Raw genomic sequence first — 108105 nt, 5'->3', positions numbered from 1 at the left:
TAGCAGGTAGGTAACGTTAGCCTACATGAAATTATTTGTCTGTTACAGAATGTGATAGTAGCTGGCTTTTTAGCATTAAGCTAATGTTACATGATTCGGCAGTTGCTAATCAATAAATAGCTAGTTCTGTTTTAACGTCGGGTTAATATTGTGGAGGGGGCTAAATTGTTATGGAAAATAATAATGTAACGTTAGGTAATTACAGTACTCCCACCTTACATTCCTCAGGGACATTTGTATTAGATCTTTTAAGCAGGTGTTTTGTGTTTACATTATTGCCTTCTGGTTAGCTAATGTTTGCCCTGCAGGTAATAGTCACTTTTCCACCCCTTTATATATTAGGTATAGTTGTAAGCCTAGTTGTTAAAGTGCACATCATTAATGTAAATTAAGCAATATGTATGTAAAAAATATTGTATTTCATATATTCATATTTTATTTTTTGCATTCATTTATTTATTCATATTTTTTTTTATCTTGTTAACTATTCTGATTGTTAATTTGCTTTCTTTAAGTAAAAAAAAATGTCAAAGACAAAGCTATTCGGTTTCTTGTGAGTATATACACTTCACTGCCGATGTGGGGGGGTGCCACCTAAAATCTTGCCTAGGGCACCAGATTTGTTAGGGCCGGGCCTGCTTGATGTCATCAAAATGTCGTGCAAAAGGAATGAATGAAGCATTTGCACGATGAGACATGTTTTGCAGACAGAGGCATATTTGGCGTGATGGAAACAGTGAAGTGTGAAAAATAGACATAAAAAAAACAAACAGTTAAACCACCAATAAAATCATAAACTAGCATTTTTTGTTTTGTTTTTAAGAAATATATAACTTTAAGTAACCAAATTTCTTTTTCTGCAGATTTTGTTTTTGACAGGTTTAACGTTCATCATTGGCCTCAGGAGGACCGCTCACTTCTTTTTCCAAAGACAGAAGTTTAAAGGCTCTTTCTTCTTCCTGGGAGGCGTGTCGCTGGTGCTCCTCCGCTGGCCAATCATCGGCATGCTGGTCGAGACTTACGGCTTCATCCTTTTATTCAGGTAGAGGAGATACTGATGATGACATGTTTGCACCTCGTTACAATTATTTACTACTGCTGATCACCATCATGCCTGAATTAGTCATTTATTCTGAAATTGTGTCTGTTTATGTTATCTATTAGTACTTCTGACAGAGATGTCAAAGTTGTTTTCACCGAGGGCCACATCGCAGTTATGTTTGGCCCCGGAGGGCCGCTTCTAACAGTGAATACTATTATTACACCATTTTTTTAATGCATTTTATTAGTAGATTTTTTTTAAACTAAAATGTAAAAAAAAAAAATTTGGTAAGTTGCAATAATTTTGCCTCAAAATGTAGTGTATATTACTGTAAATGGAAAAACAATACTCCTGTTTTTATTGTAAAAAAAAAAAAAAAAAAAGGTAGAATTTTACTGTAAAATTTAAATTTTAAACTACTTTTTTACTATAATAAACTGTGGTGTCGTTTAGGCATTTACTGTAATACACCAAAAAATCTACAGTTGTTGATTGGCGGTAAAAAACAAAACAAAACAAAAACAAACAAACTAGCAGCTCAAATGCCAGAATTTTACTGTAAAATTTACATTATTTTTTTTTACTGTATATTAAAAAAATGCATTTTTACAGTAAAATGTTGGCACCTATTGTCTAATTATGCAAAAATATATTATCAAACATTGAAACCATTTTTTTAATAGAAATAAATACTAATAATGATTATTGCAAAGCAAGTTATCCATTAAATGGTGCAATGTAAAAGTAGCAATAGATTTCATGGTAAAATTGGGAAATTTACTGCGGTTTTTACAGCATTTTTCTCTAAATGAAAAAAACTACTTTTTTACTATAATAAACTGTGGTGCCATTTTGGCATTTACATTAATACACCGAGAAATCTACAGTTGTTGATTGGCGGTAAAAAACAAACAAAAAAAACCTAACAATGCCAGAATTTTACTGTCAAATTTACATGTTTTTTTTTACTGTATATTTAAAAAATGCAATTTTACAGAAAAATGTTGGCACCTGAGCTGCCAGTTTGTTAGTTTTTTTTATTTATATTTTTGTTACCGCAAATCAACAAGTGTATATTTTTCGGTGTATTACTGTGAATGCCAAAACGGCACCACAGTTTATTACAGTAAAAAAAAAAGTACTGTTTTGTTTTCCATTTAGAGAAAAATGCTGTAAAAACCACAGTAAATTTCCCAATTTTACCATGAAATGTATTGCTACTTTTACATTGCACAATTTGATGGATAACTTGCATTGAAATCATCATTATTAGTATTTATTTCTATTAAAAAAAATGGATTGAATGTTTGATAATATATTTTTGCATAATTAGACAATAGGTGCCAACATTTTACTGTAAAATTGCATTTTTTTAATTAACTAATTTCACCTATTTGGGTTAAAAAATATTTTTTGCAAACCAGTAATTATAGTCTGAAAATGATGTGTTGTTGTTGAGTGTCGGTGCTGTCTAGAGCTCGGCAGAGTAACCGTGTAATACTCTTCCATATCAGTAGGTGGCAGCAGGTAGCTTTGTAGATGTCGGAAACAGTGGTAGGCAGCGTGCAGGTAAAAAGGTATCTAATGCTTAAACCAAAAATAAACAAAAGGTGAGTGCCCCTTAGAAAAGGCATTGAAGCTTAGGGAAGGCTATGCAGAACGAAACTAAGACTGAACTGGCTACAAAGTAAACAAAAACAGAATGCTGGACGACAGCAAAGACTTACTGCGGAGCAAAGACAATGTACATCCGAACATGACATGACAATCAACAATGTCCCCACAAAGAAGGATGATCCATCCATCTTCTTCCGCTTATCCGAGGTCGGGTCGCGGGGGCAGCAGCCAAAGCAGGGAAGCCCAGACTTCCCTCTCCCCAGCCACTTCGTCCAGCTCTTCCTGTGGGACCCCGAGGCGTTCCCAGGCCAGCCGGGAGACATAGTCTTCCCAACGTGTCCTGGGTCTTCCTCGCGGCCTCCTACCGGTCGGACGTGCCCTAAACACCTCCCTAGGGAGGCGTTCGGGTGGCATCCTGACCAGATGCCCGAACCACCTCATCTGGCTCCTCTCGATGTGGAGGAGCAGCGGCTTTACTTTGAGCTCCTCCCGGATGGCAGAGCTTCTCACCCTATCTCTAAGGGAGAGCCCCGCCACCCGGCGGAGGAAACTCATTTCGGCCGCTTGTACCCGTGATCTTGTCCTTTCGGTCATGACCCAAAGCTCATGACCATAGGTGAGGATGGGAATGTAGATCGACCGGTAAATCGAGAGCTTTGCCTTCCGGCTCAGCTCCTTCTTCACCACAACGGATCGATACAGCATCCGCATTACTGAAGACGCCGCACCGATCCGCCTGTCGATCTCACGATCCACTCTTCCCTCACTCGTGAACAAGACTCCGAGGTACTTGAACTCCTCCACTTGGGGCAAGATCTCCTCCCCAACCCGGAGATGGCACTCCACCCTTTTCCGGGCGAGAACCATGGACTCGGACTTGGAGGTGCTGATTCTCATCCCAGTCGCTTCACACTCAGCTGCGAACCGATCCAGTGAGAGCTGAAGATCCTGGCCAGATGAAGCCATCAGGACCACATCATCTGCAAAAAGCAGAGACCTAATCCTGCAGCCACCAAACCAGATCCCCTCAACGCCTTGACTGCGCCTAGAAATTCTGTCCATAAAGGTTATGAACAGAATCGGTGACAAAGGGCAGCCTTGGCGGAGTCCAAACCTCACTGGAAACGTGTCCGACTTACTGCCGGCAATGCGGACCAAGCTCTGGCACTGATCATACAGGGAGCGGACTGCCACAATCAGACAGTCCGATACCCCATACTCTCTGAGCACTCCCCACAGGACTTCCCGAGGGACACGGTCGAATGCCTTCTCCAAGTCCACAAAACACATGTAGACTGGTTGGGCAAACTCCCATGCACCCTCAAGAACCCTGCCGAGAGTATAGAGCTGGTCCACAGTTCCACGACCAGGACGAAAACCACACTGTTCCTCCTGAATCCGAGGTTCGACTATCCGGCGTAGCCTCCTCTCCAGTACACCTGAATAGACCTTACCGGGAAGGCTGAGGAGTGTGATCCCACGATAGTTGGAACACACCCTCCGGTTCCCCTTCTTAAAGAGAGGAACCACCACCCCGGTCTGCCAATCCAGAGGTACCGCCCCCGATGTCCACGCGATGCTGCAGAGTCTTGTCAACCAAGACAGCCCCACAACATCCAGAGCCTTAAGGAACTCCGGGCGGATCTCATCCACCCCCGGGGCCTTGCCACCGAGGAGCTTTTTAACTACCTCAGCAACCTCAGCCCCAGAAATAGGAGAGCCCACCACAGACTCCCCAGGCACTGCTTCCTCATAGGAAGACGTGTCGGTGGGATTGAGGAGGTCTTCGAAGTATTCCCTCTACCGATCCACAACATCCGCAGTCGAGGTCAGCAGAACACCATCAGCACCATACACGGTGTTGATAGTGCACTGCTTCCCCTAAAAAAGAAGGATGGAAACAACTGAAATATTCGTGATTGCTAAAACAAAGTAGATGCGGGAAATACCGCTCAAAGGAAGACGTGAAACTGCTACAGGAAAATACCAAAAAAAGAGAAAAAGCCACCAAAATAGGAGCGCAAGACAAGAACTAAAAGACTACACACAGGAAAACATCAATGTGACATTTGCCTTGGCTCAAAAAAGGTTGAAAAACACTGTGCTATCAAGTTAGCACATGTTTTAGTACACCTAAACCTTGAGTCGATCAGGCCCACGGTGTGTTATTCTCTACTCAAACGTGCACCAGAGAAGCAATTCGACATCATTCACTGCTAAGTTAACATTTTTCAGCACTTTGCCAGCCGGTGTGAAACAAGAACTGCTGAGGTGACCATTGTTTTGAAGTGACTGAAGTGCGATCGTCCCCACGCAGGTCTTTCTTTCCAATGGCCGCGGGGTTTGTCTTGTCGGCTGTGAACATCCCGTTCCTCAACCAGGTAAAACCGTTTCATTGGCTCGATCGGCACATTTCGTGTACTTTTCACCCCTGCACGGCCGCACTGATTGCAATTGTTTTGTTCTTCTTTTACAGTTCATGCAGAGTAACACCAACATGGTGTAAGAGGCCATTCGGTCACTGGGGAGGGGGGGGGGAATTTAACAAGCCTCTGTAACAGTTTTTCAGAGACAGTTCTAGAGAGGACTCAAATTGACTATAGGTTGTAAAATGAGTGCATTTTTTTAATATATATATATATATATATATATATATATATTTTTTTTTTTTGGAGATGCTGGGTCAAATGGGATAGAACTAAATAAATTAATATTTATTTGAAAAATTACTTAAATGTGTCAATAGTTAATTTAAATTTGAGTCATTGGTTAAGCTATTTATCTAATTCGTTTAATTAATTATTCTAATAGTTGATGAATTTTTTGATTATTTTACAGTTACTTATTTCGTCATTCAGTGTTTGAATAAATTCTGTCACTATTTAATAAATTAAATCCCCTTTAGCTTCAGACCAAAGCAATCAGTGGAGGAGATTCCTGTTAGCACCACCTGTTGACTTTGATGGGTGAATTTGATATAATTAATTAAACGCAATAATTCATTAAAATGTGGAATTATGAATAAAATCATGAAATAATGTATTAATATAAATAAAGAATGTAATAAAGTATTTACCGTATTTTACGGACCATAGGACGCACCGGGTAGCGGGGGGGTGTATATTGTAGCGTCCCGGAAGAGTTAGTGCTGCAAGGGGTTCTGGGTATTTGTTCTGTTGTGTTTATGTTGTTACGGTGCGGGTGTTCTCCCGAAATGTGTTTGTCATTCTTGTTTGGTTGTGGGTTCACAGAGTGGCGCATATTTGCAACAGTGTTAAAGTTGTTTATACGGCCACCCTCAGTGTGACCTGTATGGCTTTTGACCAAGTATGCGGGTCAAGTCAGGTCTATTTTCATACAAAAGGCGCAACGGATAATAAGACGCAATAAAGGGGTCATATTATTATTTTTTTTTTCTAAATGTAAAAGACTTCCTTGTGGTCTACATAACATGTAATGGTGGTTCTTTGGTCAAAATGTTGCATAGATGATGTTTTACAGATCATCTTCAAGTCGCTTTCTGACCGTCTCTTCAGGATGCGCCGTTTTGTGGGCGGTCTTATTTACGTGGCTCACCTTCGACAGCGTCTTCTCCCCGTCATCTTTGTTATAGCGGTGTAGCGTGCAAGGACGGGAGTGGAAGAAGTGTCAACAGATGGAGCTAACTGTTTTAATGACATTCAGACTTTACTTCAATCAATAACGGAGCAGCATCTCCTCATCCGTGGCTCACTAGTGCAACAACAACGTCCGACCGGAACTCTCTAATAACTAAAGTTCCTTGGGTGAATAATGTAAACTCACTACACCGGTATGTTTTAGCGCTTTCATGGCGAGTTTACTGACAGATATAAGTAAGAACTTTACACTACTTTATATTAGAAATGGCAACAAGAAGATAGAGGAAAAGAAGAAGCTTATGAATACGGTGCCGTCACGGACTACAATGGCGGATGCGCGCACATTTTCAGGACTTATGCAGATCCCAAATACACATCAGCAGGTACCAGAAGGTACCAGAAGGTAAGAAAACTTGCTTTTGCATAATATTGCGAAACAAAAGGCCAGATATGTCTGCTAATAGGTGCCATTTTGCAGTCCTTATACACACACCATAATAATACTCGTATGTTTAATACACCGACAATCCATCAAGTGGTGCGGCTTCAAAGTCGTACTAAAACATTTTGACAGATTTTTGAATGCCTTGTGTAATGTTCTTTATTTTGAATGAAAAAATTAAGCTTGAAAAAAAATTTTACCTTGAAAAGTTTTTTTTACCTTGAAAATCATTTTTTACCTTGAAAAAAAATTTTTACCTTGAAAAAAAAATTTTACCTTGAAAATTTTACCTTGAAAATTTTTTTTTACCTTGAAAATCATTTGTTTACCTTGAAAATCATTTTTAACCTTGAAAAAAAAAATTTACCTTGAAAATGTTTTTTTACCTTGAAAATCATTTTTTACCTTGAAAATCATGTTTTAACTTAAAACATTTTTTTTTATATTTTAAAATTTTTTTAAGTTTTTTAAATTTGTTTTTAATTTTTGTAAACATTTTTAAATTTTTTTAATTTTTTAAATTTTTAAATTTTTTTTAAATGTTTTAAATTTTTTTTAATTTTTATTTTTTATTTTTTATTTTTTTTTAATTTATTAAAATATTTTTTTTAAATTTTAAAGTTTTTTAAAGTTTTTTAATTTTTTTAAAAAATTTTCTAATTTTTTTTAATTTTTTTTAATTTTTTTTTAATTTTTAAAAAAAAATTTACATTTAAAAAAAAAAAAAAAAATTTAGTTTTTTTAAATTTTTTTAAAATGTTTTAATTATTTTTTAAATTTTAAATTTTTTTTTTTTAGTTTTAAAGTTTTGGTGTTGTTTACTGTCGTCATCTTGCAGTTTACACATATATCCTATGTATGACTGCCATCTACTGGTCACACTTAGCATGACACCATGTACCAAATAAAACAGCTTCGAGGTCGGTAAGCACAGCCAAAATTATTCCATACATTAGGCGCACCAGGTTATAAGGCGCACTGTCGATTTTTGAGAAAAAGAAATCATTTTAAGTGCGCCTAATAGTAAAAAAAATAACTTTACCTTTTTTAGTGTTTTTATTTATTGTATTATTTTAGCTTTTGTTATTTTGAATGCTTCTAATTTGTTTACTTTTTTACCGTTTTATAATGGGCAGCACTTTGGAAACAGCTAGTTTGTGAATACTGCTATGTAAATAAAGCAGGCGATTTTTTATTCCAATTGCAATTAATAAATGACACATTTCACTCATTTCATTCTGTCCCATTTTCCCTCCTCTGACCTTGAACAGCATACCAGTAAACACAACGGATGAGTGTTTTACTTTACAAACATGTGAAAATAGAGATTGCCACAATAAATATTAACAAATGCTTTTATTTATTCATGTTTTTGTATTCATTTTTATCATGTGGAGCAGTGTCGGGGGTGGGGCGGGGGGCGTGGTTGGGGGCAAGGTTAAGAGGGGAGGAGTATATTTACAGCTAGAATTCACCAAGTCAAGTATTTCATATACATATATATATATATATATATATATCCATCCATCCATCCATCCATCATCTTCCGCTTAACCGAGGTCGGGTCGCGGGGGCAGCAGCCTAAGCAGGGAAGCCCAGACTTCCCTCTCCCCAGCCACTTCGTCCAGCTCTTCCTGTGGGACCCCGAGGCGTTCCCAGGCCAGCCGGGAGACATAGTCTTCCCAACGTGTCCTGGGTCTTCCCCGCGGCTTCCTACCGGTCGGACGTGCCCTAAACACCTCCCTAGGGAGGCGTTCGGGTGGCATCCTAACCAGATGCCCGAACCACCTCATCTGGCTCCTCTCGATGTGGAGGAGCAGCGGCTTTACTTTGAGCTCCCCCCGGATGGCAGAGCTTCCCACCCTATCTCTAAGGGAGAGCCCCGCCACACGGCGGAGGAAACTCATTTCGGCCGCTTGTACCCGTGATCTTGTCCTTTCGGTCATAACCCAAAGCTCATGACCATAGGTGAGGATGGGAACGTAGATCGACCGGTAAATTGAGAGCTTTGCCTTCCGGCTCAGCTCCTTCTTCACCACAACGGATCGATACAGCGTCCGCATTACTGAAGACGCCGCACCGATCCGCCTGTCGATCTCACGATCCACTCTTCCCTCACTCGTGAACAAGACTCCGAGGTACTTGAACTCCTCCACTTGGGGCAAGATCTCCTCCCCAACCCGGAGATGGCACTCCACCCTTTTCCGGGCGAGAACCATGGACTGGGACTTGGAGGTGCTGATTCTCATCCCAGTCGCTTCACACTCGGCTGCGAACCGATCCAGTGAGAGCTGAAGATCCTGGCCAGATGAAGCCATCACGACCACATCATCTGCAAAAAGCAGAGACCTAATCCTGCAGCCACCAAACCAGATCCCCTCAACGCCCTGACTGCGCCTAGAAATTCTGTCCATAAAAGTTATGAACAGAATCGGTGACAAAGGGCAGCCTTGGCGGAGTCCAACCCTCACTGGAAACGTGTCCGACTTACTACCGGCAATGCGGACCAAGCTCTGACACTGATCATACAGGGAGCGGACTGCCACAATCAGACAGTCCGATACCCCGTACTCTCTGAGCACTCCCCACAGGACTTCCCGAGGGACACGGTCGAATGCCTTCTCCAAGTCCACAAAGCACATGTAGACTGGTTGGGCAAACTCCCATGCACCCTCAAGGACCCTGCCGAGAGTATAGAGCTGGTCCACAGTTCCACGACCAGGACGAAAACCACACTGTTCCTCCTGAATCCGAGGTTCGACTATCCGGCGTAGCCTCCTCTCCAGTACACCTGAATAGACCTTACCGGGAAGGCTGAGGAGTGTGATCCCACGACAGTTAGAACACACCCTCCGGTTCCCCTTCTTAAAGAGAGGAACCACCACCCCGGTCTGCCAATCCAGAGGTACCGCCCCCGATGTCCACGCGATGCTGCAGAGTCTTGTCAACCAAGACAGCCCCACAGCATCCAGAGCCTTAAGGAACTCCGGGCGGATCTCATCATCAGCCTGTTGTTCACTATTCTTTATTTATTTTAAATTGCCTTTCAAATGTCTATTCTTGGTGTTGGCTTTTATCAAATAAATTTCCCCAAAAAATGCTACTTATATATGTTTTTTTCCTTCTTTATTATGCATTTTCAGCCGGAGCGACTTATACTCCGAAAAATACGGTAGATACTGAAAAACAACATATTTTATTATTTGCTCATGCTTTGTTCTCAATGTATGGAGAAACAACCTTTTTCAAGGATTTAGAACTTTATTCATTTCTTTAAACACACCGCCATATAAAAAGTTCAATTTGAAGCAACAGTTTGCATAATTTCATGAGAACAACTTTCTTACAAACAATAACAAGACTTGTGGTGTAATTCTTTTCAAACTTTACAAGCGTGACACATTTTTTTCCATTATTCAACGGCTGCCGAGCTGCGACATTTTTAAATATTTTCATATGTACATATATTTTGTATATTTACAGTACAGTCGTATACTGTGCATATACAGTACATTCATATACTGTATATAGGTGGTTGAGAAACAAACCCGGATCCAGACTGACAAACTGGTGCAAGTAGCGATGAACAAACATCAGAAGACCGCGGTGGTGGTCGGTACCAGGAACAACATCTGACATAAGAGCGCAGTATTGGGAACAGCTAAGATCCTGAAGCTCCCAACCCTCTGGCAAAGGACCTGACTTTGACTTTGTAGTTTGTTTTTTCACTTCATCTTAAAATATCTAACATTTAACACAACATTTCAAAGTGAAAAATAAGACATTCTCCTCAGGTCAGGCAGTGCTGTGAGGCTCAGTTCTTTCTGCTCAGCTTCGACCACAGTTCCAACCGTCTTCAGAGTTTAACTCCACACCGCAGAGTCTAAAGAAAACCACATCAATGAAACAAAAATGATTGGTTAATAAACACTGATCCATTCATTAAAGAAACACACGTATTGGACGCACACTTGGATAGTAAATCCTACAGATCAGGGGTCTACAACGATTTTCCAGGTCAAGGACCCCCATACTGACACAGAGATGTCTTATATACAGGTAAAAGCCAGTAAATTAGAATATTTTGAAAAACTTGATTTATTTCAGTAATTGCATTCAAAAGGTGTAACTTGTACATTATATTTATTCATTGCACACAGACTGATGCATTCAAATGTTTATTTCATTTAATTTTGATGATTTGAAGTGGCAACAAATGAAAATCCAAAATTCCGTGTGTCACAAAATTAGAATATTACTTAAGGCTAATACAAAAAAGGGATTTTTAGAAATGTTGGCCAACTGAAAAGTATGAAAATGAAAAATATGAGCATGTACAATACTCAATACTTGGTTGGAGCTCCTTTTGCCTCAATTACTGCGTTAATGCGGCGTGGCATGGAGTCGATGAGTTTCTGGCACTGCTCAGGTGTTATGAGAGCCCAGGTTGCTCTGATAGTGGCCTTCAACTCTTCTGCGTTTTTGGGTCTGGCATTCTGCATCTTCCTTTTCACAATAACCCACAGATTTTCTATGGGGCTAAGGTCAGGGGAGTTGGCGGGCCAATTTAGAACAGAAATACCATGGTCCGTAAACCAGGCACGGGTAGATTTTGCGCTGTGTGCAGGCGCCAAGTCCTGTTGGAACTTGAAATCTCCATCTCCATAGAGCAGGTCAGCAGCAGGAAGCATGAAGTGCTCTAAAACTTGCTGGTAGACGGCTGCGTTGACCCTGGATCTCAGGAAACAGAGTGGACCGACACCAGCAGATGACATGGCACCCCAAACCATCACTGATGGTGGAAACTTTACACTAGACTTCAGGCAACGTGGATCCTGTGCCTCTCCTGTCTTCCTCCAGACTCTGGGACCTCGATTTCCAAAGGAAATGCAAAATTTGCATGGTTGGGTGATGGTTTGGGGTGCCATGTCATCTGCTGGTGTCGGTTTTAGAGCACTTCATGCTTCCTGCTGCTGACCTGCTCTATGGAGATGGAGATTTCAAGTTCCAACAGGACTTGGCGCCTGCACACAGCGCAAAATCTACCCGTGCCTGGTTTACGGACCATGGTATTTCTGTTCTAAATTGGCCCGCCAACTCCCCTGACCTTAGCCCCATAGAAAATCTGTGGGTTATTGTGAAAAGGAAGATGCAGAATGCCAGACCCAAAAACGCAGAAGAGTTGAAGGCCACTATCAGAGCAACCTGGGCTCTCATAACACCTGAGCAGTGCCAGAAACTCATCGACTCCATGCCACGCCGCATTAACGCAGTAATTGAGGCAAAAGGAGCTCCAACCAAGTATTGAGTATTGTACATGCTCATATTTTTCATTTTCATACTTTTCAGTTGGCCAACATTTCTAAAAATCCCTTTTTTGTATTAGCCTTAAGTAATATTCTAAATTTGTGACACACGGAATTTTGGATTTTCATTTGTTGCCACTTCAAATCATCAAAATTAAATGAAATAAACATTTGAATGCATCAGTCTGTGTGCAATGAATAAATATAATGTACAAGTTACACCTTTTGAATGCAATTACTGAAATCAATCAAGTTTTTCAAAATATTCTAATTTACTGGCTTTTACCTGTATATATAGCATAAAATTGTAGAAGAGTATTTTGTTCCGTTACAGAATCAATTCAAGTCATAGGCCTAGGTATAACATTACAATGGTTTAAAGTGCTAAGTAGGAAATAATACAAACCTCGTTTCCATATGAGTTGGGAAATTGTGTTAGATGTAAATATAAACGGAATACAATGATTTGCAAATCATTTTCAACCCATATTCAGTTGAATATGCTACAAAGACAACATATTTGATGTTCAAACTCATAAACATTTTTTTTTTTTTGCAAATAATCATTAACTTTAGAATTTGATGCCAGCAACACGTGACAAAGAAGTTGGGAAAGGTGGCAATAAATACTGATAAAGTTGAGGAATGCTCATCAAACACTTATTTGGAACATCCCACAGGTGTGCAGGCAAATTGGGAACAGGTGGGTGCCATGATTGGGTATAAAAGTAGATTCCATGAAATGCTCAGTCATTCACAAACAAGGATGGGGCGAGGGTCAACACTTTGTAAACAAATGCGTGAGCAAATTGTCCAACAGTTTAAGAAAAACCTTTCTCATTCAGCTATTGCAAGGAATTTAGGGATTTCACCATCTACGGTCCGTAATATCATCAAAGGGTTCAGAGAATCTGGAGAAATCACTGCACGTACGCAGCCAAGCCCGTGACCTTCGATCCCTCAGGTTGTACTGCATCAACAAGCGACATCAGTGTGTAAAGGATATCACCACATGGGCTCAGGAACACTTCAGAAACCCACTGTCAGTAACTACAGTTGGTCGCTACATCTGTAAGTGCAAGTTAAAACTCTCCTATGCAAGGCGAAAACCGTTTATCAACAACACCCAGGAACGCCGTCGGCTTCGCTGGGCCTGAGCTCATCTAAGATGGACTGATACAAAGTGGAAAAGTGTTCTGTGGTCTGACGAGTCCACATTTCAAAATGATGCTGACTTTTCAACTTTGCGCCTATAACAATCCGGATGGTTCTTTTCCTCTTTGGTCCGGAGGACACAACGTCCACAGTTTCCAAAAACAATTTGAAATGTGAACTCGTCAGAACACTTTTCCACTTTGTATGAGTCCATCTTAGATGAGCTCAGGCCCAGCGAAGCCGGCGGCGTTTCTGGGTGTTGTTGATAAACGGTTTTTTGCCTTGTATAGGAGAGTTTTAACTTGCACTTACAGATGTAGCGACCAACTGTAGTTACTGACAGTGGGTTTCTGAAGTGTTCCTGAGCCCATGTGGTGATATCCTTTACACACTGATGTCGCTTGTTGATGCAGTACAGCCTGAGGGATCGAAGGTCACGGGCTTAGCTGCTTACGTGCAGTGATTTCTCCAGATTCTCTGAACCCTTTGATGATATTACGGACCGTAGATGGTGAAATCTCTAAATTCTGTGCTGGTTGAGAAAGGTTTTTCTTAAACTGTTCAACAATTTGCCCACGCATTTGTCGACAAAGCGGTGACCCTCGCCCCATCCTTGTTTGTGAATGACTGAGCGTTTCATGGAATCTACTTTTATACCCAATCATGGCACCCACCTGTTCCCAATTTGCCTGTTCACCTGTGGGATGTTCCAAATAAGTGTTTGATGAGCATTCCTCAACTTTATCAGTATTTATTGCCACCTTTCCTCAACTTCTTTGTCACGTGTTGCTGGCATCAAATTCTAAAGTTAATGATTATTTGCAAAAAAAAAAAAATGTTTATCAGTTTGAACATCAAATATGTTGTCTTTGTAGCATATTCAACTGAATATGGGTTGAAAATGATTTGCAAATCATTGCATTTTGTTTATATTTACATCTAACACAATTTCCCAACTCATATGGAAACAGGGTTTGTACAATGACAATAAAGATCTATTCTATTCTAATTATCGATTGTATTTCCTTGCACTGTTAGGGTGAAACAAATGTTTAGCTGCAGTAAAAGTCTTGACTGGTCTGTTAATGTTGAAGTGAACATTCAAGGAGGGTCATTCAAAGGACCTTAACAATGTCACACTGTGTTCATACTTGAAGTTTAGTACTCTAGTAATTGTGCATTGAGTCTGAGAGGAGTTTACAAAGGCTATCTTATTTTCTGACCTGGTAATGCACAAAACGAGCAACGTGTCTGGCCTCCGTCTGACTCACCTGCAATTAAAGTACAAAGGAAAGCAAAGGAATGACAGCTGATATCACGTAGATCAGATTACAGTGGATCCCTGCTATTTGCGGAGGGTTATGTTCAAAGACAACCCCGCGATTGGCGAGTAATCGAGACGCCCATAACGACGTCTATTTCCCTCCAAACCCTTGTACTTCCTTGACATTGATATTCTTCTGACTCTAGATTTTTTTTTAAATGCAATTAAAGTGATTGTTGTAATTATTAGGTTAGATTCAGCTCCAGAAGGAAGCAAACAAGCTGCATGCTTTGAAGCACAATCCAGGGTTTGGACCTTAAAATGACGCACGCACTTATTTGACACAAATGAATCGTAAAATCCATCAAGTGGTGCGGCTTTAAAGTCGTACTAAAACATTTTGACATATTTTTGAGCGCCGTGTGGAATGTTCTTTATTTTCAATGGAACATTTAAAGGGGAACATTATCACCATTTCAGAATGGTTAAAACCATTATGTAAAAAGAAAAAAAAAAAAATTAAATTGTTAAATGTATCCAGTGATTATACTATAAAGTTATTTTCTCTTTAACTTCGCCAGTTTTAGATTATTTTTATTCAAAATCGCTGAATTTTCACATTTGCCGTTCAAATACTGAGAAGAGACGGTGCTGTGAACAGCAGCCAGTTGAGGCACGTCACTCAGTGCCTCAACATGGACGGACTCGGCTAACTGCTGGCCTGCTGTGCAGTGAGACCTATTACTATATCAGAATCAGAATCAGAATCAGAATCAGAATCAGCTTTATTGTCATTACGCAAGGTAACGAGATTGAGGCCATTCCATACAGTGCGATGTGTGCATGCTAGAAAAACAATGTGCAAATATATAGAAATATAAAAAATGTAGAAGTGCAATGAATATGGTGTGAAATGAATAAATACATGAAAAGAACAAAACAAAAACAGGGTGGTTGGTGGAATGGGTTATTGCACCGAAGAGAAGGCAGTTATGAGGGACAATGGGGCAGTCCGTTCAGGATGGTTATGGCCCTGGGGAAGAAGCTGTTCTTTAGCCTGTTTGTTTTGGTTTTAATGCACCTGTAGCGCTTCCTAGAGGGCAGCAGGTGGAACAGGTCAGAGCCAGGGTGGGTGCTGTCCTTGATGATGGCACTGGCTCTGTAGATGTCCGTCAGAGAGGGGACAGGGCGGCCGATGATCTTCTGAGCCGTCTTGACCACTCTTTGCAGCCTCTCCCTGTCTGCTGCAGTGCAGCTGCCGTACCATACCGTAATACAGTAGGTCAGCAGGCTCTCGATGGACGAGCGGTAGAAGGTCAGCAGCAGGTCAGGCTTCAGGTTGTACTTCCCGAGGACTCTAAGGAAGTGTAGCCGCTGCTGAGCCTTCTTGATGATTGATGTGGTGTTGACTGTCCAGGAGAAGTCATTAGAGATGTGGACTCCAAGGTACCTGAAGGTGTGGACCCTCTCTACACGCTCGCCGTTGATGTAGAGGGGGGCAGGGTCGGTGCTGCTCCTCCTGAAGTCGACGATGATCTCTCTGGTCTTGCTGGTGTTGAGAGCGAGGTTGTTCTCCGAAGACCAGGCCGTCAGCTTCAGGACCTCCTCTCTGTAGGCAGCCTCGTCACCCCTGGAGATGAGCCCGACCACTGTGGTATCGTCGGCGAACTTGACGGTAAGGTTGTCACTGTGGGCCGGACTGCAGTCATGGGTGTAAAGGCAGTAGAGGAGGGGGCTCAGCACACAGCCCTGTGGGGAGCCGATGCTCAGCGTGCGGGAGGATGAGAGGTGCGGGCCAAGTCTCACATTCTGGGGTCGGTCCGTTAGGAAGTCCCTTATCCAGGCGTTTGTGAGAGGGGGGAGGCCAAGAGTGTCCAGTTTATTGCAGAGTCTGTCCGGGATTATTGTATTGAAGGCAGAGCTATAGTCCACAGAGAGCATCCGGACGTAGCTCTCTATGAACTATATTATACATTTCCATAGTTTAGTTAGCTGAGGTATATAATGTACAGTGTATTTTGTCAACAACTGTATGTGTGTAAAGTATTTCTTGTGCTGAGCCATCATAAAACGGCTGCAAAAGACGCACTGGCTGAGGCTCGCCTCCTGCACCTCCGCCGTAGAATTTGCACCCTCTGACGGGAGTATTATATCAACTTAAGCCCACACTTAAACTTTCCACGTGCAAGATTGAATCTATTTAAAAAAGTTATTTCATAAGAAGCCAAAAAGTGCAAAAACAATAATGTTCGTGTTGGAGGAGTTGTGAATGACTGCAGGGCCACAACATTAGGTACACCTGCAGACTGCAGGTGTACCTAATTCACAACTCCTCCAACACGAACATTATTGTTTTTGCACTTTTTGGCTTCTTATTAAATAACTTTTGTAACCTATTTTTATGGGCTTTCCTCTTTGTGATGTTAAGTTCCTGTTTTGCGCTGTTATACAGTATATGCCTTGAGCTCTTATTTTGAAGGCGCTAAGAGCGGAAGTGATATGACATGGGGTGGAGCGGAAGTTTTTGAAAGAAGGTAAATAAAGTGGTCCTCGTGTAAACTGGAGCCTCCGTGTTTGTTATTTTGTAGTTTCATACAGTATAGGCGACATTTATAAACCCTCGGTTACACTTTTTTAAATAGATTCAATCTTGCACGTGGAAAGTTTAAGTGAGGGCTTTAGTTGATATAACACTCTCGTCAGGGGGTGCATTAATCCAGCACAACAGCGGCTCATGGACTTATTTTATAAGTAAAGGTAAGACCATAATAACGTTTTTTTATTAAATGTGCTTTTTTGTGTGCTACAGTTTGTATGTGTAAAGTTAAAGTTAAGTTAAAGTACCAATGATTGTCACACACACACTAGGTGTGGTGAAATTTGTCCTCTGCATTTGACCCATCCCCTTGTTCACCCCCTGGGAGGTGAGGGGAGCAGTGGGCAGCAGCGGCGCCGCGCCCGGGAATAATTTTTGGTGATTTAACCCCCAATTCCAAGCCTTGATGCTGAGTGCCAAGCAGGGAAGAATGCTGGTATGAGCTTTTAAACATAACCCGTTAACTGCTGCCAATCAAATGGTGAATAACATACATATATATATATCTACATCCTGAAAATATGAAAACAAAACTGTGTTTGGATAATTGATACTTCAAACTTGCATAAATAAATCTTAAGGAATATAACATAACTTGGCTTCTGAGAGTTTCAAAATGTAATGAATAAAATGCTAAAGTTGTTGATAAACAAGCAATTATTTTAATGATTAATTATGGTCATTTTAAATGAATTATTATGATAATTTAAAATCAATTATGTCAAATATGTTTATTTTAATGTATAATTCTATGGCTGGATGTAATAAGGAGTCAGGAAAAAATACAAAGAAAAATACAAATAATTTTGATGTTTTTAGCAAAATATAGTAAAAATGTATTTTTATTTTTTTTGTTTTAATTATCAATCAATCAATCAATGTTTATTTATATAGCCCTAAATCACAAGTGTCTCAAAGGGCTGCACAAGCCACAAGGACATCCTCGGTACAGAGCCCACATAAGGGCAAGGAAAAACTCACCCCAGTGGGACGTCGATGTGAATGACTATGAGAAACCTTGGAGAGGACCGCATAATTAATAAATATATTTATTTTTAGGTAAGATAAACATAATAATACAATGTATCTCTAGTCTGGATGATTTAGTTCTTGTCACCCTGTTGTCCTCCCGTCGTGAAAAAAGGCTGTCCTCACTCAGGTCCGCATGGAGCTGGAGGGGGCGTGGCCTCCAGCTCCGGCTGAAAACCGGAAGATTTTCGGGAGAATATTTGTCCCGGGAGGTTTTCGGGAGAGGCGCTGAATTTCGGGAGTCTCCCGGAAAATTCGGGAGGGTTGGCAAATATGGTATCGGTTGATATCGGAATCGGTAATTAAGAATTGGACAATATCGGAATATCGGATATCGGCAAAAAAGCCATTATCGGACATCTCTACAAATTATCACAGGTCCCCTTTTAATATGACATGTTACATACTTGCCAACCTTGAGACCTCCGATTTCGGGAGGTGGGGGGAGGGGGTGGGCGTGGTCGGGGGCGTGGCTAAAAGGGGAGGAGTATATTTACAGCTAGAATTCACCAAGTCAAGTATTTCATATATATATATATATATATATATATACATAAGAAATACTTGATGTTCAGTGAATTGTAGCTATATATGCATATATATATATATATATATATATATATATATATATATATATATATATATATATATATATGTATATATATATGTATATATATATGTATATATATATATATATATATATATATATATATATATATATATATATATATATATATATATATATATATATATATGGGGCGGCATGGCGTAGTGGGTAGAGCAACCGTGCCAGAAACCTGAGGGTTGCAGGTTCGCTCCCCGCCTCTTACCATCCAAAAAAAAATCGCTGCCGTTGTGTCCTTGGGCGGGACACTTCACCCTTTGCCCCCGGTGCCACTCACACCGGTGAATTGAATGATGAATGATAAGGTGGTGGTCGGAGGGGCCGTTGGCGCAAATTGCAGCCACGCTTCTGTCAGTCTACCCCAGGGCAGCTGTGGCTATGAAAGTAGCTTACCACCACCAGGTGTGAATGAATGATGGGTTCTACATGTAAAGCGACTTTGGGTACTTAGAAGAGCGCTAACACGTAACACTCATCTACTCATTGTTAAATTAAGGGTTGAATTGTCCATCCTTGTTCTATTCTCTGTCACTATTTTTCGAACCATGCTGAACACCCTCTCTGATGATGCATTGCTGTGTGGCACGCACAAAAGTGATTTCATCAAATGCACTAGATGGCAGTATTGTCCTGTTTAAGAGTGTCACAACATTGCTGTTTACGGCAGACGAACTGCTTTACGGTATACAAAAAAGTGACTGCTGTTGTTGTGTGTTGTTGCCACGCTGGGAGGACGTTAATGAAACTGCCTGACAATAAACCCACATAAGAAACCAAGAACTCGCCCTCCATCATTCTATCGTTATAACGTGATTGGGCAGGTACGCTTTTTTTATATTGTGGAGGACCTGAGTCCGCCTGAATTTCGGGAGATTTTCGGGAGAAAATTTGTCCCGGGAGGTTTTCGGGAGAGGCGCTGAATTTCGGGAGTCTCCCTGGAAAATCCGGGAGGGTTGGCAAGTATGCATGTTATGAATTTGGTACCGATTTAGGGAGGGTATGATATGTGTTTTCTGAGGAAAAACAATCCATTTATTTTCTACCGCTTGTCCCTCTTGGACTTATTTGTATATCCTATATTGAGTTTACCAACGTACATCTGGAGCAGCTCCACCGTTACACAGGGATCCACTGTATGTTGTCTTAACAGTGATTTTTTTTTTTTAAACGTTTTTAACATTTACCTGTTGTGGTGGTAACCGATTCTGGTGAAGGGGTTGAATTATCCAAGGCAGAATATTCTTCTTGACAACGCCAGTCCACAGGACGAGGGCTCACTGTCATCAGCGTCATATACATCTGGAGAACTCCTCGGGCTTTTTTTAATGCCTCTTTTGGAGAGCTCTCTTCCATCTGTATCAGTCTGGATGGACTGTCCTAAAAAACGATATGTAAACAAACATACACTTGACTCAGTATATACAACATATATACTTTATACCAGTGTTTTTCAACCACTGTGCCGCCGTACAGTCTGGTGTGCCGTGGGAGATTATGTGATTTCACCTAACTGGGTTAAAAATATTTTTGCAAACCATCCATCCATCCATCCATCCATCCATCCATCTTCTTCCGCTTATCCGAGGTCGGGTCGCGGGGGCAGCAGCCTAAGCAGGGAAGCCCAGACTTCCCTCTCCCCAGCCACTTCGTCCAGCTCTTCCTGTGGGACCCCGAGGCGTTCCCAGGCCAGCCGGGAGACATAGTCTTCCCAACGTGTCCTGGGTCTTCCCCGCGGGATCTTACCGGTCGGACGTGCCCTTAACACCTCCCTAGGGAGGCGTTCGGGTGGCATCCTGACCAGATGCCCGAACCACCTCATCTGGCTCCTCTCGATGTGGAGGAGCAGCGGCTTTACTTTGAGCTCCCCCCGAATGACAGAGCTTCTCACCCTATCTCTAAGGGAGAGCCCCGCCACTCGGCGGAGGAAACTCATTTCGGCCGCTTGTACCCGTGATCTTGTCCTTTCGGTCATGACCCAAAGCTCATGACCATAGGTGAGGATGGGAACGTAGATCGACCGGTAAATCGAGAGCTTTGCCTTCCGGCTCAGCTCCTTCTTCACCACAACGGATCGATACAGCGTCCGCATTACTGAAGACGCCGCACCGATCCGCCTGTCGATCTCACGATCCACTCTTCCCCCACTCGTGAACAAGACTCCGAGGTACTTGAACTCCTCCACTTGGGGCAAGATCTCCTCCCCAACCCCGAATGACAGAGCTTCTCACCCTATCTCTAAGGGAGAGCCCCGCCACCCGGCGGAGGAAACTCATTCCGGCCACTTGTACCCGTGATCTTGTCCTTTCGGTCATAACCCAAAGCTCATGACCATAGGTGAGGATGGGAACGTAGATCGACCGGTAAATTGAGAGCTTTGCCTTCCGGCTCAGCTCCTTCTTCACCACAACGGATCGATACAGCGTCCGCATTACTGAAGACGCCTCACCGATCCGCCTGTCGATCTCACGATCCACTCTTCCCTCACTCGTGAACAAGACTCCGAGGTACTTGAACTCCTCCACTTGGGGCAAGATCTCCTCCCCAACCCGGAGATGGCACTCCACCCTTTTCCGGGCGAGAACCATGGACTCGGACTTGGAGGTGCTGATTCCCATCCCAGTCGCTTCACACTCGGCTGCGAACCGATCCAGCGAGAGCTGAAGATCTTGGCCAGAGGAAGCCATCTGGACCACATCATCTGCAAATAGCAGAGACCTAATCCTGCAGCCACCAAACCAGATCCCCTCAACGCCCTGACTGCGCCTAGAAATTCTGTCCATAAAGGTTATGAACAGAATCGGTGACAAAGGGCAGCCTTGGCGGAGTCTAACCCTCACTGGAAACGTGTCCGACTTACTGCCGGCAATGCGGACCAAGCTCTGGCACTGATTATACAGGGAGCGAACTGCCACAATATGACAGTCCGTTACCCCATACTCTGAGCACTCCCCACAGGACTTCCCGGGGTACACCGTTGAATGCCTTCTCCAAGTCCACAAAGCACATGTAGACTGGTTGGGCAAACTCCCATGCACCCTCAAGGACCCTGCCGAGAGTATAGAGCTGGTCCACAGTTCCACGACCAGGACGAAAACCACACTGTTCCTCCTGAATCCGAGGTTCGACTATCCGGCGTAGCCTCCTCTCCAGTACACCTGAATAGACCTTACCGGGAAGGCTGAGGAGTGTGATCCCACGATAGTTGGAACACACCCTCCGGTTCCCCTTCTTAAAGAGAGGAACCACCACCCCGGTCTGCCAATCCAGAGGTACCGCCCCCGATGTCCACGCGATGTTGCAGAGTCTTGTCAACCAAGACAGCCCCACAACATCCAGAGCCTTAAGGAACTCCGGGCGGATCTCATCCACCCCCGGGGCCTTGCCACCGAGGAGCTTTTTAACTACCTCGGCAACCTCAGCCCCAGAAATAGGAGAGCCCACCACAGATTCCCCAGGCCCTGCTTCCTCATAGGAAGACGTGCTGGTAGGATTGAGGAGGTCTTCGAAGTATTCCCTCCACCGATCCACAACATCCGCAGTCGAGGTCAGCAGAGCACCATCCCCACCATACACGGTGTTGACACTGCACTGCTTCCCCTTCCTGAGGCGGCGGATGGTGGTCCAGAATTGCTTCGAAGCCGTCCGGAAGTCTTTTTCCATGGCCTCCCCGAACTCCTCCCGTGTCCGAGTTTTTGCCTCCGCAAAGGTGTCCAAACGTTTTCCACTGAGGGCTGCACACGGAAAAATTAAAGCATTTTGATATTTTTCATTTTCAAACCATAACAAAATATATGGATTTATTTATTTTTTTCAAACTTTAGGGCTCCCAGGGTCCATAAAGGGTCTCAGTCATTAAAATGTTAAAAATAAGTCAAATTATTATTTTTTTTTAATTTAACGCTTCCAGTAAATCTCTATATCAACTTCAGGTTGATATAAAGTAAAGACCACTTGTTTTGTTGTTTTTTCATAGTAAAACTGAAATATGCAGTATTTAGTAATTAGAGCCCAAAAATATTAATAATACAGGACACTATTGATTTTAATTCATTATTATTTTTGAGTAATCACAGAGAAAAGATAAATAAAATCCCACTAAATCTTGTTGGGATCCAAAAGGTCCTCCAGCCATAAAGTGATACATTTTTATTAGTTTTTTTTTTTTACTTTCAACACTTAAGTTACAGCATACTTGCCAACCTTGAGACCTCCGATTTCGGGAGGTGGGGTGTGGGGGGCGGGGCGGGGGCGTGGTTGGGGGCGTGGTTAAGAGGGGAGGAGTATATTTACAGCTAGGATTCACCAAGTCAAGTATTTCATATATATATATATAAGAAATACTTGAATTTCAGTGTTCATTTATTTACACATATACACACACATAACACTCATCTACTCATTGTTGAGTTAAGGGTTGAATTGTCCATACTTGTTCTATTCTCTGTCACTATTTTTCTAACCATGCTGAACACCCTCTCTGATGATGCATTGTTGTGTGGCACGCACAAAAGTGCTTTCATCAAATGCACTAGATGGCAGTATTGTACTGTTTAAGAGTGTCACAACATTGCTGTTTACGGCAGACAAACTGCTTTACGGTATACAAAACGTGACTGCTGTTGTTGTGTGTTGTTGCCGCGCTGGGAGGACGTTAATGAAACTGCCCAACAATAAACCCACATAAGAAACCAAGAACTTGCCCTCCATCCTTCTACAGTTATAACATGATTGGGCAGGTACGTTGTTTATATTGTGTGCCTGAATTTCGGGAGATTTTCGGGAGAAAATTTGTCCCGGGAGGTTTTCGGGAGAGGCGCTGATTTTCGGGAGTCTCCCGGAAAATCCGGGAGGGTTGGCAAGTATGAGTTACAGGATCAACTTCAGATGTATCCGTCTATTTTACGTTTGAACTATTATTTTGTTTGTTTTATGCTCTTTTGTCAAAGAAAACATTGATGTATTTATATGGCAACCACAAAATCTACGCAATATTTTCCACATAAAACATTTTAAAGTGAAATATTTGAAGTAATTGGAGCCTTGAATAGGTCAAGAATTCAAAATAACATTCATTTGTTTAGTTTTTTTTAGCAATGTCAAAAAAAACCACAAAAAAAAACAGCCTGCATGGCAGCTTTGTGTCAACATTGCAACTTTTTCTAGTTAGATTTCACCTCATTCCACTTTTTTAAATGTTTTTATTTTATTTTTGCAATAGCATTTCCAGAATGTTAGCTGCATTTCCAGAATTAGCCCCCGGGCCGCACTTTGGACACTCCTGGTCTAGAGCAGGGGTCGGCAACCCGCGGCTCTAGAGCCGCATGCGGCTCTTTAGCGCCGCCCTAGTGGCTCTCTGGAGCTTTTTCAAAAATATATGAAAAATGGAAAAAGATGAAGGGGAAAAAAAATCTATTTTTTGTTTTAATATGGTTTCTGTCGGAGGACAAACATGACACAAACCTCCCTAATTGTTACAAAGCACACTGTTTATATTAAACATGCTTCACTGATTCGAGTATTTGGCAAGCGCCGTTTTGTCCTACTAATTTTGGCGGTCCTTGAACTCACCGTAGTTTGTTTACATGTATAACTTTCTCCGACTTTCTAGGACGTGTTTTATGCCACTTCTTTTCCTGTGTCATTTTGTCCACCAAACTTAAGGTTGTGCATGAAAGGTGAGTTTTGTTGATGTTATTGACTTGTGTGGAGTGCTAATCAGACATATTTGGTCACTGCATGACTGCAAGCTACTCGATGCTAACATGCTATTTAGGCTAGCTATATGCACATATTGCATCATTATGCCTCATTTGTAGCTATATTTGAGGTCATTTAGTTTCCTATAAGTCCTCTTAATTCAATTTATATCTCTTGACACACTATCTGTATGTAATATGGCTTTTAATTTTTTGCGGCTCTAGACAGATTTGTTTTTGTATTTTTGGTCCAATATGGCTCTTTCAACATTTTGGGTTGCCGACCCTTGGTCTAGAGTAACCGCGTAATACTCTTCCATACCAGTAGGTAGCAGCAGGTAGCTAATTGCTTTGTAGATGTCGGTAACGACGACATGGTTTTGTCGTGATCACAATATGCAGACGACAGCGGGAGGCAGCGTGCAGGTAAAAAGGTATCTAATGCTTAAACAAAAAATAAACAAAAGGCGAGTGCCGCTAAGAAAAGGCTTAGGGATGGCTGTGCAAAATGAAATTAAAACTGAACTGGCTGCTAAGTAAACAAAAACAGAATGCTGGACGACAGCAAAGACTTACGGCGTGTGGAGCAGGGATGGCGTCCACAAAGTACAGCCAAACATGACATCACAATCAACAATGTCCCCACAAAGAAAGATAGCATCCATCCATCCATTCATCCATCTTCTTCCGCTTATCCAAGGTCGGGTCGTGGGGGCAGCAGCCTAAGCAGGGAAGCCCAGACTTCCCTCTCCCCAGCCACTTCGTCCAGCTCCTCCCGGAGGATCCCGAGGCGTTCCCAGGCCAGCCGGGAGACATAGTCTTCCCAACGTGTCCTGGGTCTTCCTCGTGGCCTCCTACCGGTCGGACGTGCCCTAAACAACTCTCTAGGGAGGCGCTCGGGTGGCATCCTGACTAGATGCCCGAACCACCTCATCTGGCTCCTCTCGATGTGGAGGAGCAGCGGCTTTACTTTGAGCTCCCCCCGGATGACAGAGCTTCTCACCCTATCTCTAAGGGAGAGCCCTGCCACCCGGCGGAGGAAACTCATTTCGGCCGCTTGTACCCGTGATCTTGTCCTTTCGGTCATAACCCAAAGCTCATGACCATAGGTGAGGATGGGAACGTAGATCGACCGGTAAATTGAGAGCTTTGCCTTCCGGCTCAGCTCCTTCTTCACCACAACGGATCGATACAGCGTCCGCATTACTGAAGACGCCGCACCGATCCGCCTGTCGATCTCACGATCCACTCTTCCCCCACTCGTGAACAAGACTCCGAGGTACTTGAACTCCTCCACTTGGGGAAAGATCTCCTCCCCAACCCGGAGATGGCACTCCACCCTTTTCCGGGCGAGAACCATGGACTCGGACTTGGAGGTGCTGATTCTCATCCCAGTCGCTTCACACTCAGCTGCGAACCGATCCAGTGAGAGCTGAAGATCCTGGCTAGATGAAGCCATCAGGACCACATCATCTGCAGAAAGCAGACACCTAATCCTGCAGCCACCAAACCGAATCCCCTCAACGCCTTGACTGCGCCTAGAAATTATGTCCATAAAAGTTATGAACAGAATCGGTGACAAAGGGCAGCCTTGGCGGAGTCCAACCCTCACCGGAAACGTGTCCGACTTACTGCCGGCAATGCGAACCAAGCTCTGACACTGATCATACAGGGAGCGGACCGCCACAATCAGACAGTCCGAAACCCCATATTCTCTGAGCACTCCCCACAGGACTTCCCGAGGGACACGGTCGAATGCCTTCTCCAAGTCCACAAAGCACATGTAGACTGGTTGGGCAAACTCCCATGCACCCTCAAGGACCCTGCCGAGAGTATAGAACTGGTCCACAGTTCCACGACCAGGACGAAAACCACACTGTTCCTCCTGAATCCGAGGTTCGACTATCCGGCGTAGCCTCCTCTCCAGTACACCTGAATAGACCTTACCGGGAAGGCTGAGGTGTGTGATTCCACGATAGTTAGAACACACCCTCCGGTTCCCCTTCTTAAAGAGAGGAACCACCACCCCGGTCTGCCAATCCAAAGGTACTGCCCCCGATGTCCACGCGATGCTGCAGAGTCTTGTCAACCAAGACAGCCCCACAGCATCCAGAGCCTAGCATCCGCAAAACTTAATCAAAGTCTTGTTTGCTAAAACAAAGCAGATGCGGGGAATAGCGCTCAAAGGAAGACATGCTACAGGAAAATACCAACACAACAGGAAAAGTGACTAAAATAGGAGTGCAAGACAAGAACTAAAACACTAGACACAGGAAAACACCAAAAAACTTAAATTAAGTCACGGCTTGGTGTGACGGGTGGTGACAGTACACCTACTTTGAGTCAAGAGCTATAGTGATGCATGCTTGGTTATGGTTTGAATTCATATCCAACAATTTCGAAAACAACTTTTTATTTTCAATATCGGCTTCATTTTTTTAATGGTTTCTGCTGGTGGTGGGCCTCCGGATTTTTTTAATGAAAAAAATGTGCCTTGGCGCAAAAAGGGTTGAAAAACACTACTTTATACAGTGGGGAAGAGAAGTGTATGGTGGGTTAGTTTATTGCAACAGAGACAGACAGGATGCAGGATTGTACGGTATACCGGTACTGGTATGGTATTGCAGTGCTAATGAATCAAAAACGGTACTATACTCTGTTTGAAAAGTACCGGTTGCCGGGCATGACGGCGAGTCATCACGTCATGATATCAGAATCAGAATCAGAAATACTTTAATAATCCTTTCAGCACAATTACATTCAAAATCAGACAAACATTACAAGGGATTGCTGGTTTTGCGAGCAGAGGAGCATGTTCGGCAGCGCACACACACAGAGTACTTACAAGCAGACACAGTGTGTAGACAGAAAAGGGAGAACGGACACATTTTGGCCTAAAAACTTAAGATAAAGGTGAAGTTATAACACTGAAACGTCCTCAGGAAGAGGTGCTTTAAGACATGGCTAACTAGTTAGCTCCTTCTAAATCACTAATCCTCACCTCCATGGCGACAAATAAAGTGAGTTTCTTACAACTATCATCCCGGCAGGACGAGGAATAGCTAAACATGCTTCACTACCAGGGCCGGCCCGTGGCATAGGCCGTATAGGCAAATGCTAAGGGCGCCGTCCATCAGGGGGCGCCACGCCAGTGCCACAAATGTTGGAGAAAAAAAAAAAAAAAAAAAAAAAAAAAAAGTTGGTACTATTATTTCTAAATACAAAAAATAATCCCACGTTAATTAAAATGCAAAGTAAAGCCTATTTAATAGAAATATTATTTGTTACAACATTACGCCCCCCCCTCCCCCCCCCCTCCCCCCCCCCTCCCCCCCTCCCCCCGCACGGTGCGCCCCCTCCCTTCCCGTATCATGACTCTTTTTGGACGTCACCACATCAAAAAATCAACACAAGATGTCAAAACGGCCAAAACTGTCAGGTACCCAGGGAAGAAAAAAGAGAAAAGAAGAGGAGTAGAAACGAGAAAAGACAGAGTTAGCAGGTAGGTAACGTTAGCCTACATGAAATTATTTGTCTGTTACAGAATGTGATAGTAACCTGGCTTTTTAGCATTAAGCTAATGTTACATGATTCGGCAATTGCTAATCAATAAATAGCTAGTTTTGTTTTAACGTCGGGTTAATATTGTTGGAGGGGGCTAAATTGTTATGGAAAATAATAATGTAACGTTAGGTAATTACAGTACTCCCACCTTACATTCCTCAGGGACAATTGTATTAGATCTTTTAAGCAGGTGTTTTTTGTTTACATTGTTTTTGCCTTCTGGTTAGCTAATGTTTGCCCTGCAGGTAATAGTCACTTTTCCACCCCTTTATATATTAGGTATAGTTGTAAGTAAAAAAAAAAAAGGTCAAAGACAAAGCTATTCAGTTTCTTGTGAGTATATACACTTCACTGCCGATGTGGGGGGGCGCCACCTAAAATCTTGCCTAGGGCGCCAGATTAGGAGGATACGATAGCTAACCGCTAACAGCAAGCTAGCACTCCTGAATGTAAACAAATGCCATGGGTGGATCTACACCTGACATCCACTATAACAATGGTAGAAAATTATTTATTAAAGGGGAACATTGTCACAATTTCAGAAGGGTTAAAACCATTAAAAATCAGTTCCCAGTGGCTTATTATATTTTTCGAAGTTTTTTTCAAAATTTTATCCATCACGCAATATCCCTAAAAAAAAGCTTCAAAGTGCCTGATTTTAACCATCGTTATATACACCCGTCCATTTTCCTGTGACGTCACATAGTGATGCCAACACAAACAAACATGGCGGAAAGAACAGCAAGCTATAGCGACATTAGCTCGGATTCAGACTCGGATTTCAGCGGCTTAAGCGATTCAACAGATTACGCATGTATTGAAACGGATGGTTGTAGTGTGGAGGCAGGTAGCGAAAACAAAATTGAAGAAGAAACTGAAGCTATTGAGCCATATCGGTTTGAACCGTATGCAAGCGAAACCGACGAAAACGACACGGGAGAAAGCGAGGACGAATTCGGCGATCGCCTTCTAACCAACGATTGGTATGTGTTTGTTTGGCATTAAAGGAAACTAACAACTATGAACTAGGTTTACAGCATATGAAATACATTTGGCAACAACATGCACTTTGAGAGTGCAGACATCCCAGTTTTCATCAATTAATATATTCTGTAGACATACCCTCATCCGCGCTCTTTTCCTGAAAGCTGATCCGTCCAGTTTTGGATTTGATGTCAGCAGGCCAGGGAAGCTAGGGTCGATACCTCGCTCGTCTGCGGGAACAAACTGCCGCCATTGCTTGCCGTGCTACCGAGGCCCTTTGTCCCTGAATTGCTCACACACTCCGGCAGATTCAATGGGGGTCTGGCGGCAGATTTCTTTGACTTTATCGTTGGAAATGCATCTGCTTTGAGTGTCGCAGGATATCCACACATTCTTGCCATCTCTGTCGTAGCATAGCTTTCGTCGGTAAAGTGTGCGGAACAAACGTCCAATTTCTTGCCACTTTCGCATCTTTGGGCCACTGGTGCAACTTGAATCCGTCCCTGTTCGTGTTGTTACACCCTCCGACAACACACCGATGAGGCATGATGTCTCCAAGGTACGGAAAACAGTCGAAAAAACGGAAAATAACAGAGCTGTTTTGACTCGGTGTTTGAGAAAATGGCGGATTGTTTCCTCCGAGAGCGAATATTAGAAAGGCGTTTAATTCGCCAAAATTCACCCATTTAGAGTTCGGAAATCGGTTAAAAAAACATATGGTCTTTTTTCTGCAACATCAAGGTATATATTGACGCTTACATAGGTCTGGTGATAATGTTCCCCTTTAATCTACTTGTTCATTTACTGTTAATATCTGCTTACTTTCTCTTTTAGCATGTTCTATCTACACTTCTGCTAAAATGTAATAATCACTTATTATTCTGTTGTTTGGATACTTTACATTAGTTTTGCATGATAACCACACATTTAGGTATCGATCCGATACTGTCATGATCCGTGGCCCGGATCATGTTTTTGTTATTTTCTGTTAGTTTTTTGGACTCCCTTAGTTCCTGTTGTTGTGCATCCTTGTGTTATGATCTGGTGTTGGATCATAGTTTATTTTTGGGTTTTGAGTCACTTGTGATATAAGTTATGTTTCAGCACTCCTGTTTTGTGTTGTCTTGGTTGTCATGGTTACTGATTGTTTTCGCCTGCATCTGATTAGTGTTCGGGACTCACACCTGTTCCCGGTCACTAATCAGATGCAGGCGAAAACAATCAGTAACCATGACAACCAAGACAACACAAAACAGGAGTGCTGAAACATAACTTATATCACAAGTGACTCAAAACCCAAAATAAACTATGATCCAACACCAGATCATAACACCTTGAGTTTGTTTAGTTACCTTGGCTACTTATTATTTTCACCTGCCTCTGATTGGTGTTCAAGACGCTCACCTGTTCCCCGAGCACTAATCAGAGGCATTATTTAAGCCTGCCTTTGCCGGTCAGTCGGCCTAACTTCTTTGTTTGCTTATGCTCCAGTTATGTGAGTATTCCTTGTTCCTTATTCCTTTTTGCCTATGCTAAGTGTTAGCGTTTGCTCCGAGTGCGATCGGCAAAGTTTTCCTCTGGCTTGTTTTCAGTTTTTGGTACTTGTTTGAGTTCTACAAATAAATCATGTTCCTACTGTCGGAGGCAGATATTTACATATATCCGAATTTAAGTTGTACTTCTTCCATTTCTTTGTCATATTTGAAAACAGCTCGTGTTTTCCATTTCTTCTCTTGATGCTCTGTCAGCAAGTATACTGTGTGTGTTAACCTTGAGTTCTTTGGAATGTGTTTTGACTAGCATTTGTTTTGTCTACAGAGATGGGACGAGAAAGAGGGTGGTGGGATCGGGAAGACAGACCATTTTGGGAGGCGCAATAAAATGGTTAGACTGGTCTCAATCAATGTATATTGGCAAAGCTTTGAGAATATACAACAAAATACCTATTCTGTCTCTGGTGGTTTTTCAACTCAGCTTTAAGTGTCGGAAAGAACTTGGGAGCGAATTGTGACTTGAATTCCCTGGGAGGAACAACTGGTCCAAAACGCAACACTACCTGCACGTCCTGTCCGGAGTGGTCCCTTTTGCATCACGGGGGAACGGACCTCGCAGTAAGCTGCGATCCCGCCCACACGTAACAGATACCAAGTAGTTACAGGTTCATACATTGGTCATATTCAAAGTCCTCATGTGTCCAGGGACGTATTTCCTGAGTTTATAAACATAATATACATTTAAAAAAACAAAAGAATAAGTTGTGATGCCAAAAAATAGACGTAATCATAGTAGTATCGACTAGATACGCTACTGTACTTGGTATCATTACAGTGGATGCCAGGTGTAGATCCACCCATGGCGTTTGTTTACATTGTGACGCCGGTGAGCTACGGTGTGTAGTGAAGCATGTTTAGCTATTCCTCGTCCTGCAGGGATGATACTTGTAAGAAACTTACTTTATTTGTCGCCATGGAGGCGAGGATTAGTGATTTAGAAGGAGCTAACTAGTTAGCCATGTCTTAAAGGGGAACATTATCGCCAGACCTATGTAAGCGTCAATATATACCTTGATGTTGCGGAATTTTTTTTTTTTTTAACCGATTTCCGAACTCTAAATGGGTGAATTTTGGCGAATTAAACGCCTTTCTATTATTTGCTCTCGGGAAGCAATCCGCCATTTTCTCAAACACCGAGTCAAATCAGCTCTGTTATTTTCCGTTTTTTTCGACTGTTTTCCGTACCTTGGAGACATCATGCCTCGTCGGTGTGTTGTCCGAGGGTGTAACAACACGAACAGGGACGGATTCAAGTTGCACCAGTGGCCCAAAGATGCCAAAGTGGCAAGAAATTGGACGTTTGTTCCGCACACTTTACCGACGAAAGCTATGCTACGACAGAGATGGCAAGAATGTGTGGATATCCTGCGACACTCAAAGCAGATGCATTTCCAACCATAAAGTCAAAGAAATCTGCCGCCAGACCCCCATTGAATCTGCCGGAGTGTGTGAGCAATTCAGGGACAAAGGTCCTTGGTAGCACGGCAAGCAATGGCGGCAGTTTGTTCCCGCAGACGAGCGAGCTAAACCCCCTGGATGTCTTGGCTCACACCGTCCCTTATGCCACCGAAGATGATCAAGAGAAGAATATCGACCCTAGCTTCCCTGGCCTGCTGACATCAACTCCAAAACTGGACAGATCAGCGGATGAGGGTATGTCTACAGAATATATTAGTTGATGTAAACTGGGCTGTCTGCACTCTCAAAGTGCATGTTGTTGCCAAATGTATTTCATATGCTGTAAACCTAGTTCATAGTGGTTAGTTTCCTTTAATGCCAAACAAACACATACCAATCGTCGGTTAGAAGGCGATCGCCGAATTCGTCCTCGCTTTCTCCCGTGTCGCTGGCTGTCGTGTCGTTTTCGTCGGTTTCGCTTGCATACGGTTCAAACCGATATGGCTCAATAGCTTCAGTTTCTTCTTCAATTTCGTTTTCGCTACCTGCCTCCACACTACAACCATCCGTTTCAATACATGCGTAATCCGTTGAATCGCTTAAGCCGCAGAAATCCGAGTCTGAATCCGAGCTAATGTCGCTATAGCTTGCTGTTCTATGCGCCATGTTTGTTTGTGTTGGCATCACTATGTGACGTCACAGGAAAATGGACGGGTGTATATAACGATGGTTAAAATCAGGCACTTTGAAGCTTTTTTTAGGGATATTGCGTGATGGGTAAAATTTTGAAAAAAACTTTGAAAAATAAAATAAGCCACTGGGAACTGATTTTTAATGGTTTTAACCCTTCTGAAATTGTGATAATGTTCCCCTTTAAAGCACCTCTTCCTGAGGGCGTTTCAGTTTTTTTTAACTTCACCTTTATCGTTAGTTTTTAAGCCAAAATGCGTCCGTTCTCCCTTTTCTGTGTACACACTGTGTCTGCTTGTAAGTACTCAGTGATTGTGCGCTTCCGAACATGCTCGTCGGCTCTTAAAACCCAGCAATGACACGACGTGACGACGACGGGGGAACAGTACTTTTCAGAGGCGGTATTGTACCGACTATGATTCATTAGTATCGCGGTACAACCCTACTGCTTTCATAACCCAGACCAGTGTTTTTCAACCACTAGTGTGCCGTGAGACACAGTCTGGTGTGCCGTGGGAGATTTTCAAATTTCACCTATTTGGGTTAAAAATATTTTTGCAAACCAGTAATTATAGTCTGCAAATGATGTGTTGTTGTTGAGTGTCGGTGCTGTCTAGAGCTCGGCGGAGTAACCGTGTAATACTCTTCCATATCAGTAGGTGGCAGCCGGTAGCTAATTGCTTTGTAGATGTCGGAAACAGCGGGAGGCAGGGTGCAGGTAAAAAGGTGTCTAATGCTTAAACCAAAAATAAACAAAAGGTGAGTGCCCCTAAAAAAAGGCATAGAAGCTTAGGGAAAGCTATGCAGAACGAAACTAAAACTGAACTGGCTACAAAGTAAACAAAAACAGAATGCTGGACGACAGCAAAGACTTACAGCGTGTGGAGCAGACGGCGTCCACAAAGTACATCCGTACACGACAAGACAAGAACTAAAACACCACACACAGGAAAACACCTAAAAACTCAAAATAATTCACGGCGGGATGTGACAGGTGGTGACAGTACACCTACTTTGAGACAAGTGCGATAGTGACGCATGCTTGGTTATGGTTATGGTTTGAATTCAAATCCGACAATCGCGGCAACTTTTTACTGTCAACTGAGTTTCGTTTTTTTAACAATTTCTGCTGGTGGTGTGCCTCCGGAATTTTTCAACGCAAAAAAATATGCCTTGGCTCGAAAAAGGTTGAAAAAACACTGACCCAGACAATGAATGGAGCACAACGAACGGATGAAAGTTATCAATTTGATTCTCCGGCATGCAGCGCTCACCTCGATCTCTTCATTTATTTCTGATACACATCCCTGCGAGTAAAGATGGTGGATGTTTTTTTCCAGCGTGTTGACATATCTTCTGTTGTCCGAGTTCCTCATGTAACGGAAATGTGTTCTCAGGAGCTCCAGCACATGTGGGAGGGCTGCTTTGATATAACAGATATTACTCTGCAACACATAACAACAATGCACATTATGATTGTTTTCAAAGTAACAGATCCTATCGATCAAAAATCCATCCATCCATCCATCCATCTTCTTCCGCTTATCCGAGGTCGGGTCGCGGGGGCAGCAGCTTAAGCAGGGAAGCCCAGACTTCCCTCTCCCCAGCCACTTCGTCCAGCTCCTCCCGGGGGATCCCGAGGCGTTCCCAGGCCAGCCGGGAGAGATAGTCTTCCCAGCGTGTCCTGGGTCTTCCCCGTGGCCTCCTACCGGTCGGACGTGCCCGAAACACCTTCCTAGGGAGGCGTTCGGGTGGCATCCTGACCAGATGCCCGAACCACCTCATCTGGCTCCTCTCGATGTGGAGGAGCAGTGGCTTTACTTTGAGCTCCTCCCGAATGACAGAGCTTCTCACCCTATCTCTAAGGGAGAGCCCCGCCACCCGGCGGAGGAAACTCATTTTGGCCGCTTGTACCCGTGATCTTGTCCTTTCGGTCATGACCCAAAGCTCATGACCATAGGTGAGGATGGGAACGTAGATCGACCGGTAAATCGAGAGCTTTGCCTTCCGGCTCAGCTCCTTCTTCACCACAACGGATCGATACAGCGTCCGCATTACTGAAGACGCCGCACCGATCCGCCTGTCGATCTCACGATCCACTCTTCCCCCACTCGTGAACAAGACTCCGAGGTACTTGAACTCCTCCACTTGGGGCAAGATCTCCTCCCCAACCCGGAGATGGCACTCCACCCTTTTCCGGGAGAGAACCATGGACTCGGACTTGGAGGTGCTGATTCCCATCCCAGTCGCTTCACACTCGGCTGCGAACCGATCCAGTGAGAGCTGAAGATCTTGGCCGGAGGAAGCCATCAGGACCACATCATCTGCAAATAGCAGAGACCTAATCCTGCAGGCACAAAACCAGATCCCCTCAACGCCCTGACTGCGCCTAGAAATTCTGTCCATAAAGGTTATGAACAGAATCGGTGACAAAGGGCAGCCTTGGCGGAGTCCAACCCTCACTGGAAACGTGTCCGACTTACTGCCGGCAATGCGGACCAAGCTCTGACACTGATCATACAGGGAGCGAACTGCCACAATAAGACAGTCCGTTACCCCATACTCTCTGAGCACTCCCCACAGGACTTCCCGGGGTACACGGTCGAATGCCTTCTCCAAGTCCACAAAGCACATGTAGGCTGGTTGGGCAAACTCCCATGCACCCTCAAGGACCCTGCCGAGAGTATAGAGCTGGTCCACAGTTCCACGACCTGGACGAAAACCACACTGTTCCTCCTGAATCCGAGGTTCGACTATCCGGCGTAGCCTCCTCTCCAGTACACCTGAATAGACCTTACCGGGAAGGCTGAGGAGTGTGATCCCACGATAGTTGGAACACACCCTCCGGTTCCCCTTCTTAAAGAGAGGAACCACCACCCCGGTCTGCCAATCCAGAGGTACCGCCCCCGATGTCCACGCAATGTTGCAGAGTCTTGTCAACCAAGACAGCCCCACAACATCCAGAGCCTTAAGGAACTCCGGGCGGATCTCATCCACCCCCCGGGGCCTTGCCACCGAGGAGCTTTTTAACTACCTCGGCAACCTCAGCCCCAGAAATAGGAGAGCCCACCACAGATTCCCCAGGCCCTGCTTCCTCATAGGAAACAATCAAAAATATTCAATATCAAGTACACCCACTCACAAAACAACATCTTAATCTTGAAGAAATGGTGAATCGAAACACTTACCAAATTTAAATGTTCAACGAATGGATATATAATAAAACAGCCGTGGTGCAGCTGATTGTCAATCTATGGAGGAATAAAAGAAGGTTATGATTTCCTTTTTTATATACACTCTGCTGTTCATTCCATAGAAAGAATAATTACCTTTTTAGTGCAGCTTTTAAATTCAAATATGCATAGTGATCATCTGAATTTGTGCCAGCAAACGTGATTAATGTAAATGCGATGCATAGTAATGGAATTTGAATATAATTTTCATGACATTTGCAATAAGTATTTTTGCAATAACAATAATAATCATTATAATTAGAGATGTCCAAAAATGGCTTTTTTTGCCGATATCCAATATTCCGATATTGTCCAACTCTTAATTACCGATACCGATATATACAGTCGTGGAATTAACACATTATGATGCCTAATTTTGTTGTGATGCCCTGCTGGATGCATTAAACAATGTAACAAGGTTTTTCAAAATAAATCAACTCAAGTTATGGAAAAAAATGCCAACATGGCACTGCCATATTTATTATTGAAGTCACAAAGTGCATTCTTTTTTTTTTAACATGCCTCAAAAACAGAAGCTTGGAATTTGGGACATGCTCTCCCTGAGAGAGCATGAGTAGGTTGAGGTGGGCGGGGTTGAGTTGGGGAGGCAAGAGTTAGTGCTGCAAGGGATTCTGGGTATTTGTTCTGTTGTGTTTATGTTGTGTCACGGTGCGGGCGGGTTTGTCATTCTTGTTTGGTGTGGGTTCACAGTGTGGCGCATATTTGTAACAGTGTTAAAGTTGTTTATACGGCCACCCCTCAGTGTGACCTGTATGGCTGTTGACCGTGTATGAATTGCATTCCCTTGCATGAAAAGGCGTAGATATTATGTGGGACAACCACATAATATTGTTGTCTGGGTGGAAATCGGGAGAAATTCGGCAGGATGGTTGCCCTGGGAGATTTTCGGGAGGGGCACTGAAATTCGGGAGTCTCCCGGGAAAATCGGAAGGGTTGGCAAGTATGACTGGGAGTAGTTTTCCCTACGTCCGTGTGCCACTCCGTACAGCGGCGTTTTAGAAAGTCATACATTTTACTTTTTGAAACCGATGAGTTGGGGGGGCAAGAGTTAGTGCTGCAAGGGATTCTGGGTATTTGTTCTGTTGTGTCTATGTTGTGTTACGGTGCGGATGTTCTCCCGAAATGTGTTTGTCATTCTTGTTTGGTGTGGGTTCACAGTGTGGCGCATATTTGTAACAGTGTTAAAGTTGTTTATACGGCCACCCCTCAGTGTGACCTGTATGGCTGTTGACCGAGTATGAATTGCATTCACTTGCATGAAAAGGCGTAGATATTATGTGGGACAACCACATAATATTGTTGTCTGGGTGGAAATCGGGAGAAATTCGGGAGGATGGTTGCCCTGGGAGATTTTCGGGAGGGGCACTGAAATTCGGGAGTCTCCCGGGAAAATCGGAAGGGTTGGCAAGTATGACTGGGAGTACTTTTCCCTACGTCCGTGTGCCACTTTTAAAAAGTCATACATTTTACTTTTTGAAACCGATGAGTTGGGAGGGGGCAAGAGTTAGTGCTGCAAGGGGTTCTGGGTATTTGTTCTGTTGTGTTTATGTTGTGTTACGGTGCGGATGTTCTCCCGAAATGTGTTTGTCATTCTTGTTTGGTGTGGGTTCACAGTGTGGCGCATATTTGGAACAGTGTTAAAGTTGTTTATACGGCCACCCCACAGTGTGACCTGTATGGCTGTTGACCAAGTATGAATTGCATTCACTTGTGTGTGTGTGTGTGAAAAGCCGTAGTGCCTTTAAGGTTTATTTGCTTTCTGTACTTCTCGCGGCGTTTTAAAAAGTCATACATTTTACATTTTGAAACCGATACCGATAATTTCCGATATTACATTTTAAAGCATTTATCGGCCGATATTATCGGCAGTCCGATATTATCGTCATCTTTAATTATGATTATTATAGTAAAAATAATGATTATTATTATAGAATAAAGTCAATAAAATAATAATCATTATTAACATTGTTGTTATTATAGACAAAACATCATAATAATTACTTGAAAATTCCCACGGAAATTTTAAATGGGCCTGCTATCTGTCCCCTGGACCTCTGGCCGGGGGTCGCCGGAAGCCGAATTTGGGACATGCTCTCCCTGAGAGAGCATGAGTAGGTTGAGGTGGGCGGGGTTGAGTTGGGGAGGCAAGAGTTAGTGCTGCAAGGGATTCTGGGTACTTGTTCTGTTGTGTTTATGTTGTGTCACGGTGCGGGCGGGTTTGTCATTCTTGTTTGGTGTGGGTTCACAGTGTGGCGCATATTTGTAACAGTGTTAAAGTTGTTTATACGGCCACCCCTCAGTGTGACCTGTATGGCTGTTGACCGAGTATGAATTGCATTCACTTGCATGAAAAGGCGTAGATATTATGTGGGACAACCACATAATATTGTTGTCTGGGTGGAAATCGGGAGAAATTCGGGAGAATGGTTGCCCTGGGAGATTTTTTGGGAGGGGCACTGAAATTCGGGAGTCTCCCGGGAAAATCGGAAGGGTTGGCAAGTATGACTGGGAGTACTTTTCCCTACGTCCGTGTGCCACTTTTAAAAAGTCATACATTTTACTTTTTGAAACCGATGAGTTGGGGGGGGGCAAGAGTTAGTGCTGCAAGGGGTTCTGGGTATTTGTTCTGTTGTGTTTATGTTGTGTTACGGTGCGGATGTTCTCCCGAAATGTGTTTGTCATTCTTGTTTGGTGTGGGTTCACAGTGTGGCGCATATTTGTAACAGTGTTAAAGTTGTTTATACAGCCACACTCAGTGTGACCTGTATGGCTATTGACCAATTATGCCTTGCATTCACTTGTGTGTGTGAAAAGCCGTAGATATTATGTGATTGGGCCGGCACGCAAAGGCAGTGCCTTTAAGATTTATTTGCGCTCTGTACTTCTCGCGGCGTTTTAAAAAGTCATACATTTTACATTTTGAAACCGATGCCGATAATTTACGATATTACATTTTAAAGCATTTATTGGCCGATAATATCGGCAGTCCGATATTATCGTCATCTTTAATTATGATTATTATAGTAAAAATAATGATTATTATTATAGAATAAAGTCAATAAAATAATAATCATTATTAATATTGTTGTTATTATAGACAAAACATCATAATAATTACTTGAAAATTCCCACGGAAATTTTAAATGGGCCTGCTATCTGTCCCCTGGACCTCTGGCCTCTGGACATGCTCTCCCTGAGAGAGCATGAGTAGGTTGAGGTGGGCGGGGTTGAGTTGGGGAGGCAAGAGTTAGTGCTGCAAGGGATTCTCGGTATTTGTTCTGTTGTGTTACGGTGCGGGCGGGTTTGTCATTCTTGTTTGGTGTGGGTTCACAGTGTGGCGCATATTTGTAACAGTGTTAAAGTTGTTTATACGGCCACCCCTCAGTGTGACCTGTATGGCTGTTGACCGAGTATAAATTGCATTCACTTGCATGAAAAGGCGTAGATATTATGTGATTGGGCCGGCACAGGCCCAATCACATAATATTGTTGTCTGGGTGGAAATCGGGAGAAATTCGGGAGGATGGTTGCCCTGGGAGATTTTCGGGAGGGGCACTGAAATTCGGGAGTCTCCCGGGAAAATCGGAAGGGTTGGCAAGTATGACTGGGAGTACTTTTCCCTACGTCCGTGTGCCACTTTTAAAAAGTCATACATTTTACTTTTTGAAACCGATGAGTTGGGAGGGGGCAAGAGTTAGTGCTGCAAGGGGTTCTGGGTATTTGTTCTGTTGTGTTTATGTTGTGTTACGGTGCGGATGTTCTCCCGAAATGTGTTTGTCATTCTTGTTTGGTGTGGGGGTTCACAGTGTGGCGCATATTTGGAACAGTGTTAAAGTTGTTTATACGGCCACCCCTCAGTGTGACCTGTATGGCTGTTGACCAAGTATGAATTGCATTCACTTGTGTGTGTGTGTGTGAAAAGCCGTAGTGCCTTTAAGGTTTATTTGCTTTCAGTACTTCTCGCGGCGTTTTAAAAAGTGATACATTTTACATTTTGAAACCGATACCGATAATTTCCGATATTACATTTTAAAGCATTTATCGGCCGATAATATCAGCAGTCCGATATTATCGGACATCTCTAATTATGATTATTATAATAAAAATAATGATTATTACTATAGAATAAAGTCAATAAAATAATAATCATTATTGACATTGTTGTTATTATAGACAAAACATCATAATAATAACTTGAAAATTCCCACGGAAATTTTAAATGGGCCTGCTATCTGTCCCCTGGACCTCTGGCCGGGGGTCGCCGGAAGCCGAATTTGGGACATGCTCTCCCTGAGAGAGCATGAGTAGGTTGAGGTGGGCGGGGTTGAGTTGGGGGGCAAGAGTTAGTGCTGCAAGGGGTTCTGGGTATTTGTTCTGTTGTGTTTATGTTGTGTTACGGTGCGGGTGGGTTTGTCATTCTTGTTTGGTGTGGGTTCACAGTGTGGCGCATATTTGTAACAGTGTTAAAGTTGTTTATACGGCCACCCTCAGTGTGACCTGTATGGCTGTGTGCCGTCGTACTTTAAAGACGGTGCCGAGCGTCTGAATCTGTGAGTTTCAGGTGTAACCGTACAAAAAGAGCTATAGAACTAGCCTGAAAAAAGTTAGCATGCTTACATTAAAATGCTAACATTTAACATGTGTGCTGACGACGGCATGCTAACGGTTAGCATGTCTCACGTTTCAAGTAACCCGGCTGCGAGGTATACGGCTGCGGAAATAGCGAAAAAAAAGTGTAGAATTAGATGAAAAAGTTAGCACGCTTAAGTTAGCTTGATAGAGTGCTAACGTTAGCACACTAACAGTTAACAGCTGTCACGTAAGAAGTTATAGGACTCTTGGTAAAACGGTTGCAAAATTAACGGTTAGCACGTGTCACATACCAAGTTATATGACTGTAAGGTGTATGGTTGTGTAATTAGAGAAAAACAACTTTAAGTTAGCAAAACAATTAGCACTTTAATATTAGCGTGCTAGCATGCTAAAGTTAGCCTGACAAGCATCACATACCAAGTTATATGACTCTAAAGTGTATAGCTGTGTAATTAGAGAAAAAAACGTAAAGTTAGCAAAAAACATTGCACTTTAATGTTAGCGTGCTAGCATGCTAAAGTAAGCCTGACAAGCGTCACATACCAAGTTATATGACTCTAAGGTGTATGGCTGTGTAATTAGAGAAAAAAACGTAAAGTTAGCAAAAAAAAATTGCACTTTAATGTTAGCGTGCTAGCATGCTAAAGTTAGCCTGACAAGTGTCACATACCAAGTTATATGACTGTAAGGTGTATGGCTGTGTAATTAGAGAAAACAACTTAAAGTTAGCTAAACAATTAGCACTTTAATGTTAGTGTGCTAGCATGCTAAAGTTAGCCCGACAAATGTCACATACCAAGTTATATAACTGTAAGGTGTATGGCTGTGTAATTAGAGAAAAAAATGTAAAGTTAGCTAAAAAATTATCACTTTTAATGTTAGCGTGCTAGCATGCTAAAGTTAGCCTGCTAACAGTTAACAAGTGTCACATACCAAGTTATATGACTGTAAGGTGTATGGCTGTGTAATTAGCTAAAAAAAAATAAAGTTAGCTAAACAATTAGCACTTTAATGTTAGCGTGTTAGCAGGCTAAAGTTAGCCTGACAAGCGTCACATACCAAGTTATATGACTGTAAGGTGTATGGCTGTGTAATTAGTGAAAAAATTAAAGTTAACTAAACAATTATCACTTTAATGTTAACGTGTTAGCATGCTAAAATTAGCCTGACAAGTGTCACATACCAAGTTGTATGACTGTAAGGTGTATGGCTGTGTAATTAGAGAAAAAATTAAAGTTAACTAAACAATTATCACTTTAATGTTAGTGTGTTAGCATGCTAAAATTAGCCTGATAAGTGTCACATACCAAGTTATATGACTGTAAAGTGTATGGCTGTGTAATTAGCTAAAAAAAATTAAAGTTAGCTAAACAATTAGCACTTTAATGTTAGCGTGTTAGCAGGCTAAAGTTAGCCTGACAAGGGTCACATACCAAGTTATATGACTGTAAGGTGTATGGCTGTGTAATTAGAGAAAACAACTTAAAGTTAGCTCAACAATTAGCACTTTAATGTTAGTGGGCTAGCATGCTAAAGTTAGCCCGACAAATGTAACATACCAAGTTATATGACTGTAAGGTATTTGGCTGTGTAATTAGAGAAACAAATTTAAAGTTAGCTAAAAAATGATCACTTTTAATGTTAGCGTGCTAGCATGCTAAAATTAGCCTGACAAGTGTCACATACCAAGTTATATGACTGTAAGGTGTTTGGCTGTGTAATTAGAGAAAAACATTTAAAGTTAGCTAAAAAATTATCACTTTTAATGCTAGCGTGCTAGCATGCTAAAGTTCAAATCAAATCAAAACAACTTTATTTATAAAGTTAGCCTGACAAGTGTCACATACCAAGTTATATGACTGTAAGGTGTATGGCTGTGTAATTAGCTAAAAAAAAATAAAGTTAGCTAAACAATTAGCACTTTAATGTTAACGTGTTAGCATGCTAAAATTAGCCTTACAAGTGTCACATACCAAGTTGTATGACTGTAAGGTGTATGGCTGTGTAATTAGAGAAAAAAATAAAGTTAACTAAACAATTAGCACTTTAATGTTAGCATGTTAACAGGCTAAAGTTAGCCTGACAAGCGTCGTATACCAAGTTATATGACTGTAAGGTGTATGGCTGTGTAATTAGTGAAAAAATTAAAGTTAACTAAATAATTATCACTTTAATGTTAGCGTGTTAGCATGCTAAAATTAGCCTGACAACTGTCACATACCAAGTTATATGACTGTAAGGTGTATGGCTGTGTAATTAGCTAAAAAAAATAAAGTTAGCTAAACAATTATCACTTTAATGTTAGCGTGTTAGCATGCTAAAATTAGCCTGACAAGTGTCACATACCAAGTTATACGACTGTAAGGTGTATGGCTGTGTAATTAGAGAAACAAATTAAAGTTAACAAAAAAATTATCACTTTAATGTTAGCGTGTTAGCATGCTAAAATTAGCCTGACAAGTGTCACATACCAAGTTATATGACTGTAAGGTGTATGGCTGTGTAATTAGAGAAAACATTTTAAAGTTAGCTAAAAAAAATTCACTTTTAATGTTAGCGTGCTAGCATGCTAAAGTTAGCCTGCTAACAGTTAACAAGTGGCACATACCAAGTTATATGACTTTATGGTAGCAAAATTAGCTCAAAAAGCTAGCACTTTAAAGTTAGCATGAATGGGCGCTGGCATTGCAGCAGGCCCATAACAAAAGTTGAAGTATGAGCAATAATAATAATTATGGGCTGCTTGCATTGCAAGTTTTGATTAATTGATTGACATTTTTATTAGTAGATTGCACAGTACAGTACATATTCCGTACAATTGATGACTTAATGGTAACACCCCAATAAGTTTTTCAACTTGTTTAAGTCGGGGTCCACGTTAATCAATTCATGGTAAAGCGCCCATAATTATTGTCAATATTACTGTTTAAATTGTTTTTTATTCTAAAAAGTATTTTTTAAAAAGCAGTTACGTACCATGGAACGTAAATATTGTGTTAAAAATGGCGTGTGCCGTTGAGAGATGTTTCATGAGATCGGAGTGCGTTATGTGATATCCGTGACTTTGAGTCTACGAGAGGAATTAGCCGCGCCACGTTTCACTGTCTTTATTGATAACAACGTTTATAACGTTTGGAATTGTAATTTTTCACAGATTACCTTGGAAAACAATAGCAAGGGCATTATTGCTAACACAGGATTTTCGCACCAGATTGGTATGTGACGAACAAACTTGAAAAATATCCAACTGGAAAAGCAAAAGAGTGTAAACTCCCTTGCATTTCTCATTTTTCCCCGTTGTTGTTTGTGTTTAAAACACGGGTAAACAAGTTATTGAACACAAAGTAAATCAAGTAGATTCCTACAAATCGACGTGCCTTTACTCATCCTTAGAATATTGGCGATTACATGGTTTATTTAGCACCTTTTTCAGCACTTAACTGGACAAAAACAAAAAAAAAGGATCAATAAAAGCAGGAAAATGGTGTTTACGTACAAACCCCGTTTCCATATGAGTTGGGAAATTGTGTTAGATGTAAATATAAACGGAATGCAAATCATTTTCAACCCATATTCAATTGAATGCACTACAAAGACAACATATTTGATGTTCAAACTGATAAACTTTATTTTTTTTGCAAATAATCATTAACTTTAGAATTTGATGCCAGCAACACGTGACAAAGAAGTTGGGAAAGGTGGCAATAAATACTGATAAAGTTGAGGAATGCTCATCAAACACTTATTTGGAACATCCCACAGGTGAGCAGGCTAATCGGGAACAGGTGGGTGCCATGATTGGGTATAAAAGTAGATTCCATGAAATGCTCAGTCATTCACAAACAAGGATGGGGCGAGGGTCACCACTTTGTCGACAAATGCGTGAACATATTGTTGAACAGTTTAAGAAAAACCTTTCTCAACCAGCTATTGCAAGGAATTTAGGGATTTCACCATCTACGGGCCGTAATATCATCAAAGGGTTCAGAGAATCTGGAGAAATCACTGCACGTAAGCAGCTATGCCCGTGACTTTCGATCCCTTAGGCTGCATCAACAAGTGACATCAGTGTGTAAAGGATATCACCACATGGGCTCAGGAACACTTCAGAAAGCCACTCTCAGTAACTACAGTTGGTCGCTACATCTGTAAGTGCAAGTAAAAACTCTCCTATGCAAGGCGAAAACCGTTTATCAACAACACCCAGAAACGCTGTCGGCTTCGCTGGGCCTGAGCTCATCTAAGATGGACTGATACAAAGTAAAAAAGTGTTCTGTGGTCTGACGAGTCCACATTTCAAATTGTTTTTGGAAACTGTGGACGTTGTGTCCTCCGGATCAAAGAGGAAAAGAACCATCCGGATTGTTATAGGCGCAAAGTGTAAAAGCCAGCATGTGTGATGGTATGGGGGTGTATTAGTGCCCAAGACATGGGTAACTTAAACATCTGTGAAGGCACCATTAATACTGAAAGGTACATACAGGTTTTGGAGCAACATATGTTGCCATCCAAACACTGTTACCATGGACGCCCCTGCTTATTTCAGCAAGACAATGCCAAGCCACGTGTTACATCAACGTGGCTTCATAGTAAAAGAGTCCAGATCTGTCTCCCATTGAAAATGTGTGGCGCATTATGAAGCCTAAAATAGCACAACGGAGACCCCCGGACTGTTGAACAACTTAAGCTGTACATCAAGCAAGAATGGGAAAGAATTCCACCTGAGAAGCTTCAAAAATGTGTCTCCTCAGTTCCCAAACGTTTACTGAGTGTTGTTAAAAGGAAAGGCCATGTAACACAGTGGTGAAATGCCCTTTCCCAACTACTTTGGCACGTGTTGCAGCCATGAAATTCTAAGTTAATTATCATTTGCAAAGAAAAATAAAGTTTATGAGTTTGAACATCAAATATCTTGTCTTTGTAGTGCATTCAATTGAATATGGGATGAAAAGGATTTGCAAATAATTGTATTACGTTTATATTTACATCTAACACAATTTCCCAACTCATATGGAAACGGGGTTTGTACAAAAGTACATTGGAGAGTATTTTAATGCAGCATTGAGGAACGGGCAATACTGGGGATTTCGGATTCGATCCGAGAGGGCTCGCAATGCCGATACTGACAGTTTTAACTTGAAATGTCACTAGGAAATGTATCCGATACCAAGTAAGCACAGGATTAGTATCGCATATACCAGGCCTGGGCAATTATTTGACTCGGCGGGGCCAGATTTAGATAAAAAAGTGAGTCTACAATCCCTTGATTATAAAATATGTCGATGGAGAGGGGGTGTGACGTTCATATGTTGTCAATATTCAGTGTTTTATCCCTCATAGTTAATATTGTAAATCCCACATTCTTTATTTTTATGTACATTCTGGGTGTCTCATTCAGTAAAAAAAAATACAATTCCATTACGTTTTTTAAGGCGGTTTATCATAACGTTATCATTCAATCAGACAAAAATATGTCTGCGGGCCGGTATATCTATTTTTAGGAACACTAATACAAAACCTCATGACAGACCGCCTTAAAAAACTTAAGTGGAATTTGCCTTTTTTTTTTTTTTACTGAAAGAGACACCCAGAATGTACATGAAAATAAAGAATGTGTGATTTACATTATTAACTATGAAGGATAAAACACTGAATATTGACAACACTGCAAAAAGTCAGTGTTCATCCCATCCATCCATTTTCTACCGCTTATTCCCTTTTTGGGGTCGCGGGGGGCGCTGGAGCCTATCTCAGCTACAATCGGGCGGAAGGCGGGGTACACCCTGGACAAGTCGCCACCTCATCGCAGGGCCAGTCAGTGTTCAAAAACAAGAAAAAAAACACAAAAATTATGGGTATTTTATTTGAACTAAGCAAAAATATCTGCTAATAGAACAAGACATTTGTCAAGACTTTCCAAAACAAGTAACATTAGCTAACCTCAATGAACCCAAAAATAACTTAAAATAAGTATATTCTCACTAATAACAAGTGCACTTTTCTTAACGGACAAAAAAATTAGATCTTTTTTCTCAATATGTTGAAAGATATTCTTAAAATAAGCTCCTGTAGAACTTTGTAATGTCTGGCCTGGTTCTGTAGGCTGTCAGTACTTTCAGTCCCGACACTGCAAAAAGTCAGTGTTCAAAAACAAGAAAAAAAAATACAAAAATGAGGGGTATTTTATTTGAACTAAGCTAAATTATCTGCCAATAGAACAAGACATTTCGGCTTGTCAAGACTTTCCAAAACAAGTAAAATTAGCTAACCTCAATGAACCCAAAAATACCTTAAAATAAGTATATTCTCACTAATAACAAGTGCACTTTTCTTGGTAGAAAAAAAAAAAAAATACCTTTTTGCTCAATATGTTGAAAAATATTCTTAAATAAGTAAATGCTAGTGCCATTATCTTGACATAATGATATGCGCTTGGCATTACATTTCTTGAAACTAATTTATTTTTCTTAATGGAAAGGCAACAAGGCAACCGCTTGTTACTCTCAGGGTCTACTAGCCACTCAGGCAAATCATATGGTCTAAAAATGCATTTTTCCATCGACAACATGACATCATCACGCCAAGTGCGTGCTCTTTCAGTCAATTAGGGCACGAGGAATATATATATATATATATATATATATATATATATATATATATATATATATATATATATATATATATATATATATATATATATATATATATATATATTCCTCGTGCCCTAATTGACTGAAAGAGACCTATATATCCATATAACGCATACTTGCCAACCTTGAGACCTCCGATTTCGGGAGGTGGGGGGTAGGGGGCGTGGTTGGGGTGGGGCGGGGGCGTGATTGGGGGCGGGTCTAAGAGGGGAGGAGTATATTTACAGCTAGAATTCACCAAGTCAAGTATTTCATATATATATATATATATATATATATATATATATATATATATATATATATATATATATATATATATATATATATGTATGTGTGGGAAAAAAAAATCACAAGACTATTTCATCTCTACAGGCCTGTTTCATGAGGGGGGGTACCCTCAATCATCAGGAGATTTTAATGGGAGCATTCGCATACCATGGTTTATATAGGGCACAGAGTGGGTGGGTACAGGCTGGCGTAGGGGCGTGGTGATTGGCTCATGTGTTACCTAGGAGGTGTTTCCGTCTATGGCGGCATGTTGTTACAATTTCGCTGCGCTTGTTGAGGGATGACAGGTCTGGACGGTAAATAATAAACAGTTTCTCTTTCAAGCATAGGTTGCATCTTTTATTACCACTATTGTAAGGTGTGCTGGATGCAAGAATTTGCCATGTTATTGAATATTCAACATTATTGTCTTTGAGGTCCCAAATGTGTTTGCTGAGTTCTGTGGTATTTCGCAGGTTTTTGTTCCTGAAAGAAGCCTTGTGATTGTTCCATCTGGTTTTTAATTCTCCCTCGGTTAATCCTACATATGTGTCGGATGTGTTAATGTCCTTGCGTATTACCTTAGATTGGTAGACAACTGATGTTTGTAAGCACCCCCCGTTGAGAGGGCAATCAGGTTTCTTTCGACAGTTACATCCTTTGTTGGTTTTGGAGTCGCTCTGTCTGGGGGCCGACGGCTCATTTGCAATTGTTTTGTTGTGGTTTGAGATGATTTGTCGTATATTGTTCATGCAGCTGTAGCTCAATTTAATGTTGTTCTTGTTGAATAATTTTCTTAGGATGTTGTCTTTGGGAAAGTGTTTGTCAATCAGATTGAGGAATTTGTGTCCAATGTTCGTTGAGACGTTTTTGCTGTATGGGGGGTTGTACCAGATGATGTCGTTTCGTTTTCTGTTCTTTTTTGGCTGGTTTCCTGGTGTGGGTTCATAGGTGAGAGTGAAATTGTATCCGCTTTCATCAAGGGCTTTTTGGTACGGGGGGGTTGCTTGGTCAAATTCAGCTTTGCTAGATGACAGCATCGATAGCCTTTTATTGATTCCGGTAGGTATTCTTTTCGTGGTGGTGGGTGGGTGGTTGCTGTCATGGTGCACGTATTGGAGTGTTGTGTTGGGTTTCGTGAATGGTTGGTAGCTGTTATTTCTCAGGTTGAAAGTGACGTCAAGGAAGTTGACGGTTTGCTTGTTGGCTTCAATCGTGATCCGTAGGCCGTTCTCTTTGAAAATTTGGCATATGCGCTTCTTGGTATTCTCGCTGCTCCTTGGCGAGGCGCGACACACTGCCAGTCCGTCATCACGGTAAATACCAAGGTTCAGATTGAGGCTAGCGAGCTGGGAGAGGAGGAAACTCCCAACGAGTTATATATATATATATATATATATATATATATATATATATATATATATATATATATATATATATATATATATATATATATATATATAAATATATATATATATATATATATATATATATATATATATATATATATATATATATATATATATATATATATATATATATATCAGCCAAATTTTTCTTTATTGTAATTTTGAAGAATTCATCTGAATGTGCATATTTCTGTTCAAAATAGTTTGAAATCTCAAATGTGAAATGTTTAAATAGTAACTGTCAGTTTACTGTACTACTATATGAGTACGTATTTTCTGTTGTTTCATTAAAAATAAAACAGCAAAGTCCATTTGGTTGTCATCTGTTTTAATTATGAGACACTATTGTGTCAAAGTCATATTTTTTTTTTCATGCTTGAAATAAGAAATTATTACTTTAAAAAAGTAGTTTCATACTTGTGAGTGTTGATGACACAGCTTTGCAACACTTGATATTCTAGTTTCAAGCATGTTTTACTCAATATAGGTCATCAAATCTCAACAACAAGCTGTAATATCTTACTGAGATCATTTAGGACCAAAACCCTTAAAACAAGTAAAACACTCTAACATAAAATCTGCTTAGTGAGAAGAATCATCTTATCAGACAGAAAATAAGCAAATATCACCCTTATTTGAGATTTTTTATCTTACTTAGATTTCAGTTTTTGCAGTGCACATATTTTACAATCAACCGAAACACAACCAAAATGCAACAAACAGTGAAATATGAACACGACGCAAATCTCGAAACCGGTCCTGGCACACCCCGCTTCGCTGCAGGTCCGCAGGCCACACCCCCCCCCACAAAAGTGTTAATTCCACGACTGTATATATCGGTATTGGTTGATATCAGAATCGGTAATTAAGAGTTGGACAATATCGGAATATCGGATGTAGGCAAAAAAAAGCCATTATTGGACATCTCTAAAAATTACATTTTCAAAATAAGAATTTGACAATTTCCCATCTATTTTTATGTTGTTTGGCATCATTATCAGTTTCAAATGCTGAATAAATGTTTTAAAGAGAGTAATACTAAGTGAATATCTATTTTTGGCCTTAAAAATAAACCTTTTACCGAGTATTATGATTAAATAATGACAGACCAAACAACCTTGGAGGTTGTTTACGAACATGTAAAGTCTACTGCAGGCCTGGGCAACTATTTGACTCGGGGGACCAGATTTAAAAAAACTGTGTCTGGGGGCCAGTATATCTATTTTTAGGAACACTAATACAAAACCTCACAATAATGATTGAAAGCTAAAAACGATACGACAGACCGCCTTAAAAAAACAGTGTGGAATTTGACTTTTTTTTTTTACTGAATGAGACACCCAGAATGTACATGAAAATAAAGAATGTGGGATTAACTATGAAGGATAAAACACTGAATATTGACAACATATTTTACAATCAACCGAAACACGACCACAATGCAACAAACTTAGTGAAATATGAACGCGAAGGGTAAAAAAAAAGGAACACCTACAATCTGAGATATCTCATAGTGACCAAAGTAACTAATTAGATGACCATAGTAACTAATTAGATGACCATAGTAACTAGTATATCATGCAGATTCCAAGCATTGAAAGACTTAGTATTGTTGAAGACTTACGGTCATTAGAAAAACATCACTGCACATCATAATGGCGGCTACACTTTCTATCTTAAACATCTAAAACAATTATTTAGGAATGTCCGGCGGGCCAGATTGAAAAGCTCAACGGGCCGCACCTTAATTTGCCCAGGTCTGGCATATACTGATACCGACATTCATACTAATAATTTTGACTTGAAATGCCATGACTATTGAATACCTTCATGAATTTACCTTTAGTTAGTTGATTATGATTATGAGAACACAGGAAGAAATACCGTTCCAACGCTTTGAACGCTGCGGCTCATAAAACGGTGCAGCTAATTTATCGATTTTTCTTCGTTAACGGCCTTAATGTTTTGTATTCGCCAAAATAGTTTTCATGGAGCATAGACACAGAAAAGGTGAGGTATTGTTTGGGCTATGGTGCCATCTTTTGGAAATGTTCGCTTACTGCAGGTGCTGCGGGTTGGAACTGTACTTCGTGTTTTGTGCTTTTAACCTGTAGTACAACTGTTTGTGGTGTTTCTGCGCAAAACGATTCTTCATCACTCCAAGCAACGTTTGTCAGTTTTACAATATAACTAAAACTATTGACACTTACTAAAACTTCCCATGTGTGTTTACAAGTGTCCGTGTTAGTATTATTGACTTACAATGGCATTGTTTTTGTACCGTTTCAGTTTTTTTTTTTTATAAATCCACCAAATCGTCTTTGTGTAGTCATTGAGTCGGTTTCGCTGATTGGAGAGCTAACTTCCTGCATTGTACATAAACACTCATTTTTAAGAGTGTAATGTGTTTATATTTGCCCTGCATTTAATAATGTATTTTGAAATTGTGACTACCGTATTTTCCGGGCTATTGAGGCTACACCCACAAATTTAAGTAAGAAAAAAAATATATTTTTACATATAATAGCCGCACCATACCATAAGCCGCAGATATATACCAGTACAATTATTTTTTAAATATTTAGTTGCATGTCCTAATTGTTTCCAAACGGTGTCTGCAATACAGCAGTAAAACGGCTGATCAAACAAAACAGAAGTCATCATCATGGACCCTTATGCTGATGATTAACTTGTGTGATGGCTGTATTATGCTGATAGTATTTATTTGTACCATGAATTGATTAACGCGGACCCCGACTTAAACAAGTTGAAAAACGTATTTGGGTGTTACCATTTAGTGGTCAATTGTACGGAATATGTACTGTTCTGTGCAATCCACTAATAAAAGTTTCAATCGATCAATCAATCAAACCCACTAGCTGCGGAAATTAGCTCTCCAATCAACTAAACAGACTCAATAACTCCACGGTGAAGCTATGGTGAGTTTATTGAGGAATTTGTGAAACTGAATAAATACAAAAAGATTTAAAAAACACACACTCATAAGCCTGTTAGCATATTAGCTCATTCCAACGAGGCTAACTTGATTACATCACGATAGGATATACAATTATGCACGAAAACACCCCTACAGACATCATACATGGGACGGTTTAGTAAGTATGAGCAGTTTTAGTTATATTGTAAAACTTACAAACTTTGCTTGGAGTGATGAATGAAGAATCCATACGAGTAGAATCGCTATGGATGACGGGATGGCACTTGTACTTCCGGTTCAAAGCATTAAAAAGAAGAAAATACTGTAGGCGTTCAAACCCATAGCAGAAACAAAACATGCCTTTTCATTGCTTGTATTTTATGAAAACTATCGCACTATTTGAAAAAAATCCACATATTAGCTGCACCGTTTTGTAAGCCGCAGGGTCCAAAGCGTAGGGAAAAAAAGTAGCGATTTATAGTCCAGAATGTACGGTAATAGTACAATAGTACTCACCAGGCGATCGAGGCTGTGAAGGTGGTCCTGTGTTACCGAGTGTCGGCATGGACCAGGAACACCTGCCTGTGCCACATGAAAGCATAGGATGAGGAACAAGCACAGACACTGAGCCTGTGGGAAGAAGGTGAAACGGCAGAGAATAAGTACAAAACTATACACAAACCAGTATAGAGTATACAAGATCAACAACATATCCAAATGTATGCTGCTTATTCACATAGTACATAGACTACCATTTCTATTAAAAAAACAAAAACAAATAGTGATTGATGACTTCTATTTTGTTTGATCAGCCGTTTTACTGCCAGGCACCGTTTGGAAACAATGTTTGTAAATAAACATTCACAAAATCGGATTATGGTCCGGTGCGGCTAATATATTTTAAAATATGTATTCCTTCTAAAATTTGGTAGATACAGCCTAAATATAATGCACTCTATAGCCCGGGAAAATACGGAAGTCATAATTTCAAAATAAGAAAAAATACAGATAAATAAATGCAGGGCAAATATAAACACATAATTAATTATTTTAATCAGATTAACCGCACCTTAAATTTGGATTAATCCTGATTAATCACAGTAAATGACGTACTTGCATAAATTAAATTAACTAAAAAAAAAAAAAAGCTAATATTTTAATATCATTCTAATATTAGCCAATGTTTGGAAACAAATGCAATTTTATTGTCAGGATAATTGTACATGTTTGACGAGAATGCACAACATTTATTTACTTGAAACATGGACACAGTTTATCTTAAAAGGGAACTGCACTTTTTCTGGAATTTTGCCAATCATTCACAATCATTATACAAGAAAACACATATTTTAATTTTTTTGTAAGATTCTAAAAGGTAAGATAAACCTTACAAATGCTAAAGATGAATGAAAGATGGATTACCTTTGTTGCCTTTAAAGCTCTCTCAAACAACTTCAAAACCCTGCATCAGCATTAACTGTGATCATCCTCATTTGTATTGATTATTAATTGATAAAAAAAAAAATCGATTAAATGTTTTTAATTTTTAATTTGTATTTTACTTGTCATGTCCGGCCACTCAGGTAAATCATATTGTTGATGTAGATGCTCATATCTGTTGAACACATTTACTTTATTTGTATGTGACTTTATTGTACGTTTTGGTCGAATTTTATGAAACAAAACAAGTTTTCGTTTAAGTAATATAGAAAGTTATCGGAACGGTTATCTATTTTATGGAGGAACATAGTTAAGCATAGAAGTGGCACCCAATGTTATTAAGAGGTATAGATTTTGAATCGAGAATCGATTCTAAATCGAATTGTCACCCCCAAGAATTGAATCAAATCGAATTGTGTGGTGTCCAAAGATTCACAGCATATATATATATATATATATATATATATATATATATATATATATATATATATATATATATATACACACACACATATATATATATATATATATATATATATATATATATATATATATATATATATATATACATATATATACAGTATGTATATACACATATATATATATACACATACATATATGTATATACACATATATATATATATATATATATATATATATATATATATATATATATACACATACATATATGTATATACACATATATATTTTTTAAACAAATATATACACATATATATATATATATATATATATATATATATATATATATATATATATATATATATATATATATATATATGAACAGACAAGAGGCTGTCTTTGTTGCACCAAGCCAAAGGCTTGGAAAATTCCATTGTGTACGATGGGAGGAGATGGGAGAGGGGTTATCTATTGTGATCCAAGACTTGCCCAGGCTCGATCCAGGACCAGCCCAAGCCCGAGGCATCTTTTTCTTTTGTGTTAATGCGACCGAAAACAATGGCTGTTTACATACTCCCCTTTTCTTTAGAAACAGCTGTTATTATGTAAACAGGGAAAATCAAATAAAAAAAAAATGCGGTGCAATCTTTCGCCAGAGCGTGGGTGACACTGTAAGAGGTTTCAGGTCGACACGTTTTTCCTCAATTGAGCCAAATTGAATTATGCCTCTGTTTGATTCTTTGTTTCCATCCATCCATCCATCCATCTTCTTCCGCTTATCCGAGGTCGGGTCGCGAGGGCAGCAGCCTAAGCAGGGAAGGCCAGACTTCCCTCTCCCCAGCCACTTCGTCCAGCTCTTCCCGTGGGACCCCGAGGCGTTCCCAGGCCAGCCGGGAGACATAGTCTTCCCAACGTGTCCTGGGTCTTCCCCGCGGCCTCCTACCGGTCGGACGTAACCTAAACACCTCCCTAGGGAGGCGTTCGGGTGGCATCCTGACCAGATGCCCGAACCACCTCATCTGGCTCCTCTCGATGTGGAGGAGCAGCGGCTTTACTTTGAGCCTCCCCGGGATGGCAGAGCTTCTCACCCTATCTCTAAGGGAGAGCCCCGCCACCCGGCGGAGGAAACTCATTTCGGCCGCTTGTACCCGTGATCTTGTCCTTTCGGTCATAACCCAAAGCTCATGACCATAGGTGAGGATGGGAACGTAGATCGACCGGTAAATTGAGAGCTTTGCCTTCCGGCTCAGCTCCTTCTTCACCACAGCGGATCGATACAGCGTCCGCATTACTGAAGACGCCGCACCGATCCGCCTGTCGATCTCACGATCCACTCTTCCCTCACTCGTGAACAAGACTCCGAGGTACTTGAACTCCTCCACTTGGGGCAAGATCTCCTTCCCAACCCGGAGATGGCACTCCACCCTTTTCCGGGCGAGAACCATGGACTCGGACTTGGAGGTGCTGATTCTCATCCCAGTCGCTTCACACTCGGCTGCGAACCGATCCAGCGAGAGCTGAAGATCCTGGCCAGATGAAGCCATCAGGACCACATCATCTGCAAAAAGCAGAGACCTAATCCTGCAGCCACCAAACCAGATCCCCTCAACGCCTTGACTGCGCCTAGAAATTCTGTCCATAAAAGTTATGAACAGAATCGGTGACAAAGGGCAGTTTTGGCGGCGTCCAACCCTCACTGGAAACGTGTCCGACTTACTGCCGGCAATGCGGACCAAGCTCTGGCACTGAGCATACAGGGAGCGGACTGCCACAATCAGACAGTCCGATACCGCATACTCCCTGAGCACTCCCCACAGGACTTCCCGAGGGACACGGTCGAATGCCTTCTCCAAGTCCACAAAACACATGTAGACTGGTTGGGCAAACTCCCATGCACCCTCAAGGACCCTGCCGAGAGTATAGAGCTGGTCCACAGTTCCACGACCAGGACGAAAACCACATTGTTCCTCCTGAATCCGAGGTTCGACTATCCGGCGTAGCCTCCTCTCCAGTACACCCGAATAGACCTTACCGGGAAGGCTGAGGAGTGTGATCCCACGATAGTTAGAACACACCCTCCGGTTCCCCTTCTTAAAGAGAGGAACCACCACCCCGGTCTGCCAATCCAGAGGTATCGCCCCCGATGTCCACGCGATGCTGCAGAGTCTTGTCAACCAAGACAGTGTTTGAACCTGACAAAAATAAAACAAATATCACCCTTATTTGAGATATTTAATCTTACTTAGATTTCAGTTTTTGCAGTGTAGCTATTTATTTATGATTTTGAAGGCATAAAAAAGCCAAGCATGTGTGTTCTTGTCTTATTGTGAATGATAAACAGCACATCTAATTACCAATGTTGGCATAACTCCAGTGTGACTGATCTGATGACTCGGTCAGAGTGCAGAAGCGTTCCCATTGTGACGTCAATCTAAGGACATTGTGGTATTTTGTGACGTTCACACTTTGCGGATTGTAAATACAATTAGATGTGGTTTTATGGACACAATGAAACACAATTAAGCGTATGAAGTCAACTTGTTTTTCCATTCTATTGGGACTATAACCACTGCAATGGAGCCAGGATTAGCAATCTTATCCCTGTGTGCATGTTTATTATCACTGACCGTGTAGAAACTTTTAGGTAAGCATTCGTGTACAGTCATAATTAAATCTGGGTTTAATCATACGTGATTACTGCAATACAATTATGTAATTAATCATAGGCTTTACCATGTGAACTTTGACAACCTTATTTTTTATTTATTTAAACAATATTTTACTTTCCAACTTGATGTTAGAATAATTCTGTATATATTATCACACAACTTTTATGCTTAAGAGCCGTTGCTATAAGTATCGTCAATTGTGCTGAAGTGGTATTTTTCTTTGTCTGTGCAAAGCTGACAATCCAAAAGATTGCAAGCCAGTCTGGTATCAGTGTCTGTGTCCAGGAACGGCCTCCTGCTTGTCAAGGCCGAACACCGCCGTGACGCAGACAGAGCAGAGACAAGGCGATATCACCAGCGTCAACACATTTGCATTTTTTTTTATAATTGTCAGGTTCCGGGCAGACCGGGGTGGTGGTTCCTCTCTTTAAGAAGGGGAACCGGAGGGTGTGCTCTAACTATCGTGGGATCACACTCCTCAGCCTTCCCGGTAAGGTCTATTCAGGTGTACTGGAGAGGAGGCTACGCCGGATAGTCGAACCTCGGATTCAGGAGGAACAATGTGGTTTTCGTCCTGGTCGTGGAACTGTGGACCAGCTCTATACTCTCGGCAGGGTCCTTGAGGGTGCATGGGAGTTTGCCCAACCAGTCTACATGTGTTTTGTGGACTTGGAGAAGGCATTCGACCGTGTCCCTCGGGAAGTCCTGTGGGGAGTGCTCAGAGAGTATGGGGTATCGGACTGTCTGATTGTGGCAGTCCGCTCCCTGTATGCTCAGTGCCAGAGCTTGGTCCGCATTGCCGGCAGTAAGTCGGATACGTTTCCAGTGAGGGTTGGACTCCGCCAAGGCTGACCTTTGTCACCGATTCTGTTCATAACTTTTATGGACAGAATTTCTAGGCGCAGTCAAGGCGTTGAGGGGATCTGGTTTGGTGGCTGCAGGATTAGGTCTCTGCTTTTTGCAGATGATGTGGTCCTGATGGCTTCATCTGGCCAGGATCTTCAGCTCTCACTGGATCGGTTCGCAGCCGAGTGTGAAGCGACTGGGATGGGAATCAGCACCTCCAAGTCCGAGTCCATGGTTCTTGCCCGGAAAAGGGTGGAATGCCATCTCCGGGTTGGGGAGGAGATCTTGCCCCAAGTGGAGGAGTTCAAGTACCTCGGAGTCTTGTTCACGAGTGGGGGAAGAGTGGATCGTGAGATCGACAGGCGGATCGGTGCGGCGTCTTCAGTAATGCGGACGCTGTATCGATCCGTTGTGGTGAAGAAGGAGCTGAGCCGGAAGGCAAAGCTCTCGATTTACCGGTCAATCTACGTTCCCATCCTCACCTATGGTCATGAGCTTTGGGTCATGACCGAAAGGACAAGATCACGGGTACAAGCGGCCGAAATGAGTTTCCTCCGCCGAGTGGCGGGGCTCTCCCTTAGAGATAGGGTGAGAAGCTCTGTCATTCGGGGGGAGCTCAAAGTAAAACCGCTGCTCCTCCACAACGAGAGGAGCCAGATGAGGTGGTTCGGGCATCTGGTCAGGATGCCACCCGAACGCCTCCCTAGGAAGGTGTTTCGGGCACGTCCGACCGGTAGGAGGCCACGGGGAAGACCCAGGACACGCTGGGAGGACTATCTCTCCCGGCTGGCCTGGGAACGCCTCGGGATCCCCCGGGAGGAGCTGGACGAAGTGGCTGGGGAGAGGGAAGTCTGGGCTTCCCTGCTTAAGCTGCTGCCCCCGCGACCCGACCTCGGATAAGCGGAAGAAGATGGATGGACTCAATATAGTGAGGAGAGTCGCCCGGACATTGTATCCTTCTACAATCTCCAGCACGTTCTGCCAAAAGATTGTATGCCTCCTTCTTTTATTTTGGACCCTCCCCGACCACATGGCCACGGATGTTTCCAAAGGACAAAGGTCGCAAAAAAAGTTCTCAGAAAAGGTCGTAAACAATTCACAGCAAAGGTCAGTTCAAAAAGAGTTCGTAAAATAGTTCAAAAAGAGGTCCATAAAATAGTTCAAAAAGAGTTCGCCTGGAAATTGGGCAGATGCTGTCATCTCTCTGCTTTGAAGTCCTTGGGCCAGAACAACATCCTTCTGATTACCATACATGAGAGAAAACAGAAAACCCTTCATGTGGCTCTCCCCCTTACACAGTGGAGTTTTACGAGCATTCTTCTTGGTAGGTTTCAAAGACAGCTTTTGTCTTCTTACTTGACAGAACTCAATGCAACACAAAGTTTTTTGTGATAATTTAGAAACAATTATTCTAACAATAATCATATATTGTGTCCAACTGGAGTTGTCGAGATTACCCCCCTTCCCTCAGCGACAGCTTCAGTGATGTAAACAGGGACCTCCCAAATAAACAGAGGAAGCACGCGGGTTAGACCTTTAGAACGTAGTTTAGATCTGTAACTAGAATACAGCCCAAAACAACGTGTCTCCTCATTGAGCCAAATTGAACTCTTGTCTCTGCATGATTCCTTGCTTCTCGTCTGTTTAATAGATGTCATCAGTGTATGAACCTGACACCTGAACCATTCAATTTAACAAAAAAAAAATGGGGGGGGCTAAGAAAACTTTTGGGCTTTACTGTTAGTTGTGCCATTTTTAGCATGCTAACATCAAAGTGCTAACTTTTTTTGTGTGCAAATTTTACACTTTGTCTAATTCCGCAGTCATACACCTTACAGTCATATAACTTGGTACTGGAAACATGCTAACTGTATGCATGTTGCCATTAGCATGCTAACGTTAAAGTGCTAGCTTTTTGAGCTAATTTTTCAACGGTTTTCCCGCGAGTCATATAACTTGGTATGTGACCCTTGTTAACGGCTAGCATGCTAATGTTAGCATGCTAGCAATAATGTGCTAACTTTTTTTTGCTAATTATACTCTTTTTTTCTCTAATTCCCCAGCCATACATCTTAGAGTCATATAACTTAGTATGTGTCACAAGCTAACTATTATCATGCTCACGTTAGCTTTCTAGCTAACTATTATCATGCTCACGTTAGCTTTCTAGTTAGGTAACTCAGCTAGCTAACTTTATGAACTTGTTTTGCAACCGTTTAACCCATAGTCATAGAACTTGGTATGTGACACTTGTTAACTGTTAGCATGCTAACTTAAGCTTGCTAACTTTTTCACCTAATTTTACACTTTTTTTTTTCTAATTCCCCTGCCATACACTCTATAGTCATACATCTTGGTATGTGACACAAGCTAACTGTTATTATGCTCACGTTAGCTTGCTAGCATGCTAACATTAGCACCCTAACTTTTGGAGCTCGTTTTGCAACCGTTTAACCCATAGTCTTATAACTTGGTTTGTGACACTTGTTAACTGTTAGCATGCAAACGATAGCATGCTCTCAAGCTAACTTATACTTGCTAACTTTTTCACCAAATTTTACACTTTTGCCATACACCTTAGAGTCATATATCTTTGTATGCGACACAAGCTAACTGTTATTATGCTCACGTTAGCTTGCTATTATGCTAACATTAGCATCCTAACTTTTGGAGCTAGTTTTGCAACCGTTTAACCCATAGCCATATAACTTGGTATGTGACACTTGTTAACTGTTAGCATGCAAATGATAGCATGCTATCAAGCTAACTTAACTAACTAACTTTTTCCCCTAGTTTTACACTTTTTTTCCTTTAATTCCCCTGCCATACACCTTAAAGTCATATAACTTTGTATGTGACACAAGCTAACCAATATCGTGCTCACGCTAGCTTTCTAGTTAGCTAACTTAGCTAGCTAACTTCATGAGCTAGTTTTGCAACCGTTTAACCCATCGTCATATAACTTGGTATGTGACACGTGCTAACCGTTAATTTTGCAACCGTTTTACCTACAGTCACATAACTTGGTATGCGACACTTGTTAACTGTTAGCCTGCAAACGATAGCGTGCTATCAAGCTAACTTAAGCTCGCTGACTTTTTCACCTAATTGTACACTTTTTTTTCTCTATTTCCGCAGCCATACACCTTTGAGTCATGCAACTTGGTATATGAAACATGCTGACCTGTTATCGTGCTATTGTTAGCACACATGCTAAGTGTTAGCTTTTTTTTATGTAAACATGCTACTCTTTTAGGCTAGCTCTGTGGCTCATTTTGTACGGTTACACCTTAAACTCACAGATTCAGACACTCGGCGCCATTTACTAAGTACAAATGTTCTAGTTTTATTAGGGCCCGCATGGCCCATTGCATAAGGACTCCCTTTGGGACATAAGGACCTATTGAATTTGTAAGGTTTTATTATTTCTTTCTTTTTTCTTCCGCCGCCTCTTTGAGCACTAATTTGACCCACTTAACATGCTTCAAAACTCACCATATTTGACCCACACATCAGGACTTGCGAAAATTGCCTTTTAATAAAAAAACCGAACCCAAAAACTCAAAATTGCGCTCTAGCGCCCCCTAAAAAGAAAAAAAAACTAAGCTGCCTGTAACTCCCACTAGGAAGGTCGGAGAGACATGAAACAAAAACCTTTATGTAGGTGTGACTTAGACCTAGATTTCATAATAGTATATTCTTGGGCAAAAATCAACAGGAAGTTGGCAATTCCCCCTTCAAGACAAAAAAGTACTAAAAACAGTCACTTTTGCCTCTTTGAGCTGTAATTTGACCCCCTTAACATGCTTCAAAACTCACTGAACTGAACACACACATCAGGACTGGCACAAATTGTGATCTAATAAAAAAACCTAACCCCAAATCTCAAAATTGTGCTCTAGCGCAATTTTTTAATGAAACGCACAAAAAACTGCTCCTCGGATGAAAAAACTGACAAAACTGCCTGTACAAAACAAAAACCTCTATGTAGGTCTCACTTAGACCTACATTTCATAAATTGACAACCCCCAGCAAAAATCAACAGGAAGTTTGCTATTCCCCCTTCAAAACAAATTTTTGGTAAAAACCGGTCACCTTCCTTCAAAAACTATCTCCTCTGAGCGCGTTTGTCGTTTCGGCTTCAAACTAACACAGGAGAGAGATTGAACCCTTGTGTATAAAAGTATAGAACAACGTTTGTATAACTGCTCCGGTTTTGATTTTATGACCCTTCAAAGAACCGCTCCGCTGATGCTGCTGTTATTTCAAGATGGCTGCTTAAAAGCAGGAAGCACCAGCGTGCCCACACAATGCAGACAAGGTAGGTACACTAGACAAAAGTATTGGGACACTTCAGACTAAAAGTAGACAAAAGTATTGGGACACTTATGACTACAGCATGACAAAAGTATTGGGAAACTTGTAGCTAAAACTTGACAAAAGTATTGGGACACTTCGGACTAAAAGTAGACAACAGTATTGGGAAACTTATGACTACCACTGGACAAAAGTATTGGGACACTTACACTGGACAAAAGTATTGGGACACTTGGGACTAAAACTTGACAAAAGTATTGGGACACTTAGGAGTACCACTGGACAAAAGTATTGGGACCCTTCGGACTAAAAGTAGACAAACGTATTGGGACACTTAGGACTACCACTGGACAAAAGTTTTGGGACACTTACACTGGACAAAAGTATTGGGACACTTAGGACTACAACTTGACAAAAGTATTGGGACACGTAGGACTACCACTGGACAAAAGTATTGGGACACTTACACTGGATAAAAGTTTTGGGACACTTACGCCTAAACTTGACAAAAGTATTGGGACACTTAGGACTACCTCTGGACAAAAGTATTGGGACATCTACACTGGACAAAAGTATTGGGACACTTGGGACTAAAACTTGACAAAAGTATTGGGACACTTGACTACAACTTGACATAAGTATTGGGACACTTCGCACTAAAAGTAGACTAAAGTATTGGGACACTTAGGACTACCACTGGACACAAGTATTGGGACACTTAGGACTACCACTGGACACAAGTATTGGGACACTTACACTGGACAAAAGTATTGGGACACTTGGGACTAAAACTTGACAAAAGTATTGGGACACTTATGACTACAGCATGACAAAAGTATTGGGACACTTGTAGCTAAAACTTGACAAAAGTATTGGGACACTTAGGACTAAAAGTAGACAACAGTATTGGGAAACTTAGGACTACCACTGGACAAAAGTATTGGGACACTTACACTGGACAAAAGTATTGGGACACTTGGGACTAAAACTTGACAAAAGTATTGGGACACTTAGGAGTACCACTGGACAAAAGTATTGGGACACTTCGGACTAAAAGTAGACAAAAGTATTGGGACACTTAGGACTACCACTGGACAAAAGTATTGGGACACTTAGGACTACAACTTGACAAAAGTATTGGGACACTTAGGACTACCACTGGACAAAAGTATTGGGACACTTACACTGGATAAAAGTTTTGGGACACTTACGCCTAAACTTGACAAAAGTATTGGGACACTTAGGACTACCTCTGAACAAAAGTATTGGGACATCTACACTGGACAAAAGTATTGGGACACTTGGGACTAAAACTTGACAAAAGTATCGGGACACTTGACTACAACTTGACATAAGTATTGGGACACTTCGCACTAAAAGTAGACTAAAGTATTGGGACACTTAGGACTACCACTGGACACAAGTATTGGGACACTTAGGACTACCACTGGACACAAGTATTGGGACACTTAGGACTACCACTGGACACAAGTATTGGGACACTCACACTGGACAAAAGTATTGGGACACTTGAGACTAAAACTTGACAAAAGTATTGGGACACTAAGGACTAGCACCTGCCAAATACGCGGGCCCGACCAATGCTGCTTGCAGCTTTAATTTATTATTGCTTTTTTGTATTTTTTTTTTGCTACACGTTATTGTTATCAGATGTGTTTCCTGTTGCATATTGCTGTAACTAGACTACAATGAATGTACTGAATGTCAGAAGCTCTATAACGTTTGCTGCTTTTTGTACTGTACATGCTGGCATGTCTAATCTGTCGTCGTCAGCACGAACAATCTCGGTTATTGTATTTCCGTCCCCGGCTGATTACCCACGGGCACAGCAGTCATTATACAGATCCAGGGTGCAACGTAAAGATATATGTTCTGTACTTTTGAAATCTGAAAAAAAAGTCTTTGAGATAGCATCGTGCACACTCTCAATTAAACGTATTTATCTGTGTCTTTCCGCCACATGATGCAGACTTTGACACAAAGGGTTCCATTCATAACATTCTTTATTTGTCCTGCCAAAAGTGCCAGTGGGTTCAAAAATAGTTGTAAAAAGGGGAAATGTGATTTATACTTAGTAATAACACTGTGCATGAATACTGTGGGGGTATTGTCCTCGGTGAACACCTCGCACACATTCTTTCGTTTATCTCTCGTTTCATCGATTTCTGCTACCAACTACCCAGCTAACGTTGTTGTGTGATAGCCAGTCGCCAACGGGGCTGGCATACAGTACAGAGGCGGACGACATCCACACCCCCTCACAGGTTATACAGTATCTAGCCTAATAAAACTGCATAAAAAAAATAAAATGAAAGGCTCAAAAAAGTTGGCAAAAGCAAGACGCCTGACAAAGAGTCGATAAAACGATGCAAAATGATAGAGATAAACACAAAAAAGAGACACAAAGTAGGGCTGCAGTGCTTAAAAATCGATTACTGTAAATTCCGGACTGTAGCAGAGAAGCCCAGACTTCCCTCGCCCCAGCCACTTCGTCCGGCGTTCCCAGGCCAGCCGGGAGACATAGTCTTCCTAACGTGTCCTGGGTCTTCCCCGTGGCCTCCTACCGGTCGGACGTGCCCGAAATACCTCCCTAGGGAGGCGTTTGGGTGGCATCCTGGCCGGATGCCCGAACCACCTCATCTGGCTCCTCTCCATGTGGAGGAGCAACGGCTTTACTTTGAGCCCCTCCCGGATGACAGAGCTTCTCACCCTATCTCTAAGGGAGAGCCCCGCCACCCGGCGGAGGAAACTCATTCCGGCCGCTTGTACCCTTGATCTTGTCCTTTCGGTCATAACCCAAAGCTCATGACCATAGGTGAGCATACCTGCCAACTACTCCGGTTTTCCCGTAATTAGTACGGTTTTCATCAACCTATTCCGGGTTACGGTTGCAGTGATAAAAAATACGGTTTTTCATTAATTAAAAAAAATATTTAAAAAAAAGTTTTATTCACGAAATCGCGTAACAACAATGACAATCGACACTGCTTCCCGTAACTTCCTATCGAGCCATTCCGAATGCCATGCGCGAGGCTATTTATAGCACCGCTGCCAAGCACGAGGCACCAGTTGCCCATTGTTTCCAAACGAGCGAACGATCATGGAATCAGCTGGAGAAAAATCGCAAACGAGTCTTAAACCGAAAAGAAAACTGCAGTCATTCCGTGAAGAATATTCAAAAGCCTATCCGGTAATAATTATCCGTTCCAAAAAGGGTGAAAACTACGCGAATTGCACCTTGTGCAGACAAGATTTTTCGATCAGACACGGAGGAATTAGCGATGTAAAAGACCACGTTGGGACAAAAAAACACACGTCTAATGCCGTTGCTAGCAATACAAGTGGAAAACTTTCAACGTTTTTCGGATTTTAGCCACAAAAAGGTAATGACACCAATGTTATCTATTGGAATTGTTTAGTACTGTTATACTACTATAGTGTTTATACTATTTATGCTTTCAAGTCCAAGTTGAAGAAATCTTGTTAAATGTTGACAGCATAACTACCAAAATACAGAAGTATGTCCTTAATATTTTTGCAGTGCTATTTCTGTTGAAAAGTTAAAATGATTCCTTTAGAGATGTGATGTGCCACTTTTCAAGTGTCTGATGGCTTAAATTAATTTTCATTAATTTTTCATATTTTGAATTCTTTCGAAAGGCTTACAAAAAAACTACATTTGAATTGTAATTCCATGCTATTGACAGGACTATTAATTTTAATGAAGTTAGCTTACCATGTTTACAGTATGATAATTGTGATAGAAATGTGAATTTTAGGCACAGAATATTTTTTACAATTGAACAAGGCAGTAGATTATACAAGCTTGGACAGAAAGTTAATAATGACACCAATTTTTTTTAAATGGAATTGTTTAGTACTGTTTTACCATTTGTTTACTGTAAAAAGTGTTTATACTGTTTATACTTTCAATTAACAAATTGAAGTCTTGTGAAAGGTTGACAGGATAACTGGCATTAACTGTCAAAATAATTTCAAACTATTGAAGTTAGCTTACAGAATAAACATGTCAATCAACCCATATGATTTTTGCTGTAATATTTTTGTTTTGAAAAGTCACTGTGACTGATAGAAAAGTGATGGTTTTAGCAACATTTTAACCTGTCTGAATGCTAATAATCATTTTGCGTCGGGGGGCGAAGCTGAACCCCCCACCAGGACTTTGTCCTGGACCTACCGGGGCCTGCGGCCCCTGGACCCTGGCTACTAGGTTTTTCTGATTTCAAAAGTTGGCAGGTATGGGTGAGGATGAGAACATAGATCCACCGGTAAATTGAGAGCTTTGCCTTCCGGCTCAGCTCCTTCTTCACCACAACGGACCGATACAGCGTCCGCATTACTGAAGACCCCGCACCGATCCGCCTGTCGATCTCACGATCCACTCTTCCCTCACTCGTGAACAAGACTCCGAGGTACTTGAACTCCTCCACTTGGGGCAAGATCTCCTCCCAAACCCGGAGATGGCACTCCACCCTTTTCTGAGCGCGAACCATGGACTCGGACTTGGAGGTGCTGATTCCCATCCCAGTCGCTTCACACTCGGCTGCGAACCGATCCAGTGAGAACTGAAGATCTTGGCCAGAGGAAGCCATCAGGACCACATCATCTGCAAAACGCAGAGACCTAATTCTGCAGCCACGAAACCGGATCCCCTCAACTTCCTGACTGCGCTTAGAATTCATGTTCATAAAAGTTGTGAACAGAATCGGTGACAAAGGGCAGCCTTGGCGGAGTCCAACCCTCACTGGAAATGGGTCCGACTTACTGCCGGCAATGCGGACCAAGCTCTGACACTGATTTGAACCTTGTCACTAATTTATGGAGTTTTCTTTGCTCACGGCCTTAATGAAAAAATAGTTTTTATTAAACACGAGCAAAGACACGAAAAACGTGTGTTATTGTTTGCGCTGTGGCGCCATATTTTAGACGGGTTCGTTCACAGGGGTAAACGTCTGAAGTGTTTCCTTCTGTTTAGTGCTTTGAACCGGAAGTACAAGTGCGGTTATGTCTTCTAGTCGTCCATAGCGTTTCTACTCATATGAACTCCTTCATTCCTCACTCCAAGCAGCGTTTGTAAGTTTTACAGTGTAACTAAAACTATGTGTTAAGCTAGCCTCGTTAGCATTAGCTAATATGCTAACATATACTAGTGCTTGTGTTAGTTTTATTAACTTACAGCATCATTGTTTTTTGTATTGTTTCAGTTTCAACAATTCCTCACTGAACTTACTAATCAGAATCAGAAGCAGAAATACTTTAATAATAAAATTTTGATTTTCAGCACAATCCCATTCAAGATCAAACCAACATTACAGGGAAACAGAACAGGATCGCTGACGGGTCAGCCAACTTCCGGCTCCCCTTACAAAAAAGGTGAGAACCAGGGGTGGGAGGGGGGGGGGGGTCTAGTCCTGACTGAGGCCAAGGGAAAAAAACTCACAGACATAGCACACATTCACATTGTTGTACATTCTTAGGTAGCAGGTTATACTTTGCTTTGTACATAATTTTTGCTGTTTGCAAATGCACCATATCTTTGAATTTGGAATATTTTTCCCATTATATATTATTTCCCCATTAATTTGAGCGAGGATGAAAGGTTCGTGGATGAGGAAAGTGAGAGTGAAGGACTAGAGGGCAGTGGGAGCGATTCAGATAGGGAAGATGCTGTGAGAGACCTGATATTCAGCTGGGAATGACTAAAACAGTAAATAAACACAAGACATATATATACTCTATTAGCCACAACACAACCAGGCTTATATTTAATATGCCACAAATTAATCCCGCATAACAAACACCTCCCCCCTCCCGTCCATATAACCCGCCAATACAACTCAAACACCTGCACAACACACTCAATCCCACAGCCCAAAGCACCGTTCACTTTCCCAAAGTCCCCAAAGTTTTGTACGTGACATGCACATAGCGCCACGCACGTACGGGCAAGCGATCAAATGTTTGGAAGCCGCAGCTGCATGCGTACTCACGGTACCACGTCTGCGTATGCAACTCAAAGTCCTCCTGGTAAGAGTCTCTGTTGTCCCAGTTCTCCACAGGCCAATGGTAAAGCTTGACTGCCATCTTCCGGGAATGTAAACAATGAAACACCGGCTGTGTTATCCGGCACAACAGTCAGGGGGTGCATTCTACGGCGGGGGTGCGTTATCCGGCACAACACCTGCGGCAATACACCGCTTCCCACCTACATCTTTCTTCTTTGCTGTCTCCATTGTTCATTGAACAAATTGCAAAAGATTCACCAACACAGATGTCCAGAATACTGTGGAATTTTGCGATGAAAACAGACGACTTAATAGCTGGCCACCATGCTGTCCCAAAATGTCCGCTACAATCCGTGACGTCACGCGCCGACGTCATCATACCGAGACGTTTTCAGCAGGATATTCCGCGCGAAATTTAAAATTGCACATTAGTAAGCTAACCCGGCCAAATTGGCATGTGTTGCTATGTTAAGATTTCATCATTGATATATAAACTATCAGACTGCGTGGTCGGTAGTAGTGGCTTTCAGTAGGCCTTTAAGGATTCTTTTAGAGATGTTAAGGATTCATTTGGAGATTTTAGGGATAACAAACCTAAGCAAATCAATGTAATTATATTACTCTTCAAGGTTCAAGGGTTTTATTCGTCACATGCAGAGTACACCACAGTGAAATGCTTTTTTCCATGCTCTTCAGACATCGCGTACAGTGGGATCCAAACACTAGTTGCTGAATCTAATACACTAAACACAAAAAATACAACAATTTGAATAGCTCTGATGAAATTAATTACAAACCCTGTTTCTATATGAGTTGGGAAATTGTGTTAGATGTAAATATAAACGGAATACAATGATTTGCAAATCATTTTCAACCCATATTCAATTGAATGCACTACAAAGACAAGATATTTGATGTTCAAACTCATAAACTTTATTTATTTTTTTGCAAGTAATAATTAACTTAGAATTTCATGGCTGCAACACGTGCCAAAGTAGTTGGGAAAGGGCATGTTCACCACTGTGTTACATGGCCTTTCCTTTTAACAACACTCAGTAAACGTTTGGGAACTGAGGAGACACATTTTTGAAGCTTCTCAGGTGGAATTCTTTCCCATTCTTGCTTGATGTACAGCTTAAGTTGTTCAACAGTCCGGGAGTCTCCGTTGTGGTATTTTAGGCTTCATAATGCGCCACACATTTTCAATGGGAGACAGATCTGGACTCTTTTACTATGAAGCCACGTTGATGTAACACGTGGCTTGGCATTGTCTTGCTGAAATAAGCAGGGGCGTCCATGTTAACAGTGTTTGGATGGCAACATATGTTGCTCCAAAACCTGTATGTACCTTTCAGCATTAATGGTGCCTTCACAGATGTGTAAGTTACCCATGTTTTGGGCACTTATACACCCCCATACCATCACAGATGCTAGCTTTTCCACTTTGCGCCTATAACAATCCGGATGGTTCTTTTCCTCTTTGGTCCGGAGGACACACACTTCCACAGTTTCCAAAAACAATGTGAATTGTGGACTCGTCAGACCACAGAACACTTTTCCACTTTGTATCAGTCCATCTTAGATGAGCTCAGGCCCAGCGAAGCCGACGGCGTTTCTGGGTGTTGTTGATAAACGGTTTTCGCCTTGCATAGGAGAGTTTTAACTTGCACTTACAGATGTAGCGACCAACTGTAGTTACTGACAGTGGGTTTCTGAAGTGTTCCTGAGCCCATGTGGTGATATCCTTTACACACTGATGTCACTTGTTGATGCAGTACAGCCTAAGGGATCGAAGGTCACGGGCTTAGCTGCTTACGTGCAGTGATTTCTCCAGATTCTCTGAACCCTTTGATGATATTACGGACCGTAGATGGTGAAATCCCTAAATTCCTTGCAATAGCTGGTTGAGAAAGGTTTTTCTTAAACTGTTCAACAATTTGCTCAGGCATTTATTGACAAAGTGGTGACCCTCGCCCCATCCTTGTTTGTGAATGACTGAGCATTTCATGGAATCTACTTTTATACCCAATCATGGCACCCACCTGTTCCCAATTTGCCTGTTCACCTGTGGGATGTTCCAAATAAGTGTTTGATGAGCATTCCTCAACTTTATCAGTATTTATTGCCACCTTTCCCAACTTCTTTGTCACGTGTTGCTGGCATCAAATCCTAAAGTTAATGATTATTGGCCAAAAAAAAAATGTTTTATCAGTTTGAACATCAAATATGTTGTCTTTGTAGCATATTCAACTGAATATGGGTTGAAAATGATTTGCAAATCATTGTATTCCGTTTATATTTACATCTAAAGTTGTTCAACAGTCCGGGGGTCTCCGTTGTGGTATCTTAGGCTTCATAATGCGCCACACATTTTCAATGGGAGACAGATCTGGACTCTTTTACTATGAAGCCACGTTGATGTAACATGTGGCTTGGCATTGTCTTGCTGAAATAAGCAGGGGCGTCCATGTTAACAGTGTTTGGATGGCAACATATGTTGCTCCAAAACCTGTATGTACCTTTCAGCATTAATGGTGCCTTCACAGATGTGTAAGTTACCATCACAGATGCTGGCTTTTCCACTTTGCGCCTATAACAATCCGGATGGTTCTTTTCCTCTTTGGTCCAGAGGACACGACTTCCACAGTTTCCAAAAACAATGTGAATTGTGGACTCGTCAGACCACAGAACACTTTTCCACTTTGTGTCAGTCCATCTATGAGCTCAGGCCCAGCGAAGCCGACGGCGTTTCTGGGTGTTGTTGATAAACGGTTTTCGCCTTGCATAGGAGAGTTTTAACTTGCACTTACAGATGTAGCGACCAACTGTAGTTACTGACAGTGGGTTTCTGAGGTGTTCCTGAGCCCATGTGGTGATATCCTTTACACACTGATGTCGCTTTTTGATGCAGTACAGCCTGAGGGATCGAAGGTCACGGGCTTAGCTGCTTACGTGCAGTGATTTCTCCTGATTCTCTGAACCCTTTGATGATATTACGGACCGTAGATGGTGAAATCCCTAAATTCCTTGCAATAGCTGCTTGAGAAAGGTTTTTCTTAAACTGTTCAACAATTTGCTCAGGCATTTGTTGACAAAGTGGTGACCCTCGCCCCATCCTTGTTTGTGAATGACTGAGCATTTCATGGAATCTACTTGTATACCCAATCATGGCACCCACCTGTTCCCAATTTGCCTGTTCACCTGTGGGATGTTCCAAATAAGTGTTTGATGAGCATTCCTCAACTTTATCAGTATTTATTGCCACCTTTCCCAACTTCTTTGTCACGTGTTGCTGGCATCAAATCCTAAAGTTAATGATTATTGGCCCCAAAAAAAAATGTTTTATCAGTTTGAACATCAAATATGTTGTCTTTGTAGCATATTCAACTGAATATGGGTTGAAAATGATTTGCAAATCATTGTATTCCGTTTATATTTACATCTAAAGTTGTTCAACAGTCCGGGGGTCTCCGTTGTGGTATCTTAGGCTTCATAATGCGCCACACATTTTCAATGGGAGACAGATCTGGACTCTTTTACTATGAAGCCACGTTGATGTAACACGTGGCTTGGCATTGTCTTGCTGAAATAAGCAGGGGCGTCCATGTTAACAGTGTTTGGATGGCAACATATGTTGCTCCAAAACCTGTATGTACCTTTCAGCATTAATGGTGCCTTCACAGATGTGTAAGTTACCCATGTTTTGGGCACTTATACACCCCCATACCATCACAGATGCTGGCTTTTACACTTTGCGCCTATAACAATCCGGATGGTTTTTTTCCTCTTTGGTCCAGAGGACACACACTTCCACAGTTTCCAAAAACAATGTGAATTGTGGACTCGTCAGACCACAGAACACTTTTCCACTTTGTATCAGTCCATCTATGAGCTCAGGCCCAGCGAAGCCGACGGCGTTTCTGGGTGTTGTTGATAAACGGTTTTCGCCTTGCATAGGAGAGTTTTAACTTGCACTTACAGATGTAGCGACCATATGTAGTTACTGACAGTGGGTTTCTGAAGTGTTCCTGAGCCCATGTGGTGATATCCTTTACACACTGATGTCGCTTTTTGATGCAGTACAGCCTGAGGGATCGAAGGTCACGGGCTTAGCTGCTTACGTGCAGTGATTTCTCCAGATTCTCTGAACCCTTTGATGATATTACGGACTGTAGATGGTGAAATCCTTAAATTCCTTGCAATAGCTGGTTGAGAAAGTTTTTTCTTAAACTGTTCAACAATTTGCTCAGGCATTTATTGACAAAGTGGTGACCCTCGCCCCATCCTTGTTTGTGAACGACTGAGCATTTCATGGAATCTACTTGTATACCCAATCATGGCACCCACCTGTTCCCAATTTGCCTGTTCACCTGTGGGATGTTCCAAATAAGTGTTTGATGAGCATTCCTCAACTTTATCAGTATTTATTGCCACCTTTCCCAACTTCTTTGTCACGTGTTGCTGGCATCAAATCCTAAAGTTAATGATTATTGGCCCAAAAAAAAACTGTTTTATCAGTTTGAACATCAAATATGTTGTCTTTGTAGCATATTCAACTGAATATGGGTTGAAAATGATTTGCAAATCATTGTATTCCGTTTATATTTACATCTAACACAATTTCCCAACTCATATGGAAATGGGGTTTGTACAAGACAATAAGTTGCACAATAAGTCCCAATGTCGTGCAAGACATTGCATTGCTGATTTAATATGGAAGATTGTTTGCTAATTTTGCATAACTATTCATGTCCAGATATGCAATCATACACGATCTAGCATTTATATGAACCATGGAAGGTCAATTAGACGTGGCTGCTATGCAGTGCCGCCGTCCTGATTTGATCAGCGTGATGCAGAACTTCCAAGTGCAAATGTATTGATCTTTAGTTACCGGATCCCTGCAAACTGTTGCCTGCAAATGGATTTTCTTCTCTGACCTACATCAAACTGGACAACAATGCAGCTGGAGACCTACAAAAGTAAAAACAAGTGCTGGGAATTGCCTATAAAAAGGCACAGTTACTCAACTACATTTTTCTAGGGCAGTGTTTTTCAACCTTTTTTGAGCCAAAGCACATTTTTTGCGTTGAAAAAAATCCGGAGGCACACCACCAGCAGAAATCATAAACTCAGTTGACAGTAAAAAGTCGTTGTCGCAATTGTTGGATATGACTTTAAAGCATAACCAAGCATGCATCACTATAGCTCTTGTCTCAAAGTAGGTGTACTGTCACACACCTGTCACATCACCCCCTGACTTATTTGGAGTTTTTTGCTGTTTTCCTGTGTGTAGTGTTTTAGTTCTTGTATTGCGCTCCTATTTTGGTGGCTTTTTCTCTTTATTTGGTATTTTCCTGTAGCAGTTTCATGTCTTATATTTCTTGCATCTACTTTTGTTTTAGCAATCAAGAATATTTCAGTTGTTTTTATCCTTCTTTGTGGGAACATTGTTGATTGTCATGTCATGTTCGAATGAACTTTGTCTTTGCGCCACAGTAAGTCTTTGCTGTCGTCCATACTTGCCAACCTTGAGACCTCCAATTTCGGGAGGTGGGGGGTGGATGCGGGGCGTGGTTGGGGGCGTGGTTAAGAGGGGAGGAGTATATTTACAGCTAGAATTCACCAAGTCAAGTATTTCATATATATATATATATATATATATATATATATATATATATATATATATATATATATATATATATATATCCCTGCGACCCCGAAGGGAATAAGCGGTAGAAAATGGATGGATGGATGGATGGATGGATGGATGGATATATATATATATATATTAGAGATGCGCGGATAGGCAATTATTTCATCCGCAACCGCATCAGAAAGTCGTCAACCATCCGCCATCCACCCGATTTAACATTTGATCAGAACCGCACCCGCCCGTTGTTATATATCTAATATAGACGATGCAAGGCATTAGTGAGGTTATAAAGCTTTTGCCTGTTAAAGAAAGGAGACTGATCCAATGCAGCACAGACATTCGCGTGCCACGCTGTCACGACCCAGACGCACACCAGTGCGCAATCATATGGGAGCCGCGCTGAGCGCATCTCCAAGCGCGTCTCGCTGCCGGCGATGGCCGGGTATGGGCCCGACGCTCCAGCGCCATCCATTTTCAGGGCTAGTTGATTTGGCAGATGGGTTGTTACACACTCCTTAGCGGGTTCCAACTTCCATGGCCACCGTCCTGCTGTCTATATCAACCAGGGTGAGCCCCACCCCTTTCGTAAGCGCACTGCGCGCGGAGTGACCCCTGTTACGCGCCCCCGGCAACAGGGGTGGCGGGCAGGTAAGCTGCGCGGGCGGAGCGCGCAGAGTGACCCCTGTTACGAGCCCCCGGCCACGGGGGTGGCGGGCAGGTAAGCTGCTTACCTGCTGCGCGTGACGCCGGCCGCGGCGAAGGCGGACGAGGCGGGGTGTCGGTGCGGTGGCCGCGGTGGTGACCCTGGACGTGCGTCGGGCCCTTCTCGCGGATCGCCTCAGCTACGGTTCCCGGTGGGGCCCTCTCGGGGGAAGGGGCCTCGGTCCCGGACCCCGGCGAGGCGTCCCTTCTCCGCTCCGTAAAAGTGTCCATCTCTTTTTTTTTTTTTCTTCTGTTGTGGCATATGCAGCAGGTGCCTGCTCGTTTTTCGTATGTGGGTAACAACATTTAACTATGCATATATATTTCCGAATTGGTTTAACTGTCACCCGCCTGAATCTATTTAAAATCAAATTTTTTTTTATTTCAACCGTCCGACCCGACCCGCGGATAAAATCTAATTTTTTTTTATTTCATCCGCCCGATCCGCGGATAATCCGCGGACACCGCGGTTGTGCCCGCAAACCGCGCATCTCATATAAATATATATATATATATATATATATATATATATATATGTATATATATATATATATATATATATATATATATATATATATATATATATATATATAAGAAATAATTGACTTTCAGTGAATTCTAGCTATATATATATATATATATATATATATATATATATATATATATATATATATATATATATATATATAAGAAATACTTGAATTTCAGTGTTCATTTATTTACACATATACACACACATAACACTCATCTACTCATTGTTGAGTTAAGGGTTGAATTGTCCTTCCTTGTTCTATTCTCTGTCACTATCTTTCTAACCATGCTGAACACCCTCTCTGATGATGCATTGCTATGTGGCACGCACAAAAGTGCTTTCATCAAATGCACTAGATGGCAGTATTGTCCTGTTTAAGAGTGTCACAACATTGCTGTTTACGGCAGACGAACTGCTTTACTGTAGACATTCTTTATATTGTGGGAAAGCGGACTCAGGTCCGCATGGAGCTAGAGGGGGCGTGGCCTCCAGGTCCGCCTGAATTTCGAGAGATTTTCGGGAGAAAATTTGTCCCGGGAGGTTTTCGGGAGAGGCGCTGAATTTCGGGAGTCTCCCGGAAAATCCGGGAGGGTTGGCAAGTATGCTGTCGTCCAGCGTTCTGTTTTTGTTTACTTTATAGCCAGTTCAGTTTTACTTTGGTTCTGCATAGCCTTCCCTAAGCTTCAATGCCTTTTCTTAGCGGCACTCACCTTTCGTTTATATTTGGTTTAAGCATAAGACACCTTTTTACTTGCCTTTACAAAGCAATTAGCTACCGGCTGCCACCTACTGATATGGAAGAGTATTATGCGGTTACTCTGCCGAGCTCTAGACAGCACCGACACTCAACAACAACACATCATTTGCAGACTATAATTACTGGTTTGCAAAAAATGTTTTTAACCCAAATATGTGAAATTAGATCATCTCCCACGGCACACCAGACTGAATCTCACGGCACATGTGCGCCGCGGCACAGTGGTTGAAAAACACTGTTCTAGGGGACACATTTCCAGAAAGCTAAAGACCGGAGGGGTTGGACTTCTCCCTTCACTATTATTCTTATTTTCAGAACCAGCTTTTGGTCTATTTTTTTGTCAGACTTACATTATTCTGAAAATAATAGTTATTTTATGGAACAGTAGCGCTTTGGTGTTTTTAGAAGAACGTCTCTCCTGTGTTTTGAACTGAACTCTGTTGCAGGTTTGGCCCGGAGTGCCAGTTGAATAGCCCCGTTTTAAAACATACCGCATTTTCCGCGTGTTTGAGTTTGTAATGCAGTTTGTATCCGGAAGTAGCAACACGCGGGAAGCAGTTGTTCATCCACAGTATATTCAGCTTCAAAAAGATAAGGTTGTGAATCCTCATTTGTCCAAAAATAGTCGTCTTCAGTGTTTGTTACCAAATCCGCCATGATTAGAACACACACAGGTGTTTTGTATCTGGAAGTAGGAACACACGGGAAGCAGTTGTTCATCCTCAGTATGTTCAGCTTCAAAAAGATAAGGTTGTGAATCCTAATTTGTCTAAAAATAGTCGTCTTCAGTGTTTGTTACCAAATCTGCCATGATTAGAACACACACAGGCGTTTTGTATCCGGAAGTAGCAACACGCCGGAAGCAGTTGTTCATCCTCAGTATGTTCAGCTTCAAAAAGATAAGGTTGTGAATCCTCATTTAATAATAATAATAACTGGGATTTATATAGCGCTTTTCTAAGTACCCAAAGTCGCTTTACATGTAGAACCCATCAAACATTCACACCTGGTGGTGGTAAGCTACTTTCATAGCCACAGCTGCCCTGGGGTAGACTGACGGAAGCGTGGCTGCAATTTGCGCCAACGGCCCCTCCGACCACCACCTATCATTCATCATTCAATTCACCGGTGTGAGTGGCACCGGGGGCAAAGGGTGAAGTGTCCCGCCCAAGGACACAACGGCAGCGATTTTTGGATGGTAAGAGGCGGGAAGCGAACCTGCAACCCTAAGGTTTCTGGCACGGTTGCTCTACCCACTACGCCATGCCGCCCTAAAATTTGTCCAAAAATAGTCGTCTTCAGTGTTTGTTACCAAATCTTCCATGATTAGAACACACACAAGTGTTTTGTATCCGGAAGAAAAACATGCGGTAAGCAGTTGTTCATCCTCAGTATATTTAGCTTCAAAAAGATAAGGTTGTGAATCCTCATTTGTCCAAAAATAGTCGTCTTCAGTGTTTGTTACCAAATCTGCCATGATTAGAACACACACAAGCGTTTTGTATCCGGAAGAAAAACACGCGGTAAGCAGTTGTTCATCCTCAGTATATTCAGCTTCAAAAAGATAAGGTTGCGAATCCTCATTTGTCCAAAAATAGTCGTCTTCAGTGTTTGTTAACAAATCTGCCATGATTAGAACACACACAAGTGTTTTGTATCCGGAAGAAAAACACGCGGTAAGCAGATGTTCATCCTCAGTATGTTCAGCTTCAAAAAGATAAGGTTGCGAATCCTCATTTGTCCAAAAATAGTCGTCTTCAGTGTTTGTTACCAAATCCACCATGATTAGAACACACACAGGCGTTTTGTATCCGGAAGTAGGAACACGCGGGAAGCAGTTGTTCATCCTCAGTATATTCAGCTTCAAAAGGATAAGGTTGTGAATTCTCATTTGTCCAAAAATAGTCGTCGTCAGTGTTTGTTACCAAATCTGCCATGATTAGAACACACACAAGCGTTTTGTATCCGGAAGAAAAACACGCGGTAAGCAGTTGTTCATCCTCAGTATGTTCAGCTTCAAAAATTGCTGGTGCTGAGTCTGAACAGGTTATGATGTAAAAATATTATGACAGATCACCTCAAAAACATTTTTTTTTTATTGAACTCTATTGGCAGTGTTTAAGACTAGATCATGGTAATCTATTAAGATGAATTATGTCATCAGTGGAAAAATACGTATAAGTACGTATAAGACTTCTTGATTATAATTTGTTTTTCTAACATGCATAACCATTGCAACACAAACTACAAAGCGCAAAACCAGTGAAGCTGGCACGTTGTGTAAATGGTAAATAAAAAGAGAATACAATGATTTGCAAATCCTTTTCAACTTATATTCAATTGAATAGACTGCAAAGACAAGATACTTAATGTTCAAACTGGAAAACGTTGTTATTTTTTGAAAATATTAGCTCATATGGAATTTGATGCCTGCAACATGTTTCAAAAAAGCTGGCACAGGTGGCAAAAAAGACTGAGAAAGTTGAGGAATGCTCATCAAACACTTATTTGGAACCAATTTGCCATGAAATGCTCAGTCATTCACAAACAAAGATGGGGGCGAGGGTCACCAATTTGTGAACAAATGCATGAGCAAATTGTTGAACAGTTTAAGAAAAACCTCTCTCAACCAGCTATTGCAAGGAATTTAGGGATTTCACCAACTACGGTCTGTAATATCATCAAAAGGTTCAAAGAATCTGGAGAAATCAATGCACGTAAGCGATGATATTACGGACCTTCGATCCGTCAGGTGGTATTGCATCAAAAACCGACATCAGTGTGTAAAGGATATCACCACATGGACTCAGGAACACTTCAGATACCCACTGTCAGTAGCTACACTTGGTCGCTACATCTGTAAACGCAAGTTAAAACTCTACTATGCAAAGCGAAAGCCATTTATCAACAACACCCAGAAACGCCGCCGGCTTCGCTGGGCCCGAGCTCATCTAAGATGGACTGATGCAAAGTGGAAAAGTGTTCTTTGGTCTGACGAGTCCACATTTCAAGTTGTTTTTGGAAACTGTGGACGTCGTGGAAAAAAACCATCCGGATTATTATAGGCACCAAGCAGGGCCGGCCCGTGGCATAGGCCGTATAGGCAAATGCTAAGGGCGCCGTCCATCAGGGGGCGCCACGCCAGTGCCACAAATGTTGGAGAAAAAAAAAAGAAGTTGGTACTATTATTTCTAAATACAAAAAATAATCCCACGTTAATTAAAATGCAAAGTAAAGCCTATATAATAGAAATATTATTTGTTACAACATTACGCCCCCCCCCCCCCCCCCGCCCCCTCCCTTCCCGTATCATGACTCTTTTTGGACGTCACCACGTCAAAAAATCAACACAAGATGTCAAAACGGCCAAAACTGTCAGGTGCCCAGGGAAGAAATAAGAGAAAAGAAGAGGAGGAGAAACGAGAAAAAGACAAGAGGTAGCAGGTAGGTAACGTTAGCCTACATGAAATTATTTGTCTGTTACAGAATGTGATAGTAACCTGGCTTTTTAGCATTAAGCTAATGTTACATGATTCGGCAATTGCTAATCAATAAATAGCTAGTTCTGTTTTAACGTCGGGTTAATATTGTGGAGGGGGCTAAATTGTTATGGAAAATAATAATGTAATGTTAGCTAATTACAGTACTCCCACCTTACATTCCTCAGGGACATTTGTATTAGATCTTTTAAGCAGGTGTTTTTTGTTTACATTGTTATTGCCTTCTGGTTAGCTAATGTTTGCCCTGCAGGTAATAGTCACTTTTCCACCCCTTTATATATTAGGTATAGTTGTAAGCCTAGTTGTTAAAGTGCACATCATTAATGTAAATTAAGCAATATGTATGTAAAAAATATTGTATTTCATATATTCATTTTTTATTTTTTGCATTCATTTATTTATTCATATTTTTTTTTATCTTGTTAACTATTCTGATTGTTAATTTGCTTTCTTTAAGTAAAAAAAAGGTCAAAGACAAAGCTATTCGGTTTCTTGTGAGTATATACACTTTACTGCCGATGTGGGGGGGCGCCACCTAAAATCTTGCCTAGGGCGCCAGATTGGTTAGGGCCGGGCCTGGCGCCAAGTTGAAAAGCCAGCATCTGTGATGGCATGGGGGTGTATTAGTGCCCAAGACATGGGTAACTTACACATCTGCGAAGGCACCATTAATGCTGAAAGGTACATACAGGTTTTGGAGCAACATATGTTGCCATCCAAGCAACGTGATCGTGGACGCTCCTGCTTATTTTCAGCAAGACGATGCCAAGCCACGTGTTACATCAACGTGGCTTTGTAGTAAAAGAGTGCGGGTACTAGACTGGTCTGCCTGTAGTCCAGACCTGTCTCCCATTGAAAATGTGTGGCGCGTTATGAAGCCTAAAAGACCACAACGGAGACCCCCGGACTGTTGAACAACTTAAGCAAGAATGGGAAAGAGTGGGAAAGAGTTCCCAAAGTATTTCACACCTTAGAACACATCCACTTTTTGTATCATTCCAACTATGCATAGGCTTATAATGATTCCAACATGGTCAATTATAGATAGCAGTATAAATAACTTGTTTTAATGAGCAGTATATATACGTCACTACGGTGTTTTATTTTATTTTTATTGAATCTTTATGAAGCCAATTCAGTTTTCTATACGTGCAACCACACTGGGACTATTGTTGACCACCCACACTTATGCATGTGCTGGGGCTCATTCATCTGTCATCAACCTTGCAGCATTGCCACATCCTGCCTGACTCTTTGCTTGATTCAGTGTTGTTGTTGTAAAACCTAAAGCCCGACTTAATGGGACAACGTGCCAATATATCACTTTTATATATGCGCCCACGCTGCTTTTCGCTCATTTTTCGCGCTTTAAAAATGCATTCCGAGCATGTTTGACTGACGTATGAGATAATAAATACGATGTCAGTCAGTAAGGTTAATCATAGGGAATTCAAGATATGTGTTACGTTTGGATCTGGATGTTGATGGCCGTGACCCCGGGATGCAAAGACTGCATAGCCTACCTGAGATCGGTAGGCTGTGAGTTCAAACCCCGGCCGAGTCATACCAAAGACTATAAAAATGGGACCCATTACCTCCCTGCTTGGCACTCAGCATCAAGGGTTGGAATTGGGGGTTAAATCACCAAAAATGATTCCCGGGCGCGACCACCGCTGCTGCTCACTGCTCCCCTCACCTCCCAGGGGGTGAACAAAGGGATGGATCAAATGCAGAGGACAAATTTCACCACACCTAGTGTGTGTGGGTGACAATCATTGGTACTTTAACTTTAACTTCAAGTAAAATGTATTTATTAACAAAAATAAAGAACTAGTGCAGCACAGGATGCACCGGAGGAACGTTATATCATACTTGCCAACCCTCGCGGATTTTCCGGGAGACTCCCGAAATTCAGCGCCTCTCCCGGGACAAATTTTCTCCCGAAAATCTCCCGAAATTCAGGCGGAGCTGGAAGCCACGCCCCCCTCCAGCTCCATGCGGACCTGAGTGACGTCAGGTGCGCAACACCACGTAAATCGTTGGCCAACCAAAGAGTAACCCCAGTACGCTATAGCCAACATTCACCAGGAGATGGCAACAGACAAACATAGATCACTCTATTACATTATTCCCCTTTTAGAAATGTATAGAAGTTACTCAAAATAAATAAACAACCCAACCAAAAAATGCAGCAGCTCAATTAAAAAACTTTCTTTTTTTTTTTTTTTTAGTACTGAACTCTTAACCTTCATTTGTAAAAAAATAACATGCTTATTATACAAACAGTATTTGTACACCTTTAACACAGATTTGTATACTGTCTTCAGAGCTTCAGTTTTTTTGGTGGTACTCGAAACCTTTCTGGGTACCTGCGAAAGGGTGTTCAGCATGGTTAGAAAAATAGTGACAGAGAATAGAACAAGGATGGACAATTCGACCCTTAACTCAACAATGAGTAGATGAGTTATGTGTGTGTATATGTGTAAATAAATGAACACTGGAATTCAAGTATTTCTTTTATATATATATATATGTATATATATATATATATATATATATATATATATATATATATATATATATATATATATATATATATATATATATATATATATAATAACATAAATATATATATATAGCTAGAATTCACTGAAAGTCAAGTATTTATTATATATATATATATATATATATATATATATATATATATATATATATATACATATATATAAATATATATATATATATATATATATATATATAATAACATAAATATATGTATAGCTAGAATTCACTGAAAGTCAAGTATTTATATATATATATATATATATATATATATATATATATATATAATAACATAAATATATGTATAGCTAGAATTCACTGAAAGTCAAGTATTTATATATATATATATATATATATATATATATATATATATATATATATATATGAAATACTTGACTTGGTGAATTCTAGCTGTAAATATACTCATCCCCTCTTAGACCCGCCCCACCCCAACCACGCCCCCTACCCCCCACCCCCCACCTCCCGAAATCGGAGGTCTCAAGGTTGGCAAGTATGCGTTATATAGATATATAGGTCTTTATTGCCATTGCACAAGTACAACAAAACTTTGTTTTCAGCACAAACCCGTTCAAGATTAGACAAAACAAACAGTGTACAGGGTTACAGAACAGGAACGCTGAAGGGTCGCCACAAGACGCCACGTAAAAGATGGGAAAAAGGTAAAACGCCGGGGAAGGATGAGTAAAAAAAATACAATCTAGACTGGGCTCCTAAGGGGGCCTAGTCTGGAGTGGGAAAAAACCTCCATAGCAAAGCCCATATACATATTACAACATAGATCTCGAGATATCTAGCAACAGAGGGGAGGGAGTGCGAGGTCATGACGGTAGGCCGCAGCTCTCAGGCGCTATGGGATTTGCGTCGAGGGCGTTGGGTTGGGGGTGTGTATGTGTGACGTATATTTTTGTGGTTGCATGTGTGTGTGTAAGCCCGTAGCGTGTCTCTGTTCCGCGGCCTTGATGTTTGTGCAGTCGCTAGTCCAAAGTCAACAACAACGGGTGTGTGTCCATGAGAGACAAGAAGGGAGTTTGTTGTGTCTTCGCTGCACTGTCCTTCGGGAGACTCTCGACGCCAGGGAAACAATCCAAGTTAGAATAAAAATAAAGTGAAAATAAAATGTTGTTTTTTTTCGCCTGCCTTTTTCAGCCTGTTAAAAAAAAAACCTTTGTGAGGATCGATACTGAAATAGCGATACTGCCAATACCAGTTATTTATGCTGTAATATCGATTCTCAAATCAAAAGATCAATACTTTTGATGATTTTTAGATATTAGAGATAATGTACAGTATATTACTAACAGGAACAGAGTGTAAAAGTAACCAAATTGTATTATTATTTTCACGTTGGCATGTCAATATATCTCAATTATGAATATTTTTTTCTGCTAATGGTAGTTCTTAATAGTACAGTTATTTCAATGCTTTTGTAATTTTAATAATTTCCTTTTTTTATGGTTTTAAACTCCATTTTTATGTATATTGTTTGTTTTTGTCCTGTTTTTTTAGCTTGACTATATTGTTATTCACGCCACTACCTCAGTTTACCTCAGACTTTGACATAAATAAATAACTCTGTCTTCTTTCTTTATGCCATGAAAAATACACAACTTTAGAATTTTAAAATAATATTAGGTATATTTGCACTCGGGTTGAACGGTATACCTGGTACTAGTATACAGTAGTATCGCGGTACTAATGAATCAAAAAACGGTACTATACTCTGTTTGAAAAGTACCGGTTCGCCATATTTTTTTTAACGGGCATAACGTCGTGACATTGCTGGTTTTTACGAGCAGAGGAGCATGTTCGGCAGCGCGCACACAGGGAGTACTTACAAGCAGACACAGTGTGTCGTCAGAAAAGGGAGAACAGACGCATATTGGCTTAAAAACTGACAATAAAGGTGAAGTTATAAAACTGAAACGCCCTGTTTTAGCTTCTTCTAAATCACTAATCCTCGCCTCCATGGCGACTAATAAGGTAACATTATCACTGCAGGACGAGGAATAGCTAAACATGCTTCACCACACACCGTAGAAGGATACAATAGCTCACCGGCGTCACGATGTAAACAAACGGCATGGGTGGATATACACCTGACATCCACTGTAATGATACCAAGTGCAAGATTGTATCTAGTTGATACTGTTAGAATAATTCTGTATATATTATCACACAACTTTTTTGCTCAAGGGCCGTTGCTATAATTATTGTCAATTGTGCTGAAGTGGTATTTTTCTTTGTCTGTGCAAAGCTGGCAATCAAAAAGATTGCAAGCCAGTCTGGTATCAGTGTCTGTGTCCAGGAACAACCTGCTGACTGCCAAGGCTGAACACCGCCGTGACGCAGACAGAGCGGAGACAAGGCGATATCACCAGCGTCAACACATATGCATTTCTTGTATAATCATATATTGTGTCTAACAGGAGTTGTCCAGATTACCCCCATTCCCTCAGCGACAGTTTCAGTGATGTAACCAGGGACCTCCCAAATTAATAGAAGAAGCACGTGGGCTAGACTTTAGAGCGAAGTTTGGATCTGTAACTAGAATACAGCCCAAATAACGTCTTTCCTCAATTGAGCAAAATTTAACTTTGTCTCTGCATGATTCCTTGCTTCTCGTCTGTTTTAGTAGATGTCATCAGTGTTTGAACCTGACAGACACTACTTTGATTACATTGATATTTTTTATCATCACAAAATATTTTTTTTTTAATTTATTTTGTTGTTCATATTATATTCATAAACTCAGTAAATACATCCATGGACACACAAGAACTTAAATAATGACCAATGTATGATCCTGTAACTACTTGGCATCGGATCGATACCTAAATTTGTGGTATCATCATACTTGCCAACCCTCGAGACTCACGAAATTCAGCGCCTCTCCCGAAAACCTCCCGGGACAAATTTTCTCCCGAAAATCTCCCGAAATTCAGGCGGATGCATGATGAATGCTCCATGCGGACCCGAGTCCGCTTTCCCACAATATAAAGAACGTCTACAGTAAAACAGTCCGTCTGCCGTAAACAGCAATGTTGTGACACTCTTAAACAGGACAATACTGCCATCTAGTGCATTTGATGAAAGCACTTTTGTGCGTGCCACACAGCAATGCATCATCAGAGAGGGTGTTCAGCATGGTTAGAAAGATAGTGACAGAGAATAGAACAAGGATGGACAATTCAACCCTTAACTCAACAATGAGTAGATGAGTGTTATGTGTGTGTATATGTGTAAATAAATGAACACTGAAATTCAAGTATTTCTTTTATTTATATATATATATATATATTTCTTTTATTTATATATATATAAATAAAAGAAATACTTGAATTTCAGTGTTCATTTATTTACACATATACACACACATATATGTGTAAATATAGCTAGAATTCACTGAAAGTCAATTATTTCTTTTATTTATATATATATATATATATATATATATATATATATATATATATATATATATATATAAATATATATATATATATATATCCATCCATCCATTTTCTACCGCGTATTCCCTTCGGGGTCGCGGGGATATATATATATATATATATATATATATATATATATATATATATATATATATATATATATATACATGAAATACTTGACTTGGTGAATTCTAGCTGTAAATATACTCCTCCCCCTTAACTACGCCCCCAACCACGCCCCCCGCACCCACCCCCCACCTCCCGAAATTGGAGGTCTCAAGGTTGGCAAGTATGGGTATCATCCAAAACTAATGTAAAGTATCACACAACAGAAGAATAAGTGATTATTACATTTTAACAGAAGTGTAGATAGAACATGTTAAAACGGAAAATAATCAGATGTTACCAGTAAATGAACAATTATATTAATAATCCATTTTTATATAATGTTAAAAAAAATAATAGAATGATAAATGACACAATATGTTACTGCATACGTCATCGGACTAATTAGGAGCCTTTGTTTGCTTACTTACTACTAAAAGACAAGTTGTCTAATATGTTCACTATTTTATTTAAGGACGAAATTGCAATATTAAACATATGTTTAATGTACCCTAAGATTTTTTCGTTAAAATAAAGCCAATAATGCCATTTTTTGCGGTCCCATTTATTTAGAAAAGTATCAAAATATTGGTATCGAGACAACCCTAATTTGCACAAAGTATCGGTATCGGCTCAATATCGCCGATACCAGCCTGAATTTTACTCGGTATCGGGTCGGAAAGAAAATCAGTGGTATGGCACAACACTACTTTTCAGTATGGCTTGAAGAATAAACACTTAAACATGAGCTTTGTCGTCTTTTAACCGAAGTTTAAAAAAAACTTAAAAGAAAACTGAACAGTTAAAATACGCTCAAAAATGTATAAATCTCTTCCAGTTGGTGTCATGCTAAAAAGATGATTGCATGAAACAGTTATTAATAACTAAAATGAAGAATAAATAAATAAATGACCCAGAGCACAAGGCTGCTATGTAAAACATTTTGCTTAGCAACCAGAGACAGGTGATAGAGACAGCGCCCAGACAGGGGATTTGGCGGCAAACAGGAAATGCAAACAAAAATAAGAGCGCCGGACAGGAAATAAAACAAAAAAACAGAAACTTATATCAATTGTCATGAGAGATCATGGTAATATTCACACAACAGCCAGCTTTATACAAGACTTTTTGTTTCCAGGCATGGATGATAAATCACTCATTCATGCCCTCAAGTGCATTCCACCAAATAAATGGTCCAAAAATAAACAGTCCAAGTGAGCGTTCAGTCGTCCACATCAGTGAAACGATCATTTACACATCAACCACAGATAGTCCCAGTTCAAAATGGTTTTGCATGGTTTCTTCTTTCACCAAACAATTTACACAAACTGCTGAACAAAGTTCCGAAAAGGTTGGTTTTTTTTTAATCAAAAATATAAAAAATATCATGATCCAACTAGAAGAAGCAATTCCTGAAGGAATGGCGTGTGAATGCTCCAATGCTGAAGTTGAACTGAAATGCTGACAGGATGTAGTATGAATGTAAGAATAGTTTGAATTTTGGAATGGTTTGAATGTTGAAGAGTTTGAATTTCAAGGAACACCGGAATTTGGTTTGGAACTTGGGAAAGTGTTAGTTTGAATGTCCAGGATGAGTGGAAATTGTTAATGTTGGAATTAATCAACAGCATCCTCAGGGACTCATCCCACCCAGGTCACCACTGGCTTGAACTCTTGCCCTCAGGGAGGCGCTATAAGATCATCAAAGCAAGGACAAATAGATTGAAAAACAGTTTCTATCCTATTGCCCTAAACTCTGCACATACCTGAACACTTACCACTTTATTAACTTGCTTACCTCTGATAGAGATCTACTGTGCAATATGTTTTTAACATATTGCACTAATATGTTAAAAACTTTAAAAACAATGTGTTGTCTTAAGACTATTTTATGTAGATTGTTTTAAACACACTGAGCTGGATTGCTGTCCAATTTAGTTGTTTCCATAAAATGACAATAAAAGTATTCTGATGTTCTGATTCTGAATGGTTTGAACAGGTTGAAAAATGTGGGAATTGTGCAACTTGGAAACATGTCCCATTCATTTCAATGGGAACTTCCAGGAATTTTGGGAAACGCTAGATTTTTTTGGAAAATGATTAGGAGCATGAATGTCCGGAATGCTCATCAAACACTTATTTGGAACATCCCACAGAGGGACAGGCTAAATGGGAACAGGTGGGTGCCATGATTGGGTATAAAAACAGCTTCCATGAAATGCTCAGTCATTCACAAACAAAGATGTGGCGAGGGTCACCACTTTGTGAACAAATGCGTGAGTAAATTATCCAACAGTAAATTATCCAACATTTATCAACCAGCTATTGCAAGGAATTTAGGGATTTCACCATCTACGGTCCGTAATATCATCAAAAGGTTCAGAGTATCTGGAAATCACTGCACGTAAGCGATGATATTACGGACCTTCGATCCCTCAGGCGGTACTGCATAAAAAAGCAACATCAGTGTGTAAAGGATATCGCCACATGGGCTCAGGAACACTTCAGAAAACCACTGTCAGTAACTACAGTTGGTCGCTACATCTGTAAGTGCAAGTTAAAACTCTACTATGCAAAGCCAAATCCATTTATCAACAAAAGAGGAAGACGCCACGTAAATAAGACCGCCCACAAAACGGCGCATCCTGAAGCGACTGTCAGAAAGCGGCTTGAAGATGATCTGTGAAACATCATCTATGCAACATTTTGACCAAAGAACCACCATTACATGTTATGTAGACCACAAGGAAGTCTTTTACATTCAGGAAAAAAAAAACATAATATAACCCCTAATGCGCCTTATAATCCGGTGCGCCCTATGGTCCGGAAAATACGGTATGTTTTTTTTTCAGAATAAAATACTTATTTCTATCTTAAAATACTGCTAATTTCTAGATATACACATCTTAATTGAGGATGTCTTATCAAGTAAAATTATCAGTCCATGCAGCTAGTTAGTTTCACTAGTATTTTAGTATTTTTTCCTAAAATCTAGTATATTTATCTTATATTTTGACAGCTTTTTTTTGCACTGTAACCATCGAGAATATCATTAATACTGCTTATTGTTGCATTCCTACCCTTAATTGTGTCCAAAGTGCAACTGGATAACAGTTACTGAGCAAGCTACAAATATGTGGGAGCTGGTTTGTGGGCTCCAAAATGTTGTGGCCCACTGGACTAAAGAATTAGTATCTAATCGTAATTGTAGCATTAATAATGTTTTCTTTTTCTATTCCAGTTTAAAAATGTTAAAAGTGAGAAAATAACTATTCTTTATTATTATATATTTTTTTTAAATATTTTTTATTTTTAATTGTTTTTCATTTTTAAATGTATTATTATTTTTTTTTTAACTATTCAAATAGGATAATTTGCTTAATTTAAGAATTGCGAATTGAATTATCATTATTTTTTTCCAGAATTAAATACTTATTTCTATCTTAAAATACTGCTAATTTCATGTAAAATAATCAGTCCATGGTGCAGCTCGTTAGTTTCACTAGTTTTTTTGTATTTTTCCCTAAAATCTAGTATTTTTATCTTATATTTTGACAGCTTTTGTTTTGCAGTGTAACCATCGGAAATATCATTAATACTGCTTATCGTTGCATTCCTACCCTTAATTGTCTCCAAAATGCAGCTGGATAACAGTTACTGAGCAAGCTACAAATATGTGGGAGCTGGTTTGTGGGCTCCAAATAGTTGCAGCCCACTGGAATAAAGAATTAGTATCTAATCGTAATTGTAGCATAAATAATGTTTTTTTTTTTTTCTATTCCAGTTTAAAAATGTTAAAAGTGAGAAAATAACTATTCTTTATTTATTTATTTTTTTATATATATTTTTTTTTAATTATTTTTTATTTTTTTATTTTTTTATTTTAACTATTCAAATAGGATCATCTGCTTAATTTAAGGATTGCGAATTGAATTTTTATTTTTTTTTCAGAATAAAATACTTCTTTCTATCTTAAAATACTGCTTATTTCGAGATATACAAATCTTAATTCAGGATGTCTTTTAAGTACAATTAACAGTCACTAGTTTTTTAGTATTTTTTTCCTAAAATCTAGTCTTTTTATCTTATATTTTGACAGCTTTTGTTTTGCAGTGTAACCATCGGGAATATCATTAATACTGCTTATCGTTGCATTCCTACCTTTAATTGTCTCCAAAGTGCAGCTGGATAACGGTTACTGAGCAAGCTACAAATATGTGGGAGCTGGTTTGTGGGCTCCAAATAGTTGCAGCCCACTGGAATAAAGAATTAGTATCTAATCGTAATTGTAGCATTAATAATGTTTTTTTTTTCTATTCCAGGTTAAAAATGTTAAAAGTGAGAAAATAACTATTCTTTATTTATTTTATTTTTTTATATATATATATTTTTTATTATTTTTTATTTATTTATTTATTTATTTATTTATTTATTTATTTATTTATTTTTTAATTTTAACTATTCAAATAGGATAATTTGCTTAATTTAAGAATTGCGAATTTAATTATTATATTTTTTTTCCAGAATAAAATACGTATTTCTATCTTAAAATACTGCTAATTTCATGTAAAATAATCAGTCCATGGTGCAGCTCGTTAGTTTCACTAGTTTTTTTGTATTTTTCCCTAAAATCTAGTATTTTTATCTTATATTTTGACAGCTTTTGTTTTGCAGTGTAACCATCGGGAATATCATTAATACTGCTTATCGTTGCATTCCTACCCTTTATTGTCTCCAAAGTGCAGCTGGATAACAGTTACTGAGCAAGCTACAAATATGTGGGAGCTGGTTTGTGGGCTCCAAAATGTTGTGGCCCACTGGAATAAAGAATTAGTATCTAATCGTAATTGTAGCATTAATAATGTTTTTGTTTTTTTTCTATTCCAGTTTAAAAATGTTAAAAGTGAGAAAATAACTATTCTTTATTTTTTATTTTTTTATATATATATATATTTTTTTTTTAATTATTTTTTATTTATTTATTTATTTTTTAATTTTAACTATTCAAATAGGATCATCTGCTTAATTTAAGAATTGCGAATTGAATTTTTTTTTTTTTTTCAGAATAAAATACTTCTTTCTATCTTAAAATACTGCTTATTTCGAGATATACAAATCTTAATTTAGGATGTCTTTTAAGTACAATTATCATTCCATGCAGCTAGTTAGTTTCACTAGTTTTTTAGTATTTTTTCCTAAAATCTAGTCTTTTTATCTTATATTTTCACAGCTTTTTTCTGCAATGTAACCATCGGGAATATCATTAATACTGCTTATTGTTGCATTTCTACCCTTAATTGTGTCCAAAGTGCAGCTGGATTAACAGTTACTGAGCAAGCTACAAATATGTGGGAGCTGGTTTGTGGGCTCCAAAATGTTGTGGCCCACTGGAATAAAGAATTAGTAGCTAATCGTAATCTTAGCATTAATAACGTTTTTTTTTTCTATTATAGTTTAAAAGTGTTAAAAATTGAGAAAATAACTATTCAAATAGGATGAATGGGTTTTGTTTAAAGATGCTTATTTTAAGAATTGCAAATTTAGTTTTTTTTTATTTTTTTTAGAATAAAATACTTCTTTCTGTCTTAAAATACTGCTAATTTCATGTAAAATTATCATTCCATGCAGCTAGTTAGTTTCACTAGTTTTTTAGTATTTTTTCCTAAAATCTAGTCTTTTTATCTTATATTTTCACAGCTTTTTTCTGCGATGAAACCATCGGGAATATCATTAATACTGCTCAGTTGCATTTCTACCCTTAATTGTGTCCAAAGTGCAGCTGGATAACAGATACTGAGCAAGCTACAAATATGTGGGAGCTGGTTTGTGGGCTCCAAATAGTTGTGGCCCACTGGAATAAAGAATTAGCAGCTAAAGGCAACAACGTCTAACATGCATCGGAGCAAATCCGTTTTTTTGGGTCTGTGAAAGATTTATGGAATACTAATTTGTGGTCAAACAAAAACACTTCCGTCACGCTTCCAGCTGTGTCTGTTCCGCCGCTCTAACTCGACGGCAACAATATTTATTTTATATTTCTCGGGGAAGAAACATGTGACATTTGGCAAAGCTGCGGGCTCTATTTTTTTTCTCTTCTTCTTCTACTTCAACCTCTTGTTAAGTATCACACAAAAAACATGTGAGGTTAGAGGTCTGACCAGATCCAAAAAAAAATAAATGAATCCAGACACCTTTTTATACACTCCCGTTTGATCTGTCGCCACTCAATGGCTATTAAATTAAGTAATCCCCAGACTTGGATGAGAGGAATGTAACAAACAATACCAAAAAAAAACAGAGCCAGACCACAACTCTGACTGGAAAACCTTCCATCAGTCACAACTAGAGATGGTTTGTTGCAGAACATTCCAATAACTGTTGAGCAATCTCATAAATAAACAATACAATGATGTCAAGTCCTCGGCCACATCTGAGGCGAGTGGTCTTACCTTGGTTGCAAAGTCTAGCGCGTGCGGGTTCATCTGGATGAGGAGAAAAGGCCAACAGGTTTCAGCGTCATGTGGCCAACGACGGGGCCCCTGGGTTGTCACGAAGTCTTACTCCAGAATCCCGGGTGTTGCGCCACTGTGAGAGCACGTCTCGCCGTGACCTGAAGGGACTGAGCTCTGCTGCTCATTGCCATCTCTACCAGTCCACGGAGACAACAGGGTGGGGAGGGTTGGTGGGGTAACACAGTATATCACCGCCTCCCTTCTTGCTCCGTCCTCCGGACCACCTCCTCTGCCTAGTTTGGTCAGAGAGCTGATGTTTGACCAGTCTAACAAAGCCTGTCACAAGAGCTTGTTTTTTTTTGTGCACGGTTCTAAAATGCCACTCCGGATTTATTCTTCTTATGGTATGGTCACGCCATACCTGCCAACTTTTGAAATCAGAAAAACCTAGTAGCCAGGGTCCAGGGGCCTGGTGGGGGGTTCAGGCTTCGCCCCCCGACGCAAAATGATTATTAGCATTCAGACAGGTTAAAATGTTGCTAAAACCATCACTTTTCTATCAGTCACAGTGACTTTTCAAAACAAAAATATTACAGCAAAAATCATATGGGTTGATTGACATGTTTATTCTGTAAGCTAACTTCAATAGTTTGAAATTATTTTGACAGTTAATGCCAGTTATCCTGTCAACCTTTCACAAGACTTCAATTTGTTGATTGAAAGTATAAACAGTATAAACACTTTTTACAGTAAACAAATGGTAAAACAGTACTAAACAATTCCATTAAAAAAAAAAATTGGTGTCATTATTAACTTTCTGTCCAAGCTTGTATAATCTACTGCCTTGTTCAATTGTAAAAAATATTCTGTGCCTAAAATTCACATTTCTATCACAATTATCATACTGTAAACATGGTAAGCTAACTTCATTAAAATTAATAGTCCTGTCAATAGCATGGAATTACAATTCAAATGTAGTTTTTTTGTAAGCCTTTCAAAAGAATTCAAAATATGAAAAATTAATGACAATTCATTTAAGCCATCAGACACTTGAAAAGTGGCACATCACATCTCTAATGTAATCATTTGAACTTTTCAACAGAAATAGCACTGCAAAAATATTAAGGACATACTTCTGTATTTTGGTAGTTATGCTGTCAACATTTAACAAGATTTCTTCAACTTGGACTTGAAAGCATAAATAGTATAAACACTTTTAACAGTATAACAGTACTAAAAAATTCCAATAGATAACATTGGTGTCATTACCTTTTTGTGGCTAAAATCCGAAAAACGTTGAAAGTTTTCCACTTGTATCGCTAGCAACGGCATTAGACTTGTGTTTTTTTTGTCCCAAAGTGGTCTTTTACATCGCTAATTCCTCCGTGTCCGATCGAAAAATCTTGTCTGCACAAGGTGCAATTCGCGTAGTTTTCACCCTTTTTGGAACGGATAATTATTCCCGGATAGGCTTTTGAATATTCTTCACGGAATGACTGCGGTTTTCTTTTCGGTTTAAGACTCGTTTGCGATTTTTTCTCCGGCTGATTCCATGATCGTTCGCTCGTTTGGAAACAATGGGCAACTGGTGCCTCGTGCTTGGCAGCGGTGCTATAAATAGCCTCGCGCATTTTAAAAAATATATTTTTTTTAAATTAATGAAAAAACGTATTTTTTATCACTGCAACCGTAACCCGGAATAGGTTGATGAAAACCGTACTAATTACGGGAAAACCGGAGTAGTTGGCAGGTATGTCACGCTAGTTCTAAACCAGTAGACCAGACCTGGGCAAATTAAGGCCCCGGGCCCGTTGAGCTTTTCAATCAGGCCCGCCGGACATTCCTAAATAATTGTTTTAGATCTTTAAGATGGAAAGTGTAGTTTCCTTTATGATGTGCAGTGATGTTTTCTAATGACCGTAAGTCTTCAACTATACTAAGTCTTTCAATGCTTGGAATCTGCATGATATACTAGTCCAGGGGTCGGCAACCCAAAATGTTGAAAGAGCCATACTGGACCATCCATCCATCCATCCATCCATCTTCTTCCGCTTATCCGAGGTCGGGTCGCGGGGGCAGCAGCCTAAGCAGGGAAGCCCAGACTTCCCTCTCCCCAGCCACTTCGTCCAGCTCTTCCTGTGGGACCCCGAGGCGTTCCCAGGCCAGCCGAGAGACATAGTCTTCCCAACGTGTCCTGGGTCTTCCCCGCGGCTTCCTACCGGTCGGACGTGCCCTAAACACCTTCCTAGGGAGGCGTTCGGGTGGCATCCTAACGAGATGCCCAAACCACCTCATCTGGCTCCTCTCGATGTGGAGGAGCAGCGGCTTTACTTTGAGCTCCTCCCGGATGGCAGAGCTTCTCACCCTATCTCTAAGGGAGAGCCCCGCCACCCGGCGGAGGAAACTCATTTCGGCCGCTTGTACCCGTGATCTTGTCCTTTCGGTCATAACCCAAAGCTCATGACCATAGGTGAGGATGGGAACGTAGATCGACCGGTAAATTGAGAGCTTTGCCTTCCGGCTCAGCTCCTTCTTCACCACAACGGATCGATACAGCGTCCGCATTACTGAAGACGCCGCACCGATCCGCCTGTCGATCTCACGATCCACTCTTCCCTCACTCGTGAACAAGACTCCGAGGTACTTGAACTCCTCCACTTGGGGCAAGATCTCCTCCCCAACCCGGAGATGGCACTCCACCCTTTTCCGGGCGAGAACCATGGACTCGGACTTGGAGGTGCTGATTCTCATCCCAGTCGCTTCACACTCGGCTGCGAACCGATCCAGTGAGAGCTGAAGATCCTGGCCAGATGAAGCCATCAGGACCACATCATCTGCAAAAAGCAGAGACCTAATCCTGCAGTCACCAAACCAGATCCCCTCAACGCCTTGACTGCGCCTAGAAATTCTGTCCATAAAAGTTATGAACAGAATCGGTGACAAAGGGCAGCCTTGGCGGAGTCCAACCCTCACTGGAAACGTGTCCGACTTACTACCGGCAATGCGGACCAGGCTCTGGCACTGATCATACAGGGAGCGGACTGCCACAATCAGACAGTCCGATACCCCGTACTCTCTGAGCACTCCCCACAGGACTTCCCGAGGGACACGGTCGAATGCCTTCTCCAAGTCCACAAAACACATGTAGACTGGTTGGGCAAACTCCCATGCACCCTGCCGAGAGTATAGAGCTGGTCCACAGTTCCACGACCAGGACGAAAACCACACTGTTCCTCCTGAATCCGAGGTTCGACTATCCGGCGTAGCCTCCTCTGGACCAAAAATACAAAAACAAATCTGTCTGGAGCCGCAAAAAATTAAAAGCCATATTACATACAGATAGTGTGTCATGAGATATAAATTGAATTAAGAGGACTTAAAGGAAACTAAATGACCTCAAATATAGCTACAAATTAGGCATAATGATGCAATATGGGCGGCATGGCGTAGTGGGTAGAGCAACCGTGCCAGAAACCTGAGGGTTGCAGGTTCGCTCCCCGCCTCTTACCATCCAAAAAAATCGCTGCCGTTGTGTCCTTGGGCAGGACACTTCACCCTTTGCCCCCGGTGCCACTCACACCGGTGAATTGAATGATGAATGATAGGTGGTGGTCGGAGGGGCCGTTGGCGCAAATTGCAGCCACGCTTCTGTCAGTCTACCCCAGGGCAGCTGTGGCTATGAAAGTAGCTTACCACCACCAGGTGTGAATGATTGATGGGTTCTACATGTAAAGCGACTTTGGGTACTTAGAAAAGCGCTATATAAATCCCAGTTATTAATATGTACATATAGCTAGCCTAAATAGCATGTTAGCATCGATTAGCTTGCAGTCATGCAGTGACCAAATATGTCTGATTAGCACTCCACACAAGTCAATAACATCAACAAAACTCACCTTTCATGCACAACATTAAGTTTGGTGGACAAAATGAGACAGGAAAAGAAGTGGCATAAAACACGTCCTAGAAAGTCGGAGAAAGTTATACATGTAAACAAACTACGGTGAGTTCAAGGACCGCCAAAATTAGTAGGACAAAACGGCGCTTGCCAAATACTCGAATCAGTGAAGGATGTTTAATACAAACAGTGTGCTTTGTAACAATTAGGGAGGTTTGTGACATGTTTGTCCTCCTACAGAAACCATATTAAAAAAAAAAAAAGATTTTTTCCCCCTCATCTTTTTCCATTTTTTTTTGAAAAAGCTCCAGAGAGCCACTAGGGCGGCTTTAAAGATAGAGCCGCGGGTTGCCGACCCCTGTACTAGTTACTATGGTCATCTAATTAGTTACTATGGTCATCTAATTAGTTACTATGGACTGGACTCTCACAATATTATGTCAGACCCACTCGATAATCCATTGCATTCGGTCTTTCCTAGAGGGGGTGATTACCCACATCTGTGGTCCTCTCCAAGGTTTCTCATAGTCATTCACATCGACGTCCCACTGGGGTGAGTTTTTCCTTGCCCTTATGTGGGCTCTGTACCGAGGATGTCGTTGTGGCTTGTGCAGCCCTTTGAGACACTTGTGATTTAGGGCTATGTAAATAAACATTGATTGATGGATTGATTGATACTATGGCCATCTAATTAGTTACTATGGCAGTGACGTGCGGTGAGGTTGATGGCTGGTGAGGCACTGACTTCATCACAGTCAGATTTACAAACATATGAACCCTAAAGAGTATCTTATTCACCATTTGATTGGCAGCAGTTAACGGGTTATGTTTAAAAGCTCATACCAGCATTCTTCCCTGCTTGGCACTCAGTATCAAGGGTTGGAATTGGGGGTTAAATCACCAAAAATTATTCCCGGGCGCGACGCCGCTGCTGCCCACTGCTCCCCTCACCTCCCAGGGGGTGATTAAGGGGATGGGTCAAATGCAGAGGACACATTTCATTACACCTAGTGTGTGTGTGACAATCATTGCTACTTTAACTTAACTTTAACTTTACACATACAAACTGTAGCACACAAAAAAGCACATTTAATAAAAAAAACGTTATTATGGTCTTACCTTTACTTATAAATAAAGTCCATTCGCCGCTGTTGTGCTGGATTAATGAACCCCCTGACGGGTGTGTTATATCAACTAAAGCCCCCACTTCAACTTTCCACGTGCAAGATTGAATCTATTTAAAAAAGTGTAACCGAGGGTTTATAAATGTCGCCTATACTGTATGAAACTACAAAATAACAAACACGGAGGCTCCAGTTTACACGAGGACCACTTTATTTACCTTCTTTCAAAAACCTCCGCTCCACTACAACATGTCATCACTTCCGCTCTTGGCGCCTTCAAAATAGGAGCTCAAGGCATATACTGTATAACAGCGCATAACAGGAACTTAACATCACAAATAGGAAAAGCCCATAAAAATAGGTTACAAAAGTTATTTAATAAGAAGCCAAAAAGTGCAAAAACAATAATGTTCATGTTGGAGGAGTTGTGAATTAGGTACACCTGCAGTCTGCAGGTGTACCTAATGTTGTGGCCCTGCAGTCATTCACAACTCCTCCAACACGAACATTAATGTTTTTGCACTTTTTGGCTTCTTATGAAATAACTTTTTTTAAATAGATTCAATCTTGCACGTGGAAAGTTTAAGTGTGGGCTTTAGTTGATATAACAATTATACGGCGGGGGTGCAGGAGGCGGGGCTACTGGAGCCTCAGCCAGTGCGTCTTTTGCAGCCGTTTTATGATCGCTCAGCACAAGAAATACGTTACACACATACAGTTGTTGACAAAATACACTGTACATTATATACCTCAGCTAACTAAACTATGGAAATGTATAATATAGTTCATATAGCAATACGGTCTCACTGCACAGCAGGCCAGCAGTTAGCCGAGTCCGTCCATGTTGAGGCACTGAGTGACGTGCCTCAACTGGCTGCTGTTCACCGCACCGTCTCTTCTCAGTATTTGAACGGCAAATGTGAAAATTCAGCGATTTTGAATAAAAATAATCTAAAACTGGTGAAGTTATATGGAAAATAACTTTATAGTATAATCACTGCATACATATAACAATTTAATTAATTTTTTTTCTTTTTACATTTTTTTTCTTTCTAGTGACTGCACGTCACTGTACTATGGTCATCTAATTAGTTACTATGGTCATCTACCGTATTTTTCGGACTATAAGTCGCAGTTTTTTTCATATTTTGGCCGGGCTCCAGTGCGACTTATATATGTTTTTTTTCATTTTTTATTATGCATTTTCGGCAGGTGCGACTTATACTCCGGTGCGACTTATACTCCGAAAAATACGGTAATTAGTTACTTTGGTCACTATGAGATATCTCAGATTGTAGGTGTTTTTTTGTTTTTTTTTACCCTTCGCGTTCATATTTCACTGTGTTTGTTGCATTGTGGTCGTGTTTCGGTTGATTGTAAAATATGTTGTCAATATTCAGTGTTTTATCCTTCATAGTTAATCCCACATTCTTTATTTTCATGTACATTCTGGGTGTCTCATTCAGTAAAAAAAAATGACAAATTCCACACTGTTTTTTTAAGGCGGTCTGTCGTATCGTTTTTAGCTTTCAATCATTATTGTGAGGTTTTGTATTAGTGTTCCTAAAAATAGATATACCGGCCCCCAGACACAGTTTTTTAAATCTGGCCCCCCCGAGTCAAATAGTTGCCCAGGCCTGCAGTAGACTTTACATGTTCGTAAACAACCTCCAAGGTTGTTTGGTCTGTCATTATTTAATTATAGTACTCGGTAAAAGGTTTATTTTTAAGGCCAAAAATAGATATTTACTTAGTTCTACTCTCTTTAAAACATTTATTCAGCATTTGAAACTGATAATGATGCCCAACAACATAAAAATAGATGGGAAATTCTCAAATTCTTATTTTGAAAATGTAATTTTTAGATATGCCGATATCCGATATTCCGATATTGTCCAACTCTTAATTACCGATTCCGATATCAACCGATACCGATATATACAGTCATGGAATTAACACATTTGTGGGGGGGCGTGGCCTGCGGACCTGCAGCGAAGCGGGGTGTGCCAGGACCGATTTCGAGATTTGCGACAGGTGCGTAGATGGCACACCTGGGCTGGCTTATCTAATCACCGGTCGCTCTGTTAAAGAGCAGCAGCCTAGAAGGAGAGGAGTTGTTGATGGTGGAGAGAAAACCCGAGCACGAACGAGAGTGAGGACGAGACGGACAGAAATGACTGAAAACGAACACAAAAAAACATTTATTGCAAAATAAATCATTGTTCAGAAAGATAAACGAGGCGGTCATGTCCGTAATTGGTGGTCTGCAGAACCCGGAAGGGCAAGTCTTCCACAACATTATTATGCCTAATTTTGTTGTGATGCCCTGCTGGATGCGTTAAACAATGTAACAAGGTTTTCCAAAATAAATCAACTCAAGGTATGGATAAAATAAAATGCCAACATGGCACTGCCATATTTATTATTGAAGTCACAAAGTGCAATATTTTTTTTTTTAACATGCCTCAAAACAGCAGCTTGGAATTTGGGAGGTGGGCGGGGTTGGGGGATAGGGGGTAGCGGGGGGTGTATATTGTAACGGTCCCGGAAGAGCTAGTGCTGCAAGGGCTTCTGGGTATTTGTTCTGTTGTGTTTATGTTGTGTTACGGTGCGGATGTTCTCCCGAAATGTGTTTGTCATTCTTGTTTGGTTGTGGGTTCACAGTGTGGCACATATTTATAACAGTGTTGAAGTTGTTTATACGGCCACCCTCAGTGTGACCTGTATGGCTGCTGACCAAGTATGCTTGGCATTCACTTGTGTGTGTGCAAAGCCGTAGATATTATGTGATTGGGCCGGCACGCAAAGGCAGTGCCTTTAAGGTTTATTTGCGCTCTGTACTTCTCGCGGCGTTTTAAAAAGTCATACATTTTACATTTTGAAACCGATACCGATAATTTCCGATATTACATTTTAAAGCATTTATCGGCCGATAATATCGGCAGTCGGATATTATCGTCATCTTTAATTATGATTATTATAGTAAAAATAATGATTATTATTGTCATGTCTGTGTAATCATGTTTTGTTTTAAATCATGATTTGTTTAGTTATAGGACTCTTTAGTTTCTGTCTTTTCACTCCCATGTCTTGTTTCCATGATTACCCCATTAGTTTCACCTGTTCCACGTTTGGACTCATTGTGCACTCTTGTTTGTCACCATAGCAACCATTAGTTTTCACCTGTCACGTCACGCACCTGTTTCACGTTTTGAGTCACGCACCTGCTTTCACTAATCATGTGCATAGTATTTAAGTTCATTCATTTTCTGTTGCTTGTCCTGACGACCTCACCACATTTATGCTCTGTCCATTTTTTCATGTCCATCGTTCACGCTGCTCCTTTTTTGTCCATGCCAAGTAAGTTTTCTTAATTCAAGCCATAGTTTGCAAGTTTTGTTTAATTGTTCATAGTTTATTCTTCGCCACTGTGCGCGTTTTTTGTTTGATCCTTTTTTTTGTATTTATAGTTACTAAATAAATCATGTACCTTCATTCCCGTCTCGCCCGTGCCAACTTTCCGTTGCATCCCGGAAAAGCAAACATCCAAGATCAAGTCATGACAATTATTATAGAATAAAGTCAATAAAATAATAATCATTATTAACATTGTTGTTATTAGAGACAAAACATCATAATAATTACTTGAAAATTCCCACGGAAATTTTAAATGGGCCTGCTATCTGTCCCCTGGACCTCTGGCCGGGGGGGTCGCCGGAAGCCGTCGTACTTTAAAGACGGTGCCGAGCGTCTGAATCTGTGAGTTTCAGGTGTAACCGTACAAAAAGAGCTACAGAACTAGCCTAAAAAAAGTTAGCATGCTTACATTAAAATGCTAACATTTAACATGTGTGCTGACGACGGCATGCTAACGGTTAGCATGTCTCACGTTTCAAGTAACCCGGCTGCGAGGTGTACGGCTGCGGAAATAGCGGGAAAAAAAGTGTAGAATTAGATGAAAAAGTTAGCACGCTTAAGTTAGCTTGATAGAGTGCTAACGTTAGCACACTAACAGTTAACATCTGTCACGTAAGAAGTTGTAGGACTCTGGGTAAAACGGTTGCAATATTAACGGTTAGCACGTGTCACATACCAAGTTATATGACTGTAAGGTGTATGGTTGTTTATACGGCCACCCTCAGTGTGACCTTTATGGTTGTTGACCAAGTATGGCTGGCATTCACTTGTGTGTGTGCAAAGCCGTAGATATTATGTGATTGGGTCGGCACGCAAAGGCAGTGCCTTTTAAGGTTTATTGGCTCTCTGTACTTCTCCCTACGTCCGTGTACACAGCGGCGTTTTAAAAAGTCATACATTTTAATTTTTGAAACCGATAATTTTGAAACCGATACCGATCATTTCCGATGTTACATTTTAAAGCATTTATCGGCCGATAATATCGGCAGTCCGGTATTGTCGGACATCCCTAATAAATATGATTGAGACATGATATTGCACTCACACACAGTCACTGAATGGCCGCACTTTAAATATGAATAAGTGACGGCCACCACAAAAGGTATAGCCGTGTTTCGGCGTACCCTTCACAGGGAGGCTTGATACAGCAGCCCGTCCAAGGTGATCCAAAGAGACAAAGACAAACAAAGAGAGCATGGTCTACCAAGTCTAATTCCTTGTGTGTTAAACACAATTGGCCAATGCAACTGATTCTGATTGTAAGTATCCTGTTTATTCTCGGATATATCCCCTAAACCAGGGATCGCCGCCCGAGTGGCTCTCTGGAGCTTTTTCAGAAATGTATGAAAAATGGAAAAAGATGAGGGGAAAAAAAATCTATTTTTTGTTTTAATATGGTTTCTGTAGGAGGACAAACATGACACAAACCTCCCTAATTGTTATAAAGCACACTGTTTATATTAAACATGCTTCACTGATTCGAGTATTTGGCAAGCGCCGTTTTTTTCCTACTAATTTTGGCGGTCCTTGAACTCACCGTAGTTTGTTTACATTTATAACGTTCTCCGACTTTCTAGGACGTGTTTTATGCCCATACTTGCCAACCTTGAAACCTCCGATTTCGGGAGGTGGGGGGTGGGGGGCGTGGTCAGGGGTGGGGCGGGGCGTGGTTAGGGGCGTGGTTAAGAGGGAATTCACCAAGTGAAGTATTTCATATATACATATATATATACAGGTAAAAGCCAGTAAATTAGAATATTTTGAAAAACTTGATTTATTTCAGTAATTGCATTCAAAAGGTGTAACTTGTACATTATATGTATTCATTGCACACAGACTGATGCATTCAAATGTTTATTTCATTTAATTTTGATGATTTGAAGTGGCAACAAATGAAAATCCAAAATTCCGTGTGTCACAAAATTAGAATATTGTGTAAGGCTAATACAAAAAAGGGATTTTTAGAAATGTTGGCCAACTGAAAAGTATGAAAATGAAAAATATGAGCATGTACAATACTCAATACTTGGTTGGAGCTCCTTTTGCCTCAATTACTGCGTTAATGCGGCGTGGCATGGAGTCGATGAGTTTCTGGCACTGCTCAGGTGTTATGAGAGCCCAGGTTGCTCTGATAGTGGCCTTCAATTCTTCTGCGTTTTTGGGTCTGGCATTCTGCATCTTCCTTTTCACAATACCCCACAGATTTTCTATGGGGCGATGGTCAGGGGAGTTGGCGCACCAATTTAGAACAGAAATACCATGGTCCGTAAACCAGGCACGGGTAGATTTTGCGCTGTGTGCAGGCGCCAAGTCCTGTTGGAACTTGAAATCTCCATCTCCATAGAGCAGGTCAGCAGCAGGGAGCATGAAGTGCTCTAAAACTTGCTGGTAGACGGCTGCGTTGACCCTGGATCTCAGGAAACAGAGTGGACCGACACCAGCAGATGACATGGCACCCCAAACCATCACTGATGGTGGAAACTTTACACTAGACTTCAGGCAACGTGGATCCTGTGCCTCTCCTGTCTTCCTCCAGACTCTGGGACCTCGATTTCCAAAGGAAATGCAAAATTTGCTTTCGTCAGAAAACATGACTTTGGACCACTGAGCAACAGTCCAGCTCTTTTTTTCCTTAGCCCAGGTGAGAGATGCTTTTCGCGCTGTTTCTTGGTCAACAGTGGCTTGACACGAGGTATGCGGCAGTTGAAACCCATGTCTTTCAAGCATCTCTTGGTGGTGGATCTTGAAGCACTGACTCCAGCAGCTGTCCACTCCTTCTGAATCTCCCCCACATTTTTGAATGGGTTTTTTTTCACAATCTTGACCAGGGCGCGGTGATCCCTATCGCTTGTACACTTTTTCTGACCACAGTTTTTCCTTCCCTTTGCCTCTCCATTAATGTGTTTGGACACAGAGCTCTGAGAACAGCCAGCCTCTTCAGCAATAACCTTTTGTGTCTTTCCCTCCTTGTGCAATGTGTCGATGGTTGCCTTTTGGACAGCTGTCAAATCTGAAGTCTTCCCCATGTTTGTGTAGGCTTCAGAACTGGACTGAGAGACCATTTAAAGCCCTTTGCAGGTGTTTTGAGTTAATCAGCTGATCAGTTTGTGGCACCAGGTGTCTTCAAAATTTAAGCCTTACACAATATTCTAATTTTGTGACACACGGAATTTTGGATTTTCATTTGTTGCCACTTCAAATCATCAAAATTAAATGAAATAAACATTTGAATGCATCAGTCTGTGTGCAATGAATAAATATAATGTACAAGTTACACCTTTTGAATGCAATTACTGAAATAAATCAAGTTTTTCAAAATATTCTAATTTACTGGCTTTTACCTGTATATATATATATATATATATATATATATATATATATATATATATATATATATATATATATATATATATATATATATATATACATATACATATATTATAATTTATTTATCATTTACATATATATATATATATATATATATATATATCTACATCCTGAAAATATGCAAACAAAACTGTGTTTAGATAATTGATACTTCAAACTTGCATAAATAAATACTAAGAAATATAACATAACTTGGCTTCTGAGATCTTCAAAATGTAATGAATAAAATGCTAAAGTTGTTGGTAAACAAGCAATTATTTTAATAATTAAATATGGTCATTTTAAATGAATTATTATAATTTAAAATTAATTATTTCAAATATGTTTATTTTAATGTATAATTCTATGGCTGGATGTAATAAGGAGTCAGAAAAAATACAAATAAAAAATACAATTAATTTAGATGTTTTTAGCAAAATAGAGTAAAAATGTATTTTGTTTTTTTTTGTTTTTTTTAAATTAATAAATATATTTATTTTTAGGTAAGATAAACATAATAATACAATTTATCTCTAGTATGGATGATTTAGTGAGGCTGTCCTCACTCAGGTCCGCATGGAGCTGGAGGGGGCGTGGCCTCCAGCTCCGGCTGAAAATCGGGAGATTTTCGGGAGAATATTTGTCCCGGGAGGTTTTCGGGAGAGGCGCTGAATTTCGGGAGTCTCCCGGAAAATTCGGGAGGGTTGGCAAGTATGTTTATGCCACTTCTTTTTCTGTATCATTTTGTCCACCAAACTTTTAAGGTTGTGCATGAAAGGTGAGTTTTGTTGATGTTATTGACTTGTGTGGAGTGCTAATCAGACATATTTGGTCACTGCATGACTGCAAGCTAATCGATGCTAACATGCTATTTAGGCTAGCTATATGTACATATTGCATCATTATGCCTCATTTGTAGCTATATTTGAGCTCATTTAGTTTCCTTTAAGTCCTCTTAATTCAATTTATATCTCATGACACACTATCTGTATGTAATATGGCTTTTAATTTTTTGCAGCTCCAGACAGATTTTTTTTGTATTTTTGGTCCAATATGGCTCTTTCAACATTTTGGGTTGCCGACCCCAGCCCTAAACCAAGGGTGTTAAAGATATGGACCGCAGGCCAGATAAAACATCAGGTCCACCTGGTAAGTTTAAAAAAGAGCTGCATTTTTTTTAATGAAAGAAGCTTCTGTTGTATATGTGTCCACTGGGTGTCACAATAGCAATTCTGTTAGGCAAGCAAACGGTTCATACCAGGGCCAAGCAAGAGGTACACAGTAAAGTGTGGCTGCGTAGTTACTCTTGCCGTAGTTACCTTTTTAATAATCAATCAAAGTTTATTTATGTCATACTTGCCAACCTTGAGACCTCCAATTTCGGTAGGTGGGGGGAGGGGGGTGGGGGTGGGGGCGTGGCTAAAAGGGTAGGAGTATATTTACAGCTAGAATTCACCAAGTCAAGTATTTCATATATATATATATATATATATATATATATATATATATATATATATATATATATATATATATATATATATATGTACTTTATTATATATATATATATATGTATGTATTTTATTATATATATATATATATGTATGTATTTTATTATATATATATATATATGTATGTATATATATATATATATATATATATATATATATATATATATATATATATATATATATATATATATATATATATATATATATATATTTATTTTATTATATATATACATATATAAAATAAATACTTGAATTTCAGTGTTCATTTATTTACACATATACACACACATAACACTCATCTACTCATTGTTGAATTGTCCATCCTTGTTCTATTCTCTGTCACTATTTTTCGAACCATGTTGAACACCCTCTCTGATGATGCGTTGATGTGTGGCACGCACAAAAGTGCTTTCATCATATGCACTAGATGGCACTATTGTCCTGTTTAAGAGTGTCACAACATTGCTGTTTACGGCAGACAAACTGCTTTACGGCAGACGAACTGCTTTACGGTAGACAAAAACGTGACTGCTGTTGTTGTGTGTTGTTGCCGCGCTGGGAGGACGTTAATGAAACTGCCTAACAATAAACCCACATAAGAAACCAAGAACTCGCCCTCCATCATTCTACAGTCATAACGTGATTGGGCAGGTATGCTGTTTATATTGTGGGTTAGCGGACTGAATTTCGGGAGATTTTCGGGAGAAAATTTGTCCCGGGAGGTTTTCGGGAGAGGCGCTGAATTTCGGGAGTCTCCCGGAAAATCCGGGAGGGTTGGCAAGTATGATTTATGTAGCCCTGTGAAGGGAGATGTGGACAGCGCGCTTGCAGGAGCAAAGGTCACCGCCGCTGTCCATGGTGCTGAGGACGAGCGCCATCGGGTAGGGGCGGGGCATGTGCTGACGGCGAGACACAGCCGGCAGGTGATTAGATTTCACAGGTGGTACGTGTTGATCTAATCATCTGTTGTCTTTAACTGTGAGCTGCCGGGTGCATGAGGAGGAAGGTTGGAGAGAACGTATCACTGATGAGTGGGTTGAAAAACATTAAATCTGTTGTACAACTCTGTACGCTTGGCTACTTTGACGTGCGTATTCGTAGAGCCGCAAGACAGATACTTCTACAAGCCCTTAATCACAAGTGTCTCAACGGACTGCACAAGCTACAACGACATCCTCAGCTCAGATCCCACATCAGGACATGGAAAAAGTCAACCCAAAGGGAACAAGGACCAAAAGGAAACGTAAAACGGCGGGTTTTATAAACATTGTTATTTGGCAACCTCACAGGCCACTAAATGTCTCTGTCAAAAATCAGAAAAGTCAACGCAGAATCTAACTCAACCCTCTTGTTCTATCTCTGTTTCTTATGGTTTGATGAGTGAGCACAGGGTTAATATGTGGACATGACAAATGAGGTTTTTGATACCTAGAAAAGTTTCCATCTATTTATCGTGTTTTTTTGTTCAATCCCAGATAGGCTGTGATTTAAGGTTTAATCATGGCTTTGTATATACACTGAGACAAAGTCTAAGTTTGTTGTTCTTTATTGGTGTTTTTAAAACTCCACCATTTTTTTTTCCGCATAATTTTTCACCAAACTTGAAGTGTTTTGTCAAGAGGATTATTTGTGACTTGTCCCATTAGCTCCACCCACTCGGCAGATGACTTTATGAATTTCTTTAATAAGAAAATTGAAGTCATTAGAAAGGAGATTAAAGACAACACATCCCAGCTACAACTGGGTTCTATTAACACAGATACGACTGTATATAATGCGGATACTGCAATACAAAATAGTCTCTCTCTTTTTGATGAAATAACATTAGAGGAATTATTACGGCGTGTAAGTGGGATAAAACAAACAACATGTTTACTTGACCCACTTCCTGGGAAACTTATCAAGAAGCTTTTTGTATTATTAGGTCCATCAGTGCTAAATATTATAAACATATCACTTTTCTCTGGCACTGTCCCCCTAGCATTCAATTTTCAGAATGTGCATGTTTTATTTCCTGGCCAAAGTAAAACAAAGAAAATAAAGTTGTCTTTATTTTTAAGTAATCGTGCCATGATTTCACCAGTCCGGCCCACGTAGGAATGTATTTTCCTCTGTGTGGCCCCCGAGCTAAAATGAGGTTGACACCCCTGCCCTAAACAGCACCCTGACTCAAACCAGCCATGCATAAAATTATATATATATATATATATATATATATATATATATATATATATATATATATATATATATATATATATATATATATATATATATGTATATGTATATGTATATGTATATATATATGTATATATATATGTATATATATATATATATATATATATATATATATATATATGTATACATATATGTATATATATATAAATATATATATTATATATATATATTATATATATGTATATATATGTATATATATATATATATATATGTGTGTGTGTGTGTATCTATATATATATATATATATATATATATACAAACCCCGTTTCCATATGAGTTGGGAAATTGTGTTAGATGTAAATATAAACGGAATACAATGATTTGCAAATCCTTTTCAACCCATATTCAGTTGAATGCACTACAAAGACAACATATTTGATGTTCAAACTCATAAACTTCATTTTTTTTTTTTAAATAATAATTAACTGAGAATTTCATGGCTCAACCACTGTGTTTATTTTAACAACACTCAATAAACAATTGGGAACTGAGGAAACTAATTGTTGAAGCTTTGAAAGTGGAATTATTTCCCATTGTTGTTTTATGTAGAGCTTCAGTCGTTCAAAAGTCCGGGGTCTCCGCTGTCCTATTTTACGCTTCATAATGCGCCACACATTTTCGATGGGAGACAGGTCTGGACTGCAGGCGGGCCAGGAAAGTACCCGCACTCTTTTTTTACGAAGCCACGCTGTTGTAACACGTGCTGAATGTGGCTTGGTATTGTCTTGCTGAAATAAGCAGGGGCGTCCATTAAAAAAGACGGCGCTTAGATGGCAGCATATGTTGCTCCAAAACCTGTATGTACCTTTCAGCATTAATGGTGCCTTCACAGATGTGTAAGTTACCCATGCCTTGGGCACTAATACACCCCCATACCATCACAGATGCTGGCTTTTGAACTTTGCATCGATAACAGTCTGGATGGTTCGCTTCCCCTTTGGTCCGGATGACACGATGTCGAATATTTCCAAAAACAATTTGAAATGTGGACTCGTCAGACCACAGAACACATTTCCACTCTGCATGAGTCCATCTTAGATGATCTCGGGCCCAGAGAAGCCGGCGGCGTTTCTGGATGTTGTTCATAAATGCATAGTCAAGCTTTAACTTGCACTTACAGATGTAGCAATGAACTGTATTTAGTGACAGTGGTTTTCTGAAGTGTTCCTGAGCCCATGTGGTGATATCCTTTAGAGATTGATGTCGGTTTTTGATACAGTGCCGTCTGAGGGATCGAAGGTCACGGTCATTCAATGTTGGTTTCCGGCCATGCCGCTTACGTGCAGGGATTTCTCCAGATTCTCTGAACCTTTTGATGATATTATAAACCGTATATGTTGAAATCCCTAAATTCCTTGCAATTGCATTTTGAGAAACGTTGTTCTTAAACTGT

General features: G+C 40.6%; 2 protein-coding genes across 4 annotated transcripts in view; one reads left to right on the top strand and one right to left on the bottom strand.

Moving 5' to 3' along the window:
- The window catches only part of golt1a (golgi transport 1A), an 8697-nt gene extending 3362 nt beyond the window's left edge, over positions 1 to 5335 (top strand). Inside the window, exons 3-5 of the mRNA XM_061924053.2 lie at positions 864 to 1042; positions 4977 to 5040; positions 5136 to 5335. Of these exons, the coding sequence (XP_061780037.1) occupies positions 864 to 1042; positions 4977 to 5040; positions 5136 to 5165 (273 nt within the window). The 3' untranslated portion in view covers positions 5166 to 5335. The remainder of the gene's footprint in view (positions 1 to 863; positions 1043 to 4976; positions 5041 to 5135) is intronic.
- A 4806-nt stretch (positions 5336 to 10141) lies between these two features.
- LOC133571049 (uncharacterized) lies at positions 10142 to 91312 on the bottom strand. Of its 3 annotated transcripts, none has more exons than XM_061924050.1 (7): positions 91162 to 91312; positions 52209 to 52322; positions 35770 to 35832; positions 33856 to 34026; positions 19881 to 20073; positions 14406 to 14453; positions 10142 to 10604 (listed from the first exon to the last, which is right to left on the bottom strand). In XM_061924050.1, exons 1-7 carry the CDS (start codon positions 91192 to 91194, stop codon positions 10585 to 10587), a joined length of 642 nt encoding a protein of 213 aa, XP_061780034.1. In that variant the 5' UTR covers positions 91195 to 91312; the 3' UTR covers positions 10142 to 10584. The 3 variants fall into 3 exon arrangements, with proteins under 3 accessions (XP_061780034.1, XP_061780036.1, XP_061780035.1); XM_061924052.1 differs by having other exon boundaries at positions 52209 to 52274; XM_061924051.1 differs by lacking the exon at positions 14406 to 14453.
- Positions 91313 to 108105: the final 16793 nt, after the last annotated feature.

This window comes from Nerophis lumbriciformis, linkage group LG28 (assembly GCF_033978685.3).
Source record: "Nerophis lumbriciformis linkage group LG28, RoL_Nlum_v2.1, whole genome shotgun sequence".
Lineage (NCBI taxonomy): Eukaryota > Metazoa > Chordata > Actinopteri > Syngnathiformes > Syngnathidae > Nerophis > Nerophis lumbriciformis.
This window is presented reverse-complemented; position numbering and strand designations above follow the sequence as displayed.

Bases quoted from the DNA above. Each gene is read 5' to 3' on its own strand.
- LOC133571049 (XM_061924050.1), bottom strand. From the start codon at position 91,194: ATGAACCCGCACGCGCTAGACTTTGCAACCAAG. The intron at 35,833-52,208 runs GTGAGTACTATT...ATTCCTCCATAG, and splicing joins TTCACAGCCTCGATCGCCTG to ATTGACAATCAGCTGCACCA. The intron at 10,605-14,405 runs GTCAGAAAATAA...GGTTTTCTTTAG, and splicing joins CTCGTTTTGTGCATTACCAG to ACTCTGCGGTGTGGAGTTAA.